The sequence below is a fragment of the Pavona decussata genome, unplaced genomic scaffold, assembly GCF_977016875.1.
Source record: "Pavona decussata unplaced genomic scaffold, jaPavDecu1.1 SCAFFOLD_128, whole genome shotgun sequence".
In the NCBI taxonomy this organism is placed as follows: Eukaryota; Metazoa; Cnidaria; class Anthozoa; order Scleractinia; family Agariciidae; genus Pavona; species Pavona decussata.
The window spans coordinates 2,227,151-2,330,660 of NW_028145542.1; the positions used below are offsets into that span (position 1 = coordinate 2,227,151).

At 39.6% G+C, this 103,510-nt stretch overlaps 7 protein-coding genes and 3 pseudogenes across 7 annotated transcripts; 2 read left to right on the forward strand and 8 right to left on the reverse strand.

Moving 5' to 3' along the window:
• Positions 1-9,337: 9,337 nt before the first annotated feature.
• LOC146468926 (melanocyte-stimulating hormone receptor-like) lies at positions 9,338-10,692 on the reverse strand. Its single transcript, XM_085124130.1, has one exon. The coding sequence runs from the start codon at positions 10,690-10,692 to the stop codon at positions 9,742-9,744; it is 951 nt and encodes a 316-aa protein (XP_084980256.1). The 3' UTR covers positions 9,338-9,741.
• A 3,676-nt stretch (positions 10,693-14,368) lies between these two features.
• LOC146468927 (adenosine receptor A2a-like) lies at positions 14,369-15,316 on the reverse strand. Its single transcript, XM_085124076.1, has one exon. The coding sequence runs from the start codon at positions 15,314-15,316 to the stop codon at positions 14,369-14,371; it is 948 nt and encodes a 315-aa protein (XP_084980202.1).
• Positions 15,317-22,980: 7,664 nt separating this feature from the next.
• Positions 22,981-26,375, forward strand: LOC146468928 (uncharacterized). The gene has a single exon (XM_085124077.1). The coding sequence runs from the start codon at positions 23,565-23,567 to the stop codon at positions 26,373-26,375; it is 2,811 nt and encodes a 936-aa protein (XP_084980203.1). The 5' UTR covers positions 22,981-23,564.
• A 15,492-nt stretch (positions 26,376-41,867) lies between these two features.
• LOC146468929 (melanocyte-stimulating hormone receptor-like) lies at positions 41,868-62,249 on the reverse strand. The gene is made up of 3 exons (XM_085124097.1): positions 61,488-62,249; positions 50,204-50,219; positions 41,868-42,031 (listed from the first exon to the last, which is right to left on the reverse strand). Exons 1-3 carry the CDS (start codon positions 62,247-62,249, stop codon positions 41,868-41,870), a joined length of 942 nt encoding a protein of 313 aa, XP_084980223.1.
• On the forward strand, positions 43,135-46,224 carry LOC146468930 (uncharacterized; annotated as a pseudogene).
• Positions 46,823-48,080, reverse strand: LOC146468931 (D(1)-like dopamine receptor). The gene has a single exon (XM_085124078.1). The coding sequence runs from the start codon at positions 47,870-47,872 to the stop codon at positions 46,823-46,825; it is 1,050 nt and encodes a 349-aa protein (XP_084980204.1). The 5' UTR covers positions 47,873-48,080.
• LOC146468932 (uncharacterized) lies at positions 54,572-55,452 on the reverse strand. The gene has a single exon (XM_085124066.1). It carries the CDS (start codon positions 55,395-55,397, stop codon positions 54,864-54,866), a length of 534 nt encoding a protein of 177 aa, XP_084980192.1. The 5' UTR covers positions 55,398-55,452; the 3' UTR covers positions 54,572-54,863.
• A 3,637-nt stretch (positions 62,250-65,886) lies between the features above and the next one.
• On the reverse strand, positions 65,887-66,914 carry LOC146468933 (adenosine receptor A3-like). Its single transcript, XM_085124098.1, has one exon. The coding sequence runs from the start codon at positions 66,835-66,837 to the stop codon at positions 65,887-65,889; it is 951 nt and encodes a 316-aa protein (XP_084980224.1). The 5' UTR covers positions 66,838-66,914.
• Positions 66,915-90,131: 23,217 nt separating this feature from the next.
• Positions 90,132-91,678, reverse strand: LOC146468934 (uncharacterized; annotated as a pseudogene).
• Positions 91,679-96,482: 4,804 nt separating this feature from the next.
• On the reverse strand, positions 96,483-97,611 carry LOC146468935 (melanocyte-stimulating hormone receptor-like; annotated as a pseudogene).
• Between the last annotated feature and the right edge of the window lie 5,899 nt (positions 97,612-103,510).

Below are 103,510 nucleotides of genomic sequence, written 5' to 3' on the forward strand. Positions count from 1 at the left end.
GTTCCAGGTTTTAAGCTGTTAACTTAGTGTTTCCATATATCACTACCACGCAGCTGTTCAGTTTAAGGAAGTCCAAGTTAAAAATTTCCTGTCACGTTCTCATTAATAAACGTTGAAGCTGGCATGCCGTAATCTTCTTAGTAGGAGACCTACACTTAAATTCATTAAAAAGTTTTTTCAGCGGTTATTGTTTTCGGGGAGGGTTTGTTTGAGGCAAAAGATGTTGGAGGCAATTATGCGAGGGCTTTAGAGAAAACACAATTTAAAACCGCTGTTCATCATCACCAAGTCTTCATAACTGAGGGGGAAGATCCAATTTCCTGTTTATCCAATAACCGTCCATTTTAAGCCTGCAGAAACTTGTTCGTTGGCGGAAGACAGAAAAAAATGAAACTCTGTTGTTCGTTACTGGTTTGCTATATAACATAAAATTCAGAGTAATACCACCCCACCCTGCCTCGCCAAAAAATGTCACACCGTAAAATTCTTCATATAATAAACCCATGTACTCTCAAGGTTCTAGGTTTTAAGCTGTTAGCTTAGTGTTTCCATATATCACTAACACGCAGCTGTTTAGTTTAAGGAAGTCCATCGGTTAAAAACTTCCTGCCACGTTCTCATTCATATCTTCGAAGTTGGCATTCCGTAAAATTCTAAGTAGGAGCCCTACGCTTAAATTCGTTCAATAGTCTTTTAAGCGGCTCATTTTCGGACTTAAAACCGCTGGAAATAATCATGATGTTTTCAGCTTAAAACAACTTCCATCAGCAGTCTATAAGCCAATATTCACGAGGGATGATTACTGAAGAAATATATGGCCCAGAAATTTCAGGAGGTTCTCTTTTGGTGGGCTTATTTTCTCAGGGTTTTATGTTTGGAATTGTACGCCGGTGATATCAAGAAATAAATGCTGTATACTTATAGGGAGGAGAAGAGGAAAGCTTTGAATTCTCGAAAAACATTCACCTGTTTACAAGCAAATTAAACTTGGATAGATCTTCATATATTTCTGTTTATATTTTTAGCCATAACTTGTCACGGCGCCAAACGCTTTATTGGTCAACTTTTAATGTTCAAAAAATAAATTGATGTCAAGCAAATAAAAAGTCTTTCAAAACAACACTTTGTTCATGATCACCAAGTCTTCATAATTGAGGGGGAAGATCCGATTTCCAGTTTATCGTATAACTTTTCATTTTGAAGCCTGCAGAACCTGTTATTTGGCGAGAAACATAAAAAAATGGACCTTTGTTGTTCGCCACTGGTTTGCGATATAACAGAAAATTCAGAGTAAAACCACCCCACCCTTCCTCGCCAAAAAATATCACACCGTAAAATCCTTCCCATAATAAACCCATTTACTCTCAAGGTTCTAGGTTTTAAGCTGTTAGCTTAGTGTTTCCATATATCACTAACACGCAGCTGTTTAGTTTAAGGAAGTCCATCGGTTAAAAACTTCCTGCTAAGGAAATTCGTTCAATAGTCTTTTAAGCGGCTTATTTTCGGACTTAAAACCGCTTGAATTAATCATGATGTTTACAGCTTAAAACAACTTCCATCAGCAGTCTATAAGCTAATATTCACGAGGGATAATTACAGAAGAAATATATGGCCCAGAAATTTCAGGAGGTCCTCTTTTGGTGGGCTTATTTTCTCAGGGTTTTATGTTTGGAATTGTACGCCGGTGATATCAAGAAATAAATGCTGTATACTTATGGGGAGGGAAAGAGGGAAGCTTTGAATCCTCGAAAAACATTCACCTGTTTACAAGCAAATTAAACTTGGATAGATCTTCATATATTTCTGTTTATATTTTTAGCCATAACTTGTCACGGCGCCAAACGCTTTATTGGTCAACTTTTAATTTCAAGCTAATAAAAATTTCAAATTCAAGCTAATAAAAAGTCTTCCAAAACAACACTTTGTTCATGATCACCAAGTCCTGATAACTGAGAAAAAAAATCCAATTTTCAGTTTATCCAATAACCTTTCATTTCCAAGCTTGAAGAAACGTGGTCTTTGAGAGAAACTTAAAAAATGAACCTTTGTTGTTGTTTGTTTTTTTTTCCGGTTTACGATAAAACATTAAGTTTTTAATAAAACCACCACACCCCTCCACGCCGAAAAATACCTGACCGTAAAATCCTTTCGATAATAAAACCCATGGACTGTTAAGGTTGGCTGTTTGAAGCTGTAAGCTGAGTGTCTCAAGATGTTTTTGCTGTTAAAGTAAAAATTGCTGCCATGAAATGATACCGAGAACTCATCTCTATCATTTCTAAAGAATAGGCAATTGAAGAGAGATCGAAACCGCGGTCTTGCCTGACCATTACCTTAAATGCCACAGAATTTAGTAACCGCCGAAGGACTCGAAGCAGTCCCTGCCCAAAGCACGTAATCAAAACACAGGAGGAAAATACTAGGCTTCCGCAACACAAACCTTACAGTTACAGAGCGGAGCGATAACAAAAACACAGCTGTAACTTTAGCGGCCTTTAGCCCTCAAGTTAACGCATTGCATAGCTTTCAAAGAAGCTACAGTCCTAAGGAAAGATTTAATAGACAAATAGCCGTGATAAGACACACAACATCTTGCCACAAAAGCAAAATGCCGGCTCCGGCAATACAAAAGCAGCAAGATAATGATTATTCATACACGGTTCAAATCGTACCCATACAAAGATGAAAAGAGAGGCTTTACTGTCACAAAACACACTGAAATGAGCCATACCAAGCTTGAACGGTATAAGAACGACAGTCGCTAAACAGAAGCAACAAGAGATCAAATATATAAGGTGGCCGAACACAGTTTGCGCGCGCTTTACAGATTCTGTTAGTGATGCTATTAAGCGCGCGCTAGGGTTATGGTAAGCAAATACTATCGATCCCTCGATTTTATACCAATGGATCACAAAGGTAAGTTTTGCTTTTAAAATAACTTAGTTTCTCGTTTGTGAATCCTTCTTCATTTATCGCCGAACAAAAAAAGTGTGTTCGCAATGAGCTAAGCCTTCTTGTACTCTTTTCATCTTTAGTGAGAAAACCGACACAACGGCAAAGTGAGTGCGCATGCTCGTCACGCGTGAGCAATCTTACTTGGGAAAATGGCGGCATTTTTAAAATTCCCATCGCTTGTTCTCATTTCGCGTGGATAAGCCCAAATAGAAATAGATAAGGTTGCAGCTTTCAGGAAAGGCTCCTTCGAACTTTCTCAATCACATATCTTCTTCAACAAAAAAAATATATTGTGGTAACAGGTGTAAATTTGGCGATTGAACTGGAGCGTTCGTAATCGATTCTCGCTCGAAGCACAAATCTGCGGTGCATGCGCACTCATTTTGGCACTGTGTCGAGAAAACCAAATTAAAAGTCACGCATGCGCATTTGAGTAAAAAATTGTGACTGGTTGTTTTAATGGAAATGAACTGTTTTCTGAGGAACCGCTCGTTAGAATTTCGTGAAATTTGACAAAACAGTAGTTTTCTAAAAGCGTAACTTGCCTAAAAACCAAAAACAAAATCTAACAGAGGGTTACTTCAAAAACCATTAAAGTGCAAAACCAACATTTACAGGAGATTTCTCTGTTAAAGTAACATGAAAGAAGTATCACTATGTCAATATTTTGTGAGTTTTTCTGGATACAAAAAATGGAAAAAATCTAACGAGTGCATTTTCTAAAAATTAAGAAAAACCATTATTTGTGGACGGTTAATAGCTCGCTGCGTTGCCATGGCAACAGCACCTTGCTCAACAAGAAGTATCAAAATTTATTCCTACCTTGTTAATCTTGCACCATGCTAATTTCGGGTTCCCCGAAGTACGTAGTTTTCAAATAATGTTTACCAACACCTGTATACTAGAAAACTGTGTTCGGCCACCTTAAGCACATGGCTTTGTTCAGTGACTATGGTGCAAATCCTCCAAATCATAAATGGCATTTAACAACAAGAAAATCAGTCAAGCGCTAAAAGATAATTTACAGGGAGCACCGCTCATTTCTTACAGAAAAGGGTGTTCTCTGAAAGACGTACCCGTGAGGGCAATACTTATTTAGGCTAAAACACGCACATGAGAATCGCGCAGGCCTGTCAACTCCATTATTGCCACCTTGAACACTTACAGACGACGTCCTCTTTTAATGATTATGTTTGCTCATTTTCCTTCTTTACTCTCATTCTAACTGTTTAGTTATTGAAACAAACTTAAGAACACCGCACATATTTCAATTGAAGCATGTTCATGAAAAGCAACCTCATTCGTTTGTCACTCGAGTGTAGACTTTCAAAATAAAGACTTGCCCGTATTTTCCAGTTGAATATAGGCTTATTTCACCATCCCGGCAATAAAACGGCTTTTACAAAGAAACAAATCCTTTCGTTTTGTCGTGTGGCTGAGCAGTTTTCTATCACTCAACTGACTTTCTTTCGGCTAAACTCGCTGACTGCGTGTGTAAAGATGACTTCTCTTGCCCAAGCTTGATGACTCGGTTTAAAATTTAGGCTGGCACTTAGGTTTACAACACTTCAGCATTTGAATAAAATGGTAAATCGGAAAATAATCGAAGATCGAAGCGGGTTGCATAATTACATGAATCAAAGTAGCTCAAGGTCTTACACTCGTATATGCACAACAAAGATTTATAATAAAACCATACAACTATACAAGTTAAAAGTATGTTTAGCTGCATAACATTTTATTATCAATGATCGGCCTGTACAAGTGTTACGGCTCGGGAATGAACAGCCACTTAGATGCCGCTTTAAACTGAATTACCGATACAAAATACACAAACCATTTCGTATCTCTTTACTTGATAAACAAAATATATATTCTGATTGTATTCTTCGCTGCTTGTCTGACTTCTGTCATCTTCCAACAGTAAAGAATTGTATTAAATGACGAGTTGAAATAAACTAATGTTAAAGTAAATTGCATCTAGGAACTGTAGGTGAAGACAGTTCGCCTCGAATTGGCAACTGCCGAGTCACTAAAGTAAATGGTAAATACGAAAAAACTAATGTTAACTCCAACAAAGGTGCAGTGGACACTGTCTCTTTGTATCGTGCAATGTTTTGTGGAATTTGTTGGTTTTAGTGTCTTGAATATTGTCTTGAACTTGTGCTTGATGATGACGCAGCATCAGAAAAATCCTTGTGTAACAGAAAATCGAGGAAACTAGACACAGGGGTCAATTGTGTAGTTATACCATGATGACATTACGTCATTCCAAAGGACCACTATGGAACCCACAAAGGAGAAAAACCAAAAAGCAATGACAGCTTCATATGTTCGTTTTAAAGTGACAATTTGTCTGTATCTGTGCCCTAACAACAGGGCCAGAAGTCCATGCTTTTGGTAGACAATGGCAAAAAAAAACTGTAATTATGATCATCCGGCTGAATGTAGTCCTGAGAAGGACTGTTTGTAAGGACTTTGACTAACGTTTCGACAACCTGAGCGGAGGTCATGTTCAGAGTCAAGACCTTTCTCACTCGGCGGCCATGTTGAGTCTCAGGAGCCTGACCTTGATCCGCAAAAATTAGTTACTGCAGAAAAAAAATTAAACACCCGCAAAAATAAACTCCCTTCTTTCAAATTACAAACTCCGCTTTTCATAGAATTGTGCCACTGTGCGATATACATTGAACTTAAACAAGAACATTAACACGATTTTCCATTGGAAAAAGCAACTAGAGCTGTCAAGAGTAAAGCAATTCAGTACATTAGATTGGCACGAATTGGTCATCTGAAGGAACGCACAGACTCGAATCGTGCAGGAGACCAACCATGTTCTATTTTAATGGCGCTTCTGCGGCGGCCTACACAGAACAGGCCGTTCCCAGTTAGGTGTCAAAGTTGTATATTAGCTACATCTTTCACTCGAAAGCCCCTCTGTATGCCTAGAAAGGTTTCAGCTACGGTATTTCAAACATTCAAACTGCTTTATTATAAAATAATATACGGTAATACCGGTCATGGCAAACCTTATGAACGAAACAGTGTTTGGCTATGCATGGTAGGGGTAGGCTTTTTGTTTTGTTGTTGCTCAGTCCCTTTGCGCTTTTAGGTATTACAGTGATAGTCTCTTATATGTAAGTAGAGTGAACTGTGAGTCAACTGACCGTACAATAAAAGTTGAAAATATTCAAATTTCTCCCACTTAAATTTTCTGTTGCTTGAACAGAGCATCGCAAAAATTAGTTCCCAGCAGAAATTGCAGTCATCTCGAATCGCAGTTTTCTCCTAAACTCAACATGGTCGCCGAGTGAGGAAGGTCTGAGTAGCGTTTGTTCTAAGTTAGTAAACCAGCTTTCCAGAGTGAGTCGTTGATAGTAATTTGTACTATAGGTAATGCACTTGGCAGAGTCCCAGTCGATTCTGTGGTTCGTTTATAAATGGTGCTCAGCAATGTGATTGTTGTTATCACCATTTCTAGTTGCTCGTTTGTGTTCAGTCAGTCGTACGTTTAAATTTCTGTCGGTCTCACCAATATAAGTGGCCTGGCAGTCGAAGCAATTGATCTTGTAAACTGCTCCCTGTCTGCGGTCCGGTTCGTCTTTGTCCTTTACTTTCGTCAGTAGTTGTCGTAAAGTAGTAAAAGGGTTTGTGAGCTACACGGATGTTGTAGGGTTGTAGAATTCGTGCGAAAGTCTTAGAAGTGTCCTTTACATAAGGTATAGTCACAGTAGTTACGGGAGTCGCGCCGTTGTTTGTGACGTTAGGTTCAGTGGTCTTGTAAGTGTGACGTCTAACAAAGTCTTTGTTATAGTTGTTCTTGTTGAAACGTTGTCTAAGTAGTTGTTTTCGTGTGCAAGACTGTCAGGTGAGTCACATACCACTTGCGCTCGCCTTGTTAAGATCTGTATGGTCGTTTCTTTGTGAGAAGTAGGGTTTTAGGATGACTAGTCCAGTAGTCTGTCAGTATGTGTTTGTTACCTGTAAACCGTAGTTCTTAGTTTGTTGTCGTTGTTGTCACGGTAACTAAGCAGTCTAGAAAAGGTATTTCGCCATTTTCTTCGATCTCCTTAGTAAACTGTATGTCAGCGTTCTATCTGTTAAGGTGTTCGTGAAAATCGTCGATTTCGTCTTTGTGTACTATTGTAAAGGTGTCGTCTACGTACCGTAACCTTTGCCTAGTGCCTAAAGTTTCCAATTCATTAATTTTTTCAGAAACGATGTTTTATGAAAATTATTTCACATCGGGTTTCCATACAAACATTGTTATTTCAAGACGTGTTTGCCTACCCATCAAGATGGCTTCCAAAACCGTGATAAGGTCTATTTGTAATCTTTTAGCCGAGAGTGGAGTTTCCACGCTTAAAGCGTTACAATATACAACAATGTAAGGCTTTTTTTTCCGAGTTAAAGCTTAATTGTCTCGGGCGAAATGCGTTGTTATCCTCAATTTTCGTTTTGGATTTCAACTGCTTGTCCTTCCTTTCCTGTAGAGTCATAAACCGCGCAAAAATATGTTGAGGTATGAGATGCTATAAGATGTGCGCAGAACGTATGCACAGTAGAAGGCATTGTCCTTGAGCAGTTGAATTATGACTGACTTCATGAACCTCACTTCAGTGCTATTGTTTGATGAGCCGCGGGATAAGCGAGGACTGTGCATCCCGCATATGATCCCGACCCGAAACGTTATCGCCGAAGTAAAAGCCTTGAATCAGAAATCTCAGTGTACAGAAGAGTGCTCCCTTTCCCAGAAGTTGCAATGTAATAGGGCGCATTTGACTAAAGCACGTGTACTGAGCCGAAAAACTTCTCTGTTGAAATACCTTGAGAAATATCATTCCAATCTACGCTAGATGAGGCCTGCGATTATTTTGAAGGTTTTGATTTGAATATTGCGTCTAAAATTTGCTCGCTTACTTTGCCTCAAAACAAGCCTACAAATTTTTCCCGATAGCAATATAATAAGTGATCAGTTCTGGCTCTGGCAATGTGTCCGAAGCTGTGAAAGTAAAGAGATGAAACATCAACAAAATCTACAGCATAGAAAACGTTTTGAAAATCTCGTAACGATATCATATAGGAAATAGTTGAAACACTTGGTCGAGGGCAGTAAAACCAAAAACCACGTTAAGTACAACTGCGACTCTTAACAGACGTAAATAACACAGTGAATCAATGTAAACTTGCTGACAAGTAGTTGTAACTGGCGCCAAGCGCTGGAAAACAGGTGCAAGCAACTGAAGCGAGTCACATATTGTTTTTGGTCAGTTCTAATTGGTTGAGAAAGTAGCGCCAGATTTCTAAACCAATCACAAGGCGCAGAAGAGTAAACAAAATCATGTTAGTACACACAAACACCTACACACAAAAACTCTACCAAAAGATGCAGATTTCAGAAAGAAAACAAAAAAGTCGAAAGAAATGGTAGCAACCATTGCAGAAACGTCGACTTCGAATACTCACCCAGGAATACTGTGCTCTGTGACTTCTCCTATTGATGACATTTAAAAAAGAAAAGAGCGCGTCGGTCTAATTACACTGCAAACGGCGACCTATCGTTAAAAGTTTCCCTTTCATATCTTATTATTATTATTATTATTATTATTATTATTATTATTATTATTATTATTATTATTATCATTATTATCATTATTATCATTATTATTATTATTATTATTATTATTATTATTATTATTGTTATTATTGTTATTATTATTATTATTATTATTATTATTATTACTATTATTATTATTATTATTGTAATTGTTATTGTTATTGTTATTGTTATTGTTATTATTATTGTAATTGTTATTGTTATTGTTATTATCGCCGTTCCAAGTTTTAGTAACATCCCTTTGCCGTTCGCTTCCTTTTTTGCATCTGGTTTGCGATATAATATAAGATTCTAATAAGTCCATGGACTGTTAAGGTTGAATATTTTAAACTATCAGCTTTCTATTTCTAGATGTTTTTGTTGTTAAACAAGATCAATTGTGAGGCACAATAACAGTTCCAATAACATAAAAGGACTTGTGAACGCTTATAACCTCAGGATTTATATTCCAAATTTTACGGTAAATCGATGGAAAGTCAACTTTGCGTTCCGTCTCACCATTAAAGACATTGTGTACCGAGATAACAGAGGATTTTCTCTTTTCTTTTAATTGAATTACCGATGCTAATTTTTTTCCTCTTACTTTCGTTAGCAAATCACATTTGAATTTTAAATTAATACAGCTTAGTGTTTAGTTCGAAGCAAACTAAAGAAAACCCCACATCTTTCAAGTATGTTTCTCAAACGCTACTCTAATATTTTATCACCCGGATGTTGACTTTCAGAATAAAACCTTTCCCGTATTTGCGAGTTGTAGGCTTATTTCTCCACCCGGTAAAACGCCAATTATAAAGACAAAAAAATGTTTTCGATTTTTCATGTCACTGAGCAGTTTTTGATCATTGTTAACTGACCGCTTTCTTACGGCTTTAACCCGGTGACTAAGTATGTAAAAAAATCTTCTCTTCCCCAAACCTGATGACTGTTTACAATTTAAGCTGGCATTTAGGTTTACAACACTTCAAAATTTGAATAAAACAGCAGTGGATCGGAAAATAATGGAATATCGAAGCGGATTCCATTAATTAAATGAATCAACTTCTCTTGCACTCTTATTCTTAGCTGAATAACATTTTATTGTCAACCATACTGTACAAGTGTTAACCTGCGTCTTAGATACCGCTTTAAACTGAACTTAACCGATACCGGCACAAAACATTCCGTAACTCTTAGCTTGACGAACAAAACAGTTTTGTGATTGTGTCCTTCGCTGCTTGTCTGACTTCTGTGATCTTCCAGCGGTAAAGAATTGGATTTAATGACGAGTTAAAATAAACTAAAGTTAGAGTAATTTGGAACACTAGAAATGTAGCTGAAGACAGTTCACCTCGAAATCTTTCCTGAATTAACAACGGGCCCGCTAAAGTAACTGGTAAATAACAAACAACTAATGTTAACTGCAACCACAACGCAGTGGACACTGTCTTTCTGTATCGTGCAATGTTCTGTGGAATTGTTTGGTTTGGTTGTCCTTGAACATTGTCTTGAACTTGAGTTTGCTGATGACGCAACCTGATGAAAATCCTTGTGTAACAGTAAATCGAGGTAACTAGACACAGTGGTATAATCATGTAGCTATAGCATGATGATATTAGTTCATTCCAAAGGTATACTATGGACCCCACAAAGGAGAAAACCCAAAAAGCAATCACAGTTACATATGTTCGCCTTAAAGTTACAACTTGTCTGTATCTGACCCCTAACAACAGGGCAAGAAGTCTGTCGACACTTATGGTCGACAATGTCAACAAAGACACTAAACAGAAAAAACACCCCGTTATAACTACTGCAGCAAATGTAAAGCGACAAACATTCCATCGTTCGTTCACCATAGACATCCAGAGGGTAACACGAATCGGTTCCACAATGATACCAACACAGAGATCCGTTATCGCCAGGCAGCGAAGCAACAGTTTGGAGGGCGGATGAAGCGACCTGTCCTTGTGAAGGGCGACAAGAATCAGAGTATTTCCCAGAAATGCAGTAATGGAAAGAAAAATGTTTAACACTGAAAGGATTATCAGCTGGTTGTGCATACCTCTGGTTAATTCTGCCGAGCAGTGCAGTTCTTCGTATGATTTGTGGATTGCGTCTCCAGTAAAGTTTTTCATCGCCGCCATGTTACTGCAGTGTGAGCTGGTTTCTGAGCAATTCAGTTTTATTGCTCCTTTATACATTAAACATTGACGACAAAATGTCTTTGCTAAACCAAACTCATTTCAAATTAACTCAGCACGTTTATTGAAACATTGGCGACAAAATGTCTTCGGTATACCAGACTCATTTCCAATTAACTCAGCACATCTATTATGCCTCTTTGTTTGTCAGATCACTACCATGCAGATGTTCACTTTAAGTAAGTCGAAATTGAAAATTTCCTACTACATTGTCCTTAATAATTTGGAAGCTGAAATGCCGTAAAATTTTAAGCATGGGCCTTTGACTTCAGTTTGTTCATTGGTCTTTTTAGTGACTTATTTTCGGAGATCGCTTGTTTTAGGAGGCCGCTCATTGCAACTAGAGAGAATTATGCGAGCGGTTCAGAACAAAAAAACTTAAAACCCCTTGAAATAATCATGATATTTACAGCTTAAAACACTAACATTAGCAGTCTAAAAGCTTATATTCATGAGGGATAATAATAGGTGGAATATATTTTTCCCAAATTTTAGGAGATTCTATTTTGGTGGGCTTATTTTCTCAGGGGCATATGTTTGAAATCAGTTTTACTGTGATATCGGGATATGTCGTATACGTATTGTATTTGAAGACGAAGACAACACCTTTTAATTCCAGAAAAACTTTCATCGCTTATGTAAATTAATCTTTTAGGGTGGCTTTCATAGATCTTAGTTTGTTTTTCGTTTAATTTCCTTGTCGTTACTTGATATGGCGAGAAACAGTTAATTGGTTAACTTAATTCTGAAAAGTTGATTTCAAACTAATGGATTTTATAGGTCTTTTTGTTGTGATCATTTCACAATATTTTAAGTGATCAGCAGATATTACCAAGTATAGCAAATTGAAACAACTTTTTCAAATAAAACTGAAGAAGCCCAAATAAAAGTCAGATAGGAACTAATGAAACTCCACTTTCGGCTCAAACAAATTGTCACGCCGCAGTTTGCAGGAGAATTAAAAGTAAAAGATTCCTGTTATGTTACCCTCGTCTTCAAGAACAGTAGTATTAAAACGTATTTCATACTAGTCTCTGAACAAGAATACCTTCTATTTTCTGTTTGCTATTCTCACTGTCTAAATATAAGTCGTGCACTAAGTTCAATTTTTAGAGTTTTATGGTTATTTACTTACTGTTAATTACTTGATTATTTCTAGCTTATTTTCTACTTCAAATGCATACATGTTTATGCCGGGCAACTCATTATTTAACCCTTTTACGTTATCTAAGATGTATTGGTGGTTTTCACCTCACCATCGTCCAATCGCAAGTAAAAAAAATAGAATCCGTAAGCAATTCGATAGATAAAGTCAAGAAATAGATATGTTGTAGAAGAGTGATACATAAACAACGAGTGAAAGCTGCAGGGCTATGCAATATCTCATAACAGAGTTATTCCAGCAAATGTAAAGCGACAAATATTCCATCGTTCGTTCACCATAGACATCAAGAGGGTAACACGAGAGGGTTCCACAATGATACCAACATAGAGATCCGTTATCGCCAGGCTGCGAAACAAAAGTTTGGAGGGCGGATGAAGCGACCTGTCCTTGTGAAGGGCGACAATAATCAGAGTATTTCCCAGAAATGCAGAAATGGAAAGAAAACTGTTTAAAACTGAAAGGATTATCAGCTGGTTGTGTATTCCTCCAGTTAATTTTGTCGAGCAGTACAGTTCCTCGTAGGATTTATGGATTCCGCCTCCAGTAAAGTTTCTCATCGCTATGTTACTGCAGTGTGAGCTAACTTCTGAGAAATTCAGTTTTATTGCTCCTTTATATATTAAGCATTGACGGCAAAATGTCGTTGCTAAACCAAACTCATTTCAAATCTACTCAGCACGTTTATTAAAACATTGCGGGCAAAATGTCTTTGCTTAAAAAAAACACATTTCAAATTAACTCAGCACATTTATTATTCCACTTTGATTGTCAGATCACTACGGCCATGCAGCTGTTCACTTAAAGCCGGTAAGTCGAAATTAAAATTTTCCTAGCACATTCTCCTTAATACTGAGCGGGCTTGGAAGCTAAAATGCCGTTAAACTTTTAAATACGAGCCGTTGGCTTAAATTCCTTCATTGGTCTTTTTAACGATTTATTTTAGAAGAGCGCTTGTTTTAAGAGGCCGCTCATTGTTATTAGAGAGAATTATGCGTGAGCTTAAGAATAAACACAACTTAAGATCCTTTAAAAATATCACGACATTTACCGCTTAAAACAGCCGACGTTAAAGTCTATAAGCTAATATTCATGAGGAATAACTATCGGTAGATCTTCATATTTTCAAACCTGCAGAAACGTGTTAGTTGGAGGGAAACATAGAAAAAGTGAACCTCTCTTGTTCGTTTCTAGTTTACAACATAACATAAACTTCAGAGTATTACCACCTCACCCCTTCTCGCCGAAAAGTATCAGACTGTAAAACCCTTCCGATAATAAACCCGTGGACTGCAAGGTTCCATATTTTAAGCTAATAAAAAGTATTTAAAAAACAACAGTTTGTTCATCATAACTTAGGGGGAAGATCAGTTTCCAGTTTATCCAATAACCTTTCATTTTCAAGCTCGTTGGTGACAAACAGAAAAAAAGAACCTCTGTTGTTTGTTACTGGTTTGCGATATAACATAACATTCAGAGTAAAACCACCCCACCCTTCCTCGCTAAAAATATCACACCGTAACATCCTTCCGATAATAAGCCCATGGACTGTTTAGTTTCTAGGTTTTAAGCTGTTAACTTAGTTTTTCCATATATCACTACCATGCAGCGGTTCAGTTTATTAGGAAGTCCATGTTAAAAATTCCCTGCCACGTTCTCATTAATGAATTTGAACCTTGCATGCCGTAAACTTCTAAGTAGGAGCCCTACACTTAAATTCGTTCAATATTCTTTTTGCGGCTGACTTTTGGGGAGGTTTGTTTCAGGAAAAGGATATTCGAGGCGATTATGAGTAGGCTTGAGAATAAACACAACTTAAAACCGCTTGGAATAATCATGATGTTTACAGCTTAAAACAGCTTCCATCAGCAGTCTGTAAGCTAATATTCATGAGGGATAATTACAGAAGAAATATATGGCCCAGAAATTTGAGGAGATTCTCTTTTAGTGGGCTTATTATCCAGGGACTCATGTTTAGAATTGCACGGTGATATCAAAAAATGAATGTTGTATACTTATGGGAGGGGAAGACAAAATTTGTGAATTCTTCTCTCGTGTGGCTGAGCAGTTTTCGAACAGTGAACTGACTTTCTTGCGGCTTTAACCCGGTGACTGCGTGTGTAAAGATGACTTCTCTTGCCCAAGCTTGATGTCTCGGTATAAAATTTAGGCTGGCACATACGCTTACAACACTTCAGCATTCGAATAAACGGTGGATAGGAAAAAAATCGAGGACAGTCGAGCGGGTTGCATTAATTACATGAATCAAGGTCTTTTCCACTCGTATATGCACAACAAGCATTTATACTACAAAGACAACTGCATAATAAAATATGTTTCAAAGAATAACATTTTATTGTCAATGATACTGTACAAGTTTTAAACGGGGAATGAACAGCCGCTTAGATACCGCTTTAAACTGAACTACCGATACCGACACAAAACATTTCGTAACTTTTAACTTGATGAAGAAAATAGTTCTCTGATTGTATCCTTCGCTGCCTGTCTGGCTTCTGTGATCTTCCAGCAGTAAAGAATTGGGTTTAATGACGAGTTGAAATAAACTAACGTTAAACTAATTCGTAACGCAAGAAAAGTAGCTGAAGACAGTTCATCTCGTCCTGCATGCTGAATTACCAACGGCGCCACCATAATAAGTGGTAAATAACAAACAACTAATGTTAACTGCACCCACAGTGCAGCGGACACTATCTTTCTGTATCGCGCAATGTCCTGTGGAATTGTTTGGTTTGGTTGTCCTTGAATATTGTCTTGAACTTGAATTTGTTGATGACGCAGCCTGAGAAAAATCCTTGTGTAACAGTAAATCGAGGTAACTAGGCACAGTGGTGTAATTGTGTAGATAAACCATGATGATATTAATTCATTCCAAACGGACACTACGGAACCCACGAAGGAGAAAACCCAAAAACCAATCACAGTTACAAATGCTCGCTTGAAAGTTACAACTTGTCTGTATCTGAGCCCTAACAACAGGGCGAGAAGTCTGTCCACACTTATGGCAGACAACGTCGACAAAGACACTAAACAAAAAAAATTCCTCGTTATAATTGATGCTGCACACATAAAGCGACAAGTACTCCATCGTTCGTTCACCACAGACAACCAGACACTAACTTGAAAAGGTACCACAATGATACCAACACAGAGATCCGTTATCGCCAGGCTGCGAAACAACAGTTTGGAGGGCGGATGAAGCGACCCGTCCTTGTAAAGGGTGACAAGGATCAGAGTATTTCCTAGAAATGCAGAAATGGAAAGAACAATGTTTAACACTGAAAGGATTATCAGCTGGTTGTGTACACCTCCAGTTAATTCTGCCGAGCAGTACAGTACTTGGCATAATTTATGGTTTCCGTCTCCAGTAAAGTTTTTCATCGCCATGTTAACTGCAGTGTGAGCTACTTTCTGAGCAATCCTTTATATATTAAAAGCAGTGCCGGCAAAATGTCTTTGCTATACCAGACTCATATCAAATTAACTCAGCACATTTATTATGCCCCTGTCATTGTCAGATCACTACCATGCAGCTGTTCACTTTAAGTAAGTCGAAATTAATAAATTTCCTACCACATTCTCCGTAATAACTTGGAAGCTGAAATGCTTTAAAACTTTTAAATGTTAGCCTTTGGCTTATAACTTTGTTCATTGGTCTTTTTAGTGACTTATTTTCGGGATAGCTTGTTCAGTAGGAGGCCGCTCATCGTTATTATAGAGAATTATGTGTGAGCTTGAGAACAAACAAACCTTAAAGCCCCTTGAAATAATCATGATATTTACACCTTAAAACAGCTGACATTAAAAGTCTATAGGCTAATATTCATGAGGGATAATTATCGGAGGAATATATCCCCGAGAAATTTTAGGAGTCTTCTCTTTTGGTGGGCTTATTTTCTCAGGGACTTATGTTTGTAGCTTTATGGTGATACCAACATATGTGTGTGCACTTATTTGGAGGGGAGGCAAAATATTTGAATTGTAGAAAAACATTGACCTGTTTACAGGCAAATTAATGTATTTCAGTTTATATTGCTAGTCATAACTTGTCACAGCGACAAACGGTTATTGGTCAACTTTTAAGTCTTTCAAACCAACACTTTGTTCATCATGACCAAGTATTCATAACTGATGGGGAAGATCCAATTACAATTTTATTGAATAACATTTCATTTTCAAGCCTGCAGAAAAGTGTTCGTTGGCGAAAACAGAAAAAATGAAACTCTGTTGTTGTTACTGGTTTACGATATAACATAAAATTCAGAGTAAAACCGCCCCATCCTTCCTCGCCAAAAAATATCACACCGTGAAATCCTTCCCATAATAAACCCATGGACTGTCAGGGTTCTAGGTTTTAAGCTGTTAGCTTAGTGTTTCCATATATCACTAACAAGCAGCTGTTCAGTTTAAGGAAGTCCATGTTAGAAACTTCCTGCCACGTGCTCATTAATAACTTCGAGGTTTGCATTCCGTAAAATTCTAAGTAGGAGCCCTACACTTAAATTCGTTCAATAGTCTTTTAAGCGGCTCATTTTCCGGGACTTAAACCGCTTGAAATAATCATGATGTTAACAGCTTAAAACAACTTCCATCAGCAGTCTGTAAGCTAATATTCACGAGGGATAATTATGGCCCAGAAATTTGAGGAGGTTCTCTTTTGGTGGGCTTATTTTCTCAGGGTTTTATGTTAGGAATTGTACGCCGGTGACGGGGATAATTATCGAAGAAATATATGGCCCAGAAATTTGAGGAGGTTCTCTTTTCGTGGGCTTATTTTCTCGGGGTTTTATGTTTGGAATTGTACTGTGATATCAAGAAATAAATGCTGTATACTTATTGGGAGGGGAGGAGAAATTATTTGAAGTCTCGAAAAACATTAATCTGTTTACAAGCAAATTAAACTTTGATAGATCTCCGTATATTTCTGTTTATATTGGCAGCGATAACTTGTCACGGCGTCAAACGCTTTATTGGTCAACTTTTAATGTTCAAAGAATAAATTGATTTCAAGCTAATAAAACGTCTTTCAAACCAACACTTTCGTTCATCATGACCAAGTATTCACAACTGAGGAGAAAGATCCAATTTCCAGTTTATCCAATAACCTTTCATTTTCAAGCCTGCAGTCTTTGGGGAGAAACGGAGAAAAATGAACCTTTGTTGTTCGTTTCTGGTTTACGATAAAACATTAAATTCCGAATAAAACCACCCCACCCCTCTACGCCGAAAAATACCTGGCCGTAAAATCGTTTCGATAATAAACCTATGCACCGTTAAGGTTTGCTGTTTGAAGCTGTAAGTTAAGTGTCTCGAGATGATTTATTGGTAAACTAAAAATTGCTGCCGTGGTATAAAAAGGTATTTTGAATGCTTACGGATGACGTTCTCTTTTAATAATTATGTTTGTTCATTTTCCTTCTTTACTTTCATTCTAACTGTTTAGTTATAGAAACAAACTAAAGAACACCGCACATATTTCAATTGAAGCATGTTAATAAAAAGAACTTCATTCGTTTGTCACTCGAGTGTACAGCTTCAAAATAAAGACTTTCTCGTATTTTTGAGTTGTATATAGGCTTATTTCACCACCCCGGCAATAAAACGGCTTTTACAAAGAAACAAATCCTTTCATTTTCTCGTGTGACTGAGCAATTTTCTGTCACTCAACTGACTTTCTTTCGGCTAAACTCGCTGACTGCGTGTGTAAAAATGACTTCTCTTGCGCCCAAGCTTGATGACTCGGTATAAAATTTAGGGTGGCAGTAAGGTTTACAACACTTCAGCATTTGAATAAAGCAGTGGATCAGAAAATGATGGACCATCAAAGCGAGTTTCATTAATTACATCAATCCAAACATCTTTTGCACTCTTATATGAACAACAAGGATTTATACTACAAAAACAACTGCAGTGCAGTGAGATGTGTTTTGCAGAATAACATTTCATGGTTAGTGATCCTGTACAAGTGTTAACCTGGGAATGAACAGCCGCTTACATACCGCTTTAGACTGAACTTAACCGATACCGACACAAAACATTTCGTAACTCTTAACTTGAGGAACAAAATAGTTTTCTGATTGTATTCTTCGATGCTTGTCTGACTTCTGTGATCTTCCAGCAGTAAAGAATTGGGTTTAATGACGAGTAAATAGTAAATAAGAAAAAACTAATGTTAACTGCAAACACAGTGCAGTGGACACTGTTTTCTGTATCGCGCAATGCTCTGTGGAATTGTTTGGTTTGGTTGTCCTTAAACAATGTCTTGAACTTGAGTTTGATGATGACGCAGCCTGAGGAAAATCTTTGTGTAACAGTAAAGCGAGGTAACTAGACACAGTGATACAATTGTGTAGTTATACGATGATGATATTACGTCATTCCAAAAGGGCCACTATGGAATCCACGGACTTTTTGACTAACAAAAGACGGATCGCCGAAACGCACCAATCACTTTTTACAGTCTTCACAGCCAATAACCTGACCAATCAGGTTAACAACCAGAGACATATAATACGTTCCACAATAGACCTTTCTCACTCGGCGGCCGTGTTGAGTCTCAGGAGAACAAAAAGCTTTGTTTTTGAACGGCTAGCCTCGCCCACACGCGAATTCAGTGCGGAGCTTGCCGTGAAAAAACAAAGCTTTTTACCATGTGGTATGAAACGTTTTCGGGTTCTAATTTTTGCGGATTGACCTCGATTCGCAAAATTAGTTCCCGCAGAAAAAAACACCCGCAAAAATAAACTCCCTTCTTTCAAACTACAAACGCCGCTTTTCATAGACTTGTACTGGGCGAAATACTGTGGCGCTTCTGCCGTGGCCTACACAGAACAGGCCGTTTCCAGTTAGGTCTCAAAGTTGTATACTAGCTACCTCTTTCACTCGAAAGCCCCTCTGTATGCATAGAGGGGTTTCACCTACGGTATTTCAAACATTCAAAATGCTTTCTTATCAAGTAATATACGGTACGTAATACCGGTTGTGGCAAACCTTATTAGGGAGTTCAAAGGCCTGGCTAAACTAGGAAACATCGCTGCGGAAACATTGTTGCGGTGGCAAATGTTTCCCAGTTTAGCCGCGCGGGAAACATTGTTGCGGAAACAAATTTTGCTGCTCGGAAACAAGAAAATGCTTTTGCCCCAGGTCAAAAACATTTTTGCTTCTCGGACACAAATTTTGCTTCCGAAACATATGTTTCCCAGTTTTGGCACCGTGAAAACAATGTTGACTAGTTTCCAGTGCTGCTCATTAAACTGTTTCCTAGCAACGGAGAGTCCGGAGAGTGTACAACAATGGCTGACTGCGAAGTTGAAGTGGTAGAAGAGCACAATTAGTGAATAGAAAAGGGAAAGGGAAGAAGGGAAGGAATTGGAAGGACGAGGAAATTGAGGCGCTCATTACCTTGTATGAGGACAGGACCTGTTTATGGGATGTGGCGAATGAAGACGACATGAACAGGGACAAAAAGGAAGTTGCGTACTCTCAAATTGATTTACAGATGTCGGAGAAGTATGTCATCACAAGGGATGATTACAAAAGCAAATGGAAAATTCTGAGATCGCAATTTATGAGGGAACAAGCCCTGGAACGAAGAAAAAAAGTCTGGCCAACCAACAAGCGATGTCTACCATTCCTCTTGGAAGTGGTACAAGATGTTTAAGTTTCTAATTATCGTCCACAATGCTCCAAAGGGCCTTGACACAATGAAAGTCATTCTAACGGAAGATGATGAAAATGAATCCCCGGCCATAACTCCAACGAAGAAGACAAAGGAAGACTTCGACAGAAAGAGAATGTCAGTCCTCGATAGACCTGTTGGGATACTGAAAGAGGTAAATGAAGCGCCAGCTACAGCAGCGGAACTCTCCGAAGAAGACGCGTTTGGGATGGTGGTCGCAAGAACACTAGCTCGCTTGAGTCCACGAGTTAGGATGCTAACCGAGAAAAAGATCAACGACATCCTGTTTGAGACTGACTTTCATGCCGGCTCAGAGCAAACCACTGGTCACATAGAGTTGAGCTCGTACAACCCATGGCCAATGTATGGAGCTCCAGTTGCTAGAGCGGCTGAACAAAACTTCTCTAATCAGTTTTCCACCTTGTAAACATGTCGTAATGTTTACAGTCGGGTTTACCTGAAAGTCGGAATCTGGAATAGAAAAAAATGAAAATTCATCGAGAAAAGTTTTAACGAAGATAAAAGTCACTTGGGAACAGTTTTTATAGGTCTTGAAAATTTATAATATCATTCAGAGTGAAATTTTAAAAATTTTTAAAAAATCTTTCGGAAAAAGACGCATTAAGTGAACAAAAAAATTCAAAATACTTGGGAAACGTTTGTTATTTTTGCAATACTTATGCTATAATGCAAAGAAAAAGTTATAGCTTTATATCGTCAATAAACTAGGGTAATTTCTACAGGAACTCTGAAATCTCGCCAACGATGTTCAGTTTCAAAAAACTCCATCCAAATGTCAAAAATACTGGTCGACGTGGATTGACTGTAAAAGGATGGCAATACACTGTTCTACATGACTCTATTTTTGTGCTTTGTGGAGATTTTCGATAAGTTGAATTGCTGTTATTGATATCTTTTGCTCACAATTTTTGATGAAAGAAAATAACTGTAATTATAACAGTTTTAATTTCATTTATACATTCAACAATTTCAATTTTTATCATGGTAATCACATTATAATCAAAAAATGAATGCAATTAAATTAGAAAATCAGGCAGAAGAAATTAAGATACACAAAAAACCACCCATTCAGGTCATGTTTAATATTGTAAAATCAATGAATAAAATGATTGAATATGCTTCAGTTTTGACCAATATATAGCTGTGGTTACACTGAGCCCCCAGGTAAAATATTATTGGTTTACACAGTTATAATTTCCCTTGATAAGTTTGCTATTTCCCCAGGTAAAATTGGACTCATTAAAATTATCACAGCTTATACAGTCATTCATTAGACTCCTTAGGGGCAAATGTAAACCTTATTTATTTATAAATTTATTATATCCCTACAGTGTAATCAAGAGAAAATAAGGGGACAAAGAGGGAGAACCCCAGTGTAACCCTTGGGATATGTGAATTTCACTTTGATTATTTTTAGACGCTGTGAAAATGGAATTCTGTTTCCTTAGATGTTCGCAAATGTATCTAGTAGATGCCTGTAAATGCCACTAAGGAAAGCCAAACTGAACATTCAACAACAAACAATACATAATGCAACATTGGCATGTTCTGGCGACTTTCCATCACGTCACACAGCCATTTGCACACGTTTTGGGAGACTGACTTCGGTCTAGATTATGTCTAAAAATAAATTAAATGAAATTCACATATCCCAGCCAACGCCCCTGGTTTCCCTCTCCGTCCCCTTATTTTTCTCTTGGTATAACATAATTTGTGCAATAATTATGCAACTGCTCATTTCTTCACCTGTGAAAACAACAGGTTTAGATGCCCAACGCCGCTACGTTATTTACATTGTACCCAGCGATTGTCAGCACTGCGCACGTGCGTCTGACGTTGTCTGTTCCATGTGCTCGCCATTGATCCGAGTTGTCGTATAATAAACCTTTGAGTTAAACGCAGAGTTTCCTCTTTATTGGCGGGGTGGCAGCGCTTAACCCACGCCTCGAATTCCCTAAAACAAGTGTGGACTTCGGATCCTGCCACACCTACTCCATAACAAGGTGACAAATCCGTTTTTTCGGTTGAGCGATTTGTGAACTTTCCAACCTGGCCGCCTCGCCTCGAGCACCCAAACAGTGGCAACTAACAAAGATCGAGACGATTACTTCGTACGAAAGTTGGCGGCAGAACTTGATCTATGTTCTTTCTCTCGACAAGAACTTTGTTCCCTTCCTCGATGCAACCTGGCAGAAACAAACGGCCGCCAATCCACCTAGGGGCCTCATCAACGATGACACTGCGGTTCCTGAAGCTCAGCGACTCACTGCCGCCCATAAAAACATCCATTTGGACCTACTACTCGGCCAAATAGCCAACTTCTGTCCTGTAATCTCTAGGAATTCTATCGTTAAACACTCAACTTCCCTGAACGACATATGGCAGAAAATCTGTCAACATTATGGTTTCCAGTCTACTGGAGCGCACTTTCTTGACTTGGCTAGTATACCCCTACAGCCAGATGAGAGACCCGAGGACCTGTTTCAGCGTCTTATAGCTTTCTTTGAGGATAACCTCCTTTCTGTTCATGGCAGCTTAACACATCATGGAGACCAGGTAACTGCTGATGAAGACCTCTCCCTCACACTAGAGAACACTGTCGTTATCCTCTGACTCCAGTTGATACATTCAGTTACCCCAATGGATGTCATTGGCGAGGTCCACTGCTCCCTAACCCGTAGACAGTGGACATTTGAATTAGATGCCCTTGTCGTTCGTCAGCTAGACGTCGATATCCTGGCCGGTAATCCCTTCATGGTCCGCAACGACATTGGTGTTCGCCCTGCCAAACGTCAGATTGAGATAGGTGGCACCGAGATTATCAGCTACAGCTCACCCTCCAGGCATACACGTCAACCCAATGTGCGGCGTACACAATCCTTCCTGCTACGCAACCCAATCCGCACAGTTGTTTTGCCAGGGGAGTATGTCCAGTTCAGTACCCCTTCTGACGCTGACTCCGACACCTTGTGGGCCCTTGAGCCCCGGCTAGACTGTCCCTCTAACATGCCACGTAAACCAAGAGACGTGTGGCCTCCTCCACAGCAAATTTAATCCGTAGATCATGCCGTACGCGTCTCCAACATGACAGACTCCCCCATTCTTCTAAAGAGCAGAGAGCAGTTATGCCAGGTTCGACACATTCTACTCATCGAAGCCTCCACCTCGCCTTCTCCTCCCACCACATGTAGTACTGCCTCTCCTTCTCCAGCCATCTGCAAGCCCTTTTCACCCCGTCTGATCGTTGATCCTGATGGGTGCCTGTTACGAAAAATTGTTTCGTGACCGTATGCTAATTTAGTCTAGAATATTCTTGCATATTTAATTAGCTTTGCATCATAGTGACTCAGCAGTTTCTTAAGCCGTTTGCGTATGATCCTGTAAATAGATTTATATTGTAATGTTACTTTATTTAGTTGCGCCGGAAAGTTCTAGAATCTTACGCTCATTACGATATAAGCAAATCGGTTTAGCTTTTAGAGTAGTTGTTGTTTATGAGAAGAGAGTACGTGTTTATTGTAGTGTGACAAAGGTCACGTGTAAAGTTTGGCAGAGGCCGTGTTTATTGAAGTGTGACATAGGTCGCGTGTATATTTGGCAGAGGCCGTGTTTAATCAAGTGTGACAGAGGTCGAACTGTAATTTACAAGCCTAGCGTGTGCTTGTTGTAACGTTTCGTGTGGAATTTACTACGCTCATTTGGAATAAATAACCTTGTTGTTGTTCCGACAACCCTGCGTTCTGTTTAGACTACAAACTATTCGCCACTCACAAAACCAACTCGTAACATTGGGGGCCTGTCGCTGGAGAGTGGAATTCAAGGAACTGTTTGTTGCCTACCGATAACCAGGAAAGGATCACAACTTGGAAGGAAGTAACTGTGCTGTGAAAACAAGTGGTAGCAAGTGAAAGAGCCTTGGAATTCTAACGCTGTGAAATGGAGAAACTTATGCAACTTGGTAAAGAGTTTGGCCTGGAAGGTGAAAAGCTACTTGAATTTGTGCGTGAACAACAGAAGTTGGAAGAAGAGAAAGAAGAAAAACAAAGACGTGACGAAGAAGAGAGAGCAGAAAAACAAAGACGTGAGGAAGAAGAGAGAGCAGAAAGGCAAAGACCTGAGGAAGAAGAGAGGGAAGAGAGACGCAGACGCCAGGATGAAGAAAGGGAAGCGAGACGTCAGGAAAGAGAAATTAGGAAATTACAACATGAAGCTGACCTCATGAGACAGAAGGAGGTTGCTGAGGCTGCCAAGAGAGAACATGAGTTAGAACTTACTAGGTTAGCAGCAACGAATGGTGATGGTCGCACCGCAGAGAGAGATGATAGAGCTAAAGCGCCGAAACTTCCAGCGTTCGTGGATGGTAAAGATAATTTGGACGCATATTTGCAGAGGTTCGAGAGATTTGCAGATACAGCCAAGTGGCATAGAACTGGATGGGCATCAAAGCTCAGTGCTCTGTTGTCTGGACGGGCACTCGAAGTGTACTCACGCCTATCTGAAGAAGCAGCTAAAGATTACGGTAAAGTCAAGATTGCGTTGATGAAGAGATATGATCTCACAGAAGACGGCTATCGTCGTAAATTCAGAGCGTCTAAGCCGGAAGTTGACGAAAGTCCGGACCAGTTTATCGTGCGACTGGACAGGTACCTGTTACGGTGGCTAGAGCTTTCAGATACCGAACGAACTTTTGACGGTCTAAAGGAATTGATAGTGCAAGAACAGTTTATTGACTCCTTCCCTAAGGATTTGGCCGTTCACCTACGAGAAAGGGCACCTGAAACCCTAGCACAGATTGCGAAGATCGCTGACCAGTACCTGGAGGCCCATGGTAAGCATTTGTTTAGCCCAGTGAGCAGAAAGCCGGTATTACCGTCTGAGAGGGAGGAAGCCAAGAACACACAGTCTAATTCAACAGCCCTCCAGTGCTTTAGGTGTAACGCTCGTGGTCATAGAGCCGCCAACTGCCCAACCATAGGAAAAAGGTGTTTTCTGTGTGGCAAGCAAGGACATGAAGCTAGAAACTGTCGATCAGGTGGACGGAGATCAGGAGGACAAAGTAAGGATGGTAACCCTGTGCAACGTGGTCAAGTGAGCGCCAGTTGCCTAGTTCAGCCGACTGAGAGTAAACCCACAGCGGAAGAAGTTAAGTCCTGTATTAAAGATGAGAAGCTGCTGTTAGCCTGTGGTAAGAAGATTCCATTATTGAGTAGCGCCTGTGTTGAACCTTTGTCTGGAGTGAGAAGTAAAATGCCTGTAGTGAAAGGTAGAGTTGGAGAGAAGTCTGTTGATGTCCTGAGAGACACTGGCTGTAGCGGAATAGTAGTAAAGAAGGATCTTGTGTCTGACGATCAGTTCACTGGCGAATTTAATGTTATGCTGCTCATCGACAACACGGCAAGGAAAGTACCCATTGCAAAGATTGACACTGATACACCTTATCTCAAGGGCCAAGTGGAAGCGCAGTGTCTTCCCGATGCTGTTTATGATTTAATTGTTGGTAATGTACCAGGCGCGAGAGCTGCTGACGACCCAGATCCGAGCTGGCAAGATCATGTGCAAGAGGCGTGTGCTGTAACCACGAGAGGTCAAGCAAAGAAGGCCGGAGAACGTATCCCATTGAAGGTACCGAGTACTAAAGAAAGTCCTGTAGTTGATAGAGAAAAGCTCAAACAAATGCAAAATGATGACGAAAGCTTACAGAAATATTGGGAGCGAAATGATGTAGTTGTGAGAGGCCAGGCTGAAATTTCATTTGAAGTGAAAGGTGGAGTTTTGTACCGCGTCTACAAACACCCTTACGTGAATAGTGGTAAACCCCTGAAGCAAGTTATGGTTCCTGTGCAGCTGAGAAGTCGGATAATGGAACTGGCTCACGGATCGCTCATGGGAGGTCAAATGGGAATAAAGAAGACGGCTGATAAGATTCAAAGCGCATTCTATTGGCCAGGTATTCAAGGAGACGTGACTCGTTACTGCAAGTCATGTGATGTATGTCAGAAGACGGTTAACAAGGGTTCTGTACCGAAGATTCCCCTGGAGAAGATGCCATTAATTGACAAGCTGTTCAAGAGAGTAGCAATCGATCTGGTTGGGCCTATTGGCCCCCCGAGTGAAGACGGTCATAGATATATATTGACATTGGTTGACTTTGCAACCCGTTATCCTGAAGCTGTCCCGCTCAAAAACATTGACACGGAGACTGTGGCGGAAGCGTTGGTGGATATCTTTAGTCATTTGGGAGTGCCTGAAGAGATCTTGAGTGACCTCGGCACGCAATTTGTATCTGAGTGTATGAAGGAAGTGACACGGTTGTTGAGCATTAAACAGCTCACTACGACTCCTTATCACCCTATGTGTAATGGCCTGACGGAGAAGTTTAATGGAACCATGAAGAGTATGTTAAAGAGACTGTGCAGCGAGCAGCCAGGACAGTGGAATCGTTTTATCAACGCTTTATTGTTTGCGTATCGTGAAGTTCCTCAGGAGTCTACTGGTTTTTCGCCGTTTGAGTTGCTGTATGGAAGAGCTGTCAGAGGGCCGATGTCTATTCTTGAAGAGCTCTGGACGAAAGAGTTGGAGGAACCTGAAGTAAAGAACAGCTACCAGTATGTGTTTGAGCTACGTGAGAAGCTGGAAGATACCCTCAAGCTTGCGCATACCGAACTTCAGAAAGCCCAGCACAAAGGCAAGCATTACTACGATCGTAAGGCTAAAGTCAGAAGGTTTGCACAAGGAGATAAAGTATAAATACTGCTACCGACCGACCATAACAAGCTTCTAATGCAGTGGCAAGGTCCATTTGAGGTCAGTGCAGTAGTGGGTCTCAACGATTATAAAGTGTGTGTCAAAGGAAAGGAGAGAGTTTACCATGCCAACCTGCTAAAGAAGTATTTTGAACGAGAGGATTCTGTACCCGTTGGAGCAGTGGCTGTCGAAGTGAATGCGGACATTAGTAAGAGCGGACATGCTGAAAGTGAAGCAGAAGAAGTTGATCCTGTGGATGGTGTTGATTTTTTAGAAATTGGTGGATATGTTGCTAAAGAGTCAATCAAAGATGTGGCTACTGGAGACAACCTTACTGATGAGCAAAGAGCAGAGTTCATAGACGTTGCAAGTCAGTTTCAAAGCTTGTTTACAGAAGCTCCAGGTACTACAAGTTTGGCTCAGCATCATATAAAACTTACATCCGATCAACCAGTCAGATCAAGACCTTACCCAGTACCGTATAGCCTGAGAGAATCGCTGAAGAAGGATATTACAGACATGATGAAGATGGGAGTTATAAGAGAGTCAAGTTCACCATATGCCTCACCTGTCGTGGTTGTTAAGAAAAAAGACAACACAAATAGGATATGCGTGGACTACCGGAAGTTGAACAAATTAACTGTGTTTGACCCTGAACCTATGCCGACTGCCGAGCATTTGTTCCAGAAGTTGAATGGTGACAAGTATTTCACAAGAATTGATTTGAGTAAGGGCTACTGGCAAATTTCTATCCCTGAGGAAGACATACCGAAGACCGCTTTTGTGACGCCTGACGGATCATACGAATTCCTGAAGATGCCCTTTGGTATGATCAATTCCGCAGCGACCTTAAAGAGAGCCATGAAGAAGCTATTGCATGGAATGGATAACGTTGAATTTTACTGGGATGATATTTTGGTTCACACCCGTACGTGGGAAGAACACATCAAGATACTACAAGAGTTGCTTACACGTTTATTAGCAGCCGGAATGACCATAAGACCGACTAAATGTCTTTTTGGAGTTAACGCTGTTGACTTTCTCGGTCACCGTTTGGAGGGAGGTTTAATTGGTCTTCATCAAGACAACGTGGCAAAGATTAGAGATGCTCCAAGACCTACTACAAAGAAGCAGATAAGATCGTTCATGGGTTTAGCCGGATATTATCGAGATTTTATTCCCAACTTCGCAGCCTTAGCTGCCCCGCTGACAGACCTCACGCGCAAAGGTCAACCGAACAAAGTCGAATGGGGCGAGGCACAAGAGAAAGCCTATCAGAGTATTAAGGCCCTCCTCACAAAAGAACCAATCCTGCGGCTGCCAGATCCAGAGAAAACCTACTTTCTGCGGACTGACGCATCCGACAGTGGTATTGGTGCTGTACTAATGCAGGAACATGATGGCAAGCTGTTCCCCGTTTGCTACGGTAGCAAGAAATTATCAAGTGCGGAGCGTAATTACTCAACCATTGAGAAAGAGTGTTTAGCCATTGTGTGGGGATTCAAAAAGTTTCACCTGTATTTATACGGAGTTCCCTTTGTACTACAAACTGATCACGAACCACTGAAGTATATCAACAGTGCGAAGTTTGCTAATGGACGGCTCATGCGTTGGGCTATGTTTCTTCAGAGCTACAACTTTAGAGTTGAGGCTATTAACGGATCCGAGAATGTAGGAGCAGATTATCTGAGCAGAGTAGAGGAATAACTTTAGAGACATTGGACTACCTCCTCTCTTTGCACTGCTTAATTAATTTTTCGTTGTTAGTAGAAATTTAAGAAATTTCTTCTCAAGAGGGGGTTATGTTACGAAAAATTGTTGCGCGACCGTATGCTAATTTAGTCTGGAATATTCTTGCATATTTAAATAGCTTTGCATCATAGTGACTCAGCAGTTTCTTAAGCCGTTTGCGTATGATCCTGTAAATAGATTTATATTGTAATGTTACTTTATTTAGTTGCGCCGGAAAGTTCTAGAATCTTACGCTCATTACGATATAAGCAAATCGGTTTAGCTTTTAGAGTAGTTGTTGTTTATGAGAAGAGAGTAAGTGTTTATTGTAGTGTGACAAAGGTCACGTGTAAAGTTTGGCAGAGGCCGTGTTTATTGAAGTGTGACATAGGTCGCGTGTATATTTGGCAGAGGCCGTGTTTAATCAAGTGTGACAGAGGTCGAACTGTAATTTACAAGCCTAGCGTGTGCTTGTTGTAAAGTTTCGTGTGGAATTTACTACGCTCATTTGGAATAAATAACCTTGTTGTTGTTCCGACAACCCTGCGTTCTGTTTAGACTACAAACTATTCGCCACTCACAAAACCAACTCGTAACAGTGCCTCGATCAGGACACTCGTGACAAATTCAAAGCTCTCTCCCTGGAGTTTGATGGTGTGTTCAACCCCTCCACCTCTAAATACAATGTTGCAAGCGGCAAAATTGAGGCTGTTGTCAACATTGGCCCCACCCTTCCTGCTCAGCGCAAAGGCCGGCTCCCACAGTACAACAGAAACACCCTTGAGGAATTACAAGCCAAGTTTGATGAGCTCGATGCAGCCGGCGTCTTCGCGAAACCTGATCAAGTCAACGTCCATGTGGAGTACCTGAATACCTCGTTTCTTGTAAAGAAGCCCAACGGCGGTAGCAGGCTCGTGACATCCTTCGGAGAAGTTGCTCAGTACAGCAAGCCTCAACCCTCCCTAATGCCAAATGTTGACAGTGTGCTACGTGAAATAGGGAAGTGGAAATTCATGCATGGTTATCACTGATTTGCTGAAGTCTTTCTATCAGATTCCCCTGGCCAATTCATCTATGAAATAACGTGGTGTTGCGACACCATTTAAAGGCATCCGCGTTTACACTGGTTCTGCCATGGGAATGCCCGAGTCTGAAACGTGTCTTGAAGAACTAATGTCCCGAGTTCTGGGAGACCTCATCCAAGAGGGCTGTGTTGCCCAAATCGCTGATGACCTCTATGTTTGGGGAAACAGCCCCATTAAAGTGCTTGACAATTGGAGGAGAGTTCTTGCCCTACTCCAAAAGAACAATCTTTGCTTATCCGCAGCCAAAACTATCACCTGCCACAGAAAGGCCATCGTACTGGGCTGGGTGTGGTCTAATGGCACCCGTTAAGCTAGCCCCGACAAATTGGCCGCACTATCCTCGGTCAAGCCTCCCTCAACAGTGCAAGGCCTCCGCTCCTTTGTTGGTGCATGCAAAGTTCTAAGCCGTGTGCTTCCAAGATTTGCGGAGTTGCTTGATCCCTTGGACCAAGCCACTGCAGGGAAAGAATCCAGAGAAAAATTGTGTGGTGCGACGAATTGCTGCTGACCTTCTCCTATAACTGTCTACGTAGGGCGTTACCACGAATGTACGCCGACGATACAAGTATCAGCATTGCCGCCAGCAGCTTACCAGAGCTTGAATTAGTACTAAACACTGAACTAGCTAACCTTCATGAATGGCTCAATGTAAATAAGCTCAGCCTGAATATTGCCAAAACGGAATTAATGTTAATAGGCTCACGGCAGAGACTTGCTAGTACTACAATTGGCCATTCACTGACTGTACAAATTGAGGGTCACGAAATTGATAGAGTGCCCCACACCAAATCCTTAGGACTTTACATCAATCAAAATCTTTCGTGGCACAAACATGTTAATAAGACTGCCAAGATTATCTCATCTGGCATAGGTGCACTTAAAAGACTGAGGCCGTTCATTTGCGACGATACAACAATATTATTATATAGAGCCCTTATTGAACCATATTTTGATTATTGCTGTCCTGTGTGGGACGGTCTCAGCAACGAATTAGCTGACAAATTACAAAAGCTTCAAAATCGCGCCATTCGGGTCATAACGAAGTCAGATTACTATTCCAGCGCTACCGCCCTACGCGGTAAGCTGGGATGGGATAATCTGTGTACCAGAAGGGAGAAGCAAAAATTGAAAACCATGTTTAAAACTTTAAATGATCAGTCTCCGGAGTACCTGAAAGGCCTATTTAAGCTCTTCAGCACGGACTATGGACTTAGAAATTGTGACAACAAATTGGCTCTGCCTAAGCCTCGTACCGATTTTTTGAAACGTAGTTTCTGCTACAGTGGGGCACATTTGTGGAACAGCCATCCATCTAACGTCAGAGCCATTAGATCTTTTACTAATTTTAGAAATGAGATAGATCGCCAATTGTCCTCCTCGTACTCCCACACGGCAAACATGTAAGTCAGTTTTAATTTTAAATTTTTATCTTGTAACTGATGTTTTTACCGTGTCTAAACAAAGTTTATGTATGTATGTATGTATATATGTATGTATGTATGTATGTATGTATGTATGTATGTATGTATGTATGTATGTATGTATGTATGTATGTATGTATGTATGTATGTATGTATGTATGTATGTATGTACGGACCATCACAATTCCCCAGCCTCAAGATGCCCTGTGGATAGTGACCGACGGCTCCGTCGAGAATAGAGGCATCGCAGCCACACTATATGTACATCGAAATGGGTCGCTGCTCTTAGCTGGATTCTTCAGTGCCAAGCTTCGTGAGCATCAAGTGACTTGGTTGCCTTGCGAGATTGAAGCCTTGGCTATTGGTGCGGCAATAAGACATTTCGCCCCCTATATCATTCAATCCCCACACACAACCGAGTTACTCACCGACAGCAGACCTTGTGTTCAGGCTTACGAAAAGCTCAAGAGAGGAGAATTCTCAACCAGTTCAAGAGTCACCACCTTCCTGTCAACAGTCAGCGGCTACTCAGTCCACATACGTCATATCGCCGGAGTTGAGAACCTCCCGTCTGATTACGCAAGCCGAAACCCAAAGGAATGTCTGGGCTCTAGTTGCCAAATTTGCAAATTCATAATCGAACTTGAAGATTCTGTTGTTCGCAGCCTCTCTGTCAAGATGCCCTTCACTAGCCGTGCTGCCTGGCAGGCTACCCAGCTGGAAAGCCCTCACCTCTGGAGAACACATTCTGACCTTAGCCAAGGTACCCGTCCCTCTAAGAAAGCCACCAAAATTATTGATGTGAAACGCTACCTTAAGGATGTAGTAATCGCCGCTGACGGTCTTCTTGTTGTGCAAGACCATCAACCCTTCCAACCCCCTCGCGAGTGCCTGGTTGTTCCTCGCTCTGTCTTAGACGGCCTTTTAACAGCTCTTCACATCCGGTTTAGTCACCCGTCCAAGTACCAAATAAAGCGTTTCTTCAGCCGATACTTCTTCGCTCTGGACGTTGACAGAGCCATCGACCATGTGTCTTCCTCCTGTCACACCTGTGAGTCAGTGAAATCAATCCCTAAACACTTCCAGCCCCAGTCAAGCGTGGAAGCACATTGTTCCATTGGCATTTCATTCGCTGCTGATGTTGTCCGACGCCACCGACAATTAATCTTCGTACTAAGAGAGACTGTCTCCTCGTACACTTTAACCGCCCTTACCCAGAGTGAGAAACATGAGGATCTCCGCAACGCCCTCATAGTCTTATGTTCCCAGCTGCGTTCCTTATGCGATGGCGGCGCCACAGTCCGTGTTGATCCTGCCCCTCGTTTTTGTGCACTTGCCACCGACCCAATCCTCCATTCCCATGGCATTACCTTGGAGATCGGCGGGGTCAAGAATCCAAAAAAGAATCCTGTCGTGGAACGCGCCATTGACAAGCTCGGTTTAGAGCTCCTAAACCTGTCCCCTGAGGGACGACCTGTGTCTGTCGTCACTCTGGCGCTCGCTATGGCAAATACAAACTCCCGCATCCGGCGTTATTTTTTTTTTTTTTTTTTTTTTTTTGTATTTTATTGATTTTTTTTTTTTTTTATTAATTAAAGTTGTTTACAAGAATTGATTCAGACAAAGCGGTTGTATATAGCTAATTACAAAGGTTTTATAATTAAAATACAAACAGTAGGAAATTAATAGATGAGACAATAAATACCAAAAAAATAATAATAATAATAATAATAATAATAATAATAATAAATAAATAAATAAACTACAAGCTACCAGATGAACTACAATTATTTGAGTAGAAACTTTTTCCACTTAGCGTCGTGAAAAGCACGTTTACCATTTGATTCAGCAATCGTCGTTTCAATTTGATATATTAGGGATACTTTTGCAAGATAGGTTCTTAGTGAAGGCGGGTAGCCTTTATTTCGACAAGAGTAAATATGCTGTTTCGCCAGAATCAAGAAATGATTAAGAAGATGAAAGTCTACTTGCCTTTTCCAGATTCCAAAAATTTTGTCAATCTCTGATAACGCTTCCACTTTGATATCTATCATATTGAGCCATTTAATTAAATCCTGCCAAAACTTGTTCGAGTAATCACATTCTATTAAGAGGTGTTCAATGGTTTCACTTTCTCTTTTGCAAAATGTACATAGACACGAAGATACCAGGCCGATTTTATGGAGAAATTCATTCGTCGCTAAATACCTATGTAACACCTTAAACTGGAATTCGCGTGATTTGGAGTCTACAGTCACTCTAAAGGGAATACAATATATCTCTTGCCAATCTAGTTGATAATTATATTTTTCCGAGTATTTTGACTGCGCGGTTGGTATTATCTCGACCTTTGAGCGGGCTTCTTTGTTAATATTTTTCGAGATAGCTTTATCGAGACGAATATTGTGACCATTCAAATGTAACTGAGCAATATTGGGAACTTGCACAGTCGCATTTAAAATAATAAATCTCACAGCTGGATCACATAGGCACGATTCATCTTCAAAATCTAAATCTTTCCTTATGAGTGTCATCACACCACAGCTGTGGCTTGTTCCGTGCGCGAAAAACATTTTCCCACTCCACTGAGTTCTCCATATATTCTCAATGTCTTTCGAGCTATATGTTTCTTGAAGGAAAATTATATCCGCTTTTTGTTTTTTTAACCAGACAAACAAAGCTCTCCTTTTTTCCGGCGATCGAATTCCACGAACGTTAAGTGAAAGAAGTTTAAAATTTACATTCTCCTTGCTGCTTGCAAATATATAATCAATGTGTCATAAAAACAAATTATTTTCAAAACGGTAGCTTCATGATAACCGCCTTTACACCAAACACGGAAACAATAGGACACATACATACAAAACCAATACACACTCACACCCACACAAAAGAATAATAATGAGGTTCTAAAAGGGTCTTGAGATTTAAACCTAAATAAGACCCTTGAGACTTTGGACTTATAACAATACCAGGTACGAAAAGAAACCGTGGCGAACTTAACTGTTTGAATATGCTAAATACGTGTTTAAATGGTATGCAAATTTTATCACAACTCTGATTTTCACCGAGCACAAGCGCCGTACTGATAAAGTAAATAAAGGTACACAAAATATTGCATCGGTAGAACATTCTTAAAACTGATTAGAAAGGTAGAAAAAAAAAAAAAAAACTTTAAGTAAATTTAGTGGTGCTTGAGAAAGCTTAATCGATATTTAGCTTTACAAAGACAAAATATAGCTAGTTGCCACGACGATTTTTTTACCATAACAAAAAAGAAAGTGGCTGATCAGTTGTTACTACCATCTTGATATGCTACAAGATATTCCGGCAAAGTGTTCATCGAGTATTTACTACTGTTAATAATCAGATTTTTACCTTTAATAAACACTTTTTCAATGTTCAACTCCTTTGCTTTCCTGTAGGCAACTCGAAGTTTGGCTCGTTCTCTTGCCGATTCAGGTGAGAGATCTTTATCAATTGACACGGTGGCGAAGCGCGAACTTTTGCGAAGCTCTTTCCTCTTGAACCAAATTGACTCGGAATCCATGCGAGAGACAAAACGTGCCAATATCGGTCTCGGGCGAGGCTCTCCTTCTGATGTCGAGGAAGCTCCGGAGTTAGTATTGGGCTTTCCTGTACGGTGGATGGCATGAAATTTGATGTCCGAAGGCGCACCTAGATCGGATAAGACTTGCTTCACCTTTTGAATGCATTCCTCGTTCGTCTCCTGAGCGCTTTCTGGGATATTGTAGAAGCGCAAATTTTCTCTTCTGGAGTAGTCTTCTTGCTTCACCATTCGAACTCTTACGGCTTCCAAATCCTCCTTTAACTTCGCATTCTCTTCTGTGGTACTGTCGAGTTGCTGTTGTAGGGTTTTATTCTTTTCTTGTAGCAAAGTGACCTCCTCCCAAACTGCGTTTAAGGACTTTGTAGCCTCGTTTAGATCCTCTCTGACAGTTTTGATGTCGTTTTTAAGTTCAAGTTTTAGGGCTGCAATTTCTTCATTAATCTTGATGAAGCCGTTCTCAATTCTATCCTGAATACTTATAAGTTTCTCAATTATTTGCGAGTCGTCCACTACTTCTCCAGTTGACGAATTTGAGCTTCGCAAACGCTTTTTCTCTTTGGCTTTTGACGTTTTTGACATACTTCTAGTCCAATAAATTGTAAACTGCCGTTACTAATCTACTCAAGCTCACCGCATACCAATTCAATAAGGTTAAACAGATAAGGACGCCCAAGTTTTACGGAGCTAGCTCTTTCGTGCCCTGGCCGCCATGACAGTCAGCCCCAGTCTCCATCCGGCGTTATGGCCTTTCGGCGCGGGAGGTCTGGACTCAGCGCGACCAGCTAACTGGTGAACAGCTACTTATAGTTGACAGACAACTCATCATTAGTCAGAATTTCTCCCGCCAGCAGAATCACACACCCAGTGCAAAGTTTAAGGCTCGTGGCCGTACCAACCTACCCACAGCTGCCATCTCTGTCGGCGACTTAGTCTTCTTGAAAGGTGACAGAGACAAATTGAAAGCCCGTGAGAAGTACCTTGTGGTCAACATTCGTGAGGATCTTTCTTGTGAGCTTCGGAAGTTCACCACCTCCCAGTTTCGCAGCAAACTTTACGTGGAGCCTATGTCTGAATGTTATACAGTGGCCCCGACAGTTTTGGCTCAGTTTCCGCAAGGCCCCATTTGTGGCCTTCACAAATCCTCCCCATTTGACTCTGATGATAACGCCGACCTTGTTACTCTACCACAAAGACACTCCACTGTCCCTGCACCTTTTCTGGTTGCTACTCAGCCTCCCGCCTATGGGCAACACACGGTTCCGCAACCTGCGCATGATGTTGTCCCTGTTCAGGAACTTCCTCCAGTACCTGCAGCCATTGTTCCACCACCCTGCACTCCAGCCTTTTCTCCATACTGCTCGGTTCTTTCGGGTTCTCCACCCGAGTCGGCTGCTGTTGTTCCACCCAGGAGGTCTGGCCGCCAACGACGCGCCCCCTTTTGGCAAAATCAGGACTGGGTCTTAAACTAGCGTGCTAGGCTTTTGCGTTCTTCCTGGTAGCACTATTCGGCGTCCTTTCACCTTACATTAGTAATTTTCTACTACTAACTGCACTTGGAAGGACAAAACTTAGGGACCAGAGACCGCACCCGTTGTGCTTGTATCAGCTTTCTGCGTTGTTTTTCTAGTTTATGTTTCTGTATTTAGTCGTTTATATTGCATGCATATTCAGTTTACTTCTGTGCCTTAGTGCTAGAGAGAGAGTTAGAAGGCAACCACGCCACTACGTTATTTACATTGTACCCAGCGATTGTCAGCACTGCGCACGCGCGTCTGACGTTGTCTGTTCCATGTGCTCGCCATTAATCCGAGTTGTCGTATAATAAACCTTCAAGTTAAAAGCAGAGTTTCCTCTTTATTGGCGCAAAATAAACAACATGATCAGTGCAGAAATACCATAAATTGCCAAATGTTTGATGTCACCAATAATAACAAAGGATACTGTAAGGACATTTTTATTAGGATTTTGAAGATTGCATTCGCTTTGTCTTTTGTGGCTATCTCCCACACACAACTGTGCATACAACGAAAGTCAGAACAGTAATATATTTTCCGCCATTATAGGAAAAAAAAGAAAGGCAAATGTTACCAATTACAGATTTTTGTCCGTAAGCAAACTTCAAATTAACCTGCATGTAAATAACAGCATTTAACATTAATATTTTCAAGTGAAACATTAACATATCGTCAATGTTTTTAAATTTCAAAACATGTGATCACACTAACCATAGTTACCTGAGGGACTGGTTAGGAAACCTGGCCATGAAAACAATGGTGCTGCAATTTATGATGGAAGGGTCGCGACCCTGCACAATCCTTTGCTTTAATGTTCACATCACAGTTGAATATCTTAACAAAAAAGTTCCAATTGGTCAGTTCCTCCAACACATTCCGAATTCTATTGTTGTTTGTGCAGGGTCAAGGCCAAAAAGGCAAACAAAAACATATAACAAAGACGTTTGTCAGGTTTCATAACCACTCCCTTTAATTAACTATGCACTAACCAACACTTGTTTTATGCTGTAAACTACGATACTCATATTTTGTCATTTGTTACTTGAAGTGAAGCTTGTCAAGGGTTTCCAGGAGTGATACATGTATGGCATATTAATCAGCAACTTCTTGTGACGGATTTCAAAATAATCTACTATCTAAATTTACAAGAATATATTACATGCATTTGTCCTACTGCCAGGTAACTTCACCTTCACATTTAAAATATTCTTTGAACTCATCCCTGGCTCTTTTTGCATGGTTCGATGGATTGTTGCCATGTTTAAACATTGACAAAGGCAATAAGTTATTGGAGGAAGTGCCATCATCTCTCCAAGAACCTGGAACAATTTCACCTTTCGACAGATTGACGGTATCAACAACACGAGGTGGAACATAAACATCTTTCCATGGTTCTTTGATCAGCCAGTTGTGAAGGATGACAGTGGCCATGGTGATAATTTCCACTTTGCTTGGTTGAAGTGGAAGTGGAACTCGAAAAATTTGCATTGGTTGGCAAGAAGGCCAAAAACATTTTCGACTATTCTTCGAGCTCGCGAGAAACGATAATTACAAACCTGCCTTTCAATGTCCAGGTCTTGCTGAGGATAAGGCTTCATCAAAAACGGCTCCCCTACAATTACGTAGGGACAGTCTTCTGTTCTGTGTGGTAATGGCTCGGCCAGTGGAAGATTAATTTCCCCATTTTCCAACGAATTGTAGAGACCAGTTCGATTCCACACTCCTCCGTCTGAAACTCGTTCATTGATTCCCACATTACACCAGATTATTACATAGCTTGGTCCAGCAAAAACCATTAACACGATGGAGTGACTGCCTTTGTAGTTATAGAAGAGTGAGCCCTGTCCACACGCATGCATCACTACATGCTTCCCGTCCAGAGCTCCCACGCAATGAAGAAAACTCCACCTTTCGCTAAGTTTTCTATCGCTTTCCACTCGTCTGCTGTGGACGGGAATTTCAGACATAAGGCTCCTAACTCAGAAAATATGGCCTCGCACACTTTGAGCACAATGTATGAGATGGCAGTTCTGCTCACTCGAAACTGGACCTCAAGGGAACGAAACGTCTCGCCAGTCGCCAGAAACCTCAGTGTTAGGCTTAATCTTTCTGAGGGTGATATTGGAGATCGCATTCTTGTGTTTCTTTTGACGATCTTTGGGCTTATCACCTCGACGTCCATACGCATATAATGTTTAAACGAAGGGAGGTCTTCAGCCGCCAATTCTGTTACGATATTTGCATAGGACCCTCTCTCCGCTCTTCTTCTTAGCCAATCTCTATCTGGGCCTTTCTTTCGGATTTCTTCACCTTCGTCGTCCAAACAAGCTATTATCACACACAAGGCAGCTATTTTTCGCCTTTTTCCGGCCGACGCCATCTTTAAAGGATTTTCATGTGTACCCGACGTGTAGCCCTGGGGCTGAGAACGTGCAAAAATTTCTCTCCAGACTTCTTAGGAAGTTAGTTTTGTTATTATACGTATGCGTGAGCCCTTGTTTTGCGAAACAATGTTTCCTGGTTTAGCCACCAGGGCAGCAAAACATTTTGTTTGCTTCCTGCTAATTTAGCCACCTTGGAAACATGTCAAGAAACAATGTTTCCGCAACAATGTTTCCTAGTTTAGCCAGGCCTTAAGAACCGAGGACAGCGCTGGAAACGACAACGCGGCAAAACAATGGGCTTAATGAGCAAAAGCAATCGCTTGGCACGTGCGTTTTACATTTTGGTACATTTCTTTACCGTCCTCTGCAAAACATCAACGTGAAATGACCAAATTTTAGGTTTTCTCGAGAACGGGAGAGTATGACGCAAAATCTTGTTTTTTTTTTCTTTACGTTAACGTCGTTCATACTAATTTATTTCCTGAAGAGTTCGCCAGCATTTTCCAAGTTAAACAAATTTTAATGATTGCGAAAGAGTTACAAAAAACGAGAAGTTATATTTTTAAATGACGTTCTCGTTACCGTTGCCGTCCTCGTTTTTTAAACTCCCTATTAACGAAACAGTGTTTGGCTGTGCATGGTAGGGGTAAGCTTTTTGTTTTGTGGTTATTCAGTCCCTTTGCGCAATAAGGTATTACAGTGATACGTCCCTAATATGTAAGTAAAGTGAACTGTGACTCAACTGACCGTACAATAAAAGTTGAAAATATTCAGATTTCTTCCACTTAAATATTCTGGTGCTTGAACAGAGTATCGCAAAACTGAGTTCCCAGCAGAAATTTCAGTCAACTCGAACCGCAAAGACTTGTTCCCCCAAACCACAAAAAATCGCCTATCCGCAAAATAAATTTCCTGCAAAATTTTCGCCCTACACGGTATTCTCCTCAGTGAGACTCAGTGGCCGCCGAGTGAGAAAGGTCTGAGTGGCGTTTGTTCTAAGTTAGTAAACTAGCTTTCAAGAGTGAGTCGTTGATAGTAATTTGTACTGTAGGTAAATGCACTTGGCAGAGTCCCAGTCTGTGGTTCGTTTGTAAATGGTTCTCAGCAATGTGATTGTTGATATCACCATTTCCAGTTGCTCGTTTCTGTTCAGTCAGTCGTACGTTTAAATTCCTGCCGGTCTCACAATATAAGTGGCTTGGTAAACTGCTCCCTGTCTGCGGTCCGGTTCGTCTTTGTCCTTTACTTTCGTCAGTAGCTGTCGTAAAGTGGTAAAAGGGTTTGTGCGCTACACGGATGTTGTAGGGTTATAGAATCCGTGCGATAGTCTTAGAAGTGCCCGTTACGTAAGGTATAGTTACAGTAGTTGCGGGAGTCGCGTTGGCTTACACGTACGACGCAAGCATAAGCATAAGCACAACATAAGCACAAGAAACCTACGTGTAAACCGGTGCAACGCAAGCATAAGCGCCTTGTGCTTGCGCTTGTGTTTATGCTTGCGTCGTCCCGATTTACACGTACGACGTAACGACGCAAGCATAAGCTCAAGCACAAGAGAATGAAACGATTTCCATTCCCTTGTGCTTGTGCTTGTGCTTGTGCTTCCGTCGTTGCGTCGTACGTGTAAACCGGGACGACGCAAGCATGAGCACAAGCGCAAGGAAAGGAAACTGAAAAATAGTGACAAGTTGTCAGCGTACATTCTAGTTACTCATGCGTTGCCATTTTCCGCCATGTTGGAATCAAATCTCGCGCCAAAACGCAGCCCGGCCGCGCAATTGCGCCAACTTTTTATGCTTCTGCGCTTGCGTATGTCACCTTATGCTTATGCTTATCGCACGTGTAAACATCCTTGTGCCTATGCTAGTGCTTATGCTTATGCTTGCATCCTACGTGTAAACCAGTTTTTAAGGTTGAATGTTTTAAACTATCAGTTTACTATTTCTAGATGTTTTTATTGTTAAACTAGATCAATTATAAAGCACAAAAAAGGTTCCAATAGCATAAAAAGTCTTTTGAATGCTTATAAGCTCAGGGTTTATATTCCAAATTTTATGGTAAATCGATCGAAACTCAACTTTCCTTTCAGTCTCTCTTAACACGTTAGCTACCTGAATTACAGATGACTTTCGCTTTTCCTTTTATTGAGTTACGTTTGTTAATTTTTTCCTTTTACTTTCCATTGCAGATCATTTTTGAATTTGAAATTAATTCAGCTTAGTGTTTAGTTAGAACCAAACCCCACATCTTTCAAGTATGTTTATCAAACGCTTCTGAATTCTTTTATCACCCGAATGTTGACTTTCAGAATAAAACCTTTCCCGTATTGGCGAGTTGTGGGCTTATTTCTCCAACTGGTAAAACGGCAATTACAAAGAAAAAAAATGTTTTCCTTTCAGCCATCAGTGTCATTGACCAGTTTTCGATAATTGTCAACCGACCACTTTCTTACGGCTTTAAGCTGGTGACTACGTATGTAAAGATAACTTCTCAGTCCTCCCCAAATTGATGACTGTTTACAATTTTCGCTGGCACTTAGGTTTACAACTCTTCAGAATTTGAATAAAAAAGTAGATCGGAACTGAAACAATGGCATATCGAAGGGGATTCTATAAATTATATGAATCAACATCTCTTGCACTTAGTCTAGCTGCTATCGTCCAAAATTGTTCACTTTTGTGATAAAAGCATGAAACTTTGCATGATGACTACTAACCATGTAACAAACAACAACTCGTATCTGCAAAACAAAGATTTATACTAAAAAATAAAACTACAGTGTAAAAGTATGTTTAGCTGAATAACATTTTATTGTCAACGATACTGTACAAGTGTTAACCTGCGTCTCAGATACCGCTTTAAACCACAGGTCACCAAAGCGTTTGTGAAACAGGTTACCATGTAAGCGTGATTTAAGAGTTTGTATGGAGTTAAAATTAAATCGAAATTTAAACAACAATTTTCCCTAAAAAACCCACAAAAAAATATACTCAAGTCTGAAAAAGCTTACCCAATGTGTTTTGCTGTGTTTTCAATGCTCTTCAGTGCTTCCAAACGCTGTTTTGAGCGGTCTATCTCTCGGCAGCTGGTCCACGTGCATCACTGTATTATGTTAATGACAAGGTAGGAAACTACAAGTCGAATTTCAATGAAATTTGGCCCGTCATTTAAGGAGAGCACTTCGAAAACCCCGCTAAAATTTCCTTGGAACTTAAGCTCTCGCTTACCTGCCTCACCATATGACAAGAAGGATGATGTGCGGTCCCTCCTGGGTAGCTCATCTACGGAGGAGTTCATTTATTGAGACACAGGCCTTCGTTGAAAACAAAGTTCATTTCAAATCGGGTGCCATTATTGCCGCCGACCGAGCCGTGTCCCTGGAATGTTGGAACAAACTCACGGTCAAACCTAGGCACGAGTACTAAAATGTGCCCAGCCGGGGAAATCCACGGGAAGCCTTTGGCACGTAACAAACCACACACACCCCCTCCTCGCTAAGTGCAGTTCTGTACCAGCCAGCCGATATTGTTAAGGAAGCACTGAAGCGTTTGGAAGCGTTTGGAAGCACTGAAGAGCATTGAAAACACAGCAAAACACATCGGGTAAGCTTTTTCAGACTTAAATATTTTGTGGGTTTTTTAGGGAAAATTGTTGTCTAAATTTCGATTTAATTTTAACTCCACACAAACTCTTAAATCACGCTTACATGGTAGCCTGTGTCACATACGCTTTGGTGACCTGTGTTTAAACTGAACTTAACCGATACCAGCACAAAACATTTCGTAACTCTTAACTTGATGAACAAAATAGTTTTCTGATTGTGTCCTTCGCTACTTGTCTGACTTCTCTGATCTTCCAGCAGTAAAGAATTGGGTTTAATGACGAGTTGAAATAAACTAATGTTAAAGTAAAAAGCAACGCAAGAAATGTAGCTGAAGACAGTTCACCTCGTGCTGCTCCCTGAATTACCAACGGCCCCACTAAAGTAACTGGCAAATAACAAACAACTAATGTTAACTGCAACCACAGTGCAGTAGACACTGTCTTTCTGTTTCGCGCAATGTTTTGTGTAATTGTTTGGTTTTGTTGTTCTTGAACATTGTCTTGACCTTGGGTTTGATGATGACGCAGCCTGAGAAAAATCCTTGTGTAACAGTAAATCGAGGTAACTAGACACAGTGGTACAATTGTGTAGATATACCATGATGATACTAATTCATTCCAAAGGTACACCCTTAACGAGGCTCGAGGCAGTTTTTTTGGACTTAAAGTGGAAGTTTTGAAATTAAAATCTCGCATACAAGATAAACTTCGAACTCCTTCATACTACATCATCATTTCAACATATGATCAAAGTTAATTTTCCCATCGGTTTCCAAGCAACAGCTATTACCATAGCAACGGAAGCGCATAGCCTCTAATTTTAAACATGGTCGATTATCTCGAAATCTAGGCAGACACTTTATAACGAGACTTAAAGGACTTAAACTACTCAATCTAGACAACTTGTAGGCGAAATTAGAAAAAAAATTGTAAGGGCGTTTTCAAGTAAATAATGAATCAATTTTTCTGCAAAATAAAAAAAGACACTTTGTCTTTGCTGTCAAACGGTCTTTCCTGATAGCTAAACATTCTGAATGTACATTGAGCTTAATGGGTGTTTTCTATTTTAAATTTATGTTTAAAAACAGTGAAAAGAAAGCGCATATGAATGAAAAAGTTCCTACTTTGCATAAGTATCTTTAAAATACCCCCACAGATTTTTTCTGTTAAATTACAAGCGGTTAAATTAATAATTCTTTTCGATATCTACGCAAGTTTTAGGCTCAGGAACTGAAATTGGTGTTAGACAAGAAGGGTGAATCTTGGTAAAGTTTCAGTTGTTATTTGCTTTCTCAGAACAAGAATTTTATTTTGTTTGTCCCGGTCTATTTCACTGCTATTCACGTGCCTTGAATATTCATCATACCGTGAAGGAGGCAGTTAACCCTAAATTTTGAAAAAAAAAAACTCGATCATCGGCCTAATTTGAAAAGAGGGCTACGAAGGAAGTTTATTATATTGTTTTTTTAACCCCGAAAATTTTTCTTGATATTTTTGAAAAGCCCGCCTAAAATTTGAGTTTTAATTAATGGATGTGATTAAAACCGGTCTTAGTTACCATTGTTATGGTTTGTTTATTTTGGTTGCTATGGGGTTTTTTCCAGCCGTTTTCCGAACAACGATCCAAATCTACTCTTCCGTAATCCACAAGTCCTAAATGTTGTGACTCCTTCCTCGTTTTGCAACCCAGAAGGCATTTCGCGTCACGCTGAAAAGTTTTCTTACCGAGTTTCGAAATCGCGTGTGCATTTCTGTACTGTCCAGGTTGTATTTTTGTGTTTGACTATGGAAGGAGAGGAAGAAACCGGTAGAAAAAGAAAAGGGAAGTTTAAATCGTGTCGAAGGAAAAAAAGAAAAGGTTTTCACGGAAAAGGCGTGGGAAATGCAAAGGGAAACAGAAGCGGATAGCGGACATGACACCAGCGTGGAAGCACGTTTGGAGACACAACCGAGCACATCCAAGGCTCAAAGTGAGTACGACGAATTTCTAGCACGTACTGCGCCAAGGAATATGTCAGAACTGAAAGTTATGAACGGTTCTTTCGAGAATTTTGATCACAAGAAGGAACCGTTACTCGTTCTCAAAGTACATGTCGCGCTTTAGGAATGGATGATGAGAAAGCACATGGCTTCAAGCTACAAGATGCTGAGCTTCTATCGCAGTGTATTAGCGAATCAGCTATTTGCAGCTCATGCCGAGACTCAAAATCAAAGCTTCAGCTTTTCCAACAAAACTCCAGCAGAGATGGCCTTGCTGAATCGCTGTATTTGAAATGCTCATCTTGTGATGCTATCACACCTCTACAGACAAGTAAGAGGCTTGGTGGAAAGGGTGGTGGGGTCCATGAAGTGAACAGGAGGTCTGTGTTGTCTTCTCATCAATGGGGCCGTGCTGGCCTGGCAAAGTTTTGTGCTGGTATGGACCTGCCACCTCCAGTTACCAAGAAGGCAAATAACCAGCACATGAAAAAAGTAGAAAAGATAGCCATCAATAATGCTGAGACATTGATGTGCGAGGCAACAGAAAGGCTTAGCCAGTTAGCCTACAGGGAGGATGAAGAAAGTGCGGTAGAGATTGACGGCCACTCAGTTACCAAAGTTGCTGTTTCCATAGATGGAACTTGGCAGAAAAGGGGGCACAGCTCTAGGATTGGTGTGCTTTTTGTAATATCAGTAATGACAAGAGAAATTCTTGACTACGAGGTAAAATCCCTCATTTGCAAAGAATGTTCATCTCATGAACACTGTGATAAAGAATCAGCAGACTATCTTGCATGGAAAGAGTCACACAGGAGAGATTGCGAAGTGAATCATGTAGGTTCCTTTAAAGACATGGAGTCTTCAGAAGCCATTGCCATATTCAGTCGCAGCATTGAAAAGAGGAAGCTCATATATTCCACCTTTGTCGGTGATGGTGACAGTAGCTGTTTTGGCAGAGTCAAGTCAAAAATGGTGGAACTTTATGGAGATAGTTATCCAATTGTCAAAGAGGAAGGTGTTGGACATGTTTAGAAATGATTAGGCACTGCCCTCAAGAATTACAAGAAAAATTTAAAGGGGGCAGGTATAAAGATGCCAGATGGAGGAAGGGTTGATGGAAGAGGCCGCCTCACTGACAATGTCATAGACAAGATGCAAAAGTATTATGGCAGAGCTATACGAGAAAATGCTGGTGACTTGGAGAAAATGAAGAACAGCATGGGCAATATTCCATCACATGATTAAAGATGATCCATGTTCCTTGGAAGAGCAGCACAAGCTATGCCCTAAAGGCGAAGACACCTGGTGTAAATTTTGGAAGGCTCGAGCAGCGTATAAAGAAGACAACCGCCTCCCTTGTGTTTTTTTTCTAAGAACTCAAGCCAATTTTTACAAGGCTTACCAATGATGACTTGTTGAAAAGGTGCCTACAGGGGCAAACCCAGAATCGGAATGAAAGTGTCAACGGGCAGTTGTGGTCAAGGTGCCCCAAGAGCCGATACTGTGGAAAGCGGCGTATGGTGGTAGCAGTTTGTGAGACTGCTGGGGTGTTCAATACTGGAGCTGCCAGTAAACCTGCTTTGGTGAAGTCCTGTGGAATTTCCCCTGGCAGAAATATGTTGAAAGCCTGGAGGAGGGAGAATCAAGAAAGAATTTCCTCTGCAGCAAATAAGATCAGCTCCAAGTATCGAAAGCGGCGACAGATAATCAGGTCCAATAGGAAATCAAAGGCTGACAAACTGGCCTATCAGCCTGGAGCATTTGGCACAAGTTCCAAACCAGAAGTAGATGAGAAAAGAAAAAAGAAAAAAACCCTTAGAAAAAAGGCACCAAAAGCTGCTTTGCCTGCTGAGACTGTCGGAAGCGAAATTGAAATTATATTTGTGGAGCCAGATGTGGAGTTTGTTGCTGAAGAAAGAATTGAACAAATGTGACTCACTGAAATCAGTTTTCTGCAGCTCTCTCTGTGGAGAAAACATTCACCATCAAACATCGACATGCTGGGCTATTGTATACATTTAGATTATGCTTGGTGTCTTCTTTATGAGAACGTAGTGTTTCGTTACGCTGTGTACAAATTTATCTTACATTTTCCCAAACTCTCAGTTATTTACACACTTGATTACTTAAACAGGCACAGTTGCTTTTCTTTTTAACTATCTTACGCAAAATTTTGAGTGCTTGTTTCTGAAGTGATGTTCTATGCGATGAATTATGGATTTTGTAATTAGTCGCAAACTTTCACTGTTGCCATGGAAACATGGATACCAAGCCTTAAATGCTGCAAATGTCAAAGAAAAAAAAATTCGGTAATTTATTGCAGAGAACACTGTATTTTCATTATGTACAGCAATTTTTAAGACAATTGAGTGAATATTCCTCAAGAAATCCTTGTTTAAAGATGGCATCCTTTGGTTTGTTTATCGGGGTTGCTATGGAAACGAAAGGTTGCCATGGCGTCAAAAGTACCTAAATTAATGCTGCTGTACACATTGCTTGCATCTGCCAAGTTTCATTATGTTTGGCCAATTGTACAATAAATTATCAATTTTAATCTGTTTACACTGATAAAAAAACTGTAGACTGCCAAGTTCTACCCCCTCAGAGCCCGTACGTAGGACCAGCTCGAAATTATGTGAGGGAGTGAGTATCCTAAAGTTTAAAACCTATTACACTTTTATACCACAATCAATCGTGTTTTTGTACACAGAATAATTTCAGAACTGACCAACAAAATTAGCAAAACAACTGAATGAAGCAAATCAATATTTCAGCCCCGACTAAGGCGATTAAAAAACAAAACATAGCTTGGTATATGAGTACATCATCGTGAATACCCCCTCCTAACCTATCCTATCCTTACTTGTTCTATCATATCATATCATATCATATCATATCATATCATATCATATCATATCATATCATATCATATCATATCATATCATATCATATCATATCATGTCATGTCATGTCATGTCATGTCATATCATATCATATCATATCATATCATATCATATCATATATCATATCATATCATATCATATCATATCATATCCTATCCTATAAAAGATTTGGCTGCACTGCTCTCCAACGTAACCTTGTGCTTTAAAATAACTTATCTCGACGTATGTACTAGCATTGTTTTGTATGCTGTTGTAGATTCACAGTTGCGTTTCATCATGATCATGTAGGACTGTTTCAAGTTCATCTTGATGTCCTATGCTAGTTTCTTGTCTCAGAGGGGCTATTATAACTGAAGCGACCCGCCGTACGCGCTGCGCCGCCAAAGAACATCCACACGGACCAAGAAGACGGATGAACGTTTTTCTCATTTCAGCATCACGGAAGGCGTACACCATTGGGTTCATAGCGCTGTTACAATACTGCAGCCATTTTGAAAACCATAGAAAAGGAGTCAATGTTTCGAAGGGCACGCAATGCGTACAAAAAACCGAGATTGTGCTGATAGTGAAGAATGATGACCAAGAAACCAAGAACATTGCAGTAACCAATGTGAGAGTAAGAGCGGTGCGTCTTTGCTTGTTTATATTCTTACGAATCTTAGTATTTTCTTCCGAGTCTTGTATTGTACACGTCGGAAGGTTTGCAATCAGCGTTCGAACCACTTTGAAAATAGAATAGTTCACCAGGCGAATGACAATTCCCGGTCCTACGTAGCCTACAAGCAAGAGAAACGGGGTGTAGATTCTGTGAGGGTTGTTGCTTGCTGCTCTATCCAGCGCTGGTCGAATTGCCGCAACCGCAAAAGCCGAAAGCCAAGCTCCACAGAGTATGAGTGAGTAGTGCACTGTGGAAAGTGTCTCGTATACAAACGGCCGCGAAATCGCAAGCCATCGTTCCAGACTGACTGCTGTCAGGTGGAAAATTGAGGCGAGCGCGCTGAAAATGTCGAAAGACAGGAAAATAGTGTTGAGAGGTCCTTTCTGGACGCGTCTTAGGCTGATGTACATCCCCAGTGGTAGAGAGACGCAACCAACTAACAGATCGGAGATTGCCAAACTAACAAGGATGGTGTAGGTTCCAGTTCGAATCCTGGAGTTGGAAAAATATGCCGCAACAACGGATGCATTCCCCGTGATTATTACAAACATAATGGCTAGGCATAGCGCTATCTGGATAGCGGTGCTCACAGAAATGTCAACGGCTACGGTTTCCTTGGAGAAATCCGTTTCGTTTGCGTCTCCAGTCATTAGTAACGACTTGCGATGTTGAAGTTTGAAGCGAAGTTCCACCAAATTCAGAATTTCTCCACTTAGTGAACTGTTGTTGTCGAAGTTATAAATGTCATTGACGTTTACTCCAGAGTTGGTGTTTTTTTTTCTTTTATCGTCAATGATTAGCGAGAACGTGGTGAGAAAACAGTTTTGGCTGTCGACTGTCGATTTTTGACTTCCATAAAAAAAATGAACCTCTGTTTCCGTTCCTGGTTTGCAATATAACATAAAATTCAGAATATAACAACCCCACCCCTCCTCGCTAAAAAATGTCGCACTATAAAATCCTTCCGATAATAAACCCGTGGACTGCTAAGGTTCGAGGTTTTAAGCTGTTAGCTTAGTGTTTCCATATATTACTACCACGCAGCTGTTCAGTTTAAGGAAGTCGATGTTAAAAATTTCCTGCCACGTTCTCATTAATAACTTTGAAGCTGGCATGCCGTAAACTTCTTAGTAGGAGCCCTACACTTAAATTCGTTCAATAGTGTTTTTCAGGAGCGGTTATTTTCGGGGAGGGTTTGTTTCAGGAAACGGATATTGGAGGCGGTTCTGCGTGGGCTTGAGAATAAAAGCAACTTAAAACCGCTTGGGATAATCATAATGTTCAAAGCTTAAAACAGCTTCCATCAGCAGTCTGTAAGCTAATATTTACGAGCGATAATTATCGAATAAATATTTTGCCCAGAAATTTTAGGAGATTCTCTTTTAGTGGGCTCATTTTCTCAGGGACTTATGTTTGGAATTGTACGCCGGTGACAGGGATAATTATCTAAGAAATATATGGCCCAGAAATTTGAGGAGGTTCTCTTTTGGTGGGCTTATTTTCTCAGGGTTTTATGTCTGGAATTGTACGCCGCTGTTATCAAGAAATAAATGCTGCATACTTATGGGGAGGGGAAGAGGAAAGCTTTGAATTCTCGAAAAACATTCACCTGTTTACAAGCAAATTAAACTTGGATAGATCTTCATATGTTTATGTTTATATTGTTAGCCATAACTTGTCACGGCAACAAACGCTTTATTGGTCAACTTTTAATGTTCAAAAACTAAATTGATTTCAAGCAAATAAAAAGTCTTTCAAAACAACACTTTGTTCATGATGACCAAGTCTTCATAATTGAGGGGGAAGATCCGATTTCCAGTTTATCGTATAACCTTTTATTCTGAAGCCTGCAAAACCTGTGACCACCTTTTATTTGGCAAGAAACAGAAAAAAATGGACCTCTGTTGTTCGCTACTGTTTTTTGATATAACATAAAATTCAGAGTAAAACCACCCCACCCTTCCTCGCCAAAAAATATCACACCGTAAAATCCTTTCCATAGTAAACCAATGGACTGTTAAGGTTCTAGGTTTTAAGCTGTTAGCTTAGTGTTTCCATGTATCACTACCACGCAGCTGTCCAGTTTAAGGAAGTCCATGTTAAAAACTTCCTGTCACGTTCTCATAAATAACTTCGAAGTTGGCATTCCGTAAAATTCTGAGTAGGAACCCCACGCTTAAATTCGTTCAATAGCCTTTGCAGCGGCTCATTTTCGGGGAGGGTTTGTTTCAGGAAATGGATATTGTGGGCAATTATGCGTGGGCTTGAAAATAAACGCAACTTAAAACCGCTTGAAATAATCGTGATGTTTACCGCTTAAAACAGCTTCCATCAGCAGTCTATATAACAATTATTCCATGAGACCGCGTTGGATATGAAGTGATAAATAACCAACGAGCGCGTAGCGCGAGTTGGTTATGATCTCTTCATATCCAACAAGGTCGAATAATTGTTTTAGTATATTCTCAAATCGGGTTTTTGCCGCCGATTTTTATTTCTACAATTTTACAAAGCGGTCAAAAGAGCATACAACTTCCGGTCACATGCGCGCCGTGATCACCTGATTATTACATCACTCGATGAGCTGAATGAAATTTGACAGCTACACAAACGACAAACTGTGGTCAACTGTTAACGAAAATCACAGATTATGCTAGGGCAAGCGGCCCTAGCATAATCTGTGATTATACTTCAGAACAGTCGCCTCATATAACAATGTGTTTTTAAAGTGGGGTCATGTTCACTGACTCGGTAACCCTTGCACATTCAGTAATGACTTTGAATGCTAGAATTATGTCTAGGCCTGTAATAAAAACGCCTGAACTTGGAATCAGTTGACCAATCAGCAAGATCTAGGATATCCTGCAGAGAAGCACCCCTTTCATAGGCAGCTGATGATGTAGACGCTCCTCTTACTGAGTGACCTTTAAATATACTTGTATCAATACCTGCCCGAGAGAATAATTATATCCTTCAGCCACCTACTGAGGGAAGCACCTGAAATGGGCTTGTGAGGGCGAATATATGATAATAAAAGCTTGTTGGGTTTTGAAGGGTCCAAGGGACGGAATTCTGAGGTGCGATGTTCATAAACTTTAAGACAATTAACCACACAAAGATTATGATTTTCATCAAAACTAGCATGAAATGAAATTTTTAGATCCTGGCCTGCTCGAGATTTCTTTGTTAAATCTGGGAGTGCAAAGGTGACTCCTTCAGGGTGAAAGCGCCTGTACCTGAGGTCATGAGCGACCACTTCAGACACTCTTTCCATTGCAGTAAGGGCTAGGAGAAAACCAAGCTTCTGGGACAAATCCTTAAGAGAGAGAGACTCATTGACCCCTAAACCATCAATATAAGACACAACAAGGCTGACATCCAAGGTACTAGAATATCGAGGTAAAGGCGGTCTAAGATTATATGCACCCTTTAACAGTTGGAGCACTAAGGGGTGTTCCCCAACCCAAACCGAATCAATTTTAGGGTGAGTACTAGAAATGGCAGACCGGTAAACATTAAGAGTCCTATATGCTCTCCCAAGATGAAATTCAGAAGAAAAGAACTCTAAAATGGCATCTACAGAAGCTTGAATCGAATTAAGTTTCCGTTCTCGACACCAGCTAGCCCATCTTCGCCAAGCTGATGTTCCATCCCTCCAGGCTGCAACAAGTAGGGTTTGAGCTGGTTGTGAAATGCCTGCTTCTGAATATGATTGGCGGATAGCAGCCAACCTGCTAGTTGAAGGTTCAGCAAGGGGTGGACTTCCCCTTGTCGTGTCAGCAGGCCTGGGTAGTGAGGGAACAGAATTGGAGGTGCTACACACAACTCGAAAAGCAAAGGGTACCATGGTTGTGACTGCCAGACCGGTGCCACTAGAACAAGGTGTGACACATTCTGGTCTAGTAACTGTCTGAGGCAGCGGCCTACTAGAGCAAAAGGAGGGAATGCATATCCCCTCACTTTGCTCCAGTCCTGGGAAAACGCATCCACTGCCTCCGACTGAGGGTCGGGTCTCCAACTGTAAAATCGTGGAAGTTGAGTCGTAAGGCGAGAGGCAAACAGATCTACCTCCAGGGGGCCCCAGACCCGATTTAGTTCCGTGAATAACAAGGGGTCCAGATTCCAGTCGTGATGGTCTGAGAATACACGAGATTCTCGGTCTGCTCGGACATTTAGTACCTTTGGTAAATACTGAGCCTCTATGAGGATATTGTGGTGCAGGCACCACTCCATAGGTCTGATGCCAGACGCGCCAGTCAAATTGTCCATTAACAGGCGGACTCGCATTTGAACTTTGCCTTTCATAAAGGTCTTGACAGCAAATTCCCCAGCCAAAAGTTACAGACAATTTATGTGGAGAAGAGATTCCCCTTGAGACCATTGACCCCCGTGGATACTTCGTTGCAAAATGCCCCCCAACCTTGTCGGGAGGCATCTGTCTCGATTACCAGAGCTTTTCCATTCCATGCTTCCAGGTTGTCCCCCTACCAAACCAATTCCTCCCTAGCCTGAGGGAAAGGGGAGTAGCAGAGTCGTATGTTTGAGAATGTACTAAAGCCCTGTTTTTCTCGTTTTGCAAGTGGCGGAAGTGGAGGGGCCCTGGAAAGACAGCTTGAAAGGTAGAGGTAAGGTGTCCCAGTAACTTGGCTAGTTGTCTCACTGTAACTAGTGGCAAGTTTAATAAGGCCTGACATTCTTTTCTCACGTTTCTGATTTTGTCCCGGGGAAGTGCTAGAGACAGAGTGAGGAAATCTACCACAAATCCTAGAAATTCCATCTTTGTGGAAGGGACAAGGACTGACTTCAGATAGTTTATCAGGAAGCCCAACCCTTGCAAAAGATCTAAGGCAGTTGAGGCATGTTGGAGGGCAATGTCCCTGGATTGGGCCATTATTAGTATGTCGTATAAATAGACTATCAGTCTGATGCCCGGTTGGCGTAACAGGCCTACTACAGGTTTCATAAGTTTCGTGAAGACCCTGGGGGCGCTTGCAAGCCCGAAGGGCAGGCAGGCAAAACTTCCAGCCTTCCAAACAAACCTCAGATACTTTTGGTGGTTCCTCCAGACTGGCACTGTGAAATAGGCATCCTTCAGGTCTATCTTGACCATAAAGTCGCCTTTTCGTAACAGATCCCTCAGCATATGAATCCCCTCCATCTTGAAATATTCGTAAGGGATGAACTGATTAAGGGGGCGGAGATTCACGACGGGGCTCTGGCCACCCCCTTTTTTGGGGACTAGAAAAATTGAACTCACAAATCCTTGATGTAACTCTCCCAGGGGAACCACATGGATAGCTCCTTTCTCTAGCATTTGTTGTATTTCTAGGTCTATAAGAGCCATGTTCTCCTCTGAGTGAGGAACTGTCAGCGGGACGGATAATTGGTGTGGGGTCCATATGAGATGCAGATGAAACCCTTAAACAGTTTCTAAGATTCAAGGGTCCTTGCTTATAATCTCCCAGTTTGAAACGCAATGTTTCAGGCGTCCTGCTAGGTGGAGGTGATTTACGGCTAAAGGATTTAAATGTAACATCATACCTGGTGGTAAGTGAGAGGGCCTCTCTACTGGATGGTTGGAGGGATCTGCTGCAGGGCTCCCCTGGCAACTCTGCCTCGGCCTCTGAATGAACACCGAAACTGGCTGAAGTTGCTGGCATATGGAAACCTTTGACTGGCACCACCCCAACGGTTCCCTCGTCTTTTGAAGGGGGTGGTGCGGCCTCGAAAAAACTGAGCAGGTCGTGAATGTTGCCCCACAGAAGCAGCTGAAAGTAAGGTCTTTGCTGTCTCTGATCTGGTCTTGATCCTTGCTTCGAATTCTTCCCCAAACAAACTTTTGCCAGCTTGCAGAAACTCTTCTGAGGCAAGAGATGATAGAGTTCCCTTGGAATTGATTTTGTTAAGGACAGCCTTACGTCGCTCCTTAGACAAAAGTGCCGAGGCATTACCCAGTAGACGTATAGCATTTGATGTGATGGCTCCAAGGTCCTTCATTTGCTCATAGCTGAGGATCACATTTTCACCTGGCTTAGCTTCAGCAAGGAAGCCGTAAATATGCTCAAATAACATGGCTACTAGACCCATGGAATCTAACACGCGATCCTGTAAAAATTTACTGTCCTTGTCGACATTTTTAACGCCTGGAAAGAGTGATGGCAGATAGTTATCCAAAGAGGGAGTGTAAACACCATCAACATCTGGACATGGATACTTTCTAGTAATTGCCTTTCGCTCAAAGGCAGACAATGGCTTATGCAACGTGCCTAAGAATGCCGATAACTGTTCACTTGCTTGCCAGCGAGCGCTATGGCAAAGTTCATCGTCTTCGTCATCCTCGCCTGTGGGATGAGAAGTGCCCGGGTTTGTACCATCAGGCTCTAATATAACTACCCCGTCAGAGTAGTTTTCTGCCCCTCTTGGCCTTTTAGTCGCCGGGGTATACGTAGCGGTATCATTTTCATTTGCCGAGTGAGCCTTGAACGCTCTGGCAGTGTTTGAATTTGTAAGAGAGGTTGGAGCCTTGGGCGCTCCGTGGACACTATAATCGTGTGAAGAGCTATTAAAAGCTTGTCGAAGCAAATTTAGTGCTTCGGGATCACTAAAAATCTGCTGAACGAGGGAGACAGGACGTACATTACCTTCCCCTTCCTTCGGCCCAGCTCGTGGAAGTGAGATGGCTGTATTATCCGACGGATTGTCATCACCACGCGCAGGAGCGGACATCTTGGTTCAGAGCGAAATAAAATGGCGGATTTATGTGGTTGGGCGCAAGGACTTATGGACCGATTATGTTAACTATGTTAATTATTCAAGTTTTACTTTTAACACGCTGTATTTCAGAGCGAAATAAAGTTGGTAACACATTGTTATATGAGGCGACTGTTGTGAAGTATAATCAACCTTGAAATATTCAACCGTTCAAATGCAAGGAAAAAAAAAGGCTTCGGAAGCTTTCAAGTGGTTAAATAGTTTTCCAGTTCAGGAAGATTTTCCTGATTCTCCGCCTCCGTAATAGCTGTGAACTTAAACATTGCAGTTGAAGAAAACCTGCGGAAAGCTTCTTCGCTCGCTTTGCCGAACCTCGGTATTTACGACCTGATTTTGGACTAAAACTGTCCCTTTGCTTTGAGGTTGCCCTTCTTGCTGACCATGGCATTTGTTTTCTTTCTCAGCTGCAGAGATGCCAGTGCATGGAGAAGCTTCCGAGGCTCCGGCTGAGACAAAATCACTGAGAACGTGTGACATCTTCTTCTGCTATTCTATGGATGGGCGATCATTGTACGATTCGACCGCCTGGTCGGATCTGTGTCCCGTAACAGATTTTATGTGTCTGTTTCACAGTTGTGGTCAGACAGAACTGTAACTGCTGTCGCCCTGAGGCAGTACGTGGTTGGTTAGATGGGGCTCTATGCCAGCTCGCCTGCTCATATTTTTCAACATGTTGTCCATCGTGCTCGAGCCAACCGGCGAGTTGCAATACCAAATTTTGTCATCTGCTGGACTGAATTTCTGACTTTGGCCGTCCCTTTGTTTTTGGAAAAGAGCGTCGGAACTCGGGTTCAGGTGATCTAAGTAGTTTTTGATTGTTTTCACTGGGAACCTCTTAGAACCAGCAACGGCAAAGATCTTCGCGTCGGATTAGTCCTCAGAGTCTCCAAGGCCGCCTTGATGATTTTTTGTGCTGAGCAGTGAACCAGGCTGTCGTCTGTTTAACTCAAAATACTCGACACCTTGTGGCGTTGTCCTTAGGGAGAGCATTCCAGGGTTCAACTGCCGCTGATTTTCTCTTCCTCGTCGTCCGAAGAAAAGGGTGAGATAAAACCATGCCGTTCTCTGCAGTTGGGCTGGATTTTGACTGTCGGCCGGCCCAAGTTCGCCGCTTTCAGAGAGCCTCTGGATTTGATCTTTTGACACTACTTTCATATGGACAATTCCAGCTATTTTACCCGTCTTTCTGAGATCCTTTACAAAGGCATCCAAAATGTTATTGGCTTCGGTAAACACAGCGTCGGAGATGATAGAAAAAGGCTTGTTGTTTGGTGGCGAGCGAAGAAAGCGATCTATGGCGGCTCGAATGGACTTCATGGATGTGTTTTTGTAATACGTGCCATCTTTCTTCCTTGCGGAGGTGTAGAAACATTTAAGGCATTCATTCAGCTCCTCTTTGGACATGTCTTCAATTCGTTTCGAAATTTTTGTGGCAACAGGGCTTGACAGCCATTCTGTAAATAACAAGGTGATAATTTTTTTCCGTTGTTACGCAGTTATACAATTATCAAAATATCGACAGTGAACATAACAGTTGTTGCTAGTTTTTGAGTAAAACTCCCAGATACGTACCATTAAATATGTTCATGCCGAACTTTGCGGCTTTCTTCGTTTTTTCTGGAACAGCATTGTCTAGTATCTCTTGAAGTTTAGTGGGAGACAGCTCCTGAAACCTGCCAGTATCGCTCATTATGGAGAGCTGAAGTTAAAAACTTCGTGCGGAAAATTTTTAAACTTGGCTCACTATTTTCCATATTAGGTAAAACTCCGACTAATGGCTCATAGTCGGAGTTTTTGAGCCAATTAGAGAGCTAGAAATGCAATAGCGGAACTGAGAATATACTAAAAGCTAATATTTAGGAGGGATAATTATCGAAGAAATATATGGCCCAGAAATTTGAGGAGGTTCTCTTTTGGTGGGCTGATTTTCTCGGGGTTTTATGTTTGGAATTGTACGCCGGTGATATCAAGAAATAAATGTTGTATACTTATGGGGAGGGGAAGAGGAAAGCATTAAATTTTCGAAAAACATTCACCTGTTTACAAGCAAATTAAACTTGGATAGATCTTCATATATTTCTGTTTATATTGGTAGCCATAACTTGTCACGGCGACAAACGCTTTATTGGTCAACTTTTAATGTTCAAAAACTAAATTGATTTCAAGCAAATAAAAAGTCTTTCAAAACAACACTTTGTTCATGATCACCAAGTCTTGATAACTGAGGAAAAAGATCCACTTTTCAGTTTATCCAATAACCTTTCGTTTTCAAGCTTGCAGAAACGTGGTCTTTGGAGAGAAACTTTAAAAAAAAGAACCTTTGTTGTTTTTTTCCGGTTTACGAAAAATACCTGACGGTAAAATCCTTTCGATAATAAACCCATGGACTGTTAAGGTTGGCTCTTTGAAGCTGTAAGCTGAGCGTCTCCAGATGTTTTATTGTTTTAAATTGCCGCCATAAAATGATACCGAGAACTCATCTGTATCATTTCTAAAGAATCGGCAACTCAAGAGAGATCGAAACCGCGGTCTTGCCTGACCATTGCCTTAAATGTAGCCTGAGTATCAGGCCTTCCTAAGGGGAGGGGGAGGGGGAGGGGAAAGGGGTTTACTGTTTGACATGTACTAAATGTCCATCAACAGTTTATATCAGAGAGACTAGTCGTACTGCAGGTTGGCCTAGCCAACCAAAAATACCGAAAGAAGCAGGATATGGGGTTCATTTTCAAATATGGAACTGTTAGTTTGATTGGCATGAATCAGGACTTTAGTTCTGCGTGAATTCGCTTTTTACTTGCTCGCGCGCCGGAATGCGCTAGCACGTATGTTGCACGCACGCGCGCTTTTATGAATTTAGGCATGGGAGTAAATTTAACGAACTTTTCAACGGTACAGTTTTGTACCCTGAAGAAGGCAGCATTGCCGAAACGTCGGTTTCGAATTATCTTTCAGCGTCTATTTTATAACTTTTGAATTCACATTTATTGACTACGCTGCGCAGTATTACAATTTTTATTACGGTCTGGAAACCATTGGCGACCTTACCAACAACTTTTCCGTTTTAAAGAAGTGCAACGGAAAACTGGACTGTCTGATTTATGAAAAGTTTTTCATAAAGAAAAAAAAGCCCATGCTTGAACATACACTCAGACTCCATACGCGCAAAACTATAGATTTAAATTTGTCACCTTTACATGCATATTTTACGTTTTATCGCTTTGCACGGTATATATTAAGTTATCAACTTTATTCTATTTTCACTTGAAAATGATGACATGGAATCATCGAAACGAAATGTAAAACTTCTTTCGCTTATTTCTATCATTAATTGCCAACGGAATCACTAAAGTAAATGGTAAATAAGAAAAAAACTAATGTCAACTGCAACCACAGTGCAGTGGAAACTGTCTTTCTGTATCGTGCAATGTTCTGTGGAATTTTTTTGTTTGGTTGTCCTTGAACATTGTCTTGAACTCAGTTGGGTTTGATGATGACACAGCCTAAGAAAAATCCTTTTGTAACAGTACATCGAGGTAACTAGACACAATGGTATAATTATGCAGTTATAGTATGATGATATTAATTCACTCCAAAGGAAAACTATGTAACCCATAAAGGAGAAAAACCAAAAAGCAATCACAGCTACATATGTTCATTTTAAAGTTACAACTTGTCTGTATCTGAGCCTGACAACAGGGTGAGAAGTCTGTCCAAACTTACGGTAGACAATGGGTGAGTGTAGTCCTGAGAAGGACTGTTTGGGGGGACTTTGACTAATTAACGTTTCGACAACCTGAGCGGAAGTCATCTTGCACCATACAAACGATTTATTGACAACATCAACGAACCAGACAAACAATAGACATTTTCCTTACAATAGACCCACGGACTGGCTTTTTGACTAACAAAAGACGGATCGAAACGCACCAATCACTTTTTACAGTCTTCACAGCCAATAACATCACGGCTTACTGACAAACCACCAATAACATCTCGACTTCGTTGACAAATCCGGTTAACAACCAGAGACATATATACCACCTACTGACGTTCCACAAAAGACCTATCCTACTCGGCGGCCATGTTGAGTCTCGGGAGCCTGACCTCGATTCGCAAAAATTAGCCACTGGGCGATATACATTGGACTTAAACAAGATTATTAACATAAAATTCCATTGAAAAAAGCAACTCGAGCTTTCAAGAGTAAAGCAATTCAGTACATTAGATTGGCACGAATTGGTCATCTGAAGGAACACACAGACTCGAATCGTGCAGCAGACCAACCATGTTCTGTTCTAATGGCGCTTCTGCTGCGGCCTACACAGAACAGGCCGTTCCCAGTTAGGTTTCAAAGTTGTATATTAGCTACATCTTTCACTGGAAAGCCCCTCTGTATGCCTAGAAAGGTTTCAGCTACGGTATTTCAAACATTCAAACTGCTTTCTTATAAAATAATACACGGTAATACCGGTCATGGCAAACCTCAATAACGAAACAGTGTTTGGCTGTGCATGGTAGGGGTAGGCTTTTTGTTTTGTTGTTGTTCAGTCCGTTTGCGCAGTGAGGTATTACAGTGAAGTCTCTAATATGTAAGTAGAGTGATATGACTGACTCAACTGACCGTACAATAAAAGTTGAAAATATTCAGATTTCTTCCACTCAAATATTCTTCTGCTTGAACAGAGCATCGCAAAAATTAGTTCCCTGCAGAGAGTTCAGCCATGTTGTACCGCACAAATTTGTTCCTGCAAACCACAAAAAATCGCTTATCCGCAAAATAAAACTCCCGCAAAATTTTAGTCCTACACGGTATTCTCCTGAGATTCAACATGGTCGCCGAGTGAGGAAGGTCTGAGTGGCGTTTGTTTTAAGTTAGTAAACCAGCTTTCCAGAGTGAGTCGTTGATAGTAATTTGTACCGTAGCAGGCGCGAAGGAGGGGGGGTTCAAGGGGTTCGAACGAACCCCCTTTACAAATCAGTAATGGCGGAAGAAAAAGCACTTAATGAGGAGGTTGAACAACTACATGAGGTGTACCATGCGAGAGAGTAGAATGTCCGCCCTGGTTCTAATCAATAAATGCATATCAAATATGATATGCCTGTAAATCTTGACGAGATAATCAATTTGTTCGAAGGCCTACACCCGAGAATGATGCAGCTTACCAGCTTGGTGTATGACTATCAGTGGATCGAATAGCTATCAGAACTCGACAGGGCGCGGAATGTACTTTGAACTTTCTTGTTTAAGTTGAAACAATTATAAAACAAATTTGTGATTTGCCTAAAATGGGTCTCAAAATGCAGGCAATGATGTTTCTGGGAACCTAGATTTTCAAAACCCGGACCCCCTTAAATCCTTAAAGCCTTAAATCAGAAATCTCAGTATACAGAAGAGTGCTCCCTTTCCCACAAATGGCACTGTAAAAGGGCGCACTGAAAGTGAATTTGACTAAAGCACATGTACTGAGCCGAAAACTACTCTGTTGTTAACATAAATTCTAATCACATTGAAACACCTTAAGAAATATCATTCCAATCTACGCTAGATAAGGCCTAGGATTATTTTAAAGGTTTTGATTTGAATATTGCGTCTAAAATTTTCTCGCTTACTTTGCCTCAAAACAAGCCTGCAAATTTTCCCCGAGAGCAATATAATCACTGATCAGTTCCGGCTCTGGCAACGTGTCCGAAGCTGTGAAAGCCAAGAGATGAAACATCAACAAAATTTACAGCTGTAAGAGAAAATCAGTGAATAGAAAACGTTCTGAAAATCTCGTACCAATATAATATAGGAAATACTTAAAAAACTTGGTCGAGGGCGGTAAAACCAAACACCAAGTTAAGTACAACTGCGACTCTTAACAGACGTTAATGACACAGTGAATCAATGTAAACTTGCTGACAAGTAGTTGTAACTGGCGCCAAGCGCTAGTAAACGGGTGCAAGCAACTGAAGCGAGTCACATATTGTTCTTGGTCAGTTCAAATTGGTTGAGGAAGTGGCGCCAGATTTCTAAACCAATCGCAGAGCGCAGAAGAGTAAACAAAATCATGTTAGGCTACAGAAACACCTACACACAAAAACTCTGCCAAAAGATGCAGATTTCAGAAACAAAAAACAATTGTCGAAAGAAATAGTAGCAACCATTGCAGAAACGTTGACTTCGAATAATCACCCAGGAATACTGTGCTCCGTGACTTCGCCTAGATAACATTTAAAAATGAAAAGAGCGCCTCGGTCTAATTATACTGGAAACGGCGACCTATCGTTAAACGTTTCCCTTTCATCTCTTATTATTATTATTATTATTGTAATTGTTATTGTTATTATCGCCGTTTCAAGTTTTAGTAACATCCCTTTGCCGTTCGCTTCCTTTTGTGCATCTGGTTTGCGATATAACATAAGATTCTAATAAGTCCATGGACTGTTAAGGTTAAATGTTTTAAACTATCAGCTTACTATTTCTAGATGTTTTTGTTGTTAAACAAGATCAATTGTGAAGCACAATAAAAGTTCCAATAGCATAAAGAGTCTTTTGAACGCTTATAAGTTCAGGGTTTATATTCCAAATTTTACGGTAAATCGATCGAAAGTCAACTTTGCGTTCCGTCTCACCATTAAAGACATTGTGTACCGAGATAACAGAGGATTTTCTCTTTTCTTTTAATTGAATATTTCATTACCCATGCTAATTTTTTCCTTTTACTTTCGTTCGCAAATCATTTTTGAATTTTAAATCTATTCAGCTTCGTGTTTAGTTAGCAGCAAAGTGAAGAAACCCCACATCTTTCAAGTATGTTTATTAAAACGCTACTCCATTCTTTTATCACCCGGATGTTGACTTTCAGAATAAAACCTAGGCCTTTCCGCATTTGCGAGTTGTGGGCTTATTTCTCCACCCGGTAAAACGGCAATTATAAAGAAAAAAGTGTTTTCGTTTTTTCATGTCACTGAGCAGTTTTCGATTATTGTCAACTGACCGCTTTCTTAAGGCTTTAAGCCGGTGACTAAGTATGTAAAAAAAATCTTCTCTTCCCCAAACTTGATGACTGTTTACAATTTAAGCTGGCATTTAGGTTTACAACACTTCAAAATTTGAATAAAACAGTGGATCGGAAAATAATGGAAGATCGAAGCGGATTCCATTAATTAAATGAATCAACTTCTCTTGCACTCGTACCTACAGAACAGTGTAAAAGTATGTTTAGCTGAATAACATGTTATTGTCAACCATACATTACAAGTGTTAACCTGCGTCTTAGATACCGCTTTAAACTGAACTTAACCGATACCGGCACAAAACATTCCGTAACTCTTAACTTGACGAACAAAACAGTTTTGTGATTGTGTCCTTCGCTGTTTGTCTGACTTCTGTGATCTTCCAGCAGTAAAGAATTGGGTTTAATGACGAGTTGAAATAACTAGACTTATAGTAATTTGGAACGGTAGAAATGTAGCTGAAGACAGTTCACTTCGAAATCTTCCCTGAATTACCAACGGCCCCACTAAAGTAACTGGAAAATAACAAACAACTAATGTTAACTGCAACCACAGTGCAGTGGACACAGTCTTTCTGTATCGCGCAATGCTCTGTGGAATTGTTTGGTTTGGTTGTCCTTGAACAATGTCTTGAACTTGAGTTTGATGATGACGCAGCCTGAGAAAAATCCTTGTGTAACAGTAAATCGAGGTAACAAGACACAGTGGTATAATTATGTAGCTATAGCACGATGATATTAATTCATTCCAAAGGTACACTATGGAACCCGCAAAGGAGAAAACCCAGAAAGCAATCACAGCTACATATGTTCGCTTTAAAGTTACAACTTGTCTGTATCTGAGCCCTAACAACAGGGCGAGAAGTCTGTCCACACTTATGGTAGACAATGTCAACAAAGACACTAAACAAACAAAATTCCCCATTATAACTACTGCGGCAACTGTAAAACCACAGATATTCCATTGTTCGTTCACCATAGACAACCACATTGTAACACGAAAAGGCTGCACAATGATACCAACACAGAGATCCGTTATCGCCAGGCTGCGAAACAACAGTTTGGAGGGCGGATGAAGCGACCTGTCCTTGCGAAGGGCGACAAGGATCAGAGTATTTCCCAGAAATGCAGTAATGGAAAGAAAAATGTTTAACACTGAAAGGATTATCAGCTGGTTGTGTATACCTCCAGTTAATTCTGTCGAGCAGTACAGCTCTTGGTATAATTTATGGTTTCCGTCTCCAGTAAAGTTTTCCATCGCTATGTTATTGCAGTGTGAGCTAGATTCTGAGCAATTCAGTTTTATTCGGCTCCTTTATATATTAAGCATTGACGGCAAAATGTGTTTGCTATACCAAACTCATTTCAAATTAACTCAGCAGGTTTATTAAAACATTGACGACAAAAGGTCTTTGCTAAACCAAACTCATTTCAAATTAACTCAGCAGTTTTGTTAAAACATTGGATTTGAATTGTGGAAAAGCGTTCACCTGTTTACGAGCAAATTAATCTTGATAGATGGTTTTGGTAGATCTTCATAATGATATTTCTTTTTATATTGCTAGTCATGACTTGTCACAGCGACAAACGGTTTATTGGGCAACTTTTAATGCTAAAAAAAATTTTTTTCAAGCTAATAAAAAGTCTTTCAAAACTACAGTTTGTTCATCATGACAAAGTCTTCATAACTGAGGGGAAAGATCCAATTTCCAGTTTATCCAATAACCTTTCATCTTCGAGCCTGCAGAAACGTGTTTGTTTGAGGGAAACATAAAAAAATGAACCTCTGACAGTTGTTCTTTCCTTTTTTGCGATCTAACATAAAATTCAGAATGTAACCACCCCACCTCTCCTCGCCGAAAAATATCAGACTGTAAAATTCTTCCGATAATAAACCCGTGGACTCTCAAGGTTGGAGTTTTTAAGCTCTTAACTTGGTGTTTCCATATATCACTACCACGCAGCTGTTTCAGTTTAAGGAAGTCCATGTTAAAAATTTCCTGCCACGTTCTGCTTATTTAGTAACTTCGAAGTAGGCATGTCGTAAAATTATAAGTATGAGCCCTACGCTTAAATTCGTTGAATAGCCTTTTTACCGGCTCATTTTCGGGGAGGATTTGCCTCAGGAAACGGATGTTGGAGGAAATTATGCGTGGGCTTGAGAATAAACACAATTTAAAACCGCTTGAAACAATCATGATGTTTATAAATTAAAACAGCTTCCATCAGCAGTCTGTAAGTTAATATTTACGAGGGATAATTATCGAAGAAATATATGGCCCATAAATTTGAGAAGATTCTCTTTCGGTGGGCTTATTATCTAGGGACTTATGTTTGGAATTGTATATAAAAAAATGAATGTTGTATACTTATGGGGAGGGGAAGAGAAAATATTTGAATTCTCGAAAAACAATCATCTGTTTATAGGCAAATTAACCTTTAAAGATGATTTTGATAGATCTTCATATGTTTGTGTTTCTAGTCATAACTTGTTGCGGCGACAAACTGTATATTGGTCAACTTTTAATGCTAAGAAACTGTTTTCAAGTCAATAAAAAGTGTTTCAAAACAACAATTTATTCTTCATGACCAATGAAAGTTTTCATAACTGAGAATAAAAATGTAATTTCCAATTTATCCAACTGAACCTTTCATTTTCAAGCCTGCAGAAACGTGCTCGCTAGAGGGAAACAATGAAAACATGAACCTTTGTTGTTCATTTCTGGTTTACGATAAAACATTAAATTCCGAATATAACCACCCCATGAATTTTAAGGGGAGGGCTTGTTCCAGGAAACGGATATTGGAGGCAATTATGCGTGGGCTTGAGAATAAACACAACTTAAAACCGCTTGGGATAATCATGATGTTTACAGCTTAAAACAGCTTCCATCAGCAGTCTATAAGGTAATATGCATGAGGGATAATTATCGAAGAAACATATGGCCCAGAAATTTAAGGAGATTCTCTTTTGGTGGGATTATTTTCTCAGGGACTTATGTTTGGAATTGTACGGTGATACCAAGAAATGAATGTTGTATACTTATGGGGAGGGGAAGAGGAAAGATTTGAATTCTTCTCTCGTGTGGCTGAGCAGTTTTCGAACAGTGAACTGACTTTCTTGCGGCTTTAACCCGGTGACTGCGTGTGTAAAGATGACTTCTCTTGCCCAAGCTTGATGACTCGATATAAACATTTAGGCTGGCACTTACGCTTACAACACTTAAGCATTCGAATAAACGGTGGATCGGAAAATAATCGAAGACAGTCGAGCGGGTTGCATTAATTACATGAATCAAGGTCTTTCGCACTCGTATATGCACAACAAGCATTTATAGTACAAAGACAACTGCATAATAAAATATGTTTCGCAGAATTACATTTTATTGTCAATTATACTGTACTAGTGTTAACTTGTGTATGAACAACCGCTTACATACCGCTTTAAACTAAACTACCGATACCGGCACAAAACATTTCGTAACTCTTAACTTGATGAACAAAATAGTTTTCTGATTGTGTCCTTCGAATCTTGTCTGACTTTTGTGATATCTTGCAGCCGTAAAGAATTGGATTTAATGACGAGTTGAAATAAACTAATATTAAATAAAATTTTAAAGCAAGAACTGAAGTGTAGCTGAAGACAGTTCACCTCTTGCTGCTTGCTCAATTACCAACGGAGTCACTAAAGTAAATGGTAAATAACAAAACACTAACTTTTATTGCAACCAAAATACAATGGACACTGTCTTTCTGTATCGTGCAATGTTCTGTGGATTTCCTTGTCCTTGAACATTGTCTTGATTTTGCGTTTGATGATGACGCAGCCCGAGAAAAATCCTTGTGTAACAGTAAATGGAGGTAACTAGACACAGTGGGGCAATAACATTTCATTTAATCAAGCCTCACAAATGTGATTGTTGGAGGGAGAGTTGGAAAAAATGAACTTTTCCTGTTCGCTTTTTTTGTGCATCTGGTTTGCGATATAACATAAGATTCTAATAAGTCCATGGTCCGTGGCTGACTGTTTTAAACCGTCAAGTTACTATTTCAAAACGATTTTATTGTTAAACTACATCAAAAAATGTTCATATATAAATAGTCTTTTAAACGCTTAGAAGCTGCAAGGTTTATAATGTATTCTAAATTTTACGGTAAATCGATCGAAAGAACTTTCCTTTCCGTCTCTCTTAACACATTATCCACCGAAATTATAGACGATGTTCTCCTTTAATAATTAGGTTTGTTCACTTTTTCTTTACTTTCATTTGCAAATTATTTTTGAATTTAAATAAACTCAACTCAAAAGGGTTTAGTTAGAACCAAAATAAAGGAAACCCCACATCTTTCCAGTGTGTTTATCAAAAGCTATTTCAATCTTTTGTCACCCGAATATGGACTTTAAGAATAAAACCTTTCCCGTATTTGCGAATTGTGGGCTAATTTCTCCAAGCGATAAAACGGCAATTACTGACGAAGGAACAAATGTTTTCGCTATCTCGTGTGGCTGAGGAGTTTTCGATCCTTGTTAACTTACTTTCTTACGGCTTTAACCCGGTCACTGCGCGTGTAAAGATGACTTCTCTCGCGCAAACTTGATGACTGTTTACAATTTAGGCTGGCACTTAGGCTTACTACACTTCAGCATTTGGATAAAACGGTGGATCAGAAAATAATGGAAGATCGAGGCGGTTTCCATTTCTTAGATGAATATGCTTTATTTTTGCACTCGTATATGCATAACAAGGATTTATACTACACAGGCAACTGCATAACAAACTGATATGTTTGCAGAATAACATTTTATTATACAAGTGTTAACCTGGGTATGAACAGCCGCTTACATACCGCTTTAAACTAAACTACCGATACCGGCACAAAACATTTCGTAACTCTTAACTTGATGAACAAAATAGTTTTCTGATTGTATCCTTCGCTCTTTGTCTGACTTCTATGATCTTCCAGCAGTAAAAAATTGGGTTTAATGATAAGTTGAAATAAACTAATGTTAAAGTAAATTGGAACGCTAGAAAAGTAGCTGAAGCCAGTTCACCTCGAATTCTTTCCTGAATTACCAACGGCCCCACTAAAGTAACTGGTAAATAAGAAACAGCTAATGTTAACTGCAACCACAGTGCAGTGGACACTGTCTTTCTGTATCGCGCAATGTTCTGTAAAATTGTTTGGTTTGGTTGTCCTTGAACATTGTCTTGAACTTGAGTTTGATGATGACGCAGCCTGAGAAAAATCCTTGTGTAACAGTAAATCGAGGTAACTAGACACAGTGGTATAATTATGTAGCTATAGCATGATGATATTAGTTCATTCCAGAGGAACGCTATGGAACCCACAAAGGAGAAAACCCAAAAAGCAATCGCAGTTACATATGTTCGCTTTAAGGTTACAACTTGTCTGTATCTGAGCCCTAACAACAGGGCGAGAAGTCTGTCCACAATTATGGCAGACAATGTCAACAAATACACTAAACAAATAAAAAAATAGGCTGTTATAGTTACTGAGGCAAATGTAAAGCGACAAATATTCCATTGTTCGTTCACCATAGACATCCAGAGGGTAACATGTAAAGGGTCCACAATCATACCAACACAGAGATCCGTTATCGCCAGGCTGCCAAACAACAGTTTGGAGGGCGCATGAAGCAACCTGTCCTTGTGAAGGGCGACTAGGATCAGAGTATTTCCCAGAAATGCATTAATGGAAAGAAAAATGTTTAACACTGAAAGGATTATTAGCTGGTTGTGTACACCTCCAGTTAATTCTGTCGAGCAGTACAGCTCTTGGTATAATTTATGGTTTCCGTCTCCAGTAAAGTTTTCCATCGCCATGTTACTGCAGTGTGAGCTAGTGTATGAGCAATTCAGTTTTATTCGGCTCCTTTATACTGTATATTAAGCATATAGTAAGCCGAAATTAAAAATTTCCTTCCACATTCTCCTTAATAACTTGGAATCTGAAACGCCGTAAAGTTTTAAATATGAGCCCTTGGCTCAGGTTCCTTCGTTGCTCTTTTTAGTGACTTATTTTCGGAGAGCGCTTGTTTTAGGTGGCCGCTCATCGTTATTACAGAGATTTATGCGTCTGCTTAAGAACAAAAACACAACTTAAAATCCCTTGCAATAATCATGATATTTACCGCTTGAAACAGCTGACATTAAAAGTCTATAAGCTAATATTCATGAGGGATAATTATCGGAGGAATATATTCCCGGCAAATTTTAGGAGATTCTCTTTTGGTGGGCTTATTTTCTCAGGAACTTTTTTTTGTAATTTTTGGGATACCAAGATATAAATGTCGTATACTTATTAGGAGAGGGAGTAGAATTGTAGAAAAACATTGAACTGTTTACAAGCAAATTAATCTTCAAAGATGGTTTTGGTAGATCTTTATATATTTCTGTTTATATTTTTAGACATAACTTGTCACAGGGACAAACGGTTTATTAGTCAACTTCAATTTTAATGCTAAAAGGAATGATTTCAACCAATAAAAAGTCTTTCAAAACCACAGTTTGTTCAGTCATCATGACCAAGTCTTCATAACTGACGGGAAACATCCAATTCCAGTTCAGTTCAACGATCTTTCATTTTCAAGCCTGCAGGAACATATTCGTTGGAGGGAACCAGAAAAAAAACAAAGCTCCGGTATTCGTTCCTGGTTTGCGTTGTAACATCAAATTCAGAATATCACCATCCCACCCCTCGGTTAAAATCCTCGGTAAAATCCTTCCGATAATAAACCCATGGACTGTTAAGGTTGGAGGTTTTTTAACTTAGTGTTTCCGTATATCACAACCGCGCAGCTGCATGTGCCGTTTAAGGAAGTCGATGTTAAAAATTTCCTGCCACGTTCTCATTAATAGCTTTAAAGCTGGCATGCCGTAAACTTCCAAGTAGGAGCGTTCAATGGTCTTTTTAGCGATTTATTTTCCGGGAGGGTTTGTTCCAGGAAACGGATATTGGGGGGAATATGCGTGGGCTTGAGAATAAACACAACTTAAAACCGCTTGAAATAATCATGATGTTTACAGCTTAAAACAGCTTCCATCAGCGGTCTATAAGCTAATATTCACGAGGGATAATTATCGAAGAAATATATGGCCCAGAAATTTGAGGAGAATCTCTTTTGGTGACCTTATTTTCTCAGGGACGTATGTTTGGAATTGTACGATAATATCAAGAAATGAATGTTGTATACTTATGGGGAGGGAAGAGAAAACATTTAAATTCTCGAAAACATTCACCTGTTTACAAGCAAATTAAACTTGGATAGAGCTTCATATATTTCTGTTTATATTGCTAGTCATAACATGTCACAGCCACAAACGGTTATTGGTCAACTCTTAATGCTAAAAAATTGATTTCAAGCTAACAAAAGGTCTTTCAAAACAACAGTTTGTTCATCATGACCAAGTCTTCATAATTGAGGGAGAAGATCCGATTTCAAGCTGTTAACTTAGTGTCTCCATATATCACTACCACGCAGCTGTTCAGTTTAAGGAAGTCTATCGGTTAAAACGTTTCTGCCACGTTCTCATTAATAACTTCGAAGTTGGCATGCCGTAAAATTCTAAGTATGATCCCTAAGCTTCAATTCGCTTAATAATCTTTTAGCGGCTCATTTTTGGGGAGGGTTTGTTGCAGGAAACGTATATTGGAGGCAATTATGCGTGGGCTTGCTTAAAACCCGCTTAAAATAATCATGATGTTTACAGCTTAAAACAGCTTCCATCAGCGGTCTATCAGCTAATATTCATGAGAGTTAATTATCGAAGAAATATACGGCCCAGAAATTTGAGGAGATTCTCTTTTGGTGGGCTTATTTTCTCAGGGACTTATGTTTGGAATTGTACGGTGATATCAAGAAATGAATGTAGTATTCTTATGGGGAGAGAAAGAGAAAAGATTTGAATTCTCGAAAAACATTCACCAGTTTACAAGCAAATTAAACTTGGATAGATCTTCATATATTTCTGTTTATATTGTTAGTCATAACATGTCACAGTGACAAACGGTTATTGGTCAACTTTTAATGCTAAAAAATTGATTTCATGCTAATAAAAGGTCTTTTAAAACAACAGTTTGTTCATCGTGACCAAGTCTTCATAATTGAGGGAGAAGATCCAATCTCCAGTTTATCCAATAACCTTTCATTTTTAGGCTCGTTGGCGAGAAACAGAAAAAATGAACCTCTGTTGTTTTTTACTGGTTTGCAATATAATATAAAATTCAGAGTAAAACCACCCCACCCTTCCTCGCTAAAAAATATCACACCGTAAAATCCTTCCCATAATAAACCCATGGACTGTTAAGGTTCGAGGTTTTAAGCTGTCACTCAACTATGTGTTTCCATGTATCCCTACCAAGCAGCTGTTCAGTTTAACGAAGTCGATGTCAAAAATTTCCTGCCACGTTCTCATTAATCACTTTGAAGCTGGCTTGCCGTAAACTTCTTAGTATGTGCCCTACACTTAAATTGGTTCAATAGTCTTTTTCGCGGTACATTTTGGGGAAGGGTTTCTTTCAGGCAGCGGATATTGGAGGCAATTATGCGTAGGCTTGAGAATAAACACAACTCAAAACCCGCTTGAAATAATCATCATGTTTACAGCTTAAAACAGCTTCCATCAGCGGTCTATAAGCTAATATTCATGAGAGATAATTATCGAAAAAATATATGGCCCAAAAATTTGAGGACATTCTCTTTTGGTGGGCTTATTTTCTCAGGGACTTATGTTTGGAATTGTAAGGTGATATCAAGATATGAATGTTGTAAACTTATGGGGAGGAGAAGAGAAAAGATTTGAATTCTCGAACAGCAATCACCTGTTTATTAGCAAATTAATCTTTAAAGATGGTTTTGATAGATCTTCATATGTTTCTGTTTATATTGCTAAATATAACTTGTCACAGCGACAAACGGTTATTGGTCAACTTTTAATGCTAAAAAAAATGTTTTCAAGCTACTAAAAAGTCTTTCAAACCAACACTTTGTTCATCATGACCAAGTCTCCATAACTCAGGGGGAAGATCCAATTTCCAGTTTATCCAATAACCTTTCATTTTCAAGCTCGTTGGCGAGAAACAGAAAAAAATGAACCTCTGTTGTTTGTTACTAGTTTGCGATATAACATAAAATTCAGAGTAAAACCACCCCACCCCTCCTGGCTAAAAAATATCACACTGTAAAATCCTTCCCATAATAAACCCATGGACTGTTAAGGTTCGAGGTTTTAAGCTGTCAACTTAGTGTTTCCATACATCCCTACCACGCTGCTGTTCAGTTTAAGGATGTCGATGTTAAAAATTTCCTGCTACGTTCTCATTAATTACTTTGAAGCTGGCATGCCGTAAACTTCTAAGTATGTGCCCTACACTTAAATTCGTTCAATAGTCTTTTTCGCGGTATATTTTCGGGAAGGGTTTGTTTAAGGCAACGGATATTGGAGGCAATTATGCGTGGGCTCGACAGTAAACACAATGTAAAACCGCTTGAAAAATTGATGATGTTTACAGCTTAAAACAGCTTTCATCAGCTGTCTGTAAGCTAATATTCACAAGGGATAATTATTAAAGAAATATATGGCCCAGAAATTTAAGGAGGCTCTCTCTTGGTGGACTTATTTTCTCAGGGACGTATGTTTGGAATTGTACGATAATGTCAAAAAGAAATGTTGTATACTTATGAGGAGGGGAGGAGAAAACATTTGAATTCTCAAAAACATTCACCTGTTTACAAGCAAATTAAACTTGGATAGAGCTTCATATATTTCTGTTTATATTGCTAGTCATAACATGTCACAGCCACAAACGGTTATTGGTCAACTTTTAAAGCTAAAAAAATTAATTTCAATCTAATAAAAGGTCTTTCAAAACAACAGTTTGTTCATCATGACCAAGTCTTCATAATTGAGGGAGGAGATCCGATTTTAAGCTGTTAACTTAGTGTTTCCATATATCACTACCAAGCAGCTGTTCAGTTAAAGGAAGTCCATCGGTTAAAACGTTTCTGCCACGTTCTCATTAGTCTTTCAAACCAACACTTTCGTTCATCGTGACCAACTCTTCATAACTGAGGAGAAAGATCCAATTTCCAGTTTATCCAATAACCTTTCATTTTCAAGCCTGCAGAAACGTGGTCTTTAGAGAGAAACTTAGACAAAATGAACCTTTGTTGTTTGTTTTTGGTTTACGATAAAACATTAAATTCCTAATATAACCACCCCACCACTCCACGCCGAAAAATACCTGACTGTAAAATCCTTTCGATAATAAACCCATGGACTGTTAAGGTTGGCTGTCTGAATCTGTAAGCTGAGTGCCTCGAGATGTTTTTGTTGTTAAACTAAAAATTGCTGTCGTGAAATGATACTGAGAATTCATCTCTATCATTTCTAAAGAATCGACAACTGAAGAGATCCACAACGTTAGGATCGAAACCGCGGTCTTGCCTGACCATTGCCTTAAATGCAACAGAATTTACTAACGGCCGAAGGACTCGAAGCAGCCCCTGGCCAAAGCACGTAATCAAAACACAGGAGGAAAATACTAAGCTCCCGCAATACAAACGTCACAGTTGCAGAGCGGAGCGGAGCGACAACAAAAACACAGCTGTAACTTTAGCGGCCTTTAGCTCTCAATTTAACGCATTGCATAGCTTTCAAAAGAGTTACAATGCTAAGGAAAGGATCAAGAGACAAATAGCCGTGATAAGACACACAACATCTTGCCACAAGAGCAAAAAGCCGGGTCCGGTAATACAAAAGCAGCAAGATAATGATTATTCATACATGGTTCAAATCCTACCCACACAAAGACGAAAAGAGAGGCTATACTGTCACAAAACACACTGAAATGAGCCATACCAAGCCTGAACGGCATAACAACGACAGTCGCTAAACAGAAGCAACAAGAGGTCAAATAGATAGAATGACCTTTGAGATTAAAATACAAAACATGCGACAGTTAAGCACATGGCTTTGTTCAGTGACTATGGCGCAAATCCTCCAAATCATCAATGGCATTTAATAACAAGAAAAACCAGCGCTAAAAGAAAATTTACAGGAAACACCCGCTCATTTCTTCAGTAGAGAAAAGGGTGTTCTCTGAAAGACATACCCGTGAGGGCAAAACTTATTTAGGCTAAAACACGCACATGAGAGTCGCGCAGTCCTGTCAACCCCATTATTGCCACCTTGGGCGCTTACGGATGACGTTCTCTTTTAATAATTATGTTTGTTCATTTTCCTTCTTTACTTTCATTCTAACTGGTGTAGGGGACTCTGTAAAACGCCATCCACCTTCCGCCGCCCGCATCCGCCCGTCCGTATCCTCGTTTTACAGAGTCCCTTCTAAAGGTTTACAAACATTTCACGCCCTTGCTGCGCCATATTTCAACACTGTGGCGGACTCTGTAAAACGAGGATAAGGGCGGACGGCGGAAAAACAGTTTTTTTCGGTCAGTTTCCGGTTGCAAGTCCTACGAAGGGAAATCTTTGGACATCTTACAATAATTTTTAATAACTAGTATCGATCTGTCTGTTCGAACAATAACCACGATTGCCAATCTAGAATTCCTAACAACAGCTCATACAGTACTTTTCCCGTTAATCAAATTATCCCGTAAATGTTCATGAATGTGAACGTGTTGTTTTGCCGGATGGTGTGTCGTACTAATGTACGGAGTTCCACTGCAAACTCAGACTGATTTGGTTGAAAAACGAGAAGAAACATTCTATAGTGTTTTCGCTGTTTGACTGACAATAAAATATAAATTAATTCAAATTAAAAAAAGAAAATAGCCGAAGCTAGCATGTATTATAAGGGGACAATTAACCAATAAATTTAACAGTCTCAATATGCTATTTTCTTTTTTCTTTTTCTTTTTTTTTTTAAAAGCCCCATCCGCCATCCACCATACGTCATCCGCCGTCCGCCGTCTGCATCCGCCCATCCGTATCCCCGTTTTACAGAGTCCAGGAGACCTACTGCTGAGTCCCCTGAGATTACTGGTGTCGCGCCGGAAAATAGTTGAGTGCGTGACTGCAGTTCTATTACCAGTCAGAATTTCTCGGATTTCCTTGCGAAATGCCTGGCAGAAAAAATTCTTCGAAGAAAAGGAAAACTGCAGTGGCCTCGACGGTGAGCCCCATCGATCCGGAAGAACAGCTGCAGGCAGAAATGCGGTCACTGGGGTACGTTGAAGGACTATTTATATATACCATTATCCATGCAAATAAATTGCCGTCGCAAGCTTGAAGTTCGATATCCGAGTTTTTCTGCTTTGCAGGTTTGACCCACAACCTGGGCCGGTTGTTCGGAAGCCGATTAACGCTAATCTCCGATTAAAAGTTAACCGAGGTTTTCATTTCGCCCGTTAAAAAATGCTTTACAAAGCTAATTTTAACTAATAGCAAAGAAAAGTCTAAAATCAAAACTGGAGGACAAAAACTTTTCGAAAAACCTTTATTGTCTAGTAATGGAACTAAAATCAAAGTTCTCGTTAACCCAGGATTAGCTTAATCGGGCTTTGAACAACTGGACCCTGGAGGCCAGCGTTGAGCGCAATATGTGGGGAGGGAAAGGGCCTCAAAGAACTCGATATATCGATTACTGTACCTGAGCTTATGCGCTACGCGCTTATGCGGTTTCGGCAAGAGTTTTTCGCCATCCTTCATCGCGTCGGAAACTTTCTTCTTCTCAGTTTTCTTTAGGACCAGTTTTCTTCTTAGTTTTCAACCACAGACTCTTTTCTTTCTTATTTTTCGTCAAACACGATACGCAAAACGAACACAAGCGAAAACTTATCGTACCCGTATGCCATTCATTCGTACCTCCATGCCATTCGATCGTACTCGTATGCCATTCAATCGTAACTCCATGCCATTCGATCGTTTCGATCGTACCTTCATGCCATTCGATCGTACCCCACCTTGGATCGTAAATACAGTCGACTCCCGATAACTCGAACCTTCGCTAACTCGAACCTCACGCTAACTCGAACCAATTTTCCTTTCCTTTCAGGTCATTTTCTATATAATTTTACCCTCGATAACTCGAACTCCCGATAAATCGAACCTTTTTCAATTTCCCTTAAAAGTTCGAGTTATCGGGAGTCGACTGTAGTTTTCGCTCTTAGTTAACATTCGGTCAGCGGTTAACCAAGAGATGCCATGCTGATGTAGCGACACAAGGATTACAAGTACATGACGTAGAGTTTGGAAGTTGAGTCGATCGGGAAATGGAAGGCCAACATCAATCCCGTTCGAGCTAATAACGTTCTTTGTGTGCCAGATCGGTGGAGAAAGATGAAGTCTCGCTCTATAGCATTGCAGCTTCAATATTTAAACACGAAGGGAAAACTTCTGATGTTTTAATATAGCTTTTAAATTTTTAAGATTAAGCTTATACGGGACATATAAAAAGCTAATTTGTTTGTAGAAAACCGTGTTACTAGTAGCACTAGTGAAGATAACTGAACCATACGGATATATGGGAAGGGACAGACAGACAGAAAGACCAGTGAACATAAGGCCGAAACCACTAAGGCCATTGAGAGACTAACCGAATAATCAGACAAATACCCCACGTATACCAGCCAAAATGAACAAACCACATGACCGAAAGCCAACCCAGCCCCATAACCGAAAGATCATCATAAGAAGCCAATTGCACGGTTGTAATTAGTTTGAAAATGGGCTATTAGTGTGTACCTTTTATTAAAGTTTTTATTTTTCAGTCCTCTGTGCATATAGACATTGGATATGACCGAACGAGCGAAAGAACAGCACCAAATGCCAAATTCACGGTTTTTTCTCGAATTGAGGGCTTCTTCGTAATGTTTTCATACAGCTTTTAAATGGTTAAATTTTATTCTTTATAACATGTTTATGCCCACGGATAGCCGAGGAAGAACTGGGAATTCCTCATGTGTAGCTTTCTTGTTAGGGAAAACAATCTTGGCCTTTCCAAGGCCCGCCAAAAGTAAGCTCTCCATCCTTTCCCTGTCGAGTTTTATCTTCGTCGCAGCGACCAAGGACACACATCTCATGAGTCCAGGTTTCAAGTGGTTGGAATTTCAGAGGCACATATCCAAGTGCGCTCTTTGTCTCTTTTTTTTTTTTTTTTGCTTGACTCTTCAAGTGCTCCTCCAGGTCTGCGCACTGAAGGACGCAAAACATTTCTCGAGCACATCCAAGGAAACGCTCATAAGTCCATAGTGACCTTGACTGAGAAAGCCGACGCTCAACAGAAGACGCTATCAACGCTCACCGAAAGTGTGAATAAATTAACACAAGCTGTTGATGTGGAAAAGGAACGTGCTGTGAAGCTCGAAAGCCATAGCAGACGGAATAATCTTATTTTCTACAATATCCCCGAAGAGCGACAAGAATCCAGTTCCACGACAGAAACTCTGCTATACACCTTCCTAGAAAGAAACCTCAATATGGAGGAAGAAATTGATGAAATACCGATCGAACGGGCACATCGCCTTGGCAAGGTCAGGCAAGACAAGAAACCTCGCCCAATCATTGCAAAGTTCAGCTTTCACAAAGATAAGGAGCGCATACTATCGAATGCCCGTACACTAGCAGGCACAAATTATGGCATTTCACAGGATTTTCCGAGAGAGATCGTTGAAATACGGAAGGGTTTAATCAAGGCAATGAAAGAAGCAAAGAAGGAGGGTCATGATACAAAACTGGTTTACGACAAACTGTACATAAATGGTAAAAGATACAGACCGCAACCGTGAACAGAGTATCAAGTGTCTTTACAGGAGCCTTTAAGCCGGACCCAACTTAAGTATACTTTTTATGTTTTCTGTAATTAACGTAACTATTTGTTTAAACTCGTCTTTATTTCACTGTATGTCTTGTATATGGCCAAGTTTTGCAAAAGGATTAACAACCCTACGAATGACGTATGCAAATATCGGAGTACCTACAATAGTTTTTTTTCCTTTACTTCTTTATAGATGGCTAAAATAACTTTATCTTCGCTTAATGTCCGAGGCTTAGCTAATGATGAAAAAAGGAGAGAATTATTTTATTGGCTTAAAAAGAAAAATTTTTCTATTTATATGTTACAAGAAGTTCATTGTACGGAAAAGTCTTCTGAGAATTGGGCAGCTGAATGGGGCTATTCAGCTTTATTCAGTGGTCTGATGAGCAACAAATTAGGTGTCGCTATTCTTTTTAATAACAACTTTTCCTTCAAAATCTTGAGGCAGCTCTGTGATAAAGAGGGCAGATACATTATTGTTGATTTGGAAGTTGGTGAGCTGACCTTGACGATCTGCAATATTTACGCTCCGAATACAGATGATCCAGTTTTCTTTAAAACAGTGAGCGAACAAATGTTGTCATTTAAATGCGAGGAAATTTTTCTCGGCGGAGATTTCAATCTGGTTTTGGATATTTGAAAAGACAAAAAGGGTGGGAAGCAAACAACACACTGGAATTCCTTGAAAGAACTTAAATCTATTCAGAATAATTTGGATCTGACTGACATATGGAGGGACTTAAACCCCGAGGAAAAAAGATACACTTGGAGACGGAATAGACCAGAAATACATTGTCGTTTAGATTTCTTTTTGGTTAGCTTAAGTATCGCGGGAAGAATCTCAAATGCTGATATTCTTCCTGGGTACAAAACCGATCATTCGATGTGTAAAATTGACATCAACTATCATTCAAATCCCAGAGGACCAGGTTTCTGGAAATTGAATTGTGCGCTTTTGAGTGAAGTTGATTATGTGAATGCTATCAAATCGACAATCACCGAAACAGTCAGCCAATACGAAAACGATGAAGGAGTCGATGAAGTGTTGCTGTGGGAAATGTTGAAACTTGAAATTAGAGATGCCTCAATGAAATATTCCAAAGCTAAAATGAAGAAGATGAAAAATAAAGAGGCAAACACTGAACGTGAGTTAGCCGCCCTAGAAAGGCAATTGGAACAGGATGTAAACAATGATAAAGAAGTTCTTGAGGAACAGATAAGATTGAAGAAAACTGAATTGGAGAGTATCATGCAGTACAAAACAAAAGGGGCCATAATTAGATCTAAGGCCAGATGGTACAATGAAGGTGAGAAAAATAGCAAATATTTCTTGAATTTAGAGAACAGGCATTGTAGGAGGAAAACAATAATGCAGATTAAGGCGAGTAACGGTTCATATGTTACGAACGACTTAGATATTTTAGAAGAGTGCAATTGCTTTTATAGTACGCTTTACGCTTCAAAAAACACCGCAGTGACATCTTCTGACGATCTGCTTTTTTAGTCAGGAACACCCTACACTTGATGAGATCAATAAGCAAAAATGCGAAGGACTGATGACTGAAAAAGAATGCCTCGAGGCTCTAAAATCAATGGAATCCGATAAATCGCCTGGAACGGACGGCCTCCCAGCAGAATTTTATAAAGTGTTCTGGGGGGATGTCTCTCCTTTCCTCGTAAGTTGCCTTAACAAAAGTTATCAGAAGGGTAAGCTTGCTATAACGCAAAGAAGGGGTATCATTTCTTTGATACCGAAGAAAGACAAGTCTCTACAAGAACTAAAAAACTGGAGACCCATTACATTATTAAACTGTGACTACAAAATTGCTTCCAAGGTGATTGCCTCTCGACTTAAGGTTGTTTTGGAAAATTTAGTAGACAACGACCAAACTGGCTTCTTGAAAGGGCGCTCCATTGCAGAAAACATTTGCTTGATTAATAATGTCATCTCATACACAGAGTCAAAGAACATTCCTGGGCTACTTCTCTTTGTTGACTTTGAGAAAGCCTTTGATACTATCGAATGGGCATTTATCGAGAAAACATTCCATCATTTTGGTTTCGGTTCTTCCTTTATAAAGTGGATAAATCTGTTTTATTGTGATATTCAAAGCTGTGTTATAAATAATGGTTGGTCGACAGGTTTCTTTGAATTGGGTCGAGGTGTAAGGCAGGGCTGTCCCCTCTCGCCTTACATTTTTATCTTGTGCGCAGAGGTGTTAGCAACTACAATTCGCAAAGACAATGAGGTTAAAGGAATCACAGTAGGCAGCACTGAATGTAAGCTTAGTCAATATGCAGATGACACCACGCTGATTTTGGATGGTAATCAAAATTCGCTTCAGCGCTCGTTTTATATATTGGAAAAATTCGGTGAGGTTTCAGGTTTACGAGTAAATTGTGAAAAGACTGAAGCCCTATGGATTGGCTCCAAGAAAGGGTCAAACCAAATTTTATGCTCTGATAAAAATCTGAAATGGGCGGATAGCAAGGTTAGAGCTTTAGGTGTTTGGTTCTGCATTAATTACGAAGAAAGTAAGAAGTTAAATTATGAAGAGAAAGTTCACAAGGTAGGCGAAATTTTAAATAATTGGGGAAACAAGAGATTAACCTTGATCGGTAAAATTGCAGTTATCAAGGCTCTTGCTGCGTCACAACTTGTTTATGTGATGTCGTCAACTACGTCGTGCTCAAAATCATTGAAAGAGACAAATGACCTTCTTTTCAAATTCCTTTGGGATTACAAGGGCGACAAAATTAAACGGACTGAAATGATAGCAGGTTACCAAGATGGCGGTCAAAAAATGTTAGACATAATGGAATTTAATAAGGCTTTAAAAATATCATGGATACTTAAATATCTTTCAAATGACTCTAAATCTAAATGGAAGCGCTTTTTCGATTTTCATTTGTCTAAGGTAGGCGGAAAGTTGGTTTTTCTCGGTAACTTGTCACCAAAAGATGTCCGAAATCTCAATATAAAAGATGCTTTCACCCAAGAACTTATTGAATTGTGGGCGGACTTAAACTATAAGGATTCCTTTGCCTCCCTAGCTGAATTTAGTGCTGGCCATATTTGGAATAACTCGTTGATCAGAATCGCAGGCAAGAGTATCTTCTATAAACAATGGGTTGATGCGGGGTTGCTAAAAATCAATGATTTGATGACAAGCGATTCAAGGCTTTTAACCTACAGCTCTTTTAAAGACAAGTTTTGCCTTCCTGTTTCCTTCCTCGAATTCTGTGGAGTAACTTCGGCAATCAGGAGTGCTATGAGTTCTTTAAAATTGACATCGCCAGATAAAAAAATTCAAGAAAATGTACTCCACATACTAAACTCAACAAATAAACCAAGTCAGGCAGCCTACAAAATCCTCATCAATAAAAAATGTACTCGCCCTGAAAGGAGCCAAAAGAAATGGTTAAGGGACTGTGAAATTGAAAACGTGGAAAATTTGGACTGGGAGTCGATTTATCTACTGCCTAGGTTATGTACAGTTAGTACGAAACTAAGGAACTTCCAGTTCAAATTTCTCCATAGGAAAATCGCCACAAATTCATTCTTGTATAAAATTAAACTTTCGGAAACAAATCTCTGTTGCTTCTGTCAAACAGCACAGGAAGCATTGCTTCATCTTTTCTGGGAGTGCCCGATCACACAGGCCTTTTGGAATAGTGTTGAACTATTTTTCGTTTCCGCTGATTTAATTCCAACCTCACAAGTTTTAACGTTATGCCACTGTTTAGGTCTTAAAGGAGATAAAAACGCCTCCTTATTGAATCATTGTTTACTTCTTGGCAGATATTATATTTACTCCTGCAAATACAAGAACGTTAAACCATCGTTAATTGAATATCTTAATCAAGTTAGATGTAATTTAAAAGTAGAAAAACATGTTTCTATTGTTACAGGAACACAAAACGCTTTCCAGCAAAAGTGGCACCTAATACTTCAGTCATTATAACTCCTTAATCTTTCCTTTAAACAACCCATAAAATAGACGATTATACTTGAATAATTTGAAGGTTCTCCTTTAACCAAAAAAAAAAAATAAATAAATAAATAAATAATAATAATAATAATAATTAACCCTTTATTTCTTGGCCCTTTAGTTTCTTTTTCCTTGATGTTCCACCTTTGGTGTAATTTTTTTTTTCTTACTCTTATTAAGTAATAACGTATCTGTTAGTGCTGTTTCTCTTAGTTTTGTCTTTATTAGTAGTGTAACGTTTAGTAGAACCGTTTTGTAAAAGGTACATGTAAACCGTCAGATATTACCTAAAGTACTGTAATTCTTTGTAATTAATCTAACTAAATAGTTTCTAACATAGTCTTCTATTGGCATGTCAATATTGTATTGTATTGTAAGTATTGTAAATGTAAGGAAAGTATTGTATAATAAAATAATAAAAAAAAAAAAAAAAGGAAACGCTCTCCTGAAATGTCACCAAAATTTTACTATGAACACTACCATAAAGTACGAGTGAGGCACATCAAAGGAGGTACGTATGTCCATACCAGTGCTAAAAAACACTATCCATGAACCAAAACATATTGCAAGATATATCAAACAATCTTCATATATATGTACATGTAAATGATTGCAATAATATTATTCTAAACAAATTACTTCATGATCATTCTAGCTGTACTCGTAGTTCATAAAAGGGAATGGTTATGAAGCTTGACACATTTCTTTCTTATGTGTTTTTGTTACCGTTTTTGGCCTTGACCATGCACAAGCCACAATAAGTTTGGAAAAATGTTGCAGCAACAGACCTAATAGAAACATCTCTGTTTAATTATTCAACTGAAAGTGTCAACGTAAAGCAAAAGATTGTACTAATGTGCAGGGTTGTGGCCCTTCCAACATAAATAATGTAGTAGCTTTGTTGTCACTTTTGAAGTTCGCCTGCTCTCATAACCAGTCCCTCTACGAACTATGTTGTAGTTCAGAAATCAAAATCAAATTGATATTATTTTACGTTACAGGTATTTTTTTATGCATACATGTAACTAACTGATTCTCAATATCCCCCCGCGGGCAAGATTTTGGAAAATATTTTCATTTTAACGAAATAATAATTCAGCCGAACCACTAACTTACAGCGTATTAAGAGCTGTAAGAAATCTTTTCTACTAATTTGAAATGGAAAAAAGATTGAATGAAGGTAAGCTTAACTTGACTTCAGCTTACCTGAAATCACCTGCAACGCTTTTAAAAAACTCATTAGTTTGTAACGGCAAAGGCGTGAATGGAAGTATTATTAACTTCATCTTACCTGAAATCATCCGCAGCGTTTGCTGTTGAGTTTGTTGAAGCCGAGGACTCCGCTCGAAAAACTGAATGAGGACTTTCCAGGTCTTCCAGCACAGTTCTCAACATACTTGTCGTTTGTTTGATTAGGCTGTCTTTAGAAGAATTTTCCATTGCAACGAACCATGTACTGTATCGTACATGCAACGAACTGCACGTGTTACTTCATGTATCAGCACTTGTGTGTGCCCCACACTGGTATTAAATCGAGGCTACAATTTTCATGTTAAAACGCTGACCAAATGAAATGCAAAGTACGATGGAATGTTGAATACGGCCGAATGCTCGGTACGATCGAATCGAATGCTGTTTCCTTTGAGGTGCGGTAGATTATAGTGTACGATCGAATGGCATACGGTTACGATCGAATGGCATAAAGCTCACGAACAAATAATATGCAGCACTATCCAACGGAATGGAGGTTACGATCCAATTGCATTTTTGACCCGAATGCCTCTCCATACATATGTCTCTGTTTATATTGCTAGTCATAACATATCACAGCGACAAACAGTTATCGGTGAACTTTTAATGCTAAAAGCCAATAACAAGTCTTTCAAGCACTTCGTTCATCGTCACCAAGTCTTCATAATTGTGGAGAAAGATCCATTTTCCAGTTTATCCAATAACCTTTCATTTTCAAGCCTACAGAAACGTGGTGTTTGGAGAGAAACTTAGAAAAAATGAACCTTTGTTGTTCGTTTCTGGGGCACGTTTCTCGAAAGTCCGGTACTGACTTATCGGGCCCGATAAGTGTCTTTGGCGATCAATGTTTCTTAACAGAAACAATTTTTGTTAGCTTTGAATACTAAATTTTAAAATCTTATAATTCTATGAACACATTGGCCAAGTACAATGTCTGTAATCAGTGTGTTATCAGCAAAAAAACGTTTCAAAATATACCTATCGGGCCCGGTAAGTTACCGGGACCTTCGAGAAACGGGCCCCTGGTTTTAATAAAACATTAAATTCCGAATATAACCACCCCACCCCTCCACGCCGGAAAATACCTGACCGTAAAATCCTTTGGATAATAAACCCATGGACTGTTAACGTTTGCTGTTTGAAGCTGTAAGCTGAGTGTCTCAAGATGTTTTTATTGTTAAACTAAAAATTGCTGCCATGGTATAAAAAGGTACTTTGAACGCTTACGAATGACGTTCTCTTTTAATAATTACGTTTGTTCATTTTCCTTCTTTACTTTCATTCTTACTGTTTAGTTATAGCAACAAACTAAAGAACACCGCACATATTTCAATTGAGGCATGTTCATGAAAAGAAACCTCATTCGTTTGTCACTCGATAGTAGACTTTCAAAATAAAGATTTTCCGTATTCTGGAGTTGTTTATAGGCTTATTTAACGACCCCGTCGATAAAACGTCTTTTACAAAGAAGCAAATCTTTTCGTTTTCTCGTGTGGCTGAGCAGTTTTCTATCACTCAACTGACTTTCTTTCGGCTAAACTCGCTGACTGCGTGTGTAAAGATGACTTCTCTTGCCCAAGCTTGATGACTCGGTATAAAATTTAGGTTATCACTTAGGTTTACAACACTTCAGCATTTGAATAAAACGATAAATCGGAAAATAATCGAAGATCGAAGCGGGTTGCATAATTACATGAATCAAAGTAGCTCAAGGTCTTACACTCGTATATGCACAACAAGAATTTATAATAAAAACATACAACTATACACGTTAAAAGTATGTTTAGCTGCATAACATTTTATCGTCAATGATCGGCCTGTACAAGTGTTACGACCCTGTAATGAACAGCCACTTAGATGCCGCTTTAAACTGAACTACCGATACAAAATACACAAACCATTTCGTATCTCTTTACTTGATAAATGAAATATTTTTCTGATTGTATTCTTCGCTGCTTGTCTGACTTCTGTGATCTTCCAACAGTAAAGAATTGTATTAAATGACGAGTTGAAATAAACTAATGTTAAAGTAAATTGCATCTAGGAATTGTAGATGAAGACGGTTCACCTCGAATTACTCCCTAAATTGGCAACTGCCGAGTTACTAAAGTAAATGGTAAATAAGAAAAAACTAATATTAACTCCAACAAAAGTGCAGTGGACACTGTCTCTCTGTATCGTGCAATGTTCTGTGGAATTTTTTGGTTTTAGTGTCTTGAATATTATCTTGAACGTGTGCTTGATGATGACGCAGCATCAGGAAAATCCTTGTGTAACAGAAAATCGAGGTAACTAGACACAGTGGTACAATTGTGTAGTTATACCATGATGACATTACGTCATTCCAAAGGACCACTATAGAACCCACAAGGGAGAAAAACCAAAAACCAATGACAGCTTCATATGTTCGTTTTAAAGTGACAATTTGTCTGTATCTGTGCCCTAACAACAGGGCCAGAAGTCTGTCCATGCTTTTGGTAGACAATGGCAAAAAAACTGTAATTATGATCATCCGGCTGAATGTAGTCCTGAGAAGGACTGTTTGTGGGGACTTTGACTAACGTTTCAACAACCTGAGTGGAAGTCATCTTCAGAGTCAAGACCTTTCTCACTCGGCGGCCATGTTGAGTCTCAGGAGCCTGACCTCGATCCGCAAAAATTAGTTCCCGCAGAAAAAGAAACTAAACACCCGCAAAAATAAACTCCCTTCTTTTAAATTACAAACTCCGCTTTTCATAGAATTGTGCCACTGGGCGATATACATTGAACTTAAACAAGAACATTAACACGATTTTCCATTGGAAAAGGTAACTCAAGCTGCCAAGAGTAAAGCAATTCAGTACATTAGATTGGCACGAATTGGTCTTCTGAAGGAACGCACAGACTCGAATCGTGCAGGAGACCAACCATGTTCTGCTCTAATGGCGCTTCTGCTACCGGGCCTACACAGAACAGGCCGTTCCCAGTTAGGTGTCAAAGTTGTATATTAGCTACATCTTTCACTCGAAAGCCCCTCTGTATGCCTAGAAAGGTTCATTTCATACATACTGAGATTTACAGATAGAATTGATCTGTTGAAAACCCGGTTCGGAAATTCTCGCAGCCAATGGCAACAGCGAAACGACTTTCTCACACGTGGGAAATCCGTTTCGTCCAATCAGAGAGCGGCATTCAAAAAGCATCAACATTTTCAATATGAATGAGTGAACGTGGTAGCTTTGGCGTATTTTTGTCGATTGCACTAGCTTTTCTACGGCTCTAAATTTCTCGCTTGCCGGGATTTCGGCTTTTTCGCAGGACATTTCTAGACGAGTTTAAAACATTCTGATAAACAGCTACTGATGACTGAATGTTCTGGCATTGGTGGCTGAATGTTCTGACAATAGGTTCAAACCTTTGGATAAACCCATCCGGCGGAGAATATATTACCGACCAAGAAAACAAAACACTCGAGCAAAAACGCAGCGGGATGTGAAGCTACTTACTCAATTTCTGCTGGAGAAAAACGAACAAGGAAAAATTGAAGAAATTTAACCAGAAGAGCTCAACCGCTACGTTAGTGAATTCATTGTTGGTGTGAAAAGAAAAGATGGCCAAGACTATGAACCATCAAGCTTTCGAGGGTTGTTTTCAAGAGTTCAACCGGCATTTAAAAGAACGCAAGTACTCAGCGAGTATAATATTATCGAAGACATTGCGTTTGATCAAGCAAGAAATGCCTTTACGAAAAGAATTCACTCGGAATCTCAAATGCCGAAGCTTTGCCAAACACAGTGTGGCTTTTCATTTTAGCTTGAGAGGCTGTGAAGAACATCGGCAGATGACTTAGGTGGCGACGTGCAACTTCACATGGAAGCTGACGGAACTGAATACTTAGAGTATTCTCAACGGCAAACGAAAACTAGAACGGGAGCTGAACCTCGTAGTGCCTGGAGCAGTTAAACCGAAGGCTTTCGCACCATCATTGACAAACGGTCCACCCGAAAGAGATCCAGTTGCCGTTTACAAGATTTATTCCGAAAAGCGACCTGACGAAAATGACTAAACCTGGTGCGCCATACTATCTCGAAATAAATTCCACAAAAAGTCGTTCGTCAAAAAAAAACAACAACAACAACAACAACTGTGCTTTAAATCACGTGCAAATGGGTCAGAACAAATTGAACAGTTTGATGAAAACCATGGCGGAAAAACAAGGCCTTTCAAGTAAACGTCAACGACAATCACAGCACTCGAAAACGCATTTTTGAAGTAACGTGATATTTTCGTGTACTTTCATTATAACAATAAAACACTTGTGAGCTATGTGTACATGTTTAACTTAACCTGTTCAGCACGGAAAAATCTCAGTATGTGTAAAACAAACAAATTACAGCATAGAAAGTGCTTTGTACGGTGTTTGTGCACTCGTTGTTTTGTATCAGAAATCGAACGAGTAAGCGCAGCGAACGAGTGAGATTTCTGATACGTCAACAGCTCGTGCGTAAACACCGTACGCGCGCACTTTCCATGAAGTAATCTTTATTTCAGCTACGGTATTTCAAACATTCAAACTGCTTTCTTATAAAATAATTTACGGTAATACCGGTCATGGCAAACCTTATGAACGAAACAGTGTTTGGCTGTGCATGGTAGGGGTAGGCTTTTTGTTTTGTTGTTGTTCAGTCCCTTTGCGCAATAAGGTATTACAGTGATATGCCTCTAATATGTAAGTAGAGTGAACTGTGACTCAACTGACCGTACAATAAAAGTTGGAAATATTCAAATTTCTTCCACTTAAATATTCTGCTGCTTGAACAGAGCATCGCAAAAATTAGTTCACAGCAGAAATTTCAGTTATCTCGAAACGCAATTTGTCTATCCGCAAAATAAAACTCCCGCAAAATTTTCGTCCTACACGGTATTCTCCTGAAACTCAACATGGTCACCGAGTGAAAAAGGTCAGAGTGGCGTTTGTTTTATGTTAGTAAACCAGCTTTCCAGAGGGAGTCGTTGATAGTAATTTGTACTGTAGGTAATGCACTTGGCAGAGTCCCAGTCTGTGGTTCGTTTGTAAATGCTGCTCAGCAATGTGATTGTTAATATCACCATTTCTAGTTGCTCGTTTGTGTGTTCAGTCAGTCGTACGTTTAAATTTCTGTCGGTCTCACCAATCTAAGTGGCCTGGCAGTTGCAGCATTTGATCTTGTAAACTTCTCCCCGTCTGCGGTCCGGTTCGTCTTTGTCCTTTACTTTCGTCAGTGTTGTCGAAAAGTAGTAAAAGGATTTGTGTGCTATACGGATGTTGTAGGGTTGTAGGATCCGTGCGATAGTCTTAGAAATGTCCTTTACGTAAGGTATAGTTACAGTAGTTACAGGAATCGCGCCGTTGTTTGTGACGTTAGGTTCAGTGTTTTTGGAAGTGTGACGTCTAACAAAGTTGGTTATAGTTGTTTTTGTTGAAAACGTTGTCTAAGTAGTTGTTTTCGTGTGCGAGACTGTCAGATGAGTCACAAACCACTTGGGCTCGCCTTGTTAAAGGAAACCTCCACTCTCGAAACATGTTAACGTTACATTATTGAAAATACAATTTTCTTTGAAATTTCATTGGAAAACATGAAAATAATATTTCAGTGTCGGAAAAAAAACAGAATTTGATTATCGGGTATTTTCGCTTTTAAATTTCCCGCCCGCCGCCATCTTGGATTCCATGACGTAATAAGGCTGCTCAATTGTTTGACACAAAAGAACTTCTGCTGAATAACAATAGCGGCAACACTACATGTCAAAAAATTCAAAATGGCTGCCCCCAGGAAATTTAAAAGCCAAAGTTGTCGATAATCATATCTAATTTTTTACACACTTGAATGTCATTTCTACGTTTTAGACAAAAATTTAGAATTAGACACTATTTCCAACGCCTACCCGTCAATTTGTTGTGAGAGTGGAGGTTCCCTTTAAGGTCTTTATGGTCGTTTCTTTGTGAGAAGTAAGGTTATAGGATGACTGGTCCAGTAGTCTGTCAGTATGTGTTGGTTACCTGTAAACCGTAGTTCTTAGTTTGTTGTCATTTTTGTCACGGGTAACTAAGCAGTCTTGAAAAGGTATGTTGCCATTTTCTACGATCTCCTTAGTTAACTGTATGTCAGCGTTCTGTCTGTTAAGGTATTCGTGACAATCGTCGATTTCTTCTTTGTGTACTGCTGTAGAGGTGTCGTCTACGTACCGTAACCTTCGCCTAGTGCCTAAAGTTTCCCGAGAATTCATAACTTTTTACAGAAGTGATGTTTTATGGATATTATTTCACATCGGGTTTTCATACAAACATTGTTATTTCAAGACGTGTTTGCCTACCCATCAAGATGGCTTCCAAAACCGTGATAAGGTCTATTCGTAATCTTTTAGCCGAGAGTGATAATGGAGTGTCCGCGCTTAAAGCGTTAAAATATACAACAATGTATGGCTTTTTTTTGTAATTGAATCTTAATTGTCTCTGGGAAAATGCGTGGTTATCCCTAATTTTTTTTTTATGTCAACTGCCCTTCCTAAGACCTGTCCTTCCTTTCCTGTAGAGTCATAAACCGCGCAAAAATATCTTGAGATGTGAGATGCTATGAGATGTGCGCAGAACGTATGCGCAATAGAAGGCATTGTCCTCGAGCAATTGAATTATGACTGACTTAATTATGATTATGAGCCGCGGGATAAGCGAGGACTGTGCATCCCGCACATAATCCCGACCCGAAACGTTATCGCCAAAGTAAAAGCCTTGAATCAGAAATCTCAGTGTACAGTAAAATGCCCGCTTTTCCACAAGTGACACTTTAATAGGGCGCACGGAAAGTGAATTTGACTAAAGCACGTGTACTGAGCCGAAAACTACTCTGTTGTTAACATAAATTCTAATCACATTGAAATACCTTGAGAAACATTCTAATCTACGCTAAAAAAGGCCTGGGATTATTTTGAAGGTTTTGATTTGAATATTGCGTCTAAAATTTGCTCGCTTACTTTGCCTCAAAACAAGCCTGCAAATTTTCCCCGAGGGCAATATAATGAGTGACCAGTTCCGGCTCTGGCAATGTGTCCGAAGCTGTGAAAGTGAAGAGATGAAACATCAACAAAATCTACAACTGTAAGAGAAAATCAGTGAATAGAACACGTTCTGAAAATACCGTAACGATATAATATAGGGAATACTTGAAACACTTGGTCGAGTGCCTATAATTGGACGAAAACATATTGTTCTCGAGCTAAATCTTAGAACTCAAAAAGCGTCAGCGTTACTCAAGGGTTCCAATGAATTGGAACAGATAGTTTTGCTTACTCTCTAAGGAGAGAAAGAGCTTTGCATTGGCGACAGGTTACAGCGGGGAATAAAATACTTCCTTATCTCTCCCTTTGTCCATCTTTGAAACGTTGCAATCCGCATACTGTATTTCAGCACGTCTTGGAGAAAGGAAGGGTTTTTATGAGGTGAGGGGGGGGGGGGTTAGGGAGTGGAGGACTATTGTAGAAAGTTTAATGTTCTTCTTAACCTTGACTTACCATATCATATCTCAATATCAAGAATCGGAAACCATAAATTTTTTTCAGACCGTTAGACCTTTGAAATGCAGTCGACCAGACTTGTGCAACAAGTGGGCACATTTCCGGGCCGGCGCAGTTTTATATGGTGCGATGAATGGTCTACCAAATATTTAGGGAGATTAGACGCAAAGAGCGGTTTCCGTAAGTGTACCTCTGTGGTAAAACCAAAAACCAAGTTAATTACTACTGCGACTCTCAACAGACGTAAATAACACAGTGAATCAATGTAAACTTACTGACAAGTAGTTGCAACTGGCAACAAGCGCTGGGAAACGGGTGCAAGCAACTGAAACGAGTCACATATTGTTTTTGGTCAGTTCTAATTGGTTGAGGAAGTGGCGCCAGATTTCTAAGCCAATCACAAGGCGCAGAAGAGTAAACAAAATCATGTTAGGACACACAAACACCTACACACAAAAACTCTACCAAAAGATGCAGATTTCAGAAAGAAAAAAAAAAAAAGTCGCAAGAAATGGTAGCAGCCATTGCAGAAAGGTTGACTTCGAATACTCACCCAGGAATACTGTGCTCCGTGACTTCGCCTAGATGACATTTAAAAAAGAAAAGATCGAGTCGCCTAATTACACTGCAAACGCGACCTATCGTTAAAAGCTTCCCTTTCATCTATTACTTTTATTATTATTATTATTATTATTATTATTATTATTATTATTATGTGCAGCTGATTAACGTATAGATGCTAAAATAGAACCACATAGGGCGCGCAGCGTAACCTATGCGATGTGAGGGAACTACTAAAAGAAAACTGCTGAGTTAAAAAAAAAAAATGGCGATAAAAGATAAAAATCTAATAGACAATCTAAAGCTCTCTGATACTAAAACTACATTGAAGTCTTATGCTATTCCCACAGGGAGAGTCATGTGACGGTAGCTTTGAAAGTTCTCACTATGTTGAGAGAACTTGAGATGGTAGCCTTCTGCATCCTTCTTAATACGTCATAGCCCCTGCTGCCAAAGAGCTTCCTCATTGTCAGGTCTACATCCCTTGACCATCCCCTCAGAACATCGATGATGATGTTACATTGTTCAACGTCACAGACAGGGTACTGCTTCTTCAGCTCGTATCGCAGTGGCACGCACTTGACCGTCTTCTCATCGGACTTCTTTTCCCGATTCTCCATCCACGGACAGGACATCTCCACAGCCCAGACATTATTATTATTATTATTATTATTATTATTATTATTATTATTATTATTATTATTATTATTATTATTATTATTATTATTATTATGCGCAGTAAAACTATCTGTATGCACAGTATAAGAAGCACCACAGGGCGCCTAGCGTAACCTGTGAGGCAAGCGAAACTTAAAATATCACGTAAATAAATCAATAAAATATATATACATATATAAAAAATATAAAATATATAAAAATATATAAAAGCCATAGTCTAAAAATATAAAACATATAAAAATATCTAAAAGTCATAGTTTATATAAAAATGTATAAAAGTAGCTGGCTATTCATGGCTGCTCTATCAATCTTGGTATTATAAAACATCATGTTACTACTTTGAAAGTTCTTGCAATGTTCAGCGTCGCCGATAAAACCGCCTTCTGCATTTTCTCTAGGACTAAAGTAGTCTTCCGCCCAACCAGTGATCGCACACTAATCTCTGTCTCGTCCGACCAGCCGCCTAGCACATCCATGATAATGTTATACTGGTGCACCTCATATCCTTTATATTGCTCCTTCTGTTCCCACCTCAAGGGACCATACTTCGTTGTTTTGTCCTCGCTCTTCTTTTCTCGATTACTAATCCATGGACGACTCATCTCTATGGTCATGACTTTCTTGCTCTCATGATTCACAATCCTCGCATCGACCCGGTTGGCTCGCACCTCCTGATGATCTGCATACACAGGTACATCCCACCACGCATCTACTTGTTCTGACTTGTACACCGACTTTGGCATCACTGGCGAGTACCATGGTGGTACTTCGTCAAGAAGATCTTGGTCACGTAGGAGCTCGTAGAACAGGACTTTTAAAGCCATGTCTGAGCAAATACTAGTTCTGAGCTAGTGCAGAACACCCGGCCAGAATGTGCGGGACACTTTCTTGGGCATGACCACATAGCCTACACTTCACATACCCGGGACAACTCGTGTGTGTCTTCTTACTAGAGTATAGCTTTGTGGGCAAAAGTTGCTCGTACAGTTCAAAGACCCCGGCAATAGTGTGCGAGGGGGATGATCTCCATTTGTTCAGCCAACTGAAACACTCATTCTTGCACAGCTGTAAATCAGACTTGCTCTCAGTCAGCAACTTTCCCTGCCATTCTAGTCCACGTACTTCCTTCTCAAACTTCTTCTCCACACATTCTTTCAATACTTCCTTGACACGGAACGATGGGATAATCCCCCCGTTGCTCATAGCACCTACAGGATCTGGGTGATCAAGGTGTAAGTTGACGCCCAGATCCTCCGCAAACTTTGCAGCAACTAACGAACTATGCCCCAGTAACTCAGCTCTCTCCTCGAACTCCCTCACCATTTCCATAGCCGGATCTTTGTTCTCATACAATCTAACCGCTGCTTTGATCTTGGTCACTTTATACTCCGTTTCTACCGCACGTAAGCCTCTCCCGCCCTTTTCTCTTGGGAGGTACAACAGGGACGTAGAGCCACCAGGGTGTTTCTCACCGTTCTCCACAATAATCTTGCGCGTTTCCCTGTCTATGGTCTTCAAATCTGTAGCCGGCCAGCGCTGAGTCCACATCAGGTAACCCAACACAGGCAGGGCAAATTGATTAGATGCCACAACCCGATTATAGTCTGAGAGGGGACTGGACCAGATGACTGACAATCGGCGCAGGTACTCTCTTGCTGCCAACTCAAGTGCCATCTTCTCTTCCTAAACTAAGGTTTCAAGAACACCCAGAAACTTGTACGTTCTTCAGCTCCAGCTAGATCTCTTCCAGAACACTCCTGGGAGTGGACCCCTCTCCTTATATGGACAACTGCACATTTCCTTGGGTTCCATCGAAGTCCGATGTCTTCCAAAGCAGCTTGTGTCGACTCCAGAACACGGTTCAGCTTACTTTCGGACGCAGCAAATACCCTAAGATCATCAATATACCACAAACCAGTTACTCTGGCGCTGATCGGTTTCGATAGCTTGTATCCCTTGGAGGCGCTAACCTTCCAGGCAATAGGGTTCAAACAGATCGTAAACAGCCTTGGGCAGAGCGCATCTCCCTGTGGTAAACCCTTCTTAAACACAATCGGCTCAGAGACTTCCTGCCCATGCGCTGTGTTAGCCACGATTCTCGTATTATTATTATTATTATTATTATTATTATTATTATTATTATTATTATTATTATTATTATTATTATTATTATTATTATCATCATCATCATCATCATTATCGCCGTTCCAAGTTTTAGTAACATCCCTTTGCCGTTCGCTTCCTTTTTTGCATCTGGTTTGCGATATAATATAAGATTCTAATAAGTCCATGGACTGTTAAGGTTGAATGTTTTAAACTGTCAACTTAATATTTCGAGATGTTTTTATTGTTAAACTAGATCAATTATAAGCCCCAAAAAAGTTCCAAGTCTTTTGAATGCTCATAAGCTCAGGGTTTATATTCCAAATTTTACGGTAAATCTATCGAAAGTCAACTTTCCGTTCCATCATCATCATCATCAAATCTCCGCGCGCCAGTAGGCGCATAAGGCCGACACATTCTCTGACCAACACTCTCTGTTCCGTGCCGCCGCCTTGGCTACATTCCAACTCTTCCACCCCGCCTTGTTTCGCTCCCTCTCCACAGTCCTTCTCCAAGTGGTCTTTGGTCTTCCTCTCGCCCTTCGTCCTTCTGGAGTCCACCCCAATGTTGTAAAACAGTCGCTTTCACCCTCTCTCCTGATTACATGTCCTAACCAGTTCCAACTTCTTTGTCGTACCTCGCAGCTTATTTCATTGATCTCTGCCACCTCAGCCACTCTCTTGTTCGTTATTCTTTGCTGTCATTCTTTACTGAAATTTGCGTTCCGTCTCACTATTAAAAACATTGTGTAATGAATTCGAAATGACAGATGAATTTCTCTTTTTTTAATTGAATTACGATTATTAATTTTTTCATTTTACTTTCGTTTGCAAATCAGTTTTCAGAAACAAGCCCAGAATCCATAATGCCTCGACTGTACAGTGAAGACTTGAGATGGCGGACAATATGGATTCTGAGCCTTTATTGAAATTTATTGGGTATTTCCCAGACTACCTTTCGGCATGGTCACGTACACTTTTACGCTTGTTTTGGACAATCTTTGCCGAAACAGCTGTAGACCTCCAGTTAATTCTGCCGAGCAATACACTTCTTGGTATGATTTTTGGATGATTCCGTCTCCAGTAACGGTTTTCCTCGCCATGTTACTTCAGTGTGTGGTGGTGTACGAGCAATTCAGTTTTTTTCGGCTCCTTTATATATTAAATATTGACCACAAAATGTCTTCACTATGTCAAACTCATTTCAATTTAACTTAGCACGTTTATTAAAACACTGACGGCAAAATGTCTTTGCTATACCAAACTCATTTCAAGTTAACTCAGCATATTTACTATGCCTCTTTGATTGTCATCTCACTACCATCCAGCTGTTCACTTTAAGGAAGTCGAAATTCAAAATTTCCTACTACATTCTGCTTAACGTAGAAGCTGAAATGCCCTTAAATTGTAATTATGAGCCCTTGGTTTAAGTTCGTTCATTGGTCTTTTTAGCGACTTATTTTCGGAGAGCGCTTGTTTTAGGAGGCCGCTGATTGTTATAAGAGATAATTATGCGTGAGCTTGAGAAGAAACAAAACTTAAAACCCCATGAAATAATCATAATATTTACCGCTTAAAACATCTAACATTAAAAGTCTATAAGCTAATATTCATGAGGGACAATTATCGGAGGAATATATTCCCGACAAATTTTACGAGATTCTCTTTTGATGGACTTATTTTCTCAGGGACTCATGTTTGTAATTTTATGGTGATACCAAGATATAGATGTTGTATACTTATTGTGAGGGGGAGGGAAAAGATTTGAATTCTAGAAAAACATTGACCTGTTTACAAGCAAATTAATCCTCAAAGATGGTTTTGGTAGATATTCATATATTTCTGTTTATATTGCTAGTCATAACTAGTCACAGCGACAAACGGTTTATTGATCAACTTTTAATGCTAAAAAAATTGATTTCAAGGTATTATAAAGTATGTTTAGTAAAGTATTGTACAAGTGTTAACCTGGGAATAAACAGCCGCTTAGATACCGCTTTAAACTAAACTACCGATACCGACACAAAACATTTCGCAACTCTTAAAGGGGAAGTATCATGGGGTTTTTGGTATCTTTTGTTAAAAATGATGAAATAAGATCTTCAATCACCTGCCAAATAATTCTAGGACGACGAGAGGAAAGAAATCCACTCAATTCTTGAAAAGAACAACTCGTGATCTGTTCTTGCGCATTTTGGAAACAAAAAAGCGCGAAGTTGAAAAACATAAGCCTAACATTTTTCAAGTTTCATTCCACACCGGCCTACTCTGTCTCTGACCAGAGGCACTAATCGACAGTTTTATTGTACTGGTGTGTGATTATTTGTGAGAAACTTGACAATTAATTCTTTGTTTCTGCTGACAGACAAACATTTTTGGGGTTTGAAATGACAGCAAATTTGCGCAATACTTCCCATTTAACTTGATGAACAAAATAGTTTTCGAATTGTGTCCTTCGATGCTTGTCTGACTTTTGTGATGTTGCAGCAGTAAAGAATTGGGGCTTAACTAGGGGATACCCCGCCACTCCAAAACTAATCATGACGAGTTGAAATAAACTAATATTAAATTAAATTGACTATAAAAATAAGCGAAAAAAACGGGACGACGTTTCGGTGTCATCCTGGAAAAACCATAATCAAGTAAAGAATGCAACAGAAAAGACAATTTATAGATAAATTAAAGATGTGAAATAGAATAAATTGAATTAAGACTAAAAGTAATTGTCCGGTGTTCATTCAGAAGGTTTCATAAAATGAGAGTTATGTCCGTTAGACAGATAGTTTCGCGCGAATGGGGTCTGACTAGGTGTTTAGACTCGGTTTTTTCTTGCGGATCCAAAGCATTTCAAAGATTAAGCAATCAAGCTTTCCCTGACATTTCTTTAGGATGGTGAAGTTGCTTGTCATGTCGCCAATTGTGTCAACTTGGTGATTCAGTTCTTTAGGTGTTTCCCGATGGCGGAGAACCGATGTTCATCAATGCTTTGGTGAAGGTGACGGCTGATATAGCCGACGTAATCTGCATCACACGGATCACATACAAAGTGATACACAACACACTGTTGATTGATCACGGGTGGCTTAGGCTCCTGCACTTTCAGATCGTCACCAAGTCTACGGCTTCTGAAAACTGGCTGTAGAATGTGGTCAATTTTGTTGCTTAAGTCAGATAGATGTTTCTTTACTATGTCAGCTGACCTCTGGTCTTTGAATGGAAAGACTATCCGATGGATGTTTTCAGTTTGAGGCGTCGGTAGCGTGTCTCGCGACGTCACAGGAGTAACGAAGTTTGCGATGGTAGAGTTGATAAGAGAATCTGGGTACTTGAGTTTAGAGAACATCAGTTTGAGGCGTTCCCATTCTGTTGTGAATAGATCCCAGGTGGACAACAAGCGAAAAGCACGCTTTACTTGATAATGGTGCCAGGAGTGACACCGAAACGTTCCGTTCTTTTGCTTATTTTTATAGTCAACTGTATTTCTAAATTTAATCTTATTAAATTAAATTGCAATGCAAAAACTGAAATGTAGCTGAAGACAGTTCACCTCTTGCTGCTTGCTGAATTGCCAACGGGCCCACTAGAATAAATGGTAAATAACAAAAGACTAACTTTAACTGCAACCACGATGTAATGGACACCGTCTTTCTATATCGTGCAATGATCTAAGGAATTTTTTTTCCTTGTCCTTGAACATTGTCCTGATTTTGAGTTTGATGATGACGCAGCCAGAGAAAAATCCTTCCGTAATATTAAATCGAGGTAACTAGGCAAAGTGGTGCAATCATTTTATCAAGCCTCACCAATGTGATCGTTGGAGGGGAAGTTGGAAAAACAAACTTTTCCTGTTCGCTTTCTTTTGTGCATCTGGTTTGCGATATAACATAAGATTCTAATAAGTCCATGGTCAACGGTTGACTGTTTCAAACCGTCAACTTACTATTTTAACATGTTTTTATTGTTAAACTAGATCAAAAAATGTTCCAATAGTATAAAAAGCCTTTTGAACGCGGGTTTATATTCTAAATTTTACAGTAAATCGATCAAAAGAACTTTTCTTTCGGTCTCTCTTAACACATTATCTACCGAAATTATAGACGGCGTTCTCCTTTTATAATTAGGTTTGTTCACTTTTACTTTACCTTCATTTGCAAATTAGTTTTGAATTTTAAATGAAATCAACTCAAAAGGGTTTAGTTAGAACCAAACTAAAGGAAACCCCACATCTTTCGAGTGTGCTTATCACCCGAATATAGACTTTAAGAATTAAACCTCTCCCGTATTTGCGAGTTGTGAGCTTATTTTTCCAAGCGATAAAACGGCAATTACTGACGAAGAAACAAATGTTTTCGCTATCTCGTGTGGCTGAGCAGTTTTCGATCCTTGTCAACTGACTTACTTACGGCTTTAACCCGGTCACTGCGCGTGTAAAGATGACTTCTCTCGCCTAAACTTGATGACTGTTGATAATTTAGGCTGGCACTTAGGCTTACAACACTTCAACATTTGAATGAAACGGTGGATCAGAAAATAATAGAAGATCGAGGCGGTTTGCATTTTTTAGATGAATCAACTTCTTTTGCACTCGTATATGCACAACAAGGATTTATACTACACAGACAACTGCATAATAAAATGTGTTTTGCAGAATAGAATTTTATTTTCAACGATACTGTACCGCAGTGTTAACCTGGGAATGAACAGCCGCTTAGATACCGCTTTAAACTTAACCGATACCGGCACAAAACATTTGGTAGCTCTTAACTTGACGAACAAAACAGTTTTGTGATTGTGTCCTTCGCTGCTTGTCTGACTTCTGTGATCTTCCAGCAGTAAAGAATTGGATTTAATGACGAGTTGAAATAAACTAATGTAGAAGTAAATTGCAACGCTAGAAATGTAGCTGAAGACAGTTCACCTTGAAGTCTTCCCTGAATTGCCAACGGCGCCACTAAAATAAGCGGTAAATAACAAAAAACTAATGTTAACTGCACCCACAGTGTAGCGCACACTGTCTTTCTGTATCGTGCAATGTTCTGTGGAATTGTTTGGTTTGGTTGTCCTTGAATATTGTCTTGAACTTGAGTTTGATGATGACGCAGCCTGAGAGAAATCCTTGTGTAACAGTAAAGCGAGGTAACTAGACACAGTGGTGCAATTGTGTAGGAATACAATATTGATATTAATTCATTCCAAAGGTACACTATGGAACCCACAAAGGAGAAAACCCAGAAAGCAATCACAGCTACATATGTTCGCCTTAAAGTTACAACTTGTCTGTATCTGAGCCCTAACAACAGGGCAAGAAGTCTGTTCACACTTATGGCAGACAATGTCAACAAAGACACTGAACAAAAAAAAAAACCGTTATAACTACTGCAGCTAATGAAAAGCGACAAATATTCCATTGTTCGTTCACCATAGACAACCACATGGTAACAAGAAAAGGTTCCACAATAATACCAACACAGAGATCCGTTATCGCCAGGCTGCGAAACAACAGTTTGGAGGGCGGATGAAGTGACCTGTCCTTGTGAAGGGCGAAAAGGATCAGAGTATTTCCCAGAAATGCAGTAATGGAAAGAAAAATGTTTAACACTGAAAGGATAATCAGCTGGTTGTGTATTCCTCCAGTTAATTCTGCCGTGCAGTACATATGGTATAATTTATGATTTCCGTCTCCAGTAAAGTTTTTCATCGCCATGTTACTGCAGTGTGAGCTAGTTTCTGAGCAATTTAGTTTTATTCGGCTCCTTTATATATAAAGCATTGACGGCAAAATTTCTTTGCTATACCAAACTCATTTCAAATTAACTCAGCACATTTATTATGCCTCTTTGATTGTCAGATCACTACCATGCAGATGTTCACTTTAAGTAAGTCAAAATTAAAAATTTCCTACCACATTCTCCGTAATAACTTATAGAAGCTGAAATACTGTAAAATTTTAAATATGAGCCTTTGGCTTATAACTTTGTCCATTGGTCTTTTTAGTGACTTGTTTTCGGAAAGCACTTGTTTTAGGAAGCCGCTCATTGTTATTAGAGAGAATTGTGCAGCGTGAGCTTGAGAACAAACAAAACTCAATCCCCTTGAAATAATCATGATATTTACCGCTTAAAACAGCTAACATTAAAAGTCTATAAGCTAATATTCATGAGGGATAATTATCGTAGGAATATATTCCCGACAAATTTTAGGAGATTCTGTTTTGGTTGGATTATTTCTCAGTGACTTATGTTTGTAATTTTATGGTGATACCAAGATATAAATGTTGTATACTTATTAGGAGAGGGAGGCAAAAGATTTGAATTCTAGAAAAACATTGACCTGTTTACAAGCAAATTAATATTCAAAGATGGTTCTTGGTAGATCTTCATATTTTCAAGCCTGCAAAAACGTGTTAGTTGGAGGAAAACATAGAAAAAATAAACGTCTGTTGCTCGTTACTGGTTTGCGATATAACATAAAATTCAGAGTATAACCACCTCACCCCTCCTCGCCGAAAAATATCACACCGTAAAATCCTCCCGATAATAAACCCGTGAACTGTCGAGGTTGGATATTTTAAGCTGTTAACTTAGTGTTTCCGTATATCACAACCACACAGCTGTTCAGTTAGAGGAAGTCGATGTTAAAAACTTTCTGCCACGTTCTCATTAATAACTTTGAAGCTGGCATCTCGTTAACTTCAATTGTTTTGATAGCTCTTCATATGTGTCTGTTTATATTTGTAGCCATACCTTGTCACGGCGACTAACTGTTTATTGATCAACTTTTAATGCTCAAAAATAAACTGATCTCAAGCTAATACAAAGTCTTTCAAAACAACACTTTGTTCATCATGACCAAGTCTTCATAACTGAGGGGAAAGATCCAATTTCCAGTTTATCCAATAACCTTTCATTTTCAAGCCTACAGAAACGTGTTCGTTGGAGGGAAACATGGAAAAAATGAACATCTGTTTCCGTTCCTGGTTTGCGATAAAACATAAAATTCAGAATATAACAACCCCACCCCTCCTCGCTAAAAAATGTCACACTGTAAAATCCTTCCGATAATAAACCCGTGGACTGCTAAGGTTCGAGGTTTTAAGCTGTTAACTTAGTGTTTCCATATACCACGCAGCTGTTCAGTTTAAGGAAATCCATGTTACAAAATTCCCTGCCACGTTCTCATTAATAACTTTGAACCTGGCATGCCTTAAACTTCTAAGTAGGAGCCCTACACTTAAATTCGTTCAATAGTCTTTTTGCGGCTCACTTTCGGGGAGGGATTGTTTCAGGAAACGGATATTGGAGGCAATTATCCGTGGGCTTGAGAATAAACACAACTTCAAACCGCTTGGAATAATCATGATGTTTACAGCTTAAACAACCTCCATCAGCAGTCTGTAAGCTAATATTCACTAGCGATAATTATTGAAAAAATATATGGCCCAGAAATTTGAGGAGATTCTCTTTTGGTGGGCTTATCATCCAGGGACTTATGTTTGGAATTGTACGGTGATATCAAGAAATGAATGTTGTATACTTATGGGGAGGGGAAGAGAAAAAATTTGAATTGTCGAACAACAATCACCTGTTTATAAGCAAATTAATCTTCAAAGATGGTTTTGATACCTCTTCATATGTTTCTGTTTATATTGGTGGCCGGTTTATTGGTCAACTTTTAATGCTCAAAAAATAAATTAATTTCAAGCAAGTAAAAAGTCTTTCAAAACAACACTTTGTTCATTATGACCAAGTCTTCATAACTGAGGGGGTACATTCGATTTCCAGTTTATCCAATAACCTTTCATTTTCAAGCCTACAGAAAACGTATTTTTTGGAGGGAAAAATAAAAAAAAATGAACCTTTGTTGTTCGTTCCTGGTTTGCGACATAACATAAAATTCAGAATATAACCACCCCACCCCTCCTCGCCAAAAAAATATCACACTGTACAATCCTTCTGATAATAAACCCGTGGACTGTCAAAGTCGTAGGTTCTAAGCTGCTAACTTTGTGTTTCCATATATCACTACCACGCAGCTGTTCAATTTAAGGAAGTCCAACTTAAAAGCTTCCTGCCACTTTCTCATTAATAAACGTTGAAGCTGGTATGCCGTAATATCTTCTAAGTAGCAGCCCTACACTTAAATTCACTCAATAGTTTTTTCAGCGATTTTTATTGGGGAGGGTTTGTTTCAGGCAAAAGATATTGGAGGCAATTATGCGTGGGCTTTAGAGAAAACACAATCTAAAACCGATTATAAAAATGGTGATGTTTACAGCTTAAAACAGCCTCCATCAGCAGTCTATCACCTAATATTCATGAGGGTTAATTATCGAAGAAATATATGTCCCAAAAATTCGAGGAGATTCTCTTTTCTCAGGAATTATGTTTGAAATTTTACGAAGAAATCAAGAAATAAATGTTGCGTACTTATTGGGAGGGGAAGAAAAAAATATTTGAATTCTCGAAGAACTATCACCTGTTTATAGGCAAATTTATCTTTAAAGATGGTTTTGATAGATCTTCATATGTTTCTGTTTCTGTGTCATAACTTGTCCCGGCGACAAACTATATATTGGTCAACTTTAAATGCTAAGAAACTGTTTTCAAGTGAATAATTTCTTCTTTATGACCAATGAAAGTTTTCATAACTGAGGATAAAAATGCAATTTCCAATTTATCCAACTGAACCTTTCATTTTCAAGCCTGCAGAAACGTGTTCGCTGGAAGGAAACATAGAAAACATGAACCATTGTTCTTCATTTCTGGTTTACGATAAAACATTAAATTCCGAATATAACCACCCCATGATTTATAAGGGGAGGGTGTGTTTCAGGAAACGGATATTGGAGGCAATAATGCGTGGGCAAATTAAACTTGGATAGATCTTCATATCTTTCTGTTTATATTGCTAGTCATAACATGTCACAGCGACAAACGGTTATTGGTCAACTTTTAATGCTAAAAAAATTCATTCCATGCGAACTAAAGGTCTTTCAAAACAACAGTTTCTTCATCATGACCAAGTCTTCATAATTGAGGGAGAAGATCCAATTTCAAGCTGTTAACTTAGTGTTTCCATATATCACTACCACGCAGTTGTTCGGAAAATGAACCTCTGTTGTTCGTTACTGGTTTGCGATATAACAAAATTCAGAGTATAATCACCCCACCCAATTCTTCCGATAATAAACCCATGGACTGTCAAGGTTCGAGGTTTTAAGCTGTTAACTTAGTGTTCCCATATATCACTACCACGCAGCTGTTCAGTTTAAGGAAGTCAATCGGTTAAAAAGTTCCTGCCACGTTCTCATTAATAACTTCGAAGTTGGCATTCCGTAAAATTCTAAGTATGATCCCTACGCTTAAGTTCGTTCAATAGTCTTTTTGCGGCTCATTTTCGGGGAGGGTTTGTTTCGGGAAACGGATGTTGGAGGCAATTATGCGTGGGCTTGAGAATAAACACAACTTAAAACCGCTTGAAATGATCATGATGTTTACAGCTTAAAACAGCTTCCATCAGCAGTCTATAACCTAATATTCATGAGGGATAATTATCGAAGAAATATATGGCCCAGAAATTTGAGGAGGTTCTTGATCTCTTTTAGTGGGCTTATTTTCTTAGGGACTTATGTTTGAAATTGTACGGTGATATCAAGATATGAATGTTGTAAACTTAAGGGGAGGAGAAGAGAAAAGATTTGAATTCTCGAACAGCAATCACCTGTTTATAAGCAAATTAATCTTCAAAGATGGTTTTGATAGATCTTCATATGTTTCTGTTTATATTGCTAATCATAACATGTCAGAGCGACAAACGATTATTGGTCAACTTTTAATGCTAAAAAAATTGATTTCAAACTAATAAAAAGTCTTTCAAACCAACACTTTGTTCATCAAAACCAAGTCTTCATAACTGAGGGGGAAGATCCAATTTCCAGTTTATCGAATAACATTTCATTTTCAAGCCTGCAGAAACGTGTTCGTTGGCGAAAAACAGAAAAAATGAAACTCTGTTGTTAGTTACTGGTTTGCGATATAACATAAAATTCAGAGTAAAACCACCTCACCCTTCCTCGCTAAAAAATATCGCACCGTAAAATCCTTCCCATAATAAACCCATGTACTGTCAAGGTTCTAGGTTTTAAGCTGTTAGCTTAGTGTTTCCATATATCACTACCACGGAGCCGTTCAGTTTAAGGAAGTCCATGTTAAAAATTCCCTGCCACGTTCTCATTAATAACTTTGAAGCTGGCATGCCTTAAACTTCTAAGTATAGGAGCCCTACACTTAATTCGTTCAATAGGTTTTTTAGCGGTGTATTTTCTTGGAGGGTGTCTTTCAAGGAACGGATATTGGAGGCAATTATTCATGGGCTTGAGAATAAACACAATGTGAAACCGCTTAAAATAATCATGATGTTTACAACTTAAAACTGCTTCTATCACTAGTTTATAAGCTAATATTAACGAGAGATAATTATTGAAGAAACATATGGCCCAGAAATTTGAGGAGATTCTCTCTTGGTGGGCTGATTTTCTCATGGACTTTTCTTTTGAATTGTAAAGTGATATCAAAAAATTAATGTTGTATACTTATGGGGAGGAAAAGAAAAAAGATTTTAATTCTCTAAAAACATTCACCTGTTTACAAGCAAATTAAACTTGGATAGATCTTCATATATTTCTGTTATATTGCTAGTCATAACATGTCACCGCGACAAACGGTTATTGGTCAACTTTTAATGCTAAAAAAATTGATTTCAAGCTAATGAAAGGTCTTTCAAAACAACAGTTTGTTCATCATGACCATGCAAGTCTTCATAATGGAGGGAGAAGATCCAATTTCAAGCTGTTAGCTTAGTGTTTCCATATATCACTACCACGCAGTTGTTCAGTTTAAGGAAGTCCATCGGTTAAAAAGTTCCTGCCACATTCTCATTGATAACTTCGAAGTTGGCATTCCGTAAAATTCTAAGTGTGATCCGTACGCTTAAATTCGTTCAATAGTCTTTTTGCGGCTCATTTTCGGGGAGGGTTTGTTTCGGGAAACGGATGTTGGAGGCAATTATGCGTGGGCTTGAGAATAAACACAACTTAAAACCGCTTGAAATGATCATGATGTTTACAGCTTAAAACAGCTTCCATCAGCAGTCTATAACCTAATATTCATGAGGGATAATTATCGAAGAAATATATGGCCCAGAAATTTGAGGAGGTTCTTGATCTGTTTTAGTGGGCTTATTTTCTTAGGGACTTATGTTTGGAATTGTAAGGTGATATCAAGATATGAATGTTGTAAACTTATGGGGAGGAGAAGAGAAAAGATTTGAATTCTCGAACAGCAATCACCTGTTTATAAGCAAATTAATCTTCAAAGATGGTTTTGATAGATCTTCATATGTTTCTGTTTATATTGCTAATCATAACATGTCAGAGCGACAAACGAGTATTGGTCAACTTTTAAGAGCGGCTTTCCACAAATATCGTCCAAGTGGTGGCACAAGTCAAAAAATCAATTTCGTTCATATTTTGCTCATAGGTAGTCCCTAGTGAGAAACAAACTGAGCTGTAGTTAGTTTTTCAAAATACCGCTTCCTTTCGAGTA

Excerpts from the sequence above, each read along its gene's own strand:
- LOC146468926 (XM_085124130.1), bottom strand. The coding sequence starts at position 10,692 with ATGGCGGCGATGAAAAACTTTACTGGAGACGCAATCCACAAATCATAC.
- LOC146468927 (XM_085124076.1), bottom strand. The coding sequence starts at position 15,316 with ATGGCGATGAAAAACTTTACTGGAGACGGAAACCATAAATTATGCCAA.
- LOC146468928 (XM_085124077.1), top strand. The coding sequence starts at position 23,565 with ATGGAGAAACTTATGCAACTTGGTAAAGAGTTTGGCCTGGAAGGTGAA.
- LOC146468931 (XM_085124078.1), bottom strand. The coding sequence starts at position 47,872 with ATGACTGGAGACGCAAACGAAACGGATTTCTCCAAGGAAACCGTAGCC.
- LOC146468932 (XM_085124066.1), bottom strand. The coding sequence starts at position 55,397 with ATGTCCAAAGAGGAGCTGAATGAATGCCTTAAATGTTTCTACACCTCC.
- LOC146468929 (XM_085124097.1), bottom strand. The coding sequence starts at position 62,249 with ATGGAAAACTTTACTGGAGACGGAAACCATAAATTATACCAAGAGCTG.
- LOC146468933 (XM_085124098.1), bottom strand. The coding sequence starts at position 66,837 with ATGGCGATGGAAAACTTTACTGGAGACGGAAACCATAAATTATACCAA.